Source organism: Capricornis sumatraensis, chromosome 7 (assembly GCF_032405125.1).
Source record: "Capricornis sumatraensis isolate serow.1 chromosome 7, serow.2, whole genome shotgun sequence".
Classification (NCBI taxonomy): Eukaryota; Metazoa; Chordata; class Mammalia; order Artiodactyla; family Bovidae; genus Capricornis; species Capricornis sumatraensis.
In genome coordinates, this window is record NC_091075.1 from 15,875,091 (window position 1) to 16,001,431 (window position 126,341).

General features: G+C 41.3%; 1 protein-coding gene, 1 non-coding gene and 1 pseudogene across 2 annotated transcripts; 1 reads left to right on the forward strand and 2 right to left on the reverse strand.

Moving 5' to 3' along the window:
* Positions 1–3,064: 3,064 nt before the first annotated feature.
* ALPK1 (alpha kinase 1) lies at positions 3,065–115,510 on the reverse strand. Its single transcript, XM_068975307.1, has 17 exons — positions 115,359–115,510; positions 106,133–106,184; positions 94,459–94,551; positions 94,216–94,354; positions 57,976–58,155; positions 53,425–53,579; positions 26,594–26,792; positions 21,896–21,955; positions 19,840–19,926; positions 18,552–18,628; positions 16,506–16,601; positions 14,641–14,745; positions 11,720–13,844; positions 9,419–9,572; positions 5,886–6,048; positions 5,311–5,497; positions 3,065–3,629 (listed from the first exon to the last, which is right to left on the reverse strand). The coding sequence occupies exons 5-17, from the start codon at positions 58,094–58,096 to the stop codon at positions 3,430–3,432; spliced, it is 3,729 nt and encodes a 1,242-aa protein (XP_068831408.1). The 5' UTR covers positions 58,097–58,155; positions 94,216–94,354; positions 94,459–94,551; positions 106,133–106,184; positions 115,359–115,510; the 3' UTR covers positions 3,065–3,429.
* LOC138082390 (selenoprotein S pseudogene) lies at positions 96,581–97,147 on the reverse strand (annotated as a pseudogene).
* TRNAW-CCA (transfer RNA tryptophan (anticodon CCA)) lies at positions 103,134–103,205 on the forward strand. The gene has a single exon. It is a non-coding gene; the product is annotated as a tRNA-Trp (tRNA).
* Positions 115,511–126,341: the final 10,831 nt, after the last annotated feature.

A 126,341-nucleotide genomic window follows, 5' to 3' on the forward strand; every position in this document is an offset into this window, starting at 1 on the left:
GACGAGAAGATAAAGGGGGTAATTGTCCCTGTCGGTATAAGAAAAGCACGAAAACACTTATCAAGTCACGAAGCGTCTTTGTGCTGGGGTGGAAGGAGGCAGGGTGGATTACAAATGGACATGATAAGCAGCTCGGTATTCCTAAAGAACGTATTACAAGACTGGGAGTAGCAATGGGCTAAAGCAGAAAGCACTATATGATCGTCCGATAATGTGGGTTTTCTATTGAAAAAGAGAATCACTTCAATTTCTCATTAAAAACTATTTTTTGGTAATAAGTAATACATGCTTATTGCAGAAAGCTTGGAAAAAAATAGATGAGAAGAAAATAAAGTTCCCTACCACAAACTCACTAGCCAGGGAAAAATACAATGAAGATTTCCATGTATTATACATATATTGTTTTTTCTATTTATATATATATATATATGTATATATATATATACTGAAATTATGATCAATAGTATGATGCTGTTTTAAAGATTGCTTTTTTACTTCAAAGTTTGTATGTAATTAAATATTTTTAAAAATATACAATTTAAATGAATGAATAATAGTCATATGGATAAATTAAATATATAAAACTATTTCTCTGCTGTTGAAAAATTGTTTTTTACTATCATAAGCAAAGTTATGATAGACTCAGTTGTATATAAGAATTTGTTCACATTTCTGTTTATTTCCTCATTAGAGGTTTGTAGAAGTAGAATTACTCAGTCCAACATATATTGAATTTTTCTTGATATTTTTTCCTTTATATGATCTCATATTTTAAAAAAATTTTGTGGAAATTTAAAAATATATATAAAAGGGGAAAGATTAGTGTAATGAATCCTTATATACCCTTCTCCTTGCTTCAACACTATCGAGAAAGAGCCAAGCTTCTTTCATTTCTCCACTTCTCTTTGGCTTTTGTGTTTTTAAAATACATCACTTCATTAACTTTTATCGAATACTCAACACAAACTAAAAAATCCCTAATTGTCCCCAAAATGTTATTTTATTATTGATTTATTATAGAGGTATAGAGTCACCTCATTATAACAAGAGACCAGCCTATCAGTAAATTCCAAGGGATTTAAGAGCTCTGTGCCAGGAATCAGGGGCAGAGACTATATATATATGTAAATACATATATTTTGATTTTTCCAGATGTGGATAGGGTTGGGATAGTAAGCACATTTGCTTGTTCCCTTTCTCAAATGAAAACTTTTAAGTGTTTCACTATTAATTATGATATATATTGCTGTTCAAAAGAAAAGTTAAAATACCTTTTTTTCAGATTCAGGAAGTTTTTCTTTATGTCTAATTTGCAAAGAGCTTTTCTTAACCATAAATTGATTTTCAACATTATTAAATAATCTTTCTGCATCTTTGAAATTATGAATTTTCCCCTTTATTTTGTTAATAGGATAAAAATTTTAAATTTTCTTTAATGAAGTTTAGTTAAGTTTGGGTTTTTCAAGAAGCAAATGCCGAGAAGGAATATAAAACATACAAGGCATTTATTGAGGGAAATGACTGTAAAGGGTAAATGAGAGAGAACAGCAGTATGCAGGGGGCCCATGATGGAGGTCTGGCAGTGTGCGAGGGGAGGGCAAACAGACGAGCAGTCCCAGCAGAGATAACAGCAGAGCTCTGAGGAAGTTTTGGTCTGGCCAATGGGAAGGTTTTGTGCCCTCACCTGTCAGAAGCATTTTGAGCCTGGCATCCACGTCTCACTCAGTCACTGGCTGAGCGCACACAGTGGCGGATCCAGATGAGGCAGGCTGGAGGCGTCCGTCAACTGTGTTCACAGCAAGAGAACCGAATGGCTCTCAGCAGCTCTAGCTGCAACTGTAAACAGACACGTGCAGTAACCTCAAACTAAGAAAGGCACACCTACCTGGAATTCAGAACTCAGGATGTTCATGTGCGTAGGGCTGAGTTACATCACTGGATAAGGCACTAAGATTTGTTGAGGTGATAGTTAAGAGAAATTGAGAATGAAGAGTGGAGGAAGGAGAGAGTGTGCACCAGGTGAAGTCCCAAAGACTAAGACAGTGAGGGAGTATCTCACCCATCTCTTTTGTAAACTCCAGCAAGAGCATGGAAGCGCTGCTCTCCAAACCTGTATGGAGCAGCACATCTGGGTGGTGCAAGGGCGGACTGTCGTGGCCGTCTCCCTCACACCTCCTGCAAGTGTGAATGTGCTAGAAGAAAATATGAAGGGTTATAAATAACAAAATCCCAGACACGCAGAACAGACTTATGGACAAGAGTCAGGGGAGAAGATGGAGAGGGTGAGAAAAATGGAGAGAGTGGCCTGGATGCATATATACTACCATACGTGAATAGACAGCCAATGGGAATTTGCTGTATGACTCACAGAACTCAAAATGGGGCTCTGTGATAACCTAGACAAGGGTGGAAATGGCAGGAGGTGGGAGGGAGACTCAAGAGGGAGGGGACATAGGTACACCTATGGTTAATTCTGGAAAAGGAAACGGCACTCCATTCCAGTACTCTTGCCTGGAAAATCCCAAGGATGGAGGAGCCTGGTAGGCTACAGTCCTATGGGGTCGTGAAGAGTCAGACATGACTGAGCAACTTCACTTTCATGCATTGGAGAAGGAAATGGCAACCCACTCCAGTGTTCTTGCCTGGAGAATCCCAGGGATGGGGGAGCCTGGCGGGCTGCCATCTATGGGGTCGCACAGAGTTGGACACGACTGAAGCGACTTAGCAGCAGCAGCATGGTTAATTCATTTTGATGTATGACAGAAATTAACCCAATTCTGTAAAGCAATTATCAATCAATTAAAAGCAAATAAATATTAAAAAAATAAAAGAGAAAGAGGAATGACAAAATTCAGAGTAGTGAAGCTCTGTGGCTGACATATAACCTAAAAATCATAAAAGACTGATGAATTCACCAGTATAAAACAAATTCTGCATGGAAAAGAAAGTTTCTTATAAAGTCAAAAGACAAAAAATTGGAATGCATACCACAAAGGCCTGAATTCTTTAATATATATCTATAAAGAATTCCTAAATCAATAAGAAAAACGCTAAAAGTATCAATCTTGATGGACAGTGACTAAAGTCCCCAAATCTCGATGGCTTCAGCTAGAAAAGCTTATTTCTCATATGTGCTTCGTGTTCATCATGGGTCAACTGGAGCTCTTTCCTGAGTTCTTCTCATTGTGGGACTTCTGATGTATTCTTGGCAATTGTGCAGAGGGAGAGACTCTGTAGAGTGCTGCACTGGCAGCTGAATATCGGCCTGAAGAAGATACTCCTCAATTCCTCTCAAAAACTATTGGCTAGCCAGTCCCATGGCCCACCGGAACCCAAGGACCAGGCTGTGCCATCATTTGTGTGTCTGGATGGAGAGGAGAGCCCAGCATTGGTGAGCAGCGCTGAGTGGTCATTACCACTCCAGATAGTCTATGGATTGTTTGGTTTCTCAATCGAAGGTCTTGTCAAAGAAAGACGATGGCATATTTCATTACATTCCACATGCTGGTTATTAAAGAAGTAGAAAATTCCTTTCTTTCCAAAATTGGTAGTGACATCTTTCTGATCAACTGAGTGAATCTGGGGATCTGTGAGGTAGATGAGCCCTTTTCCATTCCCAGTCACCCAACCTAAAAAATAAACAAATATGTCTGAGAATTAAATCCTCTATCAATTTCAGCAAAGTGTTTCAGAAAAAATATAATATACATACAGTGAAATAGACATTTGGTAACTTGGTCATCCTATTGTGTGAAAGCTGCTTAGTTGTGTCCAACACTTTGTGACCCCATGGGCTACACAGTCCATGGAATTCTCCAGGCCAGAATACTGGAGTGGGTAGCCTTTCCCTTCTCCAGGGGATCTTCCCAACCCAGGGATCGAACCCAGGTCTCCCTCATTGCAGGTGGATTCTTTACCAGCTGAGCCACAAGGGAAGCCCTATGGTTGAAGAATAATAAATTTCTGCTAAGGGATCTGGTGTGGCATATTCCAATTATTGGTCTAAGAAGAACTGAATATTGGATAATTAAATTTGTCAAATATGACATGCCCAGACAACCAGTTTTCAAGGAATTAGCAATAGCATGCACTTAGTGTAATTATTAAATCACACTGAATATTTTTCTTTCATTTTTCAGAAGTTTCTTTAATGCCTTACTCATCAATTCATACATTCCTCTGTTCATTTAACAAATATTTATTGAGTGTACACACTGTACAAAACACTGTTGTGTTTTGTGAACAAGCTAGTAAAAAAAATCTCTGTACTCAGTGTCACATTCTTGTGAAGATCAATAAATGATATAAGTACGCAAAATACATAATACGGAGTGATGATAAATGTGGTGGATGGGGGATAGAAACATCTTGGAGGATTATTATTAGAAATAATCATAACAAAACTCATTTATCATTTCAATACAGAATGATGGCTAATAATTCTGTTAGATAAAATACCAAGTTGAAACAAAATTTACATATTAATGCAGATTTTAAAGGAAGCTAGATTTAGGTATACAGCTTGCTGTTCCATAATGATCCCACTTATGAAACCCAGTATCACACCTGTAGTGAAGGTAAAGGGCTAGAGCAAAGAAAGTGTGTTTCGACATACTAAACCACACAGTCCTAAGAAACCCGCATCACCCAAAGCCACTGGAGTAAAATTAAAAAAGAAAACTGTTACGGATTTGCTCTAGAATTAAGCCCAACAAAATGTGAACCAGATCTCCTCACTGATTATCTGATGCCCTCAGACAGTTGTAGAAGCTTTAGAAAATTTTCCCATCCGTCATTTGCTATCTACAGCAAGACTGATTAATTCCAAATAGTAGCCTGTGCACTAAACAACCTATTAAATAATGACTCATGCTTTGGAGAAGGAAATGGCAACCCCCTCCAGTGTTCTTGCCTGGAGAATCCCAGGGACGGGGAGCCTGGTGGGCTGCCGTCTATGGGATCGCACAGAGTCGGACACGACTGAAGCGACTTAGCAGCAGCAGCAGCAGCAGCAGCAGCAGCAAAAGAAAGAAAGAAAGTGAAGTTGCTCAGTCGTGTCCGACTCTTTGTGACCCCATGGACTGTAGCCTATCAGGCTCCTCTGTCCATGGGATTTTCCAGGCAAGAGTGCTGGAGTGGAGTGCCATTTCCTTCTCCAGGGGATCTTCCTGACCCAGGGATTGAACCCAGGTCTCCCGCATTGCAGGCAGACGCTTTACTGTCTGAGCCACCAGGGAAGCACTAGTTATAAAACCTCATATTAACATATAAATAATACTAAAACAAAAAATAATTCCCAGTTTCACATACCTTGTAAATCAACCACAACATCTCTATGATTGGAAAATTCATAAGAAAAGTGGCCATAAGCCAAGCCGTATTCTGTGGCTTTGTATTCTGTTTTCACCACTTTTGTGTTATTTGATAATTTTACAAATTCCCCTAGCATGTAAGGTTCCACACTGACACATCCTTTTATTGTCTTGCCTTCTAAAATCTGAAAAATAGAAACAGGAGATGTATAACAATGGGGAAAGCCATGGGTTTTGAGGTCAGTAGATCTCACTTTGAGGTCAGTAGGTCTCAGCCTTTGAACTCAGGCTTTGCTACTTAGGAGCACTGTTGCTGTTCTCTCCCTAAGTCATGGCCAACTCTTTTGCGACCCCATGGACTTCAGCCCACCAGACTCCTCTGTCCATGGGATTCTCCAGGCAAGAATACTGGAGTGGGTTGCCATTTCCTTCTCCAGGGGATCTTCCCGACCCAGGAGTCAAACCCAAGTCTCCTGCATTGGCAGGTGGATTCTTTACCACTGTGCCACCTGGGAAGCCCCCAAATATATTTCTAGACCTGTTTAATCATGCCCCTGATTTCTTTAATCTTACCAGCAATACTGAGGCTGGTATGTAGAATATCTGCGTGTGAATCTTCTGCTCGTAAAGTCTCTTGTTAAATTCTGTCACGTAGTGCTGTGCGGTCATCTGCCTCTCCACATCAGTGAAGTGGTGCCAGAGCCCCTTTTGCTCCTTATATTCTTTCCCAACGTATCTGTGAATGCAGAAGAGCCACAGAAAGAGATGCACAGTGATCCTACTCTAGAGGAAGAGAGAAGAGACTAAGAGAGAGATGCAAAAATGCTTGAAAGACGTTACTTTTTTTCTATCTTAGTTAATATCATCTTATCTCATGACTCAGTTTTGTAAGCACCCCCTGACCAATGGCACACAATTCATACTAGCTGCCTGATGCTTAAGTTTATGTGTCATCTTGATTTGACCACAGGGTGCCCAAATATTTGGTCAAACACTATTCACAGTGTTTCTGTGAGGGTGTTTTGGATGAGTCTAATGTTCACATCAGTAAACTGAGTAAAGAAGATTGCCCTTCCTAGTGTGGGTGAGCCTCAGCCAATCAACTGAAGGGCCAAATGGAACAGAAGGCTGAGCTTATTTCAAGTAAGAGAGAATCCTTCTTACTGACTGCCTCTGATCCGGGACACTGGTCTTTTCCTGCTTTTGGGCTTGAACTGAAACATCATCTCCTCCTGGGCCTCAATCCCGCTGGTATTTGGGCTGGAACTATAGATCGTCAGCTCTCCTGAATATCCAGTCAACAATAGATGCTGAAACTTGAAAGCATCCATAATTATGTGAGTCAACTCCTAATAATAAATCTCTGTACACACACACACACACACACACATACATATGGGCTTCCCTGGTAGCTCAACTGGTAAAGAATCCTTCTGCAATGCGGGAGACCCCGGTTTGATTCCTGGGTCGTGAAGATCCCCTGGAGAAGGGATAGGTTACCCACTCTAGTATTCTTGGGCCTCCCTGGTGGCTCAGATGGTAAAGAAACTGCCTGAAATGTGGGAGACCTAGGTTCAGTCCTTGGGTTGGGAAGATCCTCTGGAGGAGGGTATGGCAACCCACTCCAGTATTCTTGCTTGGAGAATCCCCATGGACAGAGGAGCCTGGTTGTAGTCTATGGAGTCACAAAGGGTTGGACACAACTGAGTGACTAAGAACAGCACAGCACACACACACACACACACCCATACACACACATAGACATATACATCTTATTGGTTTTGCATTTCTGGACAACCCTGATGAATACATTGACCCAGGGGTGATACCGATTTATTTTCTCCTTATATGAGAAAGTGTCCGCTTGTTGTAGCAGTTCACCAGATGTGGGTAAGTCAAGAAAGCCAGCCAGGATACTGGAAAATGCATGGACTCTGGAACCAGATCTTTCACTGCCTGCAACATGACCTTATACAGGTCAACAGATCAACCAGAAGCCTTCTCTCCCCCTTCCTTTCGTGATTACTTCATCTCTACAAATACTTGCTTTCTATCATCACCTAATATATGTACAACACTTTTTATACTATCCAGGATTCACTGTGATTCCTGTATTTGAAGATTAATATATTTGGGCAATTTTGGAAAACTATCAGAAATGATTTATTAAAATAATAACTCTTTCTTATTTGCTCTGTTATCTTTTTCTGATCAGATGCATGTTAGACCCTCTTGTTCCATCTTCCATGTCTCTTTTTCTCCCTTTTATATCCCATCTCAGATCCTCCTATCAGGTATCCTGGTGTGTTAGTTGCTTAAGACTGCTGTAACAAAGTGTCCAAACTGGGTGGCTTAAGCAACAGAAATTGATTCCTCATAGTTCTAGAGTCTACAAGTCCAAGGTTAAGGTGTCAGCAGAGTCATGCTCCCTCTGAAGACGCAAGAGAAGGAGCTTTTCCAGACTGTCAACTTTTCCAGACGGTTCTGGCTTGGTGGCCATGTAGCTACAATTTTCACATGCATCCTCCCTGTGTGTTTCTATCTCCAAATTTCCTCTTTTATAAGGATACCAGTCATGGTGGATTCTGGGCCCACCCTACTCCAGTTTGATCTCATCTTAATTAATTACATCTGCAGTGACTTCATTTCCAAATAAGATCACAGTCTAAGTTACTTAGGCTTACAACTTCATCTTGAATTTGGGGTGGGGGGTACACAATTATACTTGTATCACCTGGCTCCACCACTTTGATGTGCGAACTTGGGGAGGTTTCTTAACATCTCTGTGTCTCGGCTCCCTCATCTGTAGGATGGGGATAACAATAGTACCTACCTCATTGGGTTTTGTAAGGATTGATTAAGTTAGTATATAAATGACTTAAAACAGGGGCCTGGCACATGAAATTTACATGTTTACTATTGTTATTATTATCAACATCCTTTTCAAGAAATGTATTTCTACTATTTAAGAATTTCCCAATTTCTCTCTTTTTATCTTCCTATTTATTTCTAATAATTTTTGGATTTGGGAAAAGAGCAAGGTCTACTTTAACAGTCTTGCTCCATAGGTTCTTTAAAATATACATATGGTATAAAATTAGGCCTTATACCAAACGAGGACCACCTGTGATCACTAATTTGCAGGTGAGTTTTGCTTAAAGTTGTCATCAAGAATTAAGGCCAAGCAAAAAATCTTTGTAGGTTATTTGCTTCAGTGACATGGCATTTTTTATTTAATTAATTAATTAATTAATTAATTTATTTATTTAAGGAAACTTTCTTCTGTTTCTAGTTGTTTTTTTTTTAATTTTAAAATCTTTAATTCTTAAATTAACCTTTATTTTTGTTTTTGAGGATATAGTCATTCCTGAGTCAATGCTTTATATCAGCGGTCTCTGAACTCATCCCCTTTCATGTGTAACTTTTATCACTAGTTGCTCCCTCATCCCACCCCTGCCCAAAACCTCTAAAGAGAAGGGTCTTAAGGAATCAGCATTCACTTATATCCCTGAATATGTTTCATTACTGGCCTCAGAGGAGTTTTGTGCCGTTTCTTCCAGGCTCACTCATTTAATCAGAAGTGTGGCTTGCATGGTTTAACTAGCCTTTTTTGCCAGCATTTTCAATGAGAGTGTTCAAGACTCTCTGACTTGTCATATGGCAAGAAACTCTATTTTTCTTACCTGTACCATGGAGTTAATGTTCTCCAAGGGGTTTAAAATCATGTACATAAAACATCCAGCCCAATGGCTGACATAATGTGGGTTCTCTATCTATGATGGTTGTTGCTCAGTTGAGTCATGCCTGACTCTTTTTTTTTTTTTAATGCCTGACTCTTTGTGACCCCCACGGACTACAGCACACTAGGCCTCCCTGTCCCTCACCATCTCCTGGAGTTTGCCCAAGTTCATGTCTGTTGAATTGGTGATGCCATCCAACCATCTATGGTAACTGTTATTAATTAGCTAATGAGGAAGAGGAAAAGGAGCTGAATTAGAAAACATTTAGCCACTTTTTCCAGCCTTTTTATAGTCTCATAAACAATTACTTAACAGAAGGGACAAATCAAGCCATTACACATTATTATATATGTTTTCAAGCAATACCTGCCCAGAGTTTCTTCTTGATGAAGATGATGTACCCAAAATGCATTTCTTTGTCTGCCTTTCTTTGTCACATGTAGGTAGTCCCCCAAATATACAACAGTTTCTTGGGCTGTCCACAGTTCAGATTTCTTGGAATATTTTAACAAAAGAGCACCTTGAATAAAAGATAAGATGAATACTGACCTTATTTTTCAAAAAGATCTTGCAATTCACAGATAAGATGAATTGTAACACAGGTACCAATCTGTGTTCATTTGACATATTCAACTTTTTAATATATTTTCTCAAATTTTATCCTGTTCTATGACTATTACTAAAACGTTAGTGAAGTACAATAAAAAGGCAAAGTTTGAGAAATTACAATGAAAACTGCCTTTGATTCACAAAATCTCTTGTTTGTGATGGCAAGGTATTAAGGCCAGAGCTTCTGTATGAAAGTAATGAAAAATAAAAAGGCTTTTCAAATAGCAAAAGCCCAGAGACCATCTTAGAACAAGTGACATGTGAATACAACTTCTTCTGATTATCTGGGAATCTCAAATAAAAGAGGCTGCTCCCTATGTGAGATCACATAGATAGAAATAAGTTGAATAATTTTTCTCCAAAAGTTCCTGGCAACTCCAGGGATCTTAGATTCCATATGAAAGTTCAACCTGATTTTCTCTTACATATTTTAAGTTGGGAAACTCCAGGAATTACTGAGAAAATATAGCTACTGTACAAAGATGAAAACTCAACTGAAAAAGAAAAAGATAAAGAGGAAAAAATAAGGGTTGTTTTCACCTTAAAGAAAGGAAGATCAGCGCAAGCATGAAAGGATCTCTTTGAGGGGGAAGACCAACATGAACCCTAAGAAAGAAATGCAACATTTTGAGATCCAAGTTAAAATAAAGTGAACAAGGACCTCCAGTGACTAGGTTGTGGTAATGAATAAATGAACAGGAGACTCAGGAGAAGAGAATATTTAAAGTGAGATAAGCCTACAGGTTTGAGGTGGAGAGGAAGGAGACGACTGAGGTTGTGGAGAGATGATGCTCAGGGTTGGGTGACTCAGAGAAGCTGGGGAAGGAAACGAAGGTGAGCTGCATGCACACACGTAGAAAGGGCAGTGAATGAAGGGAAGAAGCAAGGAGAGGATGCATAACTTGTCCAGTTTCTTCAACTTTGGGGCTTGCTTCCTCCCATGTGCTTTTTCACCCATAAAATGGCACACAGACAAAACAGTAAAGCAGCCACCTAACTCTCAGAAATGTGGCTTTGGAACCGCATAAACTCACAGTAAGCAGGGAAACCCTATTATTAGAAAATTTTGCTTCTTTTGGCCACAATTTGATCTTTTAGTCTGACTTCAAGGTGCCAGGTAAAACACTGAAATACTTTGAAGCAGAAGTTCTTAACATTGGCTTTATACAAAAAATCCCTGGGGAGCTCAAAAAATACAGATGCCTGGACCCACACCATAGACACATGAGACTGGAATCTCTGGAGCGAGGCACTGGGAGATTTAAAGAGCTAAAAAGCCTCTTGGGAGATTCTCATGTGGTACCAGTGTTGAGAACTACTACGTTAGTATCCAGTACTTAGCAATCCACATAGCTTGTTTCCTCTGAAAGGCATTTTACAATAGTTTTTTTCCTCATTCAAATAATTCTTCAGTACCTTGGAGGCTATTACAATGTGATCCTCTGGGCTAAGAGAAGAACCTTCTTTTGTCTTCTCCCCAGCTTCTCCACCGCTTCTAAGCTGCGTTAAGACACACTGACTGCTGGGTGGCCCCAGCTCAGGCTTCCTTGCGCTGTTCCTGAGGCAGGAGGCAGCGGCTAAATGCAGGTGACCAATGCAGAGCCTGGCAAGAAACCACTCAGCAAAGGTGTGAACATGACGAGTGCCTACTAGAAGCATGATGTGTAACTAGGGCAAACTCCGTTCCCTGGAGTTTCGAATGGGAACAGAGAAAAACCAGCTGTGGCAATGAGAATCAACAGAGGAGACAGACAGTATATACGGCATCTAGAGCTGTTTCAAACCCTGACTGATGACTGCTCCCACGGTCGGTAAGATCCTCCCTTACTGCCTATGTAGCAAATCTCCAATGTATGAGGCAGCTTGAGTGAGCCTCTATTCTTTGCAACCTTTAGAGTCCATCACAGAGTGAAGAAGGCCCCCAAACTACATCTTTGTCTGTGTACTCACAAAGCATCACAGCTGTCTATACCTTTCACGAGCTTTAAGTGATCCACGGAACAGAAACGTCAGAGGGCCCTCAACATACAGAGATGCTTCCTGAAAGGGTGTACTTACTATGTGCTCCGTGGAGTTGGCTGGATTTAAAAACGCCTGTATGCTCCAGTCTCTGGAACAGCCAATCATGCCTCACCCCTGCCAAGAGTTTTTCAAAGTCATCAGGCTGCAGGGTGCGGGCCTCAAGGATCGCCTGCTTTGTCATTCCTGGCAATGAAACAAAAGAACTTCCACTGGAATTCAGAAAAGACCATGGATTTTCTCCCTCAGAAGAACCACTGGAGATTGCTGGTGATTTCAGCCACCAAGGTGAGGACAGGCTGGAGTTCTGGCTGCAGTTTAGCAGGTTTCCAGGTTCATTTGCTTCCTCCGTGGTAGTGCAGTCCTCGCTGAGGACAGGGGTGGAAGTCTTACTGCTTACTGAGGAACTGGGGATCTGGGCTCCCTGAATGGGCGGCTGCTTCCAAGTGCACGGTCTAGGGGAGCCATGTGGGCTCATGGTGTGAACATCTGCACTGCCCAGCCGTGGGCTCTCCTCACCCACTGTGGAGGCATCAGGGTCAATGCCCTGCTCTTTGACTGAGCAACCATTTTTTCCTGAGTCAGGGTTTTGAACAAGCCAATGAGGAGTGTAAGAGTTACATGCTACTGTGGAACTTTTGTCCAGAGACTTGTCCACGACTGAGTGGGAGTCTACGGGAACATCTTCTGCTCTTTCTGCTATCTTTCCTTCTGGGTCAACCCAGCAGGGGCTATCTTTAAATGGAGGACCTGTGCCTCCTTTGATTTCTTCTCTCTTCTCTTCTTCATCCTCGTCCTTGGCATCATCATTGATATCTCGAAACTCATCAATTGTTTCAAAGGTTTCTTCTTCTTGGATGGAAGGATATGAGGCCACGTTCTTAGGCCAACCAGAATCAGAAGTCCAAGAAGCAGAACAAAATGAGGGTCTGGAAAGAGCAGAAGTATTTCTGGACCCCACATTTCCAACTTCCTGCATGCCTCTTTTAAACCACCCTCCACCAGAGGCCAATGAAATGTCTGTTGTGCTATGAGGTGGGAAGGTTGCCAAGGGCATGGACTCGTGCAGCTGACATTGAGAAGACTCTAAACTGTCATCCCTGGGCACCTGGAGAGAGAGACCATGCAGCTCTGAAGACAGTGGGTGCTCAGCTCTGCTCGCCCCATTCACCTCCTGCTCGTCTGACAGGGCAGTGGAACACTGCGTGTCCACAAGATGCTCCTCCTTGCTCAGTTCTCTTCCTGCGGACGTATCATCAACATGATAATTCACTTCCTCCCAGCTTGTAGAAGACTGGTACCCTGATAACTTGCTCCAAGAACTGGAGCTCAGGCTGTCACTCAGAGACTTGTTCAGGACAGCTCCCCCACCGCTGCTGTGGTCTGTTGACTCAGCTTCGGTCTCCACATCTTCATCCACGGAGACTCGAAACGCATCAGAACCGGCCCAGTTTCTCCTTCCCGCCCTCCTGAGTTCCTCCTGACTGTTCATCGCCATCTGGGAGGAAGATATCACCATGCCTTTTTCAAAATGTGCTTTGTCCTCCGTGGCACTCACGGTATCTATGTTTTTCGTTTCTGTTTTTAGATCCGTGATACAGACTCCTGTTTTCATACCTTTCTGTTTATTTTTGTTGTTTCCACACGTGCTTTCAAATATTTCACACACTGAAGTGTGGTGCTGTGAATAGGCTCCAAGGATTTTGGGGAAATCCACTTGCCCAAGTAAGATGGGCTTCTCTGACCCACACCTGAATCCCTCTGGAACATAAGACTTGTCATCTAAATTTGAGAAGCTTTGAACTTGTAACTGTTCCTTCACCCGGGTGATAACAGACATGATTTCCTGAGAGACAGCTTCTTTCTCCTGACTTCTGGAGCAATTGCTGAAAGTATACAGCTTTCCCATAGCTTCACTACAGAGCTGACTTGCTGTTCGGACGGTCTCCATCTCCCCATAGAGTCTTTGGTGCACAGTGGTGAGACCAAAAGCAGCTTTAAGAAAACTATGGAGCTCCTGTTTTCCCGTAACTGGTTCATCACGTTTCTTGGTGAGGAGACCAATTTCAAAGGCTTCTTTGGCTTCACATAGATATGAATTTTTCATTCCTGGAGGACAGTCCTTAGAACTACTATATGACAAGAGGCATGTGCCACGGATATTCTGAGGAAAATATCAGATACAAAATCAGACACTGAATTAGAAACTGGAAGTGAATCAGGGAAAAGTTTTCATTCCTGGAGGACAGATATTAGAAATAGTATTTTTTTTTAAATGTGCCATGGATATTCTAATAAAAATACATAAACATTGAGTCAGGGAGCTGTGGTCTTTTTGATGCCTCAGGAGAAGGGGCTAGGACATATGTGATTGGTTGGCACGAAGGGGTAAGAAATTAGCTTTAGCGTCCATCCTACTGTAGCCCTGATGCTTTTGATCAAAGATGATAAAATTGCTGTCATTGTTGCTAATGTTATTTTCAGCAAACAGAGTCTATACATGGGACATGGACGAAATAATTTTGTTATATACAAACACATAATTTGTTTATTGATGGTCAAAACAATAGACTTGTGGCTTCCCAATCCCTCTGGATATTTGGATCACCTGGGAGGTATTCCATAATGAATGATTTCTGGGTAAGAATCCCAGGCCTTTACATGTAGTGGATTTAGGGTAGAGCCCAAGAATATGTATTTTGAAAGGGCTATTAGGTGATTCTGACATGCTTGGGAACCCTTGTTCTACAGCAGATAACATCATGTCCCCCAGCTGCAGTAACTTAGCTCCCCATCAGCAGGATGTCACTACTCTGACTGATCTGACCTCTACATACATGAAGTCCGCTCACAATTACCTAGTGATGCACACAAATCCTATCTTAAGGTGCGACTCTTCCCTCCCCCTGGTGATGTCTGTCACTGGGGAGAGGAGTTAGGACGGGCTATGCCCTGCTTACCATAGCTGTGAGAACGAAGAGGGGCGTGTAGGGGCTGAAGGCAGCCGCCAGCTTGCAGGCTTCAGCGGCTGACAGCAAGTGGTGGTCAAACTCCTTCAGCAAGCGCTGCGAGGGAACAGGAGTACAAGTGTATTGTGAGAAAACAAGAGGCCGAGTGTATACTGTTGACAATTATTTACCCATTAGCAAAAGACAGGCTATAAAATTCCTTTGCTTTTCTTTCAAGATTCTGAGGCGTGCCCTATGCCTCACCACAACCATTTCAGAACAGTGCCAAGAAAGAGTAAGTGGGTAAAGACCCCAGGACATTGACCATCCTTTCCCCCACACCCATACACCATCCATCCCCAACTCGCACCACAGAGACAGCCTCACATGTGTCAACATTTGTAGTTTGCTTGCCCACGCAAAGTAATTCAGACTAGTTTCTTCAAAGGATCATGCAGCTCTCTGTTCATAGAACCTGAGCGTTTTGCAGTCAGATTCACTAGTGATTTATGCATTGTTCTTGGCAAAGAAGGCTTTAATGTACAATTTCATAGCAAACAAGATTCATTCATTTATTCCAGAAATATGTATTGAATATTCCCATGTGCGAAGTGCTGTTCTAGCCACGAAGGAGAGAGGAGACAGTGAGCCTGCAATGAACTTATTTTCTATTAAGGGGAGGGGATCAAAAACACACAAGATAAGTAGAGTGTGTAATATTTGAGATGGCAATAAATGTTCCAGAGAAAAATACAGTAAGCAGAGGTCAAGGAGGTCCAAGGCAGGAGGGCAGTTTGCAATTTTAAACAATCCTCAGAGATAACGTCACTGGACAAGGAACATAACCCCTTTTCTGTGTTTTGGTCTGTCTGATAGCAAAAGCAACGTTTTGCTAAGATTCAGAGTAGAAGCAGCAAGCTATATGTATTCTTGCTGCTGCTGCTGCTGCTGCTAAGTTGCTTCAGTCGTGTCCGACTCTGTGCGACTTCATAGACGGCAGCCCACCAGGCTCCCCTGTCCCTGGGATTCTCCAGGCAAGAGTACTAGTGGGGTTGCCATTGCCTTCTCTGATATGTGTTCTTATGCTACACTAATTAGTACTGAGTACAGTTACTATTGTAGTTTTGGTATTTGAAAAAAAGGCAGTGTTGATACTATTAAAATGTCAATTTGAGTGCAGTGCAGGAAAGCAGTCAATGTCTGTGCAATGCTCTGAACTGGTTAGAGATCTGGTTTCTGCTCCCAGTTCTCTTTCTCATTGACTGTGCAGGTTGTGGAGGTTACCTAGTTTCTCTAGACCTCAGTTTACTTTCCTCTAAAATGGGAGTGACACATTCTGCTCTACGTTACGCCTAGGTAGATGTGGTGTGTGTGGCTCACATACATATGTACACATACTTCTTGAGTTATAAAACAATAAATAAATATTTATAATCATGACTGTTACAGATAGGAGCCTGGACAAGCAACTGATGCCCTGATTTGAACAAACTGTAACTAAAGTCTTAAAGTTATTACCCTTTTACTTTGTCATTGAGAGAGTTCAAGTGTAGAAACTGAATTTTGTGATAATCTGAAAGGAAATCATGGGGTTCAAAGCATTTATCACGTTGATTTCATTCTTCATTCATTCTTTTTTTTCCCTAGTACCTCTATAGGTCTGGTGCTGGGGTAATATAGCCAAATGGGACAGCATAGGAACTGTTCCTCAGGCTTGTTCACATTACTTGAAGAGGGGAGATACTGTGAGATACTGTGAGGGGAGATAAAGGGAGATACTCTCCCTGACTCTTGGAGAGAGAACGAACCAAGAATAACACTGACAGTTTTGTAGGTGATGCCACTCTGGCACAGTAGTTTTGCCAAGTGATGATTACCAGATTAATGTCAGGATTGCTTTTAAACTTTTCATAATCTTTCTTGCTCATGGAGACGAAGATGTCTGCCAATATACCTAGTGATGTGGAAATGCCCTGCAAGGAAATACAGACAAAACACAGATGAGGAACTTACAGTCAATTCTTGCTCTCAAGTCCCAAAGTCAACGATTAGCCCTCCATATGAACCACTGCTTATTATTATCATTTGTTATTATGACTCTGAGGATACTTCTTGACTGGATGTCACTGGGCTTGAAAGATTATCACATCCTGAGGACATGGGCATAATGTAAACTCAGCTATTTCTTAGCAGGGCTTTGCTTGATCATCGACATGAACTTGTCCACAATGCTAGGTATACAGAACTGACCCAAGCAAGAGTTCCCACCCCCAACTCCATTTGTGTTGTTAAAAGGATTGTAGGCAGCAGTGTTGCTAACACAGTTCAGGGAAATGTATAACCCAAATCTTCAGTTAACGAGGAGAATGTTCTCACAGTCACAGAGGATGAGTACATCAAGGAAAGCTAATGTTGCTTCTCAATTTCTCAAATAAAGATGCTATGTAAACGGCTGAGGTCTTTTCCCACTTAACCAAGGGAGACTGATTTTACAGAATGCAATAGAGCCATACCAACTTTGCTATGGAATGAGGTAAAGGCTAAATATATAATAAAATCAATACCAGTAGAAATAAATGGATCAGTAGAAATAAATATACAAACAGATAGTTGCAAATATATAGAGAAACACTAAATACATACCAGGAGTCTAGTTGTGATTAAGGATGAGCAGGACAGAGAGGGAGTTTTTAAATGTTTCTGGTCCTATTGTTCATTCATTCATGCTTGTGCTCAGTTCTGTCTGACTCTTTGCGACCCCATGGACTGCAGCCCACCAGGCCTCCCTGTCCATCACCAACTCCTGGAGTTCACTCAAACTCATGTCCATTGAGTTGGTGATGCCATCCAGCCATCTCATCCTCAGTCGTCCCCTTCTCCTCCTGCCCCCAATCCCTCCCAGCATCAGGGTCTTTTCCAATGAGTCAGTCCTTTGCAACAAGTGGCCAAAGTACTGGAGTCTCAGCTTCAGCATCAGTCCTTCCAATGAACACCCAGGACTGATCTCCTTCAGGATGGACTGGTTGGATCTCCTTGCAGTCCAAGGGACTCTCAAGAGTCTTCCCCAACACCACAGTTCAAAAGCATCAATTCTTTGGCACTCAGCTTTCTTTATAATCCAACTCCTACATCCATACATGACTACTGGAAAAACCATAGCTTTGACTAGATGGACCTTTGTAGGCAAATTAACATCTCTGTTTTTTAATATGTTGTCTAGGTTGGTCATAGCTTTTCTTCCAAGGAGTAAGCATCTTTTAATTTCATGGCTGCAGTCACCATCTGCAGTGATTTTGGAGCCCAAGAAAATAAAGTCTGTCACTGTTTCCAATGTTTCCCCATCTATTTGCCATGAAGTGATGGGACCGGATGCCATAATCTTTATTTTCTGAATGTTGAGTTTTAAGCCAATTTTTTCACTCTTCTCTTTCACTTTCATCAAGAGGCTTTGTAGTTCCTCTTCACTTTCTGCCATAAGGGTGGTGTCATCTGCATATCTGAGGCTATTGATATTTCTCCTGGCAATCTTGATTCTAGCTTGTGCTTCTTCCAGCCCAGCGTTTCTCATGATGTACTCTGCATAGAAGTTAAATAAGTAGGGTGACAATATACAGCCTTGACGTACTCCTTTCCTGATTTGGAACCAGTCTGTTGTCCCATGTCCAGTTCTAACTGCTGCTTCCTGACCTGCAAACAGATTTCTCAAGAGGCAGGTCAGGTGGTCTGGTATTCCCATCTTTTTCAGAATTTTCCACAGTTTGCTGTGATCCACACAGTCAAAGGCTTTGGCAGTCAATAAACCAGACGAATCAACAAAAATATAACCAATAAAATTGATAAATTATAAACTCAATTGTGCCATAAGGTAATAACTTACCAAAGGCAAATATAGGAAATAAGAAAATAAATATGAGACAAACAACCTTTTTATCTGGCTGAGGAAGTGTCAGGTATCCCATGATTGAGGCCCATATTAACTCTGCTGCTTCATACCACATCCCTGCAAAAAAGGAGACAGGACAAATTGTTAGTATCTGTGCTCTTGTGTCAGAAAATACTTTTAAAAACTAATACAGAAAGATGATTTTGCATTTTGTAAGAAAATTTACAACTAGACTAGATTGACAGCAATGAGCAGATAGCAACCTGCTAGAAAAACAACAATCTGCTTTTCCAGTTGGTTTAATACAGATAATTTTTCCCTTTCACAGGCAAACAGTAAGAAATATTACATATCACATGTGTACATATGAAATATATTAATATATAAATGATTATCTCCATTATGTTCAAGAAAACAATTACCACCTTCTGTTTAAAAATTTCAGATACATTAGTTTGCATTTTAAAATACAATTAAGGTCCTCAGTGGCACCCTACTCCAGTACTCTTGCCTGGAAAATCCCATGGATGGAGGAGCCTGGTAGGCTGCAGTCCATGGGGTCGCTAAGAGTCGGATATGACTGAGCAACTTCACTTTCACTTTTCATTTCATGCATTGGAGAAGGAAATGGCAACCCACTCCAGTGTTCTTGCCTGGAGAATCCCAGGGACAGGGGAGCCTGGTGGGCTGCCATCTATGGCGTCGCACAGAGTCGGATATGACTGAAGTGACTTAGCAGCAAGCTTTGCTAGCAAAACTCAGAAATACCCTCCGAGGAACACATGGGTAAGTTATCAGGGTGTGTGTGTGGACTCAGTCATATCTGACTCTTTGCAGCCCCATGGACTGCATGTGGCCTGTCAGGTTCTTCTGTCCATGGAATTTTCCAGGGAAGAATACTGGAGTGGGTTGACATTCCCTACTCCAGGGATCTTCCTGACCCAGAGACTGAACTCGTGTCTCTTGCATCTCCTGCATTGGCAGGTGGATTCTTAACCACTAGCGCCATCTGGGAAGCCCAGTTATCAGCATAGGTTTAGAATAAGAGTGTCACTTATCACATGAAGTCCTGCTGAACTGACAGCCAGATGCCAGAAATATTACGAAGGAAAGTCACCATATAGAAATGCAAGTTTCTTTAACAAAACTCAACAGAAAACTATTTTGTTTTGTTAATGGTCATAGTATTCCTGGCATCTTAAGTGTCAGTCTCTTTTTGATGAGGAAACTAAGGGAAGTAGAACACTATCAACCAGATCCAATGAGAAAAGCCCACAGTGAAATCTCTTAGGCAGACTTGGTAAACGAGACTGAGAGGATGACCGTACCCAACTTCTGCAGAATTTGCCCTCTTATCTGTATGCAGACTGACTGCACCAGGACCTTGTCGCTTTCATTTCCGTACAGCCAGGTACCTACAGTAAAAGAGGGGGGAAAAGGAAAACGTTTTTGGCCTTGAATTATTACAGAAATAGCCTGGTGAAATAAAACTATGGTCATGGAAGCCTTCACGAACACATGTGACATAGATTCGGTAGACAATCTCTTCTCTGTATATAGGGTAAGGTCTAACCTATAACCTACAAGGCTTCACAGGAGTTGACTCCTGCCTGGTCCCCACCTCTCCCCATAACCAACTGGGCTCTGCTTGTGTCCCTTATAAGAGCAGCCAACTCTTGCTAGTGGTAGAGAATCTGCCTGTCAATACAGGAGGTGCAAGAGATGCGGGTTTGATCCCTGGATGGGGAAGATCCCCTGGAGTAGGAAATGGCTACCTGCTCCAGTACTCTTGCCTGGAAAGATTCACGGACAGAGGAGCCTGGTGAGCTACAGTCCACAGGGTCATGAACAGTCCGACACGACTGAACACCTGCATGCGTGCACCCACACACACACACACTTACTTGCTTCATGGTATCTGCACTTGTCATTCCCACTACCTGGGATTCTGCTCCCTCCAGCTCCTACTGCAGGGCTCATCCTCAATGGTCTTGCCTCCAAGGCTTCCCAGATTAATTAACTGCAGTGTCACCCCCACTGTCTTGTGGTTCCTGAGAGGAGGGCGGGATCCATCCCATTCACCCAAAATTGGTTTGGATGTTGAAACTGATGATTGCACACATGCACCGAGGGGATATGAAAAGATTTAGTGCTCACATAATGAGCCTTTCTGAGGAGGGCAGGGAAGGCACCTAAGCTGGTCCGTTTGACTTAAGTGAAGGGAGTGGTGGGTAGCTTCTCTTTTTATTTTGATTAGGGTGTGGGGCTGGGGTAAAGGTTCCCACAAGCTAGGCCAAGGTTTACTGATAGATGAGCTTAAAAAAAAACTCAGCCTGTCCAGATGTGGGGCACAAGGGGAAGAAGCTGGGGCCTGATAACTGCCCAGTGGCCAAACATCAAAAATAGTCAGGCTTTTTATCATAATCTCTCACTGTTCTCTACCACACTGACCCCATTACCTTCTCCCTGGCTTTTAATCTACATGTGTGTGTGTGTTGGGGAGTGCAGAAGATGGGAAAAGATGCATGTTGTAGGTTAGTGATGGTGGCTTTATATGGTCAATATTTTTACGTCCATTTGGCTTCCCACTGGAAATGTCTACAAGTTTCAAGGAGTTTGGGACCTTATATCCAAGTATATTGAGCTTAAAAGTCAGCTAGGGGACCTCCCTAGCTTCAGTGGTTAAGACACTGAACTTCCATCGCAGGGGGCATAGGTTCAATCCCTGGTCCAGGAACTAAGATCCCACATGCCGTGCGTGGCACAGCCAAAAAACAGGGATAAAAAAAGTTGGGTGGGCATTGTGTTCAACTTGTTGGGACACTTGTTGAATGCCTAGAAATTCAGACAAGATATCTGAGGCTTAAATTACTTGTTACTCAACTATTAGGACTTCCTTTCATGTATGATTAAATATTCTAAGAAATCCATTTCAAAATACGTTTTTATTACATTTTCTCTGTAGCCAAACACAGTTTATTTTTCAGATCACTTAAATACATAAAGCTGTAAGTGTATTCTCCTGAACTTACAGGCTCAATTTTCATTCATAATTCTTTACAAAGCTTCAGCTGAGCCTTTTCTGAAGCCCAGGGAGTTACCTACTTTCACAACGAATGCTGATTAGGTAGCACCCTCCACAATAAAGCAGGGCAATATTAGAAGACTTGGTTGTTTTGTTTTCATTTTTGATATGAGAAAATGGAAACATAGAGAAGTAAACTGCTCGACCAAAGCCACTTCTTTCACTGGGGCAGAGCCAGTTCCGGGGAGTTCGGGAATATCCAGTGCACAGTAACTGTGAGGTCACTGAGTTGTTTCTGAACTGGAATTCTGGTAGGGACAGTGCATGAAGGTTATGGTGACGATATGACAGCACCTTACCCGTTGCTCCATTGTTGCTTATTAGACTGCTCAGGATATACTCTGCTTTTAAAAGTTTCCCTGAAAAGAAGCAACCAAATGCCACATAATTAGTTCTGAACACGTGCTTTAAATACTACTGCTGTTCATGCTCTAAGGTTAACACATTATAACAGGGAAACATCCTATATTAAACTTTAAAATCAGTAACTACATCCCACACAGAAGTGAAAAAGAAGATGCGGTTTTCAGGAAGTGGTAAGATGGGAAGTTATGTAGTAACTGAAACTGCAATTAGATTCACATGTATATACACATGTGTATATGTATACACATGTATTCGTTTATATGAATAAACAATCCATTCATACAGAGTAAGGCTTGAGAAGTATAGGCAAACCTTTCTCAGAGGCTGCATCTCCTTCTTGTGAAAACTATGCCAGGACTCTACTCCAAAAGTAGGGTTGAGTTGCCTGTGAAGTGAACAGGACTATTTACAGAATTATCAGGGCTTCCCTGCTGGCTCAATTGGTAAAGAATCCGCCTGCAATGCGGGAGACGGCCCGCAATGTAGGAGACCCAGGTTCAATCTCTGGGTCAGGAAGATCCCCTGGAGAAGGAGACAAAAAACCCACTCCAGTCTTCTTGCCTGGGAAACCCCACGGACAGACGAGCCTGGTGTGCTACAGTCCATGGAGTCGCAAAGAGTTAGACACAGCTTAGCGACTAGACCACAATAGAATGATCAGGAAGGAATTTTTTAGGGGGTTGGCAGAGAAGTTCTTTGTAAACTTTTCACTGACTTCATCAACACCACATAGGAGGAGCCTAACCTATGAATGACTGTTTCATAGGCCTAACCTAATTCATAGGCCTAATCTATGAATCTAAGTAGGAATCTCAATCATTTATCCTTTTGTCCATTTCTGCTTCCAGGTCCCTCTAAGCCCTACATGGTCTGGCCTCTGGGACTTCTTTGACCTCATCTCTACCATTCTTTCCCTCATCCTCATTCCTACTTTGGTGGTAGTGGCTTCCTGACTATTCCTTGAACCTATGAGGCTTGTTCCCATGTCAGGGTCTTTGTATTTACAATTATTTTAGTTTGGAATGCTTCTATCTCAGATATCTACAAAGCTTGCTCCCTTCTCCTTTAGGTCTTTGCTCAGATGTCACTTCACTGTCTCATAAGGCCTTCCTGGACCACCCTATTTCAAAGTGCACACACAGCCATATACCTGATTGTGGCAGAGTGTGTTCCACAGGCGGTCACAACAATCTCTTCTGACCCACATGTTCTTTTGCAGTGTGACCCTGCCACTCCTCCAACAAGAAGTGGAATCTAGAATCTATTTTCCTTCCCCTGAGCCTGAAGTGGCCCTGTGACCTACTGTGGACAGAGGACGCAGCAGAAGTGACACTGTGTACCTTTCTGGTCGGGACATTGAGAGACACCTCTGGAGCGTGGATGTTTCTCTGGAGCATAGGTTTGTACTTGATCTGCTAGGCCCCAGAAATTTCAGTACTGAATTAGTTTTCTCTTAATTACTTGCTGGGGTAATTGTGGTTAAATTCAGACTCCACATGGACCCCTGGCATAGACTTGCTGCTATTTCTTTTTGGATGGATATATACATATATTATTCCATGGCAAATAGAAGGGGAAACAGCGGAAGCAGTGACAGATTTCCTCTTCTCAGGCTCCAAAATTACTGTGGACAAGGACTGCAGCCATGAAATAAGAAGACAATTGCTTCTTGGCAGGAAAAACGATGACAAACCTAGCCAGCATGTTGAAAAGCAGAGACATTACTCTGCTGACAAAGGTCCATATAGTCAAGGCTGTGGTCTTCCCAGTAGTCAGGTACGGTTGTGAGAGCTGGACATAAAGAAGGTAGAGCACCAAAGAACTGATGCCCTTGAACTGTGGTGCTGGAGAAGACTCCTGAAAGTCCCTTGGACAGCAAGGAGATCAAAGAAGTCTATCTTAAGGGAGATCAACCTTAAATATTCACTGGAAGGACTGATGCTAAAGCTGAAGTTCCAGTATTTTGATCATCTGATACAAACAGACAACTCATTAGAAAAGTCTCTGATGCTGGGAAAAATTGAGGGCAGGAGAAGAAGAGGGCATCAGAGGATGAGATGGCTGGACGGCATCATCAATGCAATGAACCTGAACTTGGGCAAGCTCCAGGAGATGGTGAGGGACAGGGAGGCCTGGAGTGCTGCAGTCCATGGGGTCACAAAGAGTCGGGAACGACTGGGTGACTGAACAATAACAACAAAATATATGTATATATTTGGCTACCATCTCAGAGCTTGGGCAGAGAGCAGGCTTCCCTCCCCCACTTCTCTAGTTGGGTTGGTAGAGCTGTTCAGTCCCATTTCATAGCTGTGCAGACTTTTAAGAATTCCAGCTTTATGCAAATATTGCACCCCATGAAGCCCAAGGCCCTGTCCCTGCACAGGAATTAAGGCAGCAATCCCTTCTCTTAGACTGTATCCAAGTGTAAATCCCTTTGGCTATAGTGTCAGGAGCAGTAATCTACTATTCTGACTTTGAACATCTATCTTTCATGCATTTAAAAACATTGAATTTACTATATTTATGTAATGGGAGAAGATTCCGCCTTCTCCATGTTGATGGAACTGTAAGTCTGAATCTATATTTCTAATTGTGGCTTGAAAGGTTTTATCTAATTTCAGGCAAGAGTGAGCTGAGCAGGCCCAGGGCATCCTCTTTTGCCTCTGAAATCTCATGATGTTGAATACTCAGACCTTTGGAATGTGTTTTGAGTGGGTACCAGGAAGGCTAGGTCAAAGGGCAAAACAAGAAGACTGTGCTGTCCTCTCGCATTATTTTCGTTCCTTTTCCTTACCCTTATAGTATCACACGCACTTCTGCTCCATCATCATTTCCCAAATGCTGGGGACTGAGACGCCCTTCCCCCGTGCCGTCTCTGCTTTCCAGGACACCACCCCTGCTCTAAGCCCCCCTCTCCCTCTGGGAAACCCAGGGTAGGCAGAGGCTCAAGGGATGTTTGGGGGCAGATGTTCACAAGTAAGCACCTAATCCTGAGGCTGAGTTTGTCTTCTTGCGGCACCTCTGGTACTATCTTTGAGGAAATGACAACTCCAACTGTTGGAGAATAAGATCTAGGACTTTTACCTTAGACGTATGATATGTGGGCAGAGAAGTGTACTGCTCATGATGGTAGCAAGGCTTAACCCATCATCAGGAGAAAAACTCGATACTACCTCGGTTAGAGATGTGAGAGACAACCAACCAACCAAATAAGTGAAAAGATTATTTGCTTGTGTCAAGTAAAGCTATCAACACGCCTGCCTACCAACTTGACCTTGATTAACATGTCGCACTACAGCAAATCAGTGTATTATAAGACATGCCCTCTGTTCCAAGTTCTATTTACTGAGAACAAACATTAGGACACTGCCTGCCCACACCCAGCCCTCATTTTTCGGTGCCACCGCCCCCTCACCAGAGAACGTTCTGCTGACACATCATTCCATCTGATGCTGTCAGGAGGAACATTAGTGGTTAGGTTTCTCTCATACTTTAAAGATGATAAACCCCAAACATTATAAAAATGTCCCCAATTATGGATATTTGAAGTAACACTTTTTATTTCCTAAGTTCAACTGTGTTGATGTAGTTACTTTAGAAAACTCTATAAGACAACCTGGGTACAATTTACACACAGCTGCAAGAACTTGAGAGTGAATGAGCTTGGGCTTTTGAAAAGTTAGCCTCCACAAGCCCATTTCTCTGTCCTTTTATCTCTGCCCCTCTCTGTATTCAGCAACTGTCTCATTCAGTATAGTCAGTACAGTTCCTTTTCAAAGGAAATGAAGTAGTTAAAAGATATTTTAACCTTTTCAAGTACAGAGTTATTAAAACAATAGCAATAGCTAAACCCAGTTTTTAAAATGAGCCAGTTCTGTTTCTGAGAGAGGCAACTTGCATTCTCGTTTTGTCCTTTACGTTTTCACTCTTGGAAACCTTATGGTTATCAGTAATTTAAATAATTCAAGAATTCTATGGAAGTGAACTTTGCTGTAACACAGAGCAGGCCCCTACCCCCACCAGCCCTCCTCTACATTACAGCCTCAGTTAGAATGTCAGCCTCATTTTTCATTTCATTCAAAGTGACAGAAAGAAAAAAAAAAGATACTTTAAGGCCTAATCAGGTACTGTACCGGTGCTCCTAGTGATGGAAAAAAAATCACAAATTACTTCAGTGGGTTTGTCAGCTCTATTGTTAGCATAGTCAAGTGGCCCTACAGAAAGGAGACAGGAGAGCTAAGAGAAAATAGTAGAATTCTAATCTGCTTTTTAAAGGCTCTTGGTCAGAAGTACAGCAATTCAGATACCCCTGTTTGAAAGCAGCGGGACAGATTTGTTAGACGACAAAAGCTCCAATTAGTATTTTCCACCCCCTTTCACAATTTTCTCTATTGCTTTTGGCTCTGAAACCCTTTATGCCAGGGCCTTTGTGCTGGCAAGAGGCGGGTGGAAGGGCGCCGCGGCAGGCCGGCCGGCGGGAGCGCGGGAGGCTGCAGAGGGAGGCCGGCGGGCCGCGGTTCCCGTCGGCCCCGCGGAAGTCAAAGAGCCCCGAGGGCAGACGAGCCCCGAGGGCAGACGAGCCTCGGACGGGCCGCCTCCGGGACAAGGGGGGCCCGCCGGAGGAAGCCTACCTGTATGCATCGAGATTCGGGCCTGGCGGATGACCACCTGCGGGGCGATGGGCGTCGCGGGCTGCAGCCTGTGCAGCGCTTTGGCGACCTGCAGCAGCTGGCCCGAGACGTCGAGCCCGTACAGGAGACGGTCGCTCAGGAACACGATGGCGGCGGCCGTGGCGCAGTCCCGGGCGAGGATGGAGGCTTTCAGGCACGCCTGGGGGAACATCCACCAGACACCATCAACAGGACCGAAAGAGCGCCCGCAGAAAAGAGAGCAGCCTTGGGACCAGGCTAGTCGTCTTGGTATTGTGATCAAAAGAACAACGAAACCTAGAGCTAGGGGACTGAACCAAAAGACAGTCATGATCGTCGTCGTCATCCCAGTTCATTTGTGGGATTAAATATTTTTTATTCCATTTTCCCTATTCCATTTCTAAAATTATACAGGTGATAAAATGCATATATCCTATTAAAAGTCCAAACAATACCAAGTCAAAACTAAATGTGCCCCTTTGTTTCCTGATTCCCTACCTTATTTTCTCCCTTCCTCCCACCAATTTCATTCTTGTTCTTTCTGATAATGGTTTCACAGAGATCTTTCCAGAACTTCCTCTACCCTTTTATGTATGCTGCTATTGCTGCTAAGTCGCTCCAGTCGTGTCCGACTCTGTGCGACCCCATAGATGGCAGCCCACCAGGCTCCCCCGTCCCTGGGATTCTCCAGGCAAGAACACTGGAGTGGATTGCCATTTCCTTCTCCAATGCATGAAAGGGAAAAGTGAAAGTGAAGTCGCTCAGTCGTGTCTGACTCTGTGCGACCCCATGGACTGCAGCCCACCAGGCTCCTCTGTCCATGGGATTTTCCAGGCAAAAGTACTGGAGTGGGGTGCCATCGCTTTCTCCGAACCCTTTTATGTATATTTAGACATTAATTGATTCCTTGCAGTGCCTTTCTTCCTCTCTTTCTCCTTTACTCTCTTTTTCTTCCTTCTCTTTTTTCTCTCCCTTTCTTTTCCTTCCTTTCCGTCCTAAATGAAATTACACTAGACATACTGTTGTGTTACTCGGTTTCTTCAGTCATCATAACATCTAGAATAGCTTTCCACATCAGTTCATAACACCCTGCTTCATTTATTACCTACATTTTAATTAATAAAAACAGAATTCTAGGTAATATTTTATATTTATATGATCATGTGTAGTTAATGAATAAAATAAGAAAAGAATGTCTGAATGTACTTTCAGACATGAAAGTATAACAAAGAGTGAGAAATAGAGATTTAAATGAGGCAAACTTTTATGGAAAAACACCATATTTAGGGCTTTTAAGGTATTATACTGTGAGTGAAAGTTGCTCAGTCATGTCCAACTCTTTGCAACCCCATGGACCTTACAGTCCACGGAATTCTCCAGGCCAGAATACTGGAGTGGGTAGCCTTTCCCTTCTCCAGGGGATCTTCCCAACCCAGGGATCCAACCCAGGTCTCCCTCACTGCAGGAAGATTCTTTACCAGCTGAACCACAGGGGAAGCCCAAGAATACTGGAGTGGGTAGCCTGTCCCTTCAGATTCAGTCAGATTCAGCCAGATTCCACCAGATTCCTTACCAACTGAGATATCACGGAAGCCTAAGGTATTATACTAAAGACATTAAAAGTCACACAGCTGATAACATAAATGAATTTACCACCCATTTGCTAAACCAAGTAGAATGTTTTCTGGGCTTGTCAGTTCACATATGAAGCCTAGAAAGCATTATAAGCATTGCCATTTTCCTACCACAATCTTTTTGTACAAACACTGCTTTCCTCATCACATAAGTACTAACATTTATTGGGCAAAACTAGGTACCAGGCACAGTGCTAAGAACTTTATATGTATTAATTTATTTAATCATCACCAAAAATCCTAAGAGACAGATTCTATTTACTTGTCAAAATCAGTATTTTAATCATCCAATTGAATTATTCCTCCCATTCTGACTCCTAAAATCCTACTGGGTTGACCAAAAAAGTTCATTTGGATTTCTCCAGAATATCTTATGAAAAACCCAAATGAATGTTTTGGCCAACTCAATATTTCTTTTCATTTATACCTTGCTACTAAGAACCACCGCAATAATCCTTCTCTTTTCAAACTAATGCATTCTCATTAAGGCTTTTAACCTATTACTGTGTTTTTTAAGTTTAAAAAGTGATAATGTGCTCTGGTATTTGTCCTTTTGTTCTTAGTTGATCACTATTGAAATTGTGATATTAATAGTAATACCAATTGTTAGGGGGAATATCTCTTCTCTCCTTTTGCTGTTTCCTTCCATGTTCAGGGAGCTCAGTTACTGCAGCACTCCTGGCCTCTTTCTACTTATCTGCCCCAGGAGAGGTGGACGATTTTGATTGGTAAACTTGGGAAGAAACTGGGCATGCATTGCTTAGCTCCTCAATTTTTTCTTTTGGGATCAGAGTGTCTAAAGGAAATAGGGATTCTTCTCTGCTCTTCTATGTCATGCCTTATCTAGAAAACCACCCCTTATGGGGTGTTCTGCTTGGCTCAGTAATTTCTGTGACTGAATAGGGAAGTCAACATAATTCTGGGGTTCATCTAGCAGAACCCCTTGCCCTAAAACCTAGCTGTATCCAAGTTAGCCTTTGTCAGAATTAAAGGTAATATTTAATCTCTTGTCTCCCTAACTCTTTTGTTTTATTTCTTAGTTTGCTCTAGGAGGGTAAGAGAGGTGTTATTTATTGGATCTGCCCAAAGACCCCAATGTTAATCATTACCTGACACACCATGTGTGCTGTGTGCTGTGTGCTAAGTTGCTTCAGTCGTGTCCGAAAGCTTTGTGACTCGTTGTGTCCAAGGGATTCTCCAGGCAAGAATACTAGAGTGCCCTCATCCAGGGGATCTTTCCTACCTAGGGATCGAACCTACATCTCTTTAGGTCTCCTGCATAGGCAGGCGGGTTCTTTATCATGAGTGCCATCTGGGAAGTCCGCCTAACACACCATAACCCTTTCTAAAGGAAACTGCTCTGCTCACAGCTCCTGCCTTTGAAGCAGCAACGTTTTTTGTTGACCTTGATCCCCTCTTCCCATCTTACCACCAGCTGAAGGCTAACCTAAGAGTACCTACTTCATACCTAGGCCATGACTCTGTGGCCTGGATTGAAAAATGAATTTATCAGTCTAAACTAAGAAACACAGAATTTTCCCGTTGCTGCAGGAGAGGAAGAAGCAGAGAGTAGAGTTTCGCTAAGCTACGTTTATGTATAACACCCGCGTGACTGTGAATCCAGATCCACGTTTTCACCAACGCTATTATTAGAGTTACAGGCTTCCTTTATCATCCCATGTGTATGTTCATAATAATGTACACCCTGTTCTATGAATTTCCTTGTGTGAGCCTCTGTTTAACTCAACCAAAAACGCCTAACTAAAACTGAAATGCTCAAAACTTCTATTGAGGATTGTCAAGTAAACCATTAATCTGAAAACACGAGTTTTCAAATGAGAACAAGGCAGTCATTTGACATTTGTAAAACGTAAATTTAAAGATAGAAAAGGAACTTGCTGACTTTATCTACGCCCAGCTCTGTTTAACATGGAGTCTCTGATCAAGAGTCCTCTCGACGCTAGGTGCACAACACGGCCCTTTGGTTTGCAACGTCAGCTGCTATCTGCAGAATGTGTAGCGTCTGCCATGGCCAGGCTCTCTTAAACCGTTCTTTGAAACAGCAACTCTGTTCCTGTCACCCCGCTCATGACCCTATGGAGGGTACTCAGCAAGCCACAGTGAGCCCCTTCTCTTTGAGGTGCATGCCTGGTGTTTAGTTCTGCTCTTCATTCTCATAGGGGTCTCGCTTCAGTTTTCTGGGTAAGAGTACCTATGTGGGATGCAATGTTTAGAGGCAGGTCTGTTCTCCAGGGCTGATTCTCCTCCCTTTCCTCCTTGACAATAATGGTTTCCATCTTTGTAGTACCATATAGTTTATGAAAGATGTTCACACACGTGATTTCATTTATATTTATAGTAACTACAAAATCTAAGTAAGGTAAGGAAACGGAGACTGCGAGGTCGACTTTCCAAAGTTACAAAGTCAAAAGGGTCAGGGTCAGGCAGGAAGGAACTCAAGTCTCTATCATTTTTTCCCCCCTTTTCTGTTGTGGTAGAAAAGCACAGAACATAAAGTTTACTGTCTTCGCTTTTTTTAAGTATGGCATTCAGTAGTGTTAAGTGTATTCATATTGTTGTAAATTAGATCTTCAGAACTTTTTATCTTGCAAATATGAAACTCAATACACATTCAATAAACCCTTTCTCCCTTCTCCCTAGCTCCAGGTAACCTCCCTTTTACTTTCTGTTTCTATGAATTTGACTCTTCTAAGGTATGTCATCACTTCATGGGAAATAGATGGGGAAACAGTGGAAACAGTGTCAGACTTTTATTTTTTGGTGCTACCAAATCACTGCAGATGGTGACTGCAGCCATGACATTAAAAGATGCTTACTCCTTGGAAGAAAAGTTATGACCAACCTAGACAGCATATTCAAAAGCAGAGACATGACTTTGCCGACTAAGGTCCGTCTAGTGAAGGCTATGGTTTTTCCAGTGGTCATGTATGGATGTGAGAGTTGGACTGTGAAGAAGGCTGAGCGCCGAAGAATTGATGCTTTTGAAGTGTGGTGTTGGAGAAGACTCTTGAGAGTCCCTTGGACTGCAAGGAGATCCAACCAGTCCATTCTGAAGGAGATCAGCCCTGGGATTTCTTTGGAAGGAATGATGCTAAAGCTGAAACTCCAGTACTTTGGCCACATCATGTGAAGAGTTGACTCATTGGAAAAGACTCTGATGCTGGGAGGGACTGGGGGCAGGAGGAGAAGGGGACGACCGAGGATGAGATGGCTGGATGGCATCACGGACTCGATGGACGTGAGTCTGAGTGAACTCCAGGAGTTGGTGATGGACAGGGAGGCCTGGCGTGCTGCGATTCATGGGGTCGCAAAGAGTCAGATACGACTGAGCGACTGAACTGAACTGAACTGAACTGAAGGGACCTCAGAGATACAAAAACCATCCAAATCCACTTCTAGGGATAAAAAATGTCTGAGATGAAACCGTAAATATCTGGATTGTGTCCAAGGTCTTCCGTTCATTTGCCATGGCAAGTTACTTAGCCTCTCTGTTTCCTCCTCTGTGACATGTGGATAATATCGATTTTTAGTGCTGTTTGAGAATTAGAAGAAATGTGGGTCAATTGTTCAGCACAGAGCCTGGCACATTATGGGTGCTTAATAAATGAAGGGGAACAAAACAGGCACAAGAACTTAGTTCCTTTGCTCCCATTTCCCTGTATGACAAAATAGCACCAAGCGAAGATAGACTCCTACAATAAATGTCAGTGGAATTTTCAAGAGAGCAAGAAGGAAGTAACAGATGATTCCTATAACATCTCTAACGTTTATCTCAGAAAATGGCAGAGCCTCTCATTTAATTTCTCTCTTCTCTTTGCCCTGTCTAAGGAGTGATGTTACTAGAAACTGAGAAAAGAAAGAAAAGGAAAATGAGCAGGCTTCATGGCAGTTGGCGAAGGGAAGCTGGTGCTTGAAAGGCAGCTTTCTCAGCATGCACGTGCGAGCTGCTTTTGGCTGTGGCCAATGGAGGAATCCCTCCCGAGCACCTGAAAAGGATGTTGCAAACACCCTCTTCTGCATCCCACGTGAACACGCCATATATTTGAGCAGAGAACATTGCCTCATCTGTTTTTCCCCCTTCTACTCTTAATAGTTTGGAGCACAAAAGCCTGAGAGAGGGTGACCTGCCAGACAAAGGCCCTTTGAGTTCCTTGGAGAAGTAGACTCGGAGGAGGATGGAAGGAATCCAAGTGGCCCTATTATTTCCACTTGCACTAATTAGACATTTTTCTGTCAGCTATTGAGCACTGCTGAGAGGCCAAACTCTCTGAATTCATTTCTAAAGTGTTTACAGAAGTTTGCATCTGTTTGTGTCTCTTCAGGAGGAAAATAAGCACTTCAATAGCATTGTGGAAAATCTAAACGAACCATCCTATTCTGGAGGGCCTGGCGTCCCCACAGCTGCATAATTTAACTCCGCTCAGGGCCCGAACCTCTCGCATCTCTCTCCAAAACCTAACGACGCAAAATGCAGAGAAAGTCAACTCCGGAGAATCTTTTCTTTCTTGTCATTGTCTTTCCTCTCCCTCCTTTGAAACGGCGGCCTGCTGTGCGTCACATACAGATTTGGGTGGGTATCATGCTTGCAGTCCCGCTCTCGTGTTTCTACCAGCACTCTGAGAAATTAATACCCACTTTCATTTGCTGCCAAGTGAGGGGATAGTAAATTCCTCAGCAGCAAAGCCGAATACATCACCATCCTGGGAATCTCCCCCAAGTGTCTGCCCGGGGAGCACTCTGACTTCAGAAGGGGAGGAATGAAAGGAGGCCCCGGGTGTGTGGTAGGGAAAGAGAAAGTTTCCCTACATGGCAAACTGTGCCTGGGTTATGCACAATTAGATTAACATGAAAGAGAGTCCCTTTCCCTCCCCCACTCCCCAAAAAAGAAAAAAAAAAAGAAAACAACACAAAAACCCTAACCCACTGGCTACGTGGCAGTGCCTTTGAAATGCATATTGGTCTACATGGTATTTGATTCAGGGTTCTTTTTGTTTGGGTTTTTAGGCCCACAACGGACCTGCCATCACAGAGGACTCAAAAATAAAATCTTTTAAGATGGTGTCACAGTAACAGAATTTTAGTGATGGAACCAATATAGCATAACTCAAGATTTTTTTAAAAAAGGAATTCTGTTCCTTTATCTTTGCTCAGAGGCTGACTTAAGGGAAAGCTTGTTCAACTAGTCACTAAATTGTGTTTTTCTTGTTGAGTGAACCTGTTTAAATGAAAATATATGGACACAGATAAGGCAGTGTGTATGCTGGATTTCTAAAGATAGGCTTGCAAATGTGCACACACACACACCCTACATTTTTTTGCATCTGTTTTCAGGATGGGAAATATGGGGTTCTAATTGAGTTTGTGGTACAAAGGGAACTTCATGGCGAGGAAGCTGAGTCAGGTGGTAAAGGAATTAAATTCCACAATGAGATTTCAATACACAGATGATTGAAAAAATGCTAAAGAGCCTGTTCCAAGGGCTTTTGCTGAACAGCAGCAAGGAAAAGTGTGTGCTGTTTTCATAGTTCCTTGCATTAACGCTAGCCCCTCCCAATGCTGAGCATCAAGTTTGGGTCCCAGCTATGGGTTCAAAGCCGTGATGTGTTCACAGCAATGACAATGGCAGCTGTTCTCAAGGGGGGCTGGGTGAGGGGACTCAGAACCAAAGCCATCTGGCATTGCAATTGGCAGGCGCAGTGTAAAGGGAAATTATTGCTGCATGGCAAATTGGGAGATAGGAAAAAGGCAGGGGAAAGGGAGAGGGGGAAATGTCCTGAGGTGAGGAATTAGCAGAATAAACAAATGAAAAGTGATTGACGCCTACACAGTTATGTGTCAACAGTAAAGCAGAGTAAGAGTCAACCGACCCAACTGGACTCCTCAAGGTCAAGGGAAGACCAAGCACAAATGCTCCACGTTTGTCCACCCACTGAACCATGAGGAGGAGGAGGGGAAAAAAACCTGAACTTTCCTACTGTTTATGCTCAAGGCTTATTAATATTTCATCAATCTTGCCTTCATTTTACCAGTGGAACATGCAGACTCAAGCACTTTCAAAAAATAGTTATTGATATAACCTTTTTCTTGATCCCAATACTTGAAGATAATATTTTGGGTCATCTATCCCTGCTTTCTTACCCTCCCTCCCACACATCTACTGTGAATGGAATTGGGTTGTCTGTTGAAAGAAAAAGCAATATCAGAATAGATCCACCAGGATCCTGGTGAAGCTCAAGGCCCCCGCGTACCATGGACCTGCACCTGTCTTCTGGATTCCAGGTTGCTATGGCTACAATGACTCTCGTCATCATTCTTGGTGATTTCAGCGTCCATACTGATGGCTTACCCAGCACACATGACTTACCCTGTCTCGCTGGCCTCCTGATCTCCAGCGAGCTTGCTCTACACTCAGCCTTAGTCACTCTCATGGTCAGAACTTGCCATTTGATTTTCTGATTTATCTCCTATTCTCCCAGCTTTCTTCCTGGATAGCCGAACTTCAGTGATTCTGCAACATTTTTGGGATATCCACACTGTCTGCTAACCCTACTGTTTTGTTTGCTTGTTTGGCTATGCCATCAGTCCCTCATGTCCTCATTTGCCTCTTTAAATTCCATGGTGCATCAACATAACAGCTTTTTAATAAGCATTCTTGACTTCTCTGCCACTTTCTACTTCCGCCATATTTGTCTGGCAATTCTACCATGTTTACTGTTAAAGGAAAATGTTGACCTCATATTCGAATCGCCTAAGGAGGCTTTTTAAAAATCTAGATGCCCAGATGGCACCCTTGGCCTGTTAAATCAGAATCTCTGGACGTGTGCCCAGGCATCAGTTGCTCCTTACAATGCCCAGGTGATACCAACGATCCCCAGGTGATTCCAATGATTCCAGCTTTGAAACCACCTGTCCCTGACCTTTAGCCTCTTTCCCCACCCTTCACTCCCTCCTCCCTGATGGGAGTTGAGTGAGTTTTCTGATGGGAATGGCATAGCAGGCTCAGACCTTCTTTCCTCTCTTCGAATCTTCCTCCCTGTTCTACAAAAAGGAAAGGGGCCTGGCAGCAGCAAGATGTGTGAAGACTTTTCCAACTACTTGCCCAAAAACCTAAAGCTACGTTCTCCTGTTTTAGAATAATAAAGATTGCTCTTTTACTTCTGTCTTTCAGTAGGTTCTGAACACAGGAGAAGATGAATGTTATTTATTGTCGCTTCATATTTTCAAATTATATCTAATTCTCTGCCTAGCCTGGGCTTGCACCCAAGCAAATGAGTGTGGCTGGAGAAAAACACACAACTGTAACACTTTAAATTTATGACCATAACCTGAAGCTTGCCCTCAGTATGGCCAGACAATCCAGCTTTTACACCTTTGCTCTCCTCTACAGCCGCCACAGCCCCGTTAACCTCCTCTACTCAACTGATGACCTGGCTTCTGAATTCACTAAGATAATAGTCAGTGAGGTGAGACCTTCCTTACTCTCTTTCCCAAATCTGCCAACCCTCTTATGTTGTAACTCATGTGTCCTCCCTACTCTACTGGCATGTTTAAGACCAACTGCCGCTATATACTCAAATCTAACCTGCCTGCTTTACTCTAGGACATGATGGCTGTAAACACTTCCCTTCACTTCTGCATCATTCATTTCCTCATCTCTGCTGGATCATTCTCAACGGCATACAAACATTGTATCTTCCATCTTAAAAAGTCCTTCCTTAACCATATATCTCTTAGTCCTTTCAGCATGATGTAACAATAATGTCATAAACTGGGTATTTTATAAGCAATAGCAGCTTGTTTCTCATAGTTCTGGGGATTGGAAAGTCCAGGATTAAGGAACCAGCAGATCTGATGTTGGGTGAGGGCCTTCTTCCTGGTTTACAGCTGGCATCTTTTCTCTGTGTCTCTCTGGAACCTCTTTTTAAGGGCACTAATCCCATTCATGAGGAATCTGTCCTCAAGGCCTAATCACTTCCCCAAAGCACCTCCTCCAAAACCATCACCTTGAAGGGTAGGATTTCAGCCTATGAATGTGGGAAGTAAGGGTACAAATAGCCAATCCCCAGCATTCTCCTTCTAGCACCTGTCCCATTTCTCTGCCCCTCCTTACAGTCTCAAAAGAGTTGTCTAAACTCACTGTCATGCTTTCTCACCTTCCCCAACACTCCACTGAACCCATTCTTTTAAAGGTTGCCAACAACCTCCAAATCCAATGATCGTTTATTAATCCTCATCTTATTCAAACTCCTAGAAGCATTTGGCTGTGACCATCAATCCTTCCTTTTTTATTCATGTGACTTCTGGCATTTCACACTCTCCTGGTTTTCTTTCTCCTTCATTGACTGCTCACTCTACTTTGCTGGCACATCCTTTTCCAGCCTCTGCATGTTGACGGCCCAAGGAGTCAGTCCTTCCGTTCTCTAGCACACACTCATTTAGACGGTCCCCTGGCTTCAAATATGACTCGTGTTGATAACTCCAAACTAAAATACTATGCTATTGTTAAGCAATTATCCTCCAATTAAAAATAAATACATTTAAGTTAAAAAAGAAGGAAAAAAAACCTCTTCTGAGTCTCTTTCCTGCAGTGCTGTGCAGTATACAAAATTGCCTACGCAATAAATAGCCTGATGTGGATGTCAGTTACATATCTCAAACTTAATATGTTTAAGACAGAACACTTTAATTTCTCTTCTGTACTTGCTTCTTCATTTCATTAATGACAACTCACTCATTCATTTGCTGAGGACAAAACTTCAGAGTTTTCACTCTGCTGGTGGCTCTTCTCTCATCCTTTACATCGAATCCATCTGCAAATGATATTGGCTACACCTTTAAAAAACTTTTTTATTAAAAAATTTGGAGTCTAGGGCTTCCCTGGTGACTCAGTGGTTAAGAATCTGCCTGTCAATGCAGGGGACACAGGTTCGATCCCTGGTCTGGGAAGACCCCACATGCTGCGGAGCAACAAAGCCCGCGCACCACAGCTATTGAGTCTGCGCTCTGGAGCCTGGGAACCGCAACTGCTGAGGCCCGTGAACCCTAGAGCGCATGCTCAGCAACAAGAGACGCCGTCACGAGAATCCTGCATGCCGCAACTACAAAGGAGCCCCATTTGCAGCAGAGAAAGCCCAGCACAGCCAAAAAATAAGTTAATTAATTAAAAAATTAGAGTATGATTGCTTTTCAATGTTGTGTTAGTTTCTGCTGTACGACAACACGAATCAGCTATAAATATATATATGCATCCCTTCCCTCTTGAGCCTTTCTCCCACCCCCTCATCCCACTACTCTAGGTCATCACAGAGGACTGAGCAGAGCTATACAGCTCAGCTATACAGTTGGTTCCTGCCTTTAAAATACGCACAAGCTCTGACCACTTTTCACCTCCTCTAGAGCAACCACTTTAATTCCAGCCATTATTAGAAATTTGCCTCCCCTTATTCTGCTGTTCTCTGGCTGGGTGCCCTTTCCAAAAACTCTCTTGCTTTGTCAGCATGTGTGTCTCCTCAGACAACTCATTTCCAAATGTTAGACAAGAGTCCGCTCTCGGGCCCTGGAAGGGATTTCCCCTTCCTGCAACCATGCTGAAGCTGAAACTCCAATACTTTGGCCAACTGATGCGAAGAGCTGACTCATTTGAAAACACCCTGATGCTGAGAAAGATTGAGGGCAAGAGGAGAAGGGGACGACAGAGGATGAGATGGTTGGATGGCATCACTGACTCGATGGACATGAGTTTGAGCAAGCTCTGGGAGTTGGTGAAGGACAGGGAAGGCTGGCGTGCTACAGTCCAGGTGGTTGCAAAGAGCCAGACATGACTCAGCGAGTAAACAACAGGCACGATTCTAAGCATTTTCCACGTTATACGTTCACTAATCCTCTAACAATCTATAAAGTAGTTATACCATTGTAGAGGTAGAAAAATGGAAGCCAAGTGTTTAGGTAAGGTGCCCAAGATGACGAAGCTAATGAGGCAGCACCAGGACTCCAACCCAGGCAGTCCAGCCCAAGTCAGCTTCCTTAATCCCTACCTATATGACCTTAATTTCATCAAGACTGTCATTGACATTATTATCAAAACCACATACTAGAATAGTGGCAGATACAGAGTACAAAGAGAACTGTTTGGACCTCATTGTCCCTAGGACTTTTCATTTGTTCTTAAGGTAATAATTATCATTGAAAGGTTTGAGAGCTTAATTATGCCTGTTGCAATTTTAAGAGCTATGCATGATTAAAAAACAAATAGACTGACTTGTCACTTTAGAATCTTATTATCCAAGAGAATCACATTTATATAAGCAAAGCAGAAATCAATGTTTTAACAGTAAAGGTTAGCCTTGCTGCAATAAAACCTCATTTTAAAAAATCTCACTACTAGGAAGTTATTCACAAAGTATGATTGGTTATTCACTAAATCAGAATCTCTGGATAGTAGAACTTGTGGAAAAAAATGTTACAAGCTAAACTTTTCTTCATTCTTTCTCTCCCTCCCCAGCTAATGCACATTCCCACACAGATACACACAGATATACAGACACACAGGTAATCCCGGTTCAGTCAGTCCCTTGAGCAGTATTTAGAATCTCAACCATAAATCACTAAAATCATAAGCAAGTCTAAATTATGTGCATTTTAAGCACATTAAGCAAAGACTTGGCCTTACACAAAGAATGATGAGAAGCTGCTGTAGTCCTGTGTACAAATCATAAAATGTGAGACTTACTGAGAAAGAGCGTTAGAGGTCTGACTCCTATGCCCCTTTAACATTCTACTTGCCAATGACTCCAGAGGCGCAGAGGTTTCAATTTCATATACAGTGCCAGTGGGAATAATTCATGCCTAACATGATAGAAGGTTTTCAGTAACCATGAAAGAAACATATATTGCTTTCAGTATTTACACGGTGAAGAAATATAAAAAGTTCCAGGACTGAGTTGGTAATACTTTCAAAATGTGATGGATTGTACATGTGTATGGAAAAAAAGTTAGTTTGAGACTATTCTCAGGAGGAAGAGAGTCAAATCAGTTACTAGGGGGAGATGCTGTGGGAAAGTGAAAAATACTGGGCTTGGATTGAGCTGAGGCACTATTTGCTTTACACCTCTTTGTCCAAACTAAGTAAGCTACTTAATTTTTAAAATTTCATTCTGTTATATATAGAATAAGGATAATAAAACCACAGAGATTACTGAGAAAATTAAAGAAAAATATATGTAAAGTGCCTTGCACTTAGTAGATACTCAATGAATAACATTATTTTGAGAGTGGACTGATGGTAGGTGTGTGGAATCAGTCCCTCATATCTCAAAATATAATGAAAAATTTAAAAGTTTCCACCAAAGTTTACCAATGAGAAAGAAAGTAAGCTTTACTATAACATTTTAAAAAGTGGGTAGACCCTAGCCCCTTCCTTTGCCTGTATGTCAAATGGTGACTCATGACAAACTGCACAGAGGAATTCCTCATCTTGGAGGGGCTGATGATGAGGACTCACCCACTGAACTGTTTTCAGTTTATTGTATTGCAGTTGCTGCTGCTGCTGCTAAGTCGCTTCAGTCGTGTCCGATTCTATGCGACCCCATAGATGGCAGCCCACCAGGCTCCCCCGTCCCTGGGATTCTCCAGGCAAGAACACTGGCGTGGGTTGCCATTTCCTTCTCCAATGCATGAAAGTGAAAACTGAAAGTGAAGTCGCTCAGTCGCATCCGACTCTTAGCGACCTCATGGACTGCAGCCTACCAGGCTCCTCCATCTATGGGATTTTCCAGGCAAGAGTACTTGAGTGGGGTGCCATTGCCTTCTCTGATATTGCAGTTATACCTGGTTAAATAGATTGGCAGTTTATATTATCACAAATCAAAGACACTTCAGAATAATTCATAATAAGGGGGGAAAGACTGCAAAAAGCTCAAAGCAAAGTTCTTTAAACAATAGTCAAATGTAAAGAGTTTGGCCATCATAGCTTTATAAACAGACAAGTGCTAGTTTTGTGTTTTGGCAGTATGTGTGCTCAGTCGTGTCTGACTCTCTGCGACCCCGTGGACTGTAGCCTGCCGGGCTCCTCTGTCCATGGGATTCTCCAGGCAAGTATACTGGAGTGGGCTGCCATTTCTTCCTCCAGGAGATCTTCCCGACCCAGGGACCGAATCTGTGTCTTCTGTGCTCCTGTATTGGTAGGTGGATTCTTTACCACTGAACCACCTGGGAAGCCCACTTTGGTAGTATCACAGCCAATAAGTTTTATCTGAGGTGTGGAAACAGCTAATGGAAACACACAGGTGCTCCAAATTTACTAGCCTTTCTGTGATGACAAGTAGCTGACAACAGTATGTTATCCAACAGATATTCTGAAAATATTTTTCAGATAATGATACTGGAAGTGTTTTCAGCATTGTGATTTTAAAAGAAAGTATCTATATTAAAAGCACTCATACAAATGGGAAACTTTCGACCTGTTTAAAAATCTTCCAAATGAAGAATTTGAATAAGTTTCAACATCCTTTGTTAAAATGTAATGTCTTCTGATTACCTTGCAGAAGCACACCATTGACATTAAGGAAAGTGGAAATTTGCTAGCTGAATTTCAACAAATGATTTTTCATAATTGGTGGGTGGATTGAAATATGAGTAGCGTGAATTAGCAATCACAGCCTACCTCTTTTATTTGGATCAACATACCTTTGAGACATAATTTTTTCAACTATTACAGTCATTAGAACTAAGTACTGAAATAAACTGTGCTAGCCATATCTTCAACAGGCAGTGCTAAGCTGAGTTTAAAAAAAATAGTTAATCATATTTCATTATAATTTTAATACAAACAGAAAGGTTCTTGTGCCAATAATTCAGTTTAAAAAATTATTTTAAAATGTTCATTTGATTGTTTTTTTTCTTAAATTTCTATCCTATAGAAATATATAACATAGGAATGCATAGCACACACATATACTTTATTAAACAAACAAATGTGTATTAGAGTGCCTGCTCAAAAGTTTTTACTGATGATCAGTAAAAAAAATTAAAAACAACTGATTCAGAACGAATTAATCAATGAGATAGTGAAAGACTTTTCTTTTGTTCTATACAAATATATCCAAAAAGAGAAAGAAGTAATTCCAAATATCTTTGAATTTGTTGAGCTTAAAAGGTTTTGGTTTCTGGCCTCTGAAGCAAGTTGTTTTAATAAGCAAGGCAAGTGATTCTACATCATGAAGGGATGGTGGCAGGCAGAGGGGGGTGGCACAGAGGGGAGGCTTAGGGTCACATCCCAGCTTAACCACACTTTGTAGTGTGGATAAGGGAACATCTCTCAAGCTCTCTGAGCCAACTGTCTCATCAGAAAAATGGGCATAATCAGTTCTATTTGCAGGGTTGTCCTCAAATTAATATGTTGTTAAAAGCATATCGTACAGAATCACATGAGGTTGTCAGTATTTGGTGCTTGTTGATATACAACAAAACACTGTGGTTCAACTAATATAAACAGCATCAGATATGTGGAGATATATATATATATATTTAGAGATAAATTGTTCAACCTCCTTAATTTGCTTAACATAAAATGTAGGAGGTGATGTTATTCTTTCTTGCTGACAGGACAGGATAAGCACATCCCTAGGACTGATCATTTTCTGAAGGTCATCACTTTCTTCTTTCTGCCCAGCACTTCAATCTGCTCATTTTTCTGCATTTTGAACTGGATTGCTCTGCCCACTTGTCTTAGTTTGATCAACTCTACCGACTTGGCTCAGCTTTTGGGCCTCATTATGAGGAGACATGAAATCCATGCCATAGGGTTAGTCCTCATCAAAGGGATAACTTGCATGCCTGATTCTGTGGCAACCAAAGTTTCATTGGTAGAATTCTAAGGACAAGTCACCATTTTAATTTATCTTCCATTGAAACTTGAAAGTACCGTATTAAAGGGGGTAGTTTTTTGGCACAGTTTTAGAGCAGGGTTTAAATCCTTGGTGATTTTAATCATATGCTATCTTAAAGTTTGAATTTGCATAGGCCTTGGAACTAATATTTATCCTCTGAAGGTTTCATTCTCTTGGTGCCTAATTTTTATGTATTAAATGAAATTCATTTTTGAAGGATCTGAACCTTTTGTCTGGCTCCTTTTCAAAAGAAGAACTATAACGTTCAGCAGAAGAAACTAAAGTTTTAAATGTTGATCATTGAAAATTATAAGATTTCTGTCTTAATCCTGCACTGAGTAAAAAAGTGAAATCACATTGACAGAGAGGGAAGAGAGCAGGTTACAGGGCAGCTGAGGCAATAGGAATGCATGAGGAAAAGGCTGCCCTGGCCCCGTAACAGCCGTGTGTGAAGAATGGAACTGTGTAGACTCAGGGAAGACATGCCAGGCTCAGGCTCAGAAACCTGGGTGCTGGGTCCTGCTGCTCCCACTAACAGGTGGTGTAACTTACAGCAAGTCACTCCTTACACTCTCTGGGTTTCATTTCCCCATCTATCAAATGATGGGCTTGAAATAGATGACCTTTAAATTTCCCTCCCTGGAAGAAAAGCTATGACAAACCCAGACAGTGTTTTAAAAAGCAGAAACATCATTTTGCCAACTAAGGTCTATATAGTCAAAGCTATGGATTTTCCAGTAGTCAAGTATGGATGTGAGAGCTGGACCATAAAGAAGGCTGAACGCCAAAGAATTGATGCTTACAAACTGTGGTGCTGAAGAAGACTCTTGAGAGTGCCTTGGACAGCAAGGAGATCAAACCAGTCAATGCAAAAGGAAACCTACCCTGAATATTCACTGGAAGGACTGATGCTGAAGCTGAAGCTCCAATACTTTGGCCACCTGTTGTAAAGAACCGACTCATGGAAAATATCCTGATTTGGGGAAAGACTAAGGGCAGGAGAAGGGGGCTGCAGAGGATGAGATCGTTGGATGGCATCACCGACTCAATGAACATGAGTTTGAGTATACTATGGGAGATAGTGAAGGATAGGAACCCTGGAGGGCCACAGTTCATGGGGTTGCAAAGAGTTGGACACAACTGAACAACAAAATTTCCCTCCAGTTTTGGTATTCTATCATTCAATAAAGAAATAACTTGTATTCATGAATATTAATTATATGGAGATATATATATATGTATATTCCATAGGTGTCTGTATGTGTATGCACACATATGTGCTAAAATGATCTCCAAAGACTTAACAGGAGAACTTAGCTCATAGCAGGCCATCAGATGGGAAAAGGAAAGATTCAGAAACAAGAGCACTGCATTTTGAATCCTCACTTTATTAGTGGAAAGATGCATGGTCAATGTCATTTAATTAATGATGTTAGCTTTTCCATTAGAATCTGAGTTCAGTACTTGCTTTTGCTCTCAGAGAAGTGATGCACCATTACCTTACTATCCTTACTTAGGTTTTTGAATATTTGATCCTATTTAGATTTGAGGACAACTGGACAGCAGAGGCTTTTCTCTTTCTCTCAATCATCTTCCCTTTTTTTTTTTTAATAACAGTAACAGATGTCTTTTATGAAATTAAAGAAATATAAAAAAATTAGCTTGTAATCTACCACTCTAATAAAAATGTTCATTCAAATTTATTTAGCTTTTATTGTTCAGGATTAGTTTTAGGTGTTTTTGTAAAGTATACATGTCATTTATTATTTCTAAATTAACTGAGATTCCTCCACTCTCACACCAAAGATTTAAGCAAGAAAAAATGTCAGATTGCTATATCAGAAAGATGGCTTAGGTTACAGTGCAGAGAAAACTTGTGGAGCTGTGGCAATAATGGGGACTATCCACCCATCTATTTCTGGGTCTCCTCCTTCTGGGCACGTGGTACAGTTGTATTTCCCTGGCTCCTTGAAGTGAGGCGTGACTACATGGCTTATCTTGACCAATGGCCACTTCTGTATGAAAATATTTAAGAGCCACTATGCAAGTCACAATTTCTTCTTCCCCCTGCCATAGCAATCAGCAATATTTTAAATGATAGGCATTCCATGAAGCTGAGTCCCTGAGGAAGAGTGACATAAGGCTGAGCTTCCCCCAATGTTCCCTCAGAGGGACACTAAGGAAGAACAAGGAACAAGTCTTTATTTACTTTAAACCCCTAAGGTTTTGGAGCTGTTTGGATTTTTTCTCTGCAGCATAACCTTACTATCCTTATAATACAGGAGACATGACTGGATAGGGAGAGGAGTTGGATATGATCTAGGAAAGAGATGATAGGATCTGAACCAGAATAGCTGCAATAGGGTTGAAGAAGATGTCATTCGAGAGATATTTAAGGGGAAATCAGGAGGCTGTGATAACCAATGAGTACGAGAGTTGAGGGTGAAGATAGAGTTAAAGATGATTCCTGTCTTGATTTGGGTGACTGGGTGGCTTGTGGTAACATTTAATTACATGTGGCCACTGGAGGAGGATAAAATGTGATTGGTGGAGGGAGAAGGAGCCGGAAGATGAGGAGTTCAGGTTTTGACCTATTGGAGTGGAGCTGTCTGGAATATGCAAATAGAGATATTTAGCAGGCTGTTGTATTGTGATATGTTTTCTCCAATCTACTTTCTCCCATGTTTAGGGATGATATAATACAGTCGATACTAGAACCTACATTTTTTTTTCTTGTAGAAACTATTTTTGTTCTTTGGAACAAATTCTGTTCTTGACTGTGATTTATTTCACCTTTCTTCCTGTAGGGACATAAGATGGCATGCTAAGAATCTTGAAACCATTTGAGAGCTTTCTTGCTTCCTCATATTCTACATGTGCATAAGCCAGCTTTCACTTGGTGTGTTAGTTTCCTGGGGCTAACATAACAAAGTACCACAAATGGAGTGGCTTACAACATAGAGATGTGCTATTTCAAAGTTTTGGAGGTTGGAGGTCTGAAATCAGTGTCAGTAGGGTTATGCTCTGCTAAGGTTCCATGCCTTTCTCTTAGCTTCTGGTGGTGTCAGAAATCCCTGGTATTCCTTGGCCTGTAGCTGCATAACCTCAACTTCTGCCTCTGCCATCACAGAATGCCTCTGGCATTCTCTCTGCATCTTTGTGTCTTCACATGGCTGTCTTCCAATAAGGACACCAGTCAGATTGAATTAAGGGCTCATCCTACTCCAGTATGACCTTATCTGAACAAATTACATCTGTAACGGGAGCAGTGAGAGACTTTAATTTTAGGGACCCCAAAATCACTGCAGATGGTGACTGCAGCCATGAAATTAAAAGATGCTTTCTCCTTGGAAGAAAAGCTATGACCAACCTAGACAGTATATTAAAAAGCAGAGACATTACTTTGCCAACAAAGGTCCATCTAGTTACAGCTATGGTTTTTCCAGTAGTCATGTATGGATGTGAGAGTTGACTATAAAGAAAGCTGAGTGCTGGAGAATTGATGCTTTTGAATTGCAGTGTTGGAGAAGACTCTTGAGAGTCCCTTGGACTGCAAGGAGCTCCAACCAGTCCATCCTCAAGGAAATCAGCCCTGAATATTCATTGGAAGGACTGATGCTGAAGCTGAAGCTCCAATACTTTGGCCACCTGATATGAAGAACTGACTCATTGGAAAAGACCCTGATGCTGGGAAAAATTGAAGGTGGGAAAAGAAGGGGACAACAGAGGATGAGATGTTTGGATGGCATCACTGACGCAATGGGCATGAGTTTCAGTCGGCTCCGGGAGTTGGTGATGGACAGGGAAGCCCAGCACGCGGCAGTGAATGGGATCACAAAGAGTCGGACATGACTGAGCGACTGAACTGAACTGAACTGAACTGAATGGCCCTATTTTCAAATAAAGTCACTTTCTGAAGCATTGAGAGTTAGAACTTCAAAGTATTTTAATGGGGAAAACATCAACCCATAACACTTGGGAAAAGTATGATAACCCCCAGATTTCAGGACCTATAATAATAAAGTTTTTGGTGGTTGTCTGTATTTCACATTTGGGTGCAGTTTGGTTCCAACTCTGAGGCTCCGCTTCTGCCCCTTTCCAGGATCCAGATTGAGGGAGTAGCCCTTCTCCTGTTTATGAAACAAAGGAAAGCTTCCAACTGCTGAACTACACAATGGCTTATACTGCTTGGGACTGAAAAACGTCATCACTTCCTATCTACCTTTCACAGGTAGGGCAGATCATAGGGCCAAGTTTGTAAGGATTAGAAGAACATGTGTTGAGTACCTGCCACATATTTGGTGTTCAATAAATAGAAGGGACCATTCCAATAAGCAGACTTTTGACAAAGCATTGCCCTATCTCTTCATTCTTGCAGTTTTTCCAGAACATAAATTAGGTCTTCGATTTCTCTTACATTACTCTGGGTGATCTATATCAATGCCTGGCATGTGTTAACACTCAATAAAGTTTTACTGAATGAATGAACAAATATGCAGTTTATATTCACTTTGCTTTTTGCATCCTGATGAAGAACATTTCAGTTATTAAAGTCCCAAGGTGATAGTTAAAGATGAAAACCTCATTTGAGAAAAATCAGTTGCTGAACAAATAATAATCCCAAACGTATCTACTATGGGTGTTGAGTTCTCTATTATTACTATGAAAACTGTTATCCGAAATAAATGCTTTAAAAATGATTTTTAAGATGATCTTTTAACCCAGAACTTATTCATGGAAGAAATTTTATTATTCCCATGGAAAGCATCTCACCCTCTTACCTCGTCTTCATACCCTTCATATCTTTCTTTGACTTGACATTTCATTTTCTAATAAATTCATACTTTAGTTATCTTTTGCTAAAGGCCGCTTTTCACCTCTCTACTCCCAGGTTATTCACACTAGAATTTTTTTTAAAATATAAATTTATTTATTTTAATTGGAGGCTAATTACTTTAGCGGATTAATTACATGGTGGATTCATGTCAATTTATGACAAAATCAATACAATATTGTAAAGTAATTAGATTTTTAAAAATATTTCCCTGCAATCTCGTAATGAGCAATTCTTACATTTATTCATGTTTTAATTCTTGACCATTTAATATTTTAAGTAGTTCAAAATCTAAAATGTCAACTTAAAGGCACCCAGAATATCTAAAGAGACTTATTAAAAAATATCCTGAAAGCTAAATTTATCAAACTCCATTCACAAACATTTTTCAACCATATTAGCACAAGAAAACCAATAATCATTTTTTTAAAATCTCTCTTAAAATTACTGCAAGGTAGCACAGATATTTCCAAAAATGTCTGCTGGATGAAAGTTATCAAATTACCCATTTTCATGGTCATAAAGTTGAAAAGGAAATGGAAAAAAAAATCCTCATTCTGAGCCTGCTTCATCTCCTTGTAATCAGCCAGCCTGTGAAGACTGCAGTGTGTCTCCTTACAAAGGTGCCAGACTAAATTCAGGTTTCCTCCCCCACAGAAGTAGAGCTGGGGAGAGGGCAGTCCCTCCCAGCATTAGGACCCCCAAATTTGCAGGGAATGCTCAAAACTGTGGTCTATGAAACAAGTTTTGGCCTGGCAACCCCATCTTCTCCCAAATGCCACTGATATACAAATCCAAACATGCCCTTAATCTCCCTTTCAGAAGTTTTCTTTTCATATCTTCCCTAAATTAGGTAGAAATTGTCCTTTTCAGGAGTGTACAAGTTACTGAAGAAATCACACAAGTTGGCAATCATATGGAGGTAAGTGCCTTCATGTCCTGGCATCTCATATGTAAGGACAGTTTTACTAGTTAGAATTCTACTGTGTCCACCCAAACCAAGCTAAACAGAAGCTAATGCTAAAAGCTTTCAATACTTTTTGAAAAATCCATCAAAGGTTTTTCTGAATGATATTTATAAGGGCCTTACTGTTCTCTTTCAAAAACTGAAATGCCCTTCTCGGACACTTGAAAAAAATTGCTTGTGCTTTTCATCTTTCCCTCTCAGAGTGTAAACATTGTTTTGAGTGAAAGGAGCTGAAGGAGCGCTTACTTTCCCTTGAAATTTTATTTTTAAATAAGAGAGGGAGAAAATCCTTTTTCTGACTAATACTAATAATACAGGTCAAAGTGTCAGGCGATATACAATTAGATAGAAAACAAAAAAGGTTCCCCCTCTTTTTCCCACCGTACAATGGCACTGGAATATAAATTACCGATGGAGATGAAATAACACTTCAAAGCTTATAGGGCAGGGCAGGGCAATGTTTACAAAGTATTTTCTATGGCACGATGAGACACTACAGATGACGGTAACCCACGGACTTGAGGGTGTTGCTGAATAGTCTAAAGCTAGCATGAGGTAAGATTTTACGTCCCTATAGCCTGTGACCCTGTGATATGCTTTGTCTCACAAGGGCAGCTGCAGTTATCAACAGATGTTTCAGCAATAAATAATTGGTATCATCTCGGAAAAGACCCATCTACCTGGGGAGAGGGCATAATACCAAAAACACTGCTTGGCTATCACAGCCCCATTAATCTCCCATCTCTCCAGGTTTCTCGGGGAGCGTGCTGCAGGTGTTTTTTCTGGGAGAGAGAGGACAGACTCTCTCAAGTCAGCAAGCTTTGTGTGGAGTGTAAAGGAGGCTGGCCCCTGCCATAAATTTCTGTCTGTGGCCACACACCAAAGGAGAGAAGATGGGGGGATGGGAAAGTAGGCGACGGAGGAAACAGAGGAGGCTGTGGAGAGCAGAAAGCAGAGCACAAAACACATGATTTTTGCTAATTAAGTTAAGCCTAAGTGAGGGACATTAGAAATGACCCTTCATTTTACCAACTCAGGCACTCAGCACAGTTTCACGCTTAACTTTGCTCTGTTATCTATGGAATTAAAGGCAGTGTTTACACTCCAAATGTAATGCTAATTTTTAAAATGGAAGGAAAACTTTTTATGAGAAGGATTCATTTCAAGGTATAAAAGTATCATGGAAATTTAGATTTATGAAAAAAATCTATAAGAACACATAACTGAAAAAAAAACTCAGCAACCTTTATTTTTTAATGTAAGAATAGAATCTCACAATTAATTGATTATTATAATAATATGGCCATCCAGCCTTGGTAAAATGTGATATTGAAATCAGTGGATAATGGGACAAAAACAAATCATGGAATTTCCTTGCGATACTTTTGACAAGCTAAGATAGCACTACCGTTCTCCGTATTTACAAAACAGAGTGGTTTAGCAATTGTGCACTTGGGGTCTGACACAATAAGAAAGCATCTCAAGGCTCTTTGGGAGGTGTGGTTGCTTAATTTATAGCTTGCTTGGTAAGCTAAAGAAAATGATGCTCAGCATTCAAAAAAGCTCCCAGGTTAAACACATTATGAGCTAAAGCAGCCTAATGGGCTGGTTCCTAGAGCTGCCCCTGAGTGACCTTGTGAGCAGGGCATAAACTTCTTAAATTCTCTGTGCCTTTATGCTCCCCCAATTGTGATATCTGTGCAATATATAGAGGGAAAGTAGAAGGAATAATGAATGGACTCCCGACAGAGTCTAACAACTATGAGCCGTATGTCTCTCAACTGACATTAACCCCCAAACGCAACAAGACTTTAAAACACCATTTCCAGTTTTTTGGCCAATGTCACTACCAGCTTTGAATGCACCTAGGGCGATCTAGTAAGCGTGGATGAAATGAAGGGAGTAAAACCCCGGTTATAGAGATGTGCTACATCTCAGTCTATGCTGGAAATCCAGAGGAACTTTCTAAGCCTCGAAGGTCGAAGCAGGGATCTCTTCCTCTGAAGCTACCATGCTCTCACCTTCCTTGGAAGCCATATACAGAGCTTATATGCCACTGGCTGAACACACAGGGCTTTCAAAGCCCTTCTCCTCTCACACTTTTGTTCAGGCTCTCTGTCTTTAATTTATAGCTTCCTGGGTAAGCTAAAGAAAATGATGCTCAGAGTTCAAAAAGCTCCCAGTTTAAACACAAGATGGGCTAAAGCAGCCTAATGGACTTATTTGAGCTGCCCAATCAATCGCCACCCTGTTCTCTTTTCAACAGTCATTCTCAAACTCTAACGTGCATCAGAATCATCGGAAGGGCTTGTCAGGGTTGATTGCTAGACCCTCACCCCCAGAGTTTTTGATTTGGTAAGACTAATATATGGCCCAAGAATCTGAGCCAGTTTTTGGGTGATACTAAGTGCTGTTGTTGAGAAATCTGTATGCAGGTCAGGAAGCAACAGTTAGAACTGGACATGGAACAACAGACTGGTTCCAAATAGGAAAAGGAGTGCATCAAGGCTGTATATTGTCACCCTGGTTATTTAACTTATATGCAGAGTACATCATGAGAAACGCTGGACTGGAAGAAACACAAGCTGGAATCAAGATTGCCAGGAGAAATATCAATAACCTCAGATATGCAGATGACACCACCCTTATGGCAGAAAGTGAAGAGGAACTACAAAGCCTCTTGAGAGTGAAAAAGTAGGCTTAAAGCTCAACATTCAGAAAACGAAGATCATGGCATCTGGTCCCATCACTTCATGGGAAATAGATGGGGAAACAGTGAAAACAGTGTTAGACTTTTATTTTTTTGGGCTCCAAAATCACTGCAGATGGTGACTTCACCCATGAAATTAAAACATGTTTACTCCTTGGAAGAAAAGTTATGACCAACCTAGATAGCATATTCAAAAGCAGAGACATTACTTTGCTGACTAAGGTCCGTCTAGTCAAGGCTATAGTTTTTCCTGTGGTCATGTATGGATGTAAGAGTTGGACTGTGAAGAAGGCTGAGTGCCGAAGAATTGAGGCTTTTGAACTGTGGTGTTGGAGAAGACTCCTGAGAGTCCCTTGGACTGCAAGGAGATCCAACCAGTCCATTCTGAAGGAGATCAGCCCTGGGATTTCTTTGGAAGGAATGATGCTAAAGCTGAAACTCCAGTTCTTTGGCCACCTCATGAGAAGAGTAGACTCATTGGAAAAGACTCTGATGCTGGGAGGGATTTGGGGCAGGAGGAGAAGGGGACAACAGAGGATGAGATGGCTGGATAGCATCACTGACTTGATGGACACAATTCTGAGTAAACTCCGGGAGTTGGTGATGGACAGGGAAGCCTGGCGTGCTGTGATTCATGGGGTCGCAAAGAGTTGGACACGACTGAGCGACTGAACTGAACTGAACTGAAGTGCTGTTGTTTGGAAATCTAACTTTAAGCACCACTGCTTTAGAGCTGCACTATCCAATTAGTGCAGAAGGAAATGGCAACTCACTGCAGTATTCTTGCCTGGAGAATTCCATGGACAGAGGAACCTGGTAGGCTACAGTCCACGGGGTCACACAGAGTTGGCCACGACTGAGAGACTGAACACATCTAATTAAATAGTAGCCCTGCTGCTGCTGCTGCTAAGTCGCTTCAGTTGTGTCCGACTCTGTGTGACCCCATAGACGGCAGCCCACTAGACTCCCCCGAACCTGGGATTCTCCAGGCAAGAACACTGGAGTGGGTTGCCATTTCCTTCTCCAGTGCATGAAAGTGAAAAGTGAAAGTGAAGTTGCTCAGTAGTGCCGAACTCTTAGCGACCCCATGGACTGCAGCCTACCAGGCTCCGCCGTCCATGGAGTGGGGTGCCATTGCCTTAGCTGATAGTAGCCCTAGCTACATGGAAATGTGTATGTAGAAGTTCATTTTTTAAATGAAATAAAACTAAAAACTCAGTTCTTCAGTCATTCTAGCCACATTTCAGGTGCTCAAGAGTCACATGAGGGCAGGGCCTAGCGTATTGGACAGCAGAAATATAGAACATTTCCATCATTGCGGAAAGTTCTACCGGACAGCCTACAGCTTGCATTAGAGTAAACGAGTTTTAGGACTTCCACCTGGGTGCTCAAGTTCATCCCTTGGGGCTCCTAGAGGGAGAATTGGAGTAGGACAGAGGAAGGAGCTGAGTCACAGCTCCACCACTCACTGATCTGCTCCCATGAGAAAGTTAATCTCCCCGTACCTTAACATTGTCATCTGCAAAATGGGTATGATAATGTAATGATCACTGGAGGGCTATTTTGAAAATTAAATAAGATGATGCATATACAAGCATTCTATAAACCCAAAATGGTATATACACTATAATTGTTTTCCATTCCACTTCTCCACTAATAACAAGCACACTTATTTAAAAACCCTGGCTCACCACCAGATTTGTTCAAAGTATTCACTTTCCTTTGCCTGTGGTCCTCAGTCTGTTTAACTTCAGTCTGTTTTTCGGAGAGTTGGAAATGTTGATGAGGAGGTTACTGTTTCTACGAAGTCTCCAACAATGCTGTTATGTGTATATAGATCAGGGGGATCTTTTCTGGATTTTTGTTTTGATAGACAAAGATAATGTCTATTTTTACATTTATTTTGGGATGACCCCCCAAACACATTCCCATGTAAACCAATGAAATAAAAATTTTAAGAGATTGTCATTGCTTATAATGCTTGGTCTCCGTACAAATGTCTGTATTTTATGTAAAACAACAACAACAACAAGCTACCAGAGTCCCTTTGATACTCATCTAAGAGAATGTGGGGGGCTGGGGAACACTATCAAAAAGCAAATTGGCACTTATAGAAGCACCCCCAGAACCTGAGCCTGAAATCTGGGCTCCAATCTGAGTTCATGTGTTATTCTTGAGGCTCTCTCCTCTCTGGGGTAGAGGTACCTGTTGGATTCATTTCCATTAAGTGAATTAAGGAATAATAATGCCAGTGACTCTGACGATACTTCCCAAACAGTGTGAATCATGAGGAGATAAGGGAGAGAACAGGATTTCAGGCAGGACTCAGGAAGGGACATGCCAGGCTTCAACAGCTTAGACACCAAGTCACATGGATGAAATAGTGGTGAGTTTATTTTTTTAAGTTACCCAACTCTTAGCAAGTAGCATTTCAAAATAAAAATGCTAATGAAGCATGGTGGAATTAAAACTACTGCTTCCAGCCCACCAAGAACATGCAGATATTTCAGCACGACAGGTTCTCATTGGCCCACTGACCACGCTTCTCCACTTTTACTTGATTCGCCTTTCCAACAGAAGGTCTTATGGGCAAACAGAGCTCTTTGAAAAGCTTTTCCCCCCAACATTAGTCAATTTGGCAGAGCTGACCATAAGGGTAGGGGCTGTCTTATGCTTCAGAGAAATTTAATCTATTAGACCATTTAGAGGCTAAATGCCTCACTTGGGGGTGTCAAGGAACAGGTGGTGTGGTTCTTCCTACCAGTAACTGCTGCAAGCTGGCGCCGATCACATCCTGCAGGTTTGTTTTGTCCTCTGGGCCCACAGCTTGTTTGTATTGCCACTTTTCAGGCACGAAGGGCCATTTCATTTCCTTTGCCTCCTGGATCAGGGTTCTTAACTCGCTGGGGAGTGAGGCTGAAAAGGTCAGAGTTCAGATAAGGAAATTGCAGTTGAAGAAAAGGTTGTTGAGTTACCTATGTTATGATGAAGCACCTCAGTGGCACAATTTTTTTTTTCCTACTTCTCACTGGCTGGCCTAACCTGGTGCTCTGACTCAAAGAATAATAGCAAAAAGCTATCTGTCAGGGGGTGGCTCTGGTCTACTTTGCCCTACAGGTAAATTGGGGTAGTCAGGCATTAAGAAAGGTTTTAGCAGGAAGTAAAGCACTTCAGTGAGTGTCTCTGCATGAAGAATCAGAGAAAGGAATGAAGGAAATATTATTTTTCCTGTAAAATGAGAAAGGGCCTGAGACGGAATGGCATTTGGGGCTTGCGGCTGGGTAACGCAGCAAATCAATCTCTTTTTCACTCCTGTAAGACCTCACCTCGCCTCGGACTTTCACCGTGGGCTATGTCTGAATATAGACAATGAATATAAACAAACCCACATCAATTTATTATGAAATAGCCTTGTATCACTTTAGGAGATATATTCAATCTCTTAATAGACATCAAATTTCATTAAAAATATAAGTCAGTAATCTCTTATCCAAACTTGGGAAACCTAGAAAGCTCTGGAAACTAGATTTTTTTTTAACTTTGGCCCCAAACCAGACTTGAATTGACTCGAGATTATTTGTAATCTTGCTATGGGGAGATAAGTCAACGTTTTGCCCTGAAAGTTTTAATGTTTGATGGTGCTGCCCCTCGCTTCTACTGCAGTGTTAGTATAACAAATGGTATATGCACCATACTACCCTTTCTAACATTTGAAAAAATTCTGAATTCTGAAGCACGTGTGACCACCAGGGTTGTGAATAAGGGATCATGGACCTGTATACACGACTGCCAGCTATACATCTTTAAGTGCTTGTCTTGCAGACACCTCAGACTCAGTATATCTAACACTGAATTCATTACCTTTTTTCTAAATGTTGTATTTCCCTCTCTGTTCTCTGTTGATGAATGCTACTACCATTCACTGAGTCACCCAAGTCTGAAACCCAGAAGTCAGTCTGGACTTTTTGCTCTTCCTCCCTGAGTCTAATTGGTTAGCACATTCTGTGGATCCTAAAATGGATTTCTTCCTTTTAATCATCAGTAATTCTTGCCTGATTCATTGTCTTCTATCTCCTCCTATCCACTTCATCTTCCACATGGTTGAGTCCCATTTTTCTAAAAACAAGACGGACTAGGACGTTGCTCTGCATAAAATTCTTTAATGCTTCTGTATATCCTGCCTTCATATTGGGCATTGTCCTGCCTCAGCTGCCTAATGACCAAGCTCTTCTCATCAGCCCTGCCATGATCTCCCAGCGGAATTGAGATGCTCCTCAGGAGCATTCTTGAGCCCGCAGGGGCACACTCCTTTCAGCATCCACCTCACTGCTCTCTAGCCACATCTGTCCTTTCACTGGACTGTGGATTGTGAGCTTCCTGAAGACAGGCATCATGTCCTACCATGTTTGTAAATCCCACCATGATGGTTAAAAGAAAGATTAGTCTTATGTTTACATGAGATATGCTAAATAAGACAAAAGAGGTAAGAGAGAGAATAAAAAAAAGAAGAAGAGAAGGGAGAAAACCTAACTCTGTCTTGGCTCATGATGCCTTTTGGTGTCCTTGCCACCAACTGGGCAAATGTAAGGAAGCCTCCCGATGGAGAGGGACTGCTTGGCATTGAGGGGATAATTCATGGGCTACATCAATGAATGACTGATCTGGACTGGCTACTAAGCATGACTTACAAATATCACAGTGAAACCACTGTCCCCCCTGCCTCATTCAGTAACCCAGAACTATTGAGCCTCTTCTGTGCAATGTGCTCCTCTAATGAAAGCAAAAATAGGAGGTTGGAGACCAACCTGATTTCACAATCTCTTCTTACCACCATTGACGTACTTTCAATCTCTGAAAATGTTTTTGATGTACGTGTAGAGAAAATTTCTTAAATGATATTTCTAAATAGTCACGAATAGGATGACTATCCAGTTCTGTTTGCTTAGGACAGTCCTATGTACTCATAGTGGAGAAGGAAATGGCAACCCACTCCAGTATCCTTGCCTGGAGAATCCCAGGGACAGAGGAGCCTGGTGGGCTGCCGTCTATGGGGTCGCACAGAGTCGGACGCGACTGAAGCGACTTAGCAGCAGCAGCAGCATGTAGTCATAGCGTACTTGTTAACAGAGCCTTTTCACTCTCAAAAGTATTTTAATTCTGATAAATTGTTTGGACACTCTGCCTATGAGTGTCAAGCTCAGCAGTCAGAGTAGTAAAATGATAAAAGAAATGTGATTTTTGGATTCATGGAATTTCACTATATTTTGGCACTAAATAGCTTTAAGTACTTTTAACTTTTCTTCATGGTGATGAGGAAAATCTGTTTGTTATAAAAAATTTTTTTTCCTCTTCATACCACTCTCTTTCCCTACAGGTCGTGCCAGAACGTGGATTGTCCAGTGGGACACACTGAAATGAAAGATGCCCCTGAAATATGTTTTTAAAATATCTATGTGTTTGGATTTCAGTTGCTTCTCTATCGCGGGGGGTTAGAGTCTCTAAGGCTAGCCACCCATGCTGACTGGGACAACATCTGAGGGAAAACGATGGGGTTGAGAGGAGGAGGGAAACGAATGAAACCCACAGTGTTAACGTTCGAGTCCGCCTGCTGCCCCATCGCCTTAAATGACCCCGTGCTAATGCCTTTCTCTGCGAGCTCACGTGCGAGACATCGGTGGCAGCGGCAGCCCGACCGTGAGCTAGAGCTGCTCAGGAACCAGCTGCCGAGGGACAGGTTCTGTGCTCAGACTGCGTCCAGCTGCACCGATGGCGCTTGGGTGGACCGTGCAACAGGCAGTGGCGATGGGCAAATGCCGAGCTTGTCAATGGCTCAGCATAGGATTCCTCCCACATTGGCTGATCAGATTCAGCCAACCCCAGCAGTCAGCCCCTGACCGAGCAGGAGCCTCCTTTGCCTCTCTGATCTCCGACTTCCCCAAGCAGCTTACCTGGAGGGCCATGGCTAATTGAGTGATTTTGCAGTCGTGATTTGCCTTATCTGGAACTAAACTGATTATTTCTCCTATTCTGTGGCACTAGAGAAGAGAAAGAAAAAGAAAACGCTCCCTGATTAGGGGTTCAGAGTCTCCACTACGGAGAACACAAAACTTAAAGGAATTGAAGCTGAAGGGACAAAGGACATGATGTAGTCAAAGGAGAAGAGAAAACGTTCAGGAGAAGTAACAGAACACAACACACTGCCCCTGGGGAGAACGAGGACCAGCGCTGGGGCGAGCAAAATCAGACACTGATGTTTGTGGCCAGTAAAGAGGGAAAACCCTAAGGTTATGAAACAACTGGACACAGGGCATTTTATCTTGAAAAGAGCACGGATGACAGACAGGTTACAGAAAACTAGACTTCTAAAGGCACCTAAAAGTTCCCCTGTAAAAGCATATGCACTATATAAGAATGTGGGGAAAAGGCTCTCCCAGAAACTTTTCCCATTACATAATTAACAGAAACAAAACAGATGGGGAGTGTGCATTTTATATGGGAATCTTGTTTCTGTAACCAATAGCAGTCAACTAAAAATACAAAGAAAAATATGTAAAGCACATAAGAGAGATACCCTGATAGAAATGAAGGGAAATTTATCTGAATGCTAAGAAGAAATCTAAGGAAAGAAGGCTGCCTCTCCAAAACTAGCTAAAGAAGAAATGAGAATTGCTTTAACTATCTAGATTTTGTGATTGAAATTTCCCAAACAATGACTCATCTAAAACTAGGTATGGTACAAACTATGAATGAGCAAAAAGGCCAACTTCTCAAATCCTGGTAATGATGTAATAAGTATTTATCAGTTTGAGTAAATTTATTTATAAATGGTATGTAAATACAACATGAGAAATGTATTGATGGTCAAAAAAGAGAGATGGACTGATGAGATGACATATTTGTGGAAACTGTAGATGTCTATGGAAACTGATGAGGCACAAAAGCCTAGTTTGAAACAAAAGTAGGCACCACCATTCAGAAGTTGCTTCAATTTTTTAATAATTGAAATTTACGTGCACCAGCCCACTTGGGCCCTTTGTTCTTCTTGAACTAAACTGTTTCTTGTAGCCCTCATGTTTACTGAAGCTTAAAATTCAAACTGACAGCAATTCACTGCAACAAAGTGGGCTTCCTCCCCTGCCCGTCCACCCGCAGCCCATGTCCCATTCATGCCCTAGAAATCCACTCATCTCTCGGTGGTCATCTGCCAAGAGAAGAAAAATAGGGCAGAGATGAGACCGTGTCATTCAGACAGGGTAAAGGAGAGCAAACCTATGGCTCCCCGCTGCCACCAGCGCCTCCCATTGGACCTCACCTCTGCATCTCTGGTCCTCCCTCTTGTCCTCCTCTGACACATCTGACGCCTCCAACAGGAGCTGATCCAGCACTTGCTTGCACTCTTGCAGCAGCGTAGCCACAGCTTTTTGATTATTCATGACGATTACCCTCTCTTGATGATGAGTCGAGTGTCCCTGGGTCTACGGTGATCAATTACCTAGGAGAAGACATCGATTCTCAATAAAAGAGCCCCTTCAAGCCTTAGGTACCCGGTGAACAAAGAAGGGGAGAGATGATTAACTGAAGCATCATCAATTATATGTAAGACTCAAGCAGGGAGGGATAATAGAGCAAACACATGAAAATACATGACAGCCCCTGAGGAGTTTATTAGGGGAGGGTGTGAAATTACTGCAGGCCTGGTCTAGATGGGCAGCACCTCGAAGGCATCAGAGAGCAGAAGGGAGAGGGTCCTGGGGCAGACCTCAGTCACCCACAGTGTAGTCAGTGGAATCACATGGAGTCAAACGAAATGAATATACCCTATGATTTATGTATCTTCTGCACACTTCACATCAGTGCCTCTGGATCCCAGTGGCACACCACTTTCTGCTTCTCTGAAAGTCTACAGGAAGTGTCTGGCTAACAGTTCTAATATTCAGACACAAGCACATGGTAATATGAAGTTTACCGCTCTCGTAACCCACTGCTGATTTCCTCTGTGCAGAGTCCTTTGTGGTATTTAGCATCATATAATTTGGACCAATATAGGCAATGACAGATGTCAAATTTAAAGCTCTTCACTGCCAGGCACATTGCCAAATAAAATGGAGAAATGAAATCCCAGAAAATACAGTTTTCTAGATCCATCATATGGATAAGATCTACTTACATCCTATTTAACACACATACAGTTGAGAGACTTCTTATGTAAATATGAGTATGTTGTAATGAGCTATTTATTGCAGTCAAGGTAATTTCAAGAACAAAATAACTCACTGACAGTATAAAAAATGCCTGACAAATGAATACCAAAAAGTCTCTTGATTAATAAATCATTTTTAAGTTGAAGTATAGTTGATTTGGGCTTCCCCAGTGACTTAGCAGTAAAGAATCCGCCTGCAATGCAGGAGACACGGGTTTGATCCCCTGGAAGATGGCACGGCAACCCATTCCAGCATTCTCGCCTGGAGAATCCCATGGACAGAGAAGCCTGACAGGCTATAGTCCATAGGGTCACAAAGAGATGGACACAACTGAAGTAACTGCGTATGCATGCATGCCTAGTTGATTTACAATGTTGTGCTCATTTCTGGTATACAGCAAAGTGATTCAGTTTCATCTATATATTCCCTGTGCCATACAGTAGATCCTTGCTGTTCATCTATTTTATACATAGTAGTTGACAAATCTTTTTGCTTTCCTTTTTTAAAAAAAATGTACATTATAAACAAAACAACGGAAGTTATTATCTTTCTGAATTTGCCATGATAGACAGCGGAGATGCCATTTGGCTTAGGCACTCTTGTATGGCACTTAGAATCTTATTACCAATGCAAGAGAATCTGAAAAGGAAGAAAGTGTAACAGATGTATGGATGACTCAACTCGCAGATCCATGCAACACAATAATTTACTGCTTTAGTAATCATTAAAAATATTAAAGTGGTGAGTTACTGTGTTGTTCTTGGGGAAAATGTGCTCTGCTACCCTCACTTTAAGAAGTTGGTTTCGAATTTGAAATTGCAAGAAAGCATTTTTCTATCTTATGATTTAAAAGGAATAGCAAATGAAGGATAAGCCGTGAAATCTAAATTTTGTAATTCTCATTCTAACCTGAATTGTTATGCTTTAGGCTTTAAAACAGATAGGCACACTTACTTCACACAGATGGAACTGCCAAAGCGAAATTTTAGAACTTGACAGACTTGTTTTGTGAAGACAATCATGCATTTGTTGAAGAACACAAGCAGAGGTTTTTCATGCAATGTTCTGTTACTTGAAAGAGCATTCACATAAGTGAGGTCTTGAAATTAGTTACTTGAAGCATTTACATGTAAATATATAAATCTAACTTCTTTTCTGTTTAAGATGTTTCAGAAAGTGTTCCTGCTTGGATTGGGTTGTTGGGCTAACCAGTTTTCAGTGTCCCTTTTAGCTCAAGTGTTTGTGAGTCAGTGTTTCTGTGGTACAAGTTGACCATTAACTTGCTTTTCTATGAGAAGAACTAAACAACAATGACTGGTCAGAGTTAATTAGCAGACTAGAGTGAGCAAGAGGCCATGGAGCGGTGATATCCCATTCCCACCATTCCCTGAAAAAAGGAGATGGTGACTGTAACAGGAAGCTATGTGCAGACTGAGAAATGCAGGTGCTGGATGAGAAGGTTAAGAACAAAAGTTGCTCAGAATGAGTTATGGGTGAGTAGGACACAATTTTCTTTAAGGCCTAAGTTAAATCAAGAACGGGATTCTCTTTCTGCCCTTTTTAAGGACTTCATACAGAAACATTAGTTGCCCGGTCGTGTCTGACTATCTGGGGCTCTGCCAGGCTCCTCTGTCTGTGGGATTCTCCAGGAAAGAATACTGGAGTAGGTAACCATTCCCTTCTTCAGGGGATCTTCCAGACCCATGGATCAAACCCAGGTCTCTAGCATTGCAGGCAGATTCTTTACCATCTGAGCCACCAGGGAAGCCCAAAGAGAGGTGTAATAAGAAAATACAAGAGCTTGTGTGCAAAGAAATAAAACTGCACTATATAAAATTTTACTAGCACATCATGCCTTTGTCTAAAGGCTTATAGTAATGTTTTATTGGTGCTGTATCATCCTCTTAAGGCAGACAGTTGTCTTCCACTATAATTTTTATTTGCTTTGTTTCTGTTAATATTTTAAGCTGAAAGAGTATATAGCAAAGAAAAGAGGACCTAGAAATAGGAAAACATATATATGTAATAATGCTCAATGACTAATTCCACTTCGTTCTCTACCGTTAACTATCTGTGCCTGAGATCTCTGAGATTCACTTTTGAGATTCATTTTTCTCATCTGTATTTTGAGCTGATTGATTAGGAACAGTTGTTGAAATCTTTCCAAGTCTTAAATTCCATATTCAGCAGCACAAGGTTGTCTATTGCTAAACAACATCTGATGTTTATTTACTGAAAAATTCCTGGCTCTTTTCAATACACTGAAATATAATATTTTTATGCATACTTTCCTCTGTGGTTTAGAAGTGTTGGCTTGAATCTTAGAGGCCAGATTATTGCTGAATATTCTTCTTTGCTTTTGTTTCCTCACTTGAAACCCTAATTCCTGATGCACAAGATCATAAATCTCTTCCTTTTGTCTAAGTGCTGTGAAAGAGAGATAAGATACATGGTTTTGTGAGGGCAAACAGCAGGACTTGACCTAATCATTTGGGTAAGGACAGGGTGGGTTACTGGGGGCTTTTCGGAGGATGTGATGCCTGAATCAAGCTCTGAAAGAGGAACAAGGCTTAATGCAGTTGAAATGGTAGGGAACAGCCCTAACTAATGTAGAAGGAAGTATAGAGAGAACGGAAGGTCAGGTTGGCTGAACTATACATGGAAGGAGAAGTGATATATATGAAGTGATGCTGGAAGGGTAAGCAGGGACCGTGAAAGGCCTTGTGTACCAGGTAAGGAATTCTGTGCTTACCCTAAGAGTCACGGAAAACTACTAGCAACAATAGGAACACAACCAGCTTTACACCTGGGAATGATCATCCTGTTTTGGACATAGTTTGTGTATTGAGGGCAGCGAGGAAATGGCAGGTAGATCAGTTAAGTACTTATTGCAAGAATCCAGGTGAGAGATACCAGGACTCTGCACTAGAGTAATGATGTCAGAAATATAGAAAATTGGACAGATTTGGGAACTGTGTATGGAGTAGTTGCAGCTTTGGTGTTGGATGGCTAGGAATGCTCTTAAGGATTAGTCCCAAATGTCTGCTTCACCATAGCTCAAAACTGAATGGATGATGTTGACATACTTTGAGACACAGAATACAGACAAGAAAAGGCATAAACACATCTATTTCTAGCAACATAGTAAGGAAGATAAATCATACTGTCCAACATAAGCAACCAGATTTTAATCAAGAAAGCATGTCTAAAAAGGAAGGAGAGATTTCCAAGACAATGAATGTTTGTTACTTATGAATTTCCAAACTGCACTGAAGATATTCTCCATACTTTTTTGAAAGTTACAGCATTTCCCCCTTTCCCTATAGAATTCAGGAGAGACAACAGGAAGAAAATACTGTAATATGAGAAACACTTTGGAATCCAACCATCTGTCTAGATTTGTATGGTTCATTGTTAGACATAACAGAGGCTGGAGCCCAGGAAATTTTCCTTCAGGCAACAGTCTCACTGAAAATTTTGGTCAGCTTCACGTATAAAAAGAATCATTTTCAATTTTAACACATATCAATTTTTTCCCCCTTGAACTGCAACATTCTATGAGCTATACATTATTTCCAAATTGGAAAATGGATGTTTCCCAATTTTTTTATAATCGATGTATTATTTTTTTATTTTAATGTCCTCTATATTTTTTCCTTAAAAATCAAATAGAAAGAGGCCAGAAAAAGCAATGAAACATGCAAACAGAATCATACAATTTAAGACACACATGCATACACATAGCCAAATGGCTATGTGTTCACACATTCTGCATTTGATTTTGGCATATTAATACTTTAGTTCTATCCATGATTAAGAATTTAGCTGAGTGGCTAAGTTACAGAATAACTGGCAAGTTGGCCATCATTAGAAAGAAGAAAACGAGGCAATTATTCAAAGCCCCATTTCTTTTGGTATTTATGCTTGAGTTTTTTCCACTGTATGATCAGTGCCTCTACTAGGGGATAAATTAAGGAAAATGAAAGAACTCCAAAGGTATTCCATGGTCTACTGGCTACCAGCTTGGTAATAATTGACCAGCCAACTAGTGAGAATCTTAGGTTTGAAGATGCGGGGAAGCATAAAGAAGTAAAAGAGATGGTCTCTACCATTAGGGAATTTACAACTAATTAGAGGAATAACACATACATATACAAAAAATTAACTATACAAAGCATATCACACATGATTGTATTCTAAATGCTCAATTTAAATTATCTTTGGAATTCAATTAATGGTTGGTTAAATTTATAAGCAAGCTTACAGAACTCATTTAATTCATATGCACATGAATAATTATACTAAAAATCTTTTTCATCTACATTCAAAATTATTTATCACATTGTTTTTAGGAGAAAATATATTCAACAAAAAGAATATGTTTCTCTGATCAGGCCCTAGCAACGACAATCCAGTCTTTCCCACACTTTCACCCTCTTTTGAGCCACACCACAAGTCCCCTCTGACCATAATACGTCTTGTACTGATTGGTGGTGAAGTGAAGTGAAAGTCGCTCAGTTGTGTCTGACTCTTTGTGACCCCATGGACTATACAGTCCATGGAATTCTCTAGGCCAGAATACTGGAGTGGGTAGCCTTTCCCTTCTCCAGGGGATCTTCCCAACCCAGGATTGAACCCAGGTCTTGGCACTGCAGGTGGATTCTTTACCAGCTGAGCCACAAGGAAGGGATCGGTGGTGGAAATGGGTAAATAAAAGAAAAAAATCTGATTGGAGTGTAACACAACTGTGTAGCTTGGTCGGATGTTTGCATGACAGACATTTGTTATCATTTAAAAACTGCATAAAAAGGGAAGAGAAGCCAACTTCTAACCCACTAAACAGCTAAAGAGTAGCCTTATATTTCTAGCAGTATGGAAGACTATGCTCTGACCAACATTCCTGATGAAAACAACTAATAACACTGGAGAAGCATGTTAAAATCCCTAAAGTGTATCAGCGAAATAGCAAGAGAGGAAAGACTGCACAGAAGACAAAACAAGTGAAAACTGGAACCTAGAAAGTTAACACAGAAGCTAACCTTTGCCTTGAGTATATCTGCCAAACATTGTGAGCTGAAACTGGTTTTCACTATTTTAGAATGTGGGAGGATAGGAAATAAAACCAAAGGCCTACCCAGGAGGGAAGTATAAGAGACCACCGCCCCCCGCCCCCTTGCATAAAACTGAGATCCTAAAAGGTTGCACTTTTAGCATCAGTTCAGTTCAGTTCAGTTCATTTCAGTCACTCAGTCATGTCCGACTCTTTGCGACCCCATGAATCGCAGCATATGGGTGAGCTAAAAATGTTTTCTCACCTTCTTCCCCTGCTTTTCAGGAAAATGGTCTATGGTAAGATAGGCAGCTTCAAGGAAGAGAGCAAAAAGTTTTTCTCTTGCAAATCTGAAGTCACAGATCCAAAAAATCTCTAGCTGATAATTATTTTTAAGTAAATTATTTACAAATAAGCCCAGGTTGGTGGTTTTCTTGGCCAACTGGTTGACTGAAACATAATAATCTCTAAAGAAATCTGATTTCAACCCAAGTCTCAAAGATGCTCACCTATAAAATACCAAGAAATATGAGCTCCAGATCAAAGCTGTCAAAATATATAAGGTAAAAAGAAACAATGGATGAAAGCAGAAACAACAGATAGTAAAATTAGACCCACAAAAGACTATAGATGAGGGGATTTCAGATCTATACTACAGAATATGCATATTTAAAGAACTGAAAGAGTATGTTGAGTGTATGAATAAAGACCAAGAAACTATAAAAAGGCATATTAAAAATCATAAAATTTCTATTATTTAATTTTAATAATAATTAAAAATTTTAAATGTAAGGAATTGGATATATTTGATCAAATTTAGCTCTGGCTGAAGACAGAACTTTTGAACCGAATGATACATCAGAACATGCCACCTAGAAGGCAACAGGAAAAAGACAAAGGGATGGAAAATGAGAGAGAGATTAAGAAATACGGAGGACTGAGGAAGAGCTCTAACATATATTCAGAGTCCTAGATGGAAAGAAACAGAATGACTTTGGAGAGAGGATAACTAACAACTTTTAGGCCAGGAGAAAGACAATAACCAGAATTCCCATAATACTCAAACAAATAAAAATTCATACCTAGAAATATCACAGTGAAACTAGGTAGCAAAAAAGATATAGAGAAGATCCTTAAAATGGCCAGAGAGAAAAGGCAGATTACCGTCAAAGAAATAACAATGAATTTATAGATAGCTACCTAAAAGCAACAACGGAAACTAGGAGACAGTGAAAAGATAGCTTTAATATATGCTAGAAGGGGGAAACCCTGCAAAATAATAATAAACATCAATAGCTCAAGCATACGTCTATAGTTAGTACTTTAGGTAGAAGGAAACTAATTACAGGTGAAGAGCCAGAGATTCAAGGAGAAATAATAACCATAAAAGTGGTATGTTATTGGCTAAGTATAAACAAATAGTGATTGCAAAAATCTACAACAACGTCTGTCTTGTAGGGTGAAAAATATTAAAAATATATATACAAACACAAACAACAAGCATATATGTCAGAAGGACAGTGATTGACATTTAAGTTTTCTAAGATCCTTAAATTGGTCAGAAGGATTGGAGACATTGACATTAGACTCTGATAAAATGTCTAAGATAATCCCTAAAAAATTAAAATAAAACATATAACTTTAAAACCAGCAGAAGGAAAAAAATGAAAAAAAAATCTAAAAGAAGGCAAGAAAAAGGAAAATTAAGAAATATACTTCTAAATGACTCAAGTCAAAGAAGTCATTATTATGAAATGATAAATACTACATAGCCAAGTGTAATTCAAAGTGGAGCATAAACATAGCAATGCTTCTGATAAAGATAAAGGAATTAAATGCTATAGTAAAATGATAATGATAGACTAGATTAAAAATAGTTACATGGATTTAGGAAAGCATAAGAGTATAGAAAAGGTAAAAGTAATAAGATGGAAAAAGATATACTAGAAAAATACTAACTAAAAGCTGATGTACTTGTATTAATAGATAAAATAGACTTTAAGGCAAAAAGCATTAGTAGAGACAATGTCAATAATAAAAAATTACCTTAAATGATACAAAAATTATTGGCACTAAGATAGACCAAATTGATCTTCTAAATAAAATCAGGAGTCCAATACATATGAAAACTTGACTTATTACAGAGCTCAATATATAACTTTGAGCTCACTGTCTTTTTAAAATCAATACAAGTCAGATTAAAGACCAAAATGTGAAAAACAAAACCGTTCAACTTAAAAAAATACCTAAAAGATTATCTTTATGACTTATGGTTAGGGAAGAATTTGTTAAACACAAAAGTAGCAAATTATAAAGGAAAAGATTGATATATTTAATTAACTGGAAAGACACTTTTCTGATTAATAAAAAGACATCAAAAAGAAAATGAAAAGACAAGTCACAAACTGGGAGAGAGTATTTGTAACATATGTAACTGACAAAAGATTTCTATCCAGAATATGTAAAGAATTCCTGTAAACCAGTGAGAGAAGGATCATAGAAGAAAAAGAATGAGCAAAAAATTGAACAGATGCTTCACACAAGGAAACATGATGGTCAAAGGACTTATGAAAAGAATCCAGCCTCATCAGTAATTACTGTCGTTCAGTCACTCAGCCATATTCAACTCTTTATGACTCAATGGGCTGCAGCAGGTCAGGCTTACCTGTCTTTCATTATCTCCCAGAGTTTGCTCATCAGTAATTAAGAAACATAAACTCAAACCACAATGAAAAACATTCACAGCTTCTTGATTGGAAGAAAAATGTAAGTTGGATAATAGTTGTCAAGAACAGTCAGTGTTTTATTCCCATCCACCACTGCTTGGTAATATCCAGTAAAATCAAAGATGCACACACACTGTGGCTCAGTGTCCACTCTTAGGCATATACTCTAGTTTAGGGAAGCTCTTGGACCTGGGTTGAGGAAATACGTATAAAAATGTTCACTGTAATACAGTTTGTAATAGCAAACAATAGGAGGCAATTTGAATACCCATCAATAGGAGAATGAATTAGAAAACTGAAGTGTAATTATACACTGGAATAGAATAAGCAAATGAATGATTACAGTTACATACAACAACATGGATGAATTTTGGAAATAAAAAAGGAGGCCACAGATGAATACATGCATAAAACTTATAAACATTCACAACTAAACAACATACATAAGATATAAATACATAAGGTAAAATTACAAATAAAAGTAAGGGAATGATAAACCAAAAATTCAGAACACTGGATTTACTGAGGGAAGAGTGAAGAAGTTGGGAGGTGGGTATACGGACACGGGAGATTTCAAAGGAAGTGATAGGTTCTTTTACTTAACTTGGTTGTTGGATCTATGGATATTCACTGTGTTTTGTGTATATTACACCTACTTCACAAGTTTTTGATGCCTATTGACATTTAATGAAAAAACTAAAAATAACAAGATGGAAATTCAAGTCTAGGTGTATTGCATAGGTAACAAACCCTTAGGACTGGAGCCGGTGATTTCATCAAAAGAGAGTAAAAGGCTCAGGATTTCAGAGCAGGGAGGCGCACTTGCACAGGGGCTTCTCCAGGGTAGGATTTGGAATAGCTGAAGAGAGAAGAGAAGGAAAGAAATCTAGTTGGGGAATGAAGTTCGACTTCAAGGAAGAGATCCTCCTCGTGTTGGGAAGCCATGAGTATGCACAGGCTACTGAAAGAATTTATGAGACAGGCGACTTGAACCGTTAGTTTAACAAACACTAGATTGCACAGAAATTTATCTTTCCATCCATTGATAAAGGAAAGTGTTGGGATTTTTAAAAAATAGTGAAATAGACTTTAGAAAATTCTATAAGTGAAAATGAAGGTCTTTGCTATGGCTCTTTTGTACCAAGGTTTCCAACCTCAGGGCCACGCCTTGTTAAAACGGGAGATTGGAGCCCAGTGCTGCCTCATCCCTCTTTCTCTCCTGCTCTTGCGCACCACCCTCTCCAGTTCCCTGCATGTGTTTATCAAACTTGACTGCACAGGAAAGTGCAATGAGAGTGTTCCGGGTCACAAACAGGTTACCTGCTGGCCTCAGGAAGAAAGAAGAGGAAAAAGAAAAAGCCATTGTTTCAGGGTCTGCGGCTGTTACTCCCCGGCTACAGTTACCCACTTCATCAGCTACGGTGACATCTGAAGAACTATTAGCCTAGCCCCCATGGCGAGAAAAGCAACTTCTCAGGTCAAGGTGAGTCAGGCCTGCCATCTGGTCCTGCTCCGGGCTCCTGTGCTTATGACTGCCAAATGATCCTTCTAGGAGAGTTTTCTTTGTATCTCTGCACCCCAAATAGAAGAAGAGCAGTCCCATATACGGACTCTGTTATGTCTCAAATCCAGAACTGCATGAAACTGGGAGCCAGTCACAGAGTAGGAAAAATTATTCTTACAAATTTGAAGGGCCTTTAATCTGAGGCATATTTTTGGGAAGCAGATATTGTCTACTCAAACTCTCGGTAAAGAATTTGAGCCATGAAGAGGAGTGAAAGGCAGAAAGAGGTCGAGTAACAAGCAAAGATCAGGATAAGAATTCAGGGGTTCTGACTTGTCCTCAAAACACACTTTTAGTTCAGTTCAGTTCAGTTCAGTTGCTCAGTCATGTCTGACTCTTTGCGACCCCATGAATTGCAGCACGCCAGGCCTCCCTGTCCATCACCAACTCCCAGAGTTCACTCAAACTCACATCCATCGAGTCGGTGATGCCATCCAGCCATCTCATCCTCTGTCGTCCCCTTCTCCTCCTGCCCCCAATCCTTCCCAGCATCAGAGTCTTTTCCAATGAATCAACTCTTTGCATGAGGTGGCCAAAGTACTGGAGTTTCAGCTTTAGCATCATTCCTTCCAAAGAACACCCAGGACTGATCTCCTTTAGAATGGACTGGTTGGATCTCCTTGCAGTCCAAGGGACTCTCAAGAGTCTTCTCCAACACCACAGTTCAAAAGCATCAATTCTTCGTTCACGGTTCATGTACTGCTGAAGCCTGGCTTGGAGAATTTTGAGCGTTACTTTACTAGCGTGTGAGATGAGTGCAATTGTGCGGTAGCTGGAGCATTGTTTGCTACCTTTTAAATAATATTAGAGTTCTGGAGATTAACACAGCAAGTGTAACTTGCTAGGAGAGAAACAATTCTCTTTTAAAAGAGAAATTTCATTAAGAGAAGAAATGGAGTAGTCTGTGCTGTGGTGGATGAGGCAACTGAAGTGCTCCATTTACTCCTACAGAGTCAGAATGGCACACTTACTGGAAGTCTCCAGGGATGGAATAGGGAGAAAGTCCAGGGGATGGTATGGTATGTATGTGGAAATAGCATGAAGCATGCATGCCTGCATGCGTGCTAAGTTGCTTCAGTCATGTCCAGCTTTTTGTGACCTTACGGATGGTAGCTCACCAGGCTCCTCTTTCCATGGGATTCTCCAGGCAAGAGTACTGGAGTGGGTTGCCATTCCCTTCGCCAGGGAATCTTTCTGCACCAGGAATCGAATCCGTGTCTGTCTTCTCCGTTGACATGCAGGCTCTTTACTGCTAGCGCCACCTGGGAAGCCCTGCATGAAGCGTGCTATGATATAAATTGCCAGGGCTATGAAGCATTATGTACTTTTGATGAGGCCAGCAAATATGAAGATTAAGATTAATTTTGCAACAAAATATTTTCAAATCTGTATATATAATTCCCACGGCCAAGAGTTAGTTTTCAAAGAACCATGTGGATTTTGAAGTTAGAGATGGCCCACAAAGAAGCAGTCTGTATTGGAGAAAAGGAATGAGGGGACTCTGAAACTGTTGGACGAGAAAAACGAAGGTATTGATGTGAAGAACTGCAGTTTCACTGTCTAAGTTATCGGCTGGCCGCCAAGTGAAGCACTTGTGTTTTGCAGTCAGGTTTCTTAGGTTTAAATTTCAGTTCCACTACTTGCCAGCTGAGCAGCCTTAGACAAATCATGTCTCAGTTTCCTCATCTCTAAAAAAGGGCTAGTCATAGGACTAATCACACAGAGTGCTAAAAGTATCAATTGAGTTAATATTTGTAAAATATGAAGAATGTTACTTAGAATGTAAATAGTGCTTTGTAGGTATCAGTTACTGTTGTCAATACAATTTTCAAGAAATAAAATTTTATTTTTTAAAGGGTCACCCAGTTCCTCCTTAATCTGCTTTTCTTTGGATTTGGGTTTTGTTGGCTTCATTAGAGTTTATGGCTTTGAGAAAAAAATTGCTTGGCTCTGTAAAGTCTTCAGGTTCTTGATCATTTTCTCAGTATAAAGCCATGTAATAATGGGATTATCCCCTAAATAATTCTCCAGATCCACATTCAATTAAGGAATAAAATGCTCTTAGAGAATTGAAATATTATGACCAGTCAGACAACTTCAGGAAGAAAGATGTAAATTTTATTTACTTGAAAAAGAACCACTTAAACCCAGCTAACCTGGTTTAGTCATCTGTCTGAGGTGTCAGAAAAGTGAGCCCGGGAGCAGCTAAGGGAAAGGGCGGCCATCGGATTACAGATCAGACAGAAACACCCCTGGCCCCTTTTCTTCTTCTTTGCTCTGAGACACAGGCAAAGCTCCTTATTTATTTTACACTTGCAGTGTCAAAGGCGCCTGGGGCTGGGCCTCCGGACCGGGGATTGGCAGACCACACTCCTGGACAGACATAATAAAAGTCCACCATGTGGCCGTGGGATTCACACAGCGTGTGCGTGTCACCAGCAACCGATGGATCTTGGCAGGGAGCCTCCTTCTGGCCTGGGAACAAGCACAGACTTGTGTTTCCTCCAGGGGCAAGTGGCCGTGACGGAGCAGCACTCAGATATTCACGTGCTTTGAGGGCCAAAAGGCAAAAGTGTTGTTCAGTGGGGCAAACACCCACACACCAAACTACTTTAACACAGTGACAACCCAGCGGCATGGGGCTCTGTAGGACAAGGATTTTACAACAGAATTTTGCTACTTTTGTCTGATGGTAAAGAAAAAAGTGTCAGAAAAGGAAAGATAGCATGTTTTGGGGGTATTCACCTCTTGAGGTGTAGTTTCTCTGGGGGCTCAGTCAGTGATCAAGAATCCACCTGCCAGTGCAGGAGATGCAGGGTCGAACCCTGGGTCTGGAAGATCTCCTGGAGAAGGAAACGGCAACCCACTCCAGTGTTCTTGCCTGGGAAATGCCATGGAAAGAAGAGCCGGCGGGCTCTAGTCCATGGGGTTGCAAAGAGTTGGACACAACTGAGTGACTAACACTTTTGCTTTCGCTTTCACCTCTTGAGGTAGGTATCCCAGCACACATGCAAACACACAGAGTCCTCAGCATGGCTCATCTTAGCTGAAAGTCTAAAGTACTGTTATACAGAGTGAAATAAGTCAGAAAGGAAAAAAAATATATATTATAGATTAACACATATGTATGGAATCTAGAAAGATGGTACTGATGAACCTAGTTGCAGGGCAGGAATAGAGACTCAGACATAGAGAACAGACTTATGGACGCAGCAGGGGCAGGAGCGGGTGGGACAAATTGAGAGAGTGACATTGAAATATGTACATTACCACGTGCGAAATAGCTAGCTAGTGGGAAGGCGCTGTGTAGCACAGGGAACTCAGCCTGGTGCCCTGTGAAAACCCAGAGGGGTGGGATGGGGTGGGCGGTGGGACGGCGGCTCAAGGAGGGAACACGTTGAAGTCTATGGCTGATTCATGTTGATGTATGGCAGAAACCAACGCAACACTCTAAAGCAACTACCCTCCAATTTAAAAAAATAAAATTTAAAAAGTAAATAAAAAGGCTCAGGTAAAAAACCAGGCCCACTCTGCTCTCTCTGAACCTGCAGAGAACCTGCAGGCCCTCTCTTCATCAGGCTGGCTTGGAAAATGAGTACCGTTTTAGAATCTCAGGATTCTATGCTTTCTGTAAGAGTTCTGCTACTGAGTAAAATGCCACTCACTCCCGGAACTAATGTGTTCAGTGTGTCAATCACCTGATTTGGGGGACAATTTGATTGTTTTTAAGCCACTCCAGTCACTTTCTTTTGTAGTTCCTCAAGGGGAAGAACTCTTATTTCCTCTTTTCTCTAATAAAGAGGATGGAGATCTGAGACTTGGTGTTAACTCCTTTGCTTTTTAACTATTGAAGGAATATTTGCCAGTATAGAGTTAACAGTGATGCAGAAAAAAGTTTTTAAAAAGTTAGTAAATCATAAAAGACAAGTGAAACGCACTAGTTTTTTACACAGTCTATTACTGGTAGAAAATTTTTTTGTTTACTACTGTTTCCTTAATGCTTTGTTTTAATAACTAACTTTTAGAGTAAAACTTTTAGAGTAATAAAATAATACATACTGACTAGTATTTGCAAACTCCTGAGTGGTAGTTAAGCATTTATTGACTATCCATTATATATTGTACTTCAAACTTTTGAAAGTTACCAGGAAACAGAATAAATATTTCCAATCCTCAAAGATAACCTCATTGGGGAAATAAAATCAGTGTCTAATTCAACTTACAAAAAAATTCCAAAGCAACATTCTGACCCACAGGATGAGTTTACTTAAATTTAGACAAGTCAGAGAATGGACTCTATCTTTCCCGTAATTATAGAAGAAAAGGTATTTCATAGTACATATTGACAAGAAGAAACAGAAGAACTGGGTTGATTATTTTTATAAGATTACAGTGGGGAAGGTGGCAAGTAATATGGTGCCAATTTGAAGATAAAGAAAGTCAGAAGTTTAGTGATTTGTCCAAGTTCAAATGACAACTCACTGGGATTATCTGCTGGAGTTAGACACAAGCTTTTAAACATTCAGTCCACTGGTTTTTTCATGAGACCACTCTGTGTCCTGGATTTTGTGGGGAAGAAACCAATAAACACACTAAAAAAAAAAAAAAAAGTATTATTTAGGTAGATGGTGATACTGTGACAGAAATGTATAACCTGATTGTTTTAAAAAGCAGACTTGATTCTTAAATTTTAAAGCACTGAAAACAGAGCAGCTATGTTTTTTCTTGGGAAAAAAAAAGTATCCTAATTTGACCTTATTCAAGCAGTAATATAATTCCAGGGGGACCACTGAAGAGAAGGGAAGGATCTGATGAAGTCTAAGTGGTGATTGCATTTATAGATTAATCCTGACAGGGAGGAAATACATCTCCTCCCAGGAGACCTCAGTACAGCCAACTGAGAAGTGGGGTCATTATTTATGAGCACAGTGGATTTTTCTGATTACAATAAGCATTTGAATTTCTTTAAGTGAAACATTTTTTTTAGCGGTAGTAAACTTAAAAATTAAGCACTGTACTGTCTTTTTTTTTTTGTTATACTGGCTATAAATGCAATCCTCTCTTACTCTTTTTACTGCTTCATACAGCAATTTGCCTGCCCTGATCAAAAGGGGAAAATGCTATACCTTTATTTAAAAAGCACTCACCTACCAAAATCTGCAAGACCCCACATGGGGAAAGACTAGTCTGAATGAATGTTCAGCAGGATCTCCCAGAACAGTATCACTTCCATCCACGTTCTACAGTGGCCTTCGCATATATTAACAGCTTCATTTGAAGCTAAGAAGTTTAGAAAACTTACCCAACTGAATCAATGAGGGTGGGGTAGGAGCAGGATAATGATTCAATTTTTATTTTTCAATCAGATGATAAATTCTCATTCTAGGAAGATATATACCAACTACATATATCCCCAAAGAAAGTCATTATGGAAGAGTATTCATGAAACCACTATGTCATGGAAGCAAAACAACTAATTTGGAACATGAGAGCCAAGTAATCAAACTTATTTTAAAAGGGAGGGGGCAAAATATTAAGTCATATAATATTGTGATAATATTAAGTCACAATAAATGATATTAAGGAAGTATCTTAAACATAAAGGTGAGATAACAGTATTGTGGTTACCTTAAACAGAAGTTCATATCTGTTAAGGAAATACTCTGAAATATTTACAGATAAAATTATATGAATCTGAGACGTAGGGCATGGAAGTGCAGTTCTCTCATGGAAGTCGGGATGTAAATTAGGCAAGATTGGCTATAGGTCATTAAATGTTGAGGCTGAATCAAATTACATTAGATTTTGTATATTGCTCCCACCACTTCTGCACATATTTGAAATCTTTCTTTATAAAATTCTTTAAAGATTTTGTTTTGAGGACTGTAAAGGAAAAAGGAGGGCTTTCCAGGTGGCTCAGTGGTAAAGAATCCACTTGCCAATGCAGGAAATGCAGAAGCCCTGGGTTTGATCTCTCAGCTGGGAAGATCCCCTGGAGAAGGAAATGACCCACTCCAGTATTCCTGCCTGGAAAATCCCATGGACCGAGGAGCCTGGTGAGCTACAATCCATGGGGTTGCAAAAAGTCAGATATGACTGAGCAACTGAGCACAGCACACAGGCAAAAAGGAATGGCTTTCGTGAACTCTGAGAGGCAGCAAAAGACAATTCTGAAATTACTTTAATTCTGCCTAGTCCCAGCTTTAGATAGCCAGCAAAATTGGGCTTCAGTTCCCTAATGTGGAGTAAGGCTCCGTAAAGTGAGGCTATGGCTTTATCCAGCTCCATAATCCAGCCCAGATTGTGATTGTACATTTGGAGTGTCTGCCTAATGAGTTACAAATAACACACTGTATTTTTTATCCCAGCTCTATTCCACCCATACACCCATCATATACATTTGTAGGGTATGCTGTTGTATTTCTCTGTTAGTTTGTACTTTGAAATCACATCCCAAGTCTAATATTATCTTAAGCAAAATATAAACAAAAAGGCAAATGTGGTACAAAAATAATCATACCAAATGTTTCAAAGTTATTAGCACAGGTAAATGAATTCAGTCTATAAAAACACAAGAAGCTCATCCCCTATTAACACTGTCTGGGGGACAGAAGATAAACTACTGTGAGTAAGCAGAGAGGCCATGCCTATTTTTGCCAAACTGAGTGACATGCGCCTATTCTACTTTTAGAGAATTAAAAAGTTAAGCAAAACAAAAATTCCAAACCATGGAAGAAAAAAAAAATCTCCAACTTCATCTGTCTTCAAAAACTTTTTAAATGTGAAAAATTAGTCTTATTATTTGAATGTTTAGGTGTTTGGATTAAGTTAACTAGTATTCTAAATCCACAGTTTGCTGACCCCAAAAGGCAGAGTGGAGAGGGAATTTTTCATTGGTTGAATACTTTCTATACTTTTTGTACTATATACCTCAGACACAATCCCTTGTGATGTAGGCTTTATTATTCCCACATTCGAAATAAGAAAATTGAGGGTCATGGAGGGTAAGTAATTTGTCTTAAGATCACATAAAGAATAAGGGGGCATATTCAAACTTTCAAGAAGATTTTGACTCCATGGGTGTTTTTAAAGCCATTTGCCTTCCAGCTTACTGACATAGTCCTGAATATTTCAGAGTGTGTTAATACACAGAAAGATAGGATTAACAGAAGCCCTTCTAGGTACTCTTATCAGACTTCCAATAAAATAATTCTACAAATATATATGTGTGTATTACATATGTGTGCTTCCATTTTACTAATGAATCAATTTTTACCCAGCCTGGTCCAGAGAAAGTTGATCAAATTTCACAGTTTCCTCTAAATACACTAGAGAGACAGCTGAAAAGCCAGAGACTAGTTCAGATGGTCACTCCTACTATTTTCACACTGGAAAGACAATTGCTCACAACTGAATCCTCTCTAGATTTCAGCCAGCAGTAATTCAAGCCAGAACACGCTCTCCTGTCACACTCTATATTCTCCAAGTTCGCGGGAGTTTTGTTTCGTAAGGATAATTAAAGGCATGGCAGTGCCACTTGCTAGGATTTCTCTCTTTCTCTTTTACCTGCTATAAAAGAAGAAACTTTAAAGATTAGATTTTTCTCTTTTTCTAAAGCTGGGTATACCAACTGGCATCGGCTGTATTAAAATCAGGAGAAACCTCAATCAAAAAGGCCCTCTCGGAAGGCAGGCTTTCTTGTTAATATGCACCAACATGAAAGGCTTTCTTTTCATCCTATACAACTACAGTGTGTGTAAATTGCAGGGGGCTCATTGGCATAAATCTCGGCTGCGACCTCTGAGGTAAACTGGATTTACATTACTTTCTGACAAGAATTAAATGAAGGCCTTGTGGATATATGAACAGCCTTCTAGGCTGCAACAGATGGGCATGAATGTGCTCCCTAGGAAAACGATCAGTGACATCTGTGTCCTCCAAATTCTGGTGGTCTCAGCCAATTAACAGGGGGGAAGAAAGGGTGGGGGTGGGGAGGCCATGACACAGCCCCCAGCCAAAACCGAGGCAGAGTGTTTGTGTTTGGAGATGGGATCAGGCTGGCCCTAAGCGGTGAGGTTAGCACTTTATTGTTAGCATTCAAATGGAGAATGTGGCTTACAAGCTATTTGTATACCACAGTGAGGATAATATGATTTTTCTCATTTGACCGGAGGAGATGGCCCTCTCCTGCAGCTGATATCATATTTCAGGGCAGTCTCTTTGAGACGGGTGTTTACTTTGGTCTCTTCGAGGCAGGCTGATGGTGTTGCTGTCTGCCAGTTAATGTGGTGCATTCACGTGTCACAAAGCAGGTGAACTCTAAGACAAAACAGAGATCTTTCTTCAAAACATTCTTCTTCAAAATCTATTTCTTTCCTCCTCCAAAGGAGCTTTTACTGATTTTGCAAGGAAGTGAAAAATCAAGGTTTTTCTGGTTAAAAGAAAGTCAAGATAAATTACATCACAGAACTTTCATGAAGTGGTGGAGGAGTCCTTGAAAAGACAGCAAAATGAACCCTGAACCCTACTATCTGAATTTATCAGATTTTGGCAGGCCAATTCCCCTGTGTTTAACGTGCAGGCGGAAGGAAAACTGGATGAACCTAAGCAGAGAGTAAGAATCCCCTTGCACCCTCTTAGGTCCTCGGATAGCATGGAGCAAACAGCCAGGACTGGGGAGCTGAAGAGCAGCAGGGAAGATGAGTACTAACATTTACTTGTGCAGTACCAGGAGGAATTAGGAGATGAATATTTGAGTATTCTTGATCCTGTGTCTTCCAGGTCCCAGGGCTAAGAACAGAGGCTTTGAACCCAAAGTACCCACGTCTGGCTCCACCACTTCCTGGATATGAGTCAATGGGCCAGTTACTGACCTTCTTTGAGCCTCAGTTTCCCCATCTGTAAAATCAAGCTAATAATCATATCTACCTCTTAATAAAGATAAAATAACCTCCCACATGGAAAATGTTTCTGACACTGTTTGACAGCTATTTCTATTCTGACTTTACAAAGAGGAGTATTGAGGGCCCAAGGGTAGAATCCCAAACCTCTCAAGTGATTTTTCAAAGTGAAAGGCATTATGTTCTACTAGTTTTTAGAAATTCAGGAAACTGATTTTCAAAAGAAACAATTTGTATTGCTTTTAGGAACATTATTGTGCTTTAAAATTATACATTTCCTTTAATGTGTAAGATTGTGAAATTATGATTTGCTGAAATGAACTTATTATCAATAGCATCTAGATATCTCTGAAAATGATAAAATAACCTGTCAAGAGGCTAATGAAATAGTATAGTTAGACACCTCCCCCAAATTTAAGCCATTTGTTTTAACTCCCTTTTCCTAGTTGTAGAAATGGAAGTGAGTGGCTTGTGCTACAGTCAATTGAAGTTATTATATGTGAGGTTTTAGAAGACAATGGCTAATTGTGATAGTTTAGATATAAACTATTTACTCCTTTGTCCATGGTGTTGTTTACAACACAGTAATTCCATGTAACAATTGTTTAGAACAGCAGCAAAAAGAGGTCAAAAAGGGTAAGTGAACCTTCTGAACAAGAGAACCAATATCTAACTGTACAAGCTCATCTTCCTGTGTTTTTAAAGTCTATTTTCACTTATGGATTCTTAGCCTCTTACTTTCTGCTCTGTATGATTTTCTAATGATCCAGTTATAAGAACTTGAGCAAGCTGAGCCTCAAGGATTGCTTCTAGAGAAAGCCAAATTATTGGTTCACAAAGAAGCACTTGCCCTTTCTTCTTTACTCATTTGCTGGCTTTCAAAACCCATGGACTCAATGATGAGGATGAAGACAATTGTGGGCACAATTTTTGCACAAATTGTGAGGTTTTCAAAATCTTTACTAGGCTGCAATGCCAAACATAATCCTGTCTTATTCTGTTGGTATAATATCTTCATGTTGATCTATAGACAGCAGAGGGGCCTTTGTCTGCATAGAGATTCAGAAGAGAATTGACCCTAAACAAAAGCACCTGTTGTTTGGTTCTCGTAATAGCCTCAGAAGTGACCAGTTGGCTGCATTTTCCCCACACTCCTCCTTAGGCTTTTCCCAACACTACCATCTCACACATCATTACTGGACGTAAAAAGAGAATAATTGAGGAGAAGATCAATAAATTTAAAAGCTCTTTAAGGAAAGACATAATGAATTTGGTACAGCACATATTTTTAGATCAAAGATGCCTTTGAAGTGACAAAACCCTAATCCATAAACTACTGAAGCACTTCCTTTCTCTCCCAAACTGCTTGTTGTCAAATAAAATGGAAGTTAAGGAAATTATCTTTATCTGAAAATGGCCAAAAGAAGCCATCACCTAATGACAGCCTTGTCACAAATGACAATTGGGGAAATTGTCAGGAAGGCAAGGCCTAACAAGCAGAGAAGTGGGCTTGCTGTTTGCACTAATCTGGCCGTGCAGCCCCCACACACAATCCCAGTCAGCTTGCTGTGTGAAACAGCTAAGGCTTTGTCAGTGGTGGCAAGGACTGGAAAGAGTGCTCTTTCATGAATATGTATTACCATCCCTTGAAGCCTACAGAGACAAACCCTTCAAAACTGAGATATAAAACACACACACACTGCTGAACAACAAAAACCAAGAGAACCTAAGCTATTCGGTTGAGTGTAGTGAAATGCTAGTAACTAATGAAAGATCACGCGTTGGAAATCGAGCCACAGGCACCCGGTTGCATGTGTGTGCATGGTCTTTATTTCCTAGTAATTGAGATGAAATCTTTAGGGGGCTTTCAGTCTCTGGGAACCACGTGTATGGATTCTGAGAGCTACACAGTTACATGGTTTGCAAATCACACACCTTATAATGAATTCACTTTCCCAATGCCAGATATATTCTGAAATTCTAAATATGTGAAAATAATTTTCATATTAACTGAGTATACATACAGTTTTAAGAAACTAATCAAATCTCACATTTGCTTTCAATGAAAGTAGTAAAAACAGTATATGGAAAATTATGATAAAGATACAGTTGTCCAATATTAAGCAGAAAGAGTGTGCAGGCAAAAGGACCACAAGCAAGAAATTTTAAGGTGAAATGGGGAAAAGACCCACTCTGCAAGCCTTCTGTAATCCTAAAATAGCGTTTAAAAAATAGAGTTAAAATGTTTTTTAAAAACTCATATTATATGTATATCCTTTTCTACAAAGATAAATTATTTCATTTCTGGACAAAAATCTAGTAGGATGCTTTTGAATGACTAAACTTTGGTTTTTCTACTGAAAAGGCAACTTAGTTTAAATATAAATGTATATGAATATATATTTAAATTCATTTATATAGCAGCAGATGCATAGGCAGAAAAGTATAAGGTTTTCCCTTTTACTTGTTCTTCTGATATGATAAAGTTTGGTTTCCCACTGTGCAAGAGACAAAGCTCAGTTTTGAAGGTTTTCGATATTATGCAATGTTTGCCATAGACATTTACATTTCATTAGCATATTCTACTCCACGTGAAATCCAGCGTTGAATGCTCCCAGCGCGCTAAAGCTAATCCTCTCTAAAGAGTTACAGGCCATATTACATGTGGCCACAGCAGCAGCCCTGCCATCGCTGCGTCACTTTGAAGATGATGAACAGAGTTCTCTTGTGCGTCCGTCTGTATCCAGACTCATAAACCTCTGCTTTCTGCGCTGTGAAATCCTTCTGTTTTCATTAAGGAGAATTACGAGGAGGCTGAAATCCACGTTACCAGTCTGAAAGCTGGACTGTACTTGAAGAAGAGATATTATACTGATTTCACTTTTTCCTAAGTGTCTATCCACAATCTTTTCAACTAAGATTAAAATGAACTATATTCAAGTGTTTTTGGTCCTTTGATTAGCATCAAGTTCTAACCGCATCTTTCATCTAGGGAATCTGACTGGTTAATCAGAGGAAAGAGACTCAGTGATGCCACAGATCTTTTTTTCTTTACCCTTATTTTTACGGGATAGCATTAAACCTTTAGGTGCAGTAATCTGTAGCAGCTCACTCTTTTGCAGACAAAGATGGCTTAGCTCGTATTATTTATGCAGCAAATAGATAATCCAGTAATCCAATTTCAACAAAATATAACAAACTAAAAGTTGTACAACACTGCAGAAAATGTAAGTTTTTAGTTAAAAACAAAGAAGAGAAGTGAGTACATCCCTCTACTGAGGATACTCCCTTACTAATGCTTAGATTATACTGTAAATAAAATTGATCTTATTTGTTTTATTTTATTATAATTAATTTGCAAAAATGGTTTCTAAGTTGTAATTTGGAAAATAATTATTTGGTAAAAATTGCTATTGAAGATGTCTAGTATACTGCTTAATGTTATTTTACTCAGTGTTAGTTCCTCAGTCATGTCCGACTCTTTTCAACCCCATGAAATTTGTAGCCTGTCAAGCCTCTGTCCATGGAATTTCTCCAGGCAAGAATACTGGAGTGGGTTGCTCCGTTTCCTTTTCCAGAGGATCTTCCCAACCCAGGGATGGAACAGGTTCTTCTGAACTGCAGGCAGATTCAACCTCTGAGTCACCAGCGAAGCCCAGTTTTACTTAAGGTGGAACTGATCACAGAATCTGAGTTTCCTGGGAGTAAAGGCGAAAAGGGACAATTTTTTTGATTTTCATGCCAAATGGAAATATTTATTTTTATTAGACTACAAAAACCTAATCTTTATAAACCATCTAACACAAATCCTTCATTACTTGGTCCACATTCTTTACTGTTGCCTGAGTAGTTTTAGACAGATGAATATATCTCTTTTTGGTAATTTTTAAATAATTTTGAACATGTGTGCAAGTTAAACACATTTCACAATAGAGTTCCTTATTTAACTTGGCCATTTTCTTTACAAGCATATGCCAGAAAGTCTTTACAGAACAATGGACAGAATTCAGCATCTGGAGTTGTTAATAAATGGGCCTAGATTTGTTGTGTACCAGCTATGAAGCAGGGACAATTTCTTCCCTCCTGAGGTGACTGAGCTGTGAGGCAGGCAACCAATTATTTCTCTTACTGTGGGCAACTTCAGCACTTCCATACACAAAACAAAATTTTGCCATAAATTTTCAAGCTGTACACCTTTAATCCTGGCAATACATAAGTTCAGGTTGAAGTTTCATTTGCATAACTTGGTAAATTTACTAAGAAGAATTAAATTGTACTGTTAAAATGAGTAGATTTTATGTTATGTAAATTGTATCTCAATAAAGATTTTAAAGGGCTTTCCTGGTGGCTCAGATAGTAAAGAATCTGCCTGCAATGTGGGAGACCTGGCTTCCATCCTAGGGTTGGGAAGCTCCCCTGGAGGAGGGCATGGCAACCTACTCCAGTATTCTTGCCTGGAGAATCCCCATGGACAGAGGAGTCTGGCGGGTTGCAGTCCATGAGGTCGCAAAGAGTCAGACACCACTGATCGACTAAGGACACTTAGTTAAAGGGAAGCTTTTGACTTCTCTTAGTTGAAGCCCCTTTAACTAAGATGTTAAACGGGCTTCCCCAGTGGCTCAGCAGTAAAGAATCCACCTGCAACGCAGGAGACTCAGGTTCCATCTCTGGGTGGGGAAGATCCCCTGGAGGAGGGCATGGCAACCCACGCCAGCATTCTTCCCTGGAAGAATTCCATGGACAGAGCAGCCTGTGGACTACAGTCCGCAGGTCACAAAGAGTCGGACATGACAGAGGTGACTGAGCAGGCACACAAAGACATTAAAACTATATTTAGCAAAGTTTCGTTCATTAAGTTATCGTCATCTCTATTTACAAAAGAGGCAAATGAGACTCAAGGAAATTGCATCTCAAGGCAAAGAGACTCAAGGAAGTAACTTGCTTGCTGTTAGAGCTTTTTGTTTCACATGATAGAATTCATACCTTCAACTGTAATTTCTGTCTGCCTGTGCCTCGCTGATTGATTAACTGATTGAATTCCTACTGAATCTCCCTTGACCCACTCTATGAGTGAGTCTATGCAGGGTACTTTCTTATCTATCTCCACTGTATGAGGGTTACACAGATCTATATATGGGTTAAGATAGTAAAGACCAAACTAAAGGTCAATTTTACTGTATGTTAGGTTAAAAAATAAAAATAAAGCCAATTTATGCTGTTTTCCCAAAGAAGAAAGAAAGGAGAAAGGAATAAAGAGAGGGAGGAAAAGAGGGAGAGAGAGAGAAAGGAAGGAAGGAAGGGAAAGGGAAAATATCATCAAGTTTTAAGGTCTAATCTCTTGAAACTGAGGTACCTAAATACCAGAAAAAAGAGTCTGACCAAGTCATACCTCAAGGAATAGGTTTACACATCCCCACAAAAAATTATATGATTTTTTTCTAACTTGTATCTGTAGGAACCGGGGGAATGTGTGTGTAAATAAATTATAAAATGATGAACTAAGAAGGGAAAAGGAACATAGCTCCCTTGGGTCAAAAGGATTAACATGGGAACATTTACCAGAGACTTGAGATGCATTGTGCTATCCACGAGGTGGGGCAGGCTGGGTACCACAATTTGGTCAGAAAGTGTAAAATACATAAGACACCTTGATAAGACACATATGTCACTGAGGATGAGAGATAAATTTCATGAGAGTTCAGAGATCTCCTAACTCACTGATGTTGCCAGGAGTCCAGATGTCAGGGGGTATACTTAGGGATCTCCTCCAAACTAAAAGATAGTTTACCATACCCTGTATCTCATTCCATGAAGAAAGAGGCACACACATTTCTTGGGATTTTAGCATAGGACAGGACAAATAATATTATATTTGTGTTGCTCCTTCCTACTTACTGAATAAACCATAAGGATTCTATATTTAAAGAGGGCCCAAAGCCAAGGAGTAGTCTTCAGTCAGTTCAGTTTAAAGAGTAAGCCATTTTTACCAGCCGTTAGACCTTGTGACCCAGGAAATCTAATGTGTGCAATATTCTGTAGCAGATCATTGAGCTTATAGAATTCCCAAATAGAATAGTACAGCCCCTAGAATTGAGAGAAAAGCCACACCTCTTTGACAAATAACTATTTTCCTCAAGAAACAGCTGCTTTTTTTTTTTTTTTTTTTTCTTGCTGCGTTCTGATAAAGACTGACTATCTGGTCATGGAACATGAACTGATAGTGAGACCTGTGCTTTCTCTTCCAAATTAGATGCTATTTGATGGACCTCTTGTTAAATGCTTCTCTGGTGGCCCATCAGAACAAGACCCAGTTTCCGCCTCAGTCATATCTCCCATCAGGAAGCTTCCATAAGCCTCTTATCCTTCTCCATCAGAGGACAGACAGAACGAAAACCACAGTCACAGAAAACTAACCAATCTGATCACACGGACCACAGCTTTGTCTAACTCAATAAAACTATGAGCCATGCCGTGTAGGACTACCCAACACGGACGGGTCATGGTGGAGAGGTCTGACAGAATGTGGTTCACGGAGAAGGGAATGGCAAACCACTTCAGCATTCTTGCCTTGAGAACCCCATGAACAGTATGAAAAGGCAAAATGATAGGATACTGAAAGAGGAACTCCCCAGGTCAGTAGGTGCCCAATATGCTACTGGAGGTCAGTGGAGAAATAACTCCAGAAAGAATGAAGGGATGGAGCCCAAGCAAAAACAACACCCAGCTGTGGATGTGACTGGTGATGGGAGTACAGTCCTATGCTGTAAACAATATTTCATAGGAACCTGGAATGTCAGGTCCATGAATCAAGGCAAATTGGAAGTGGTCAAACAGGAGAAGGCAAGAGTGAACATCGACATTTTAGGAATCAGCGAACTAAAATGGACTGGAATGGACGAATTTAATTCAGATGACCATTATATCTACTGCCATGGGCAAGAATCCCTTAGAAGAAATGGAGTAGCCCTCATAGTCAACAAGAGTCTGAAATGCAGTACTTGGATGCAGTCTCAAAAACGACACAATTTCTGTTCGTTTCCAAGGCAAACCATTCAATGTCACAGTAATCCAAGTCTAGGCCCCAAGCAGTAATGCCAAAAAGGGCTGAAGTTGAATGGTTCTATGATGAACTACAACACCTTCTAGAACTAAAGCCAAAAAAGAAGATGTCCTTTTCATCACAGAGGACTGGAATGCAAAAGTAGGAGGTCAAGGGATACCTGGGGTAACAGGCAAGTTTGGCCTTGGAGTACAAAATGAAGCAGGGCAAAGGCCAACAGAGTTTTGCCAAGAGAATGCACTGGTTGTAGTAAACACCCTATTCCAACAACACAAGAGAAGACTCTACATATGGACATCACCAGATGGTCAACAGCGAAATAAGATTGATTATATTCTTTGCAGCTGACATTGGAGAAGCTCTATACAGTCAGCAAAAACAAGACCAGAGCAGACTGTGGCTCAGACCATGAACTTCTTATTGCAAAATTCAGACTTAAATTGAAGAAAGCAGGGAAAACCACCGGAGAAGGCAATGGCACCCCATTGCAGTACTCTTGCCTGGAAAGTCCCATGGATGGAGAAACCTGGTAGGCTGCAGTCCATGGGGTCGCTAAGAGTTGGCACGACTGAGCGACTTCACTTTTGCTTTTCACTTTCATGCATTGGAGAAGGCAATGGCAACCCACTCCAGTATTCTTGCCTGGAGAATCCCAGAGACAGAGGAGCCTAGTGGGCTGCTGTCTATGGGGTTGCACAGAGTCGGACACGACTGAAGCGACTTAGCAGTAGCAGCAGGGAAAACCACTAAACCATTCAGGTATGACCTAAATCAAATCCCTTACGATTATACAGTGAAAATTACAAATAGATTCAAGGGATTAGATCTGATAAACAGAATACCTGAAGAACTATGGACGGAGGTTTGTGTCATCGTATAGGAGGCAGTGATCAAGACCATCCCAAGAAAAAGAAATTCAAAAAGGCAAAATGGTTGTCTGAGGAGGCCTTACAAATAGCTGAGAAAAGAAGAGATGCAAAAGGCAAAGGAGAGAAGGAAAGATATACCCATCTGAATGCAGAGTTCCAAAGAAAAGCAAGGAGAGATAAGACAGCCTTCCTCAGTGATCAATGTAAAGAAATAGAGGAAAACAATAGAATGGGAAAGATTAGAGATCTCTTCAAGAAAATTAGAGATACCAAGGGAACATTTCATGCAAAGATGGGCTTGATAAAGGACAGAAATGGTATGGACCTAAAAGAAGTAGAAGATATTAAGAAAAGGTGGCAAGAATACACAGAAGAACTGTACAAAAAAGATCTTCATGACCCAGATAATCACGATGGTGTGATTACTCACCTAGAGCCAGACATCCTGGAATGTGAAGTCAAGTGGGCCTTAGAAAGCATCACTATGAACAAAGCTAGTGGAGGTGATGGAATTCCAGTTGAGCTGTTTCAAATCCTAAAAGATGATGCTGTGAAAGTGCTGCACTCAATATGCCAGCAAATTTGGAAAACTCAGAACTGGCCACAGCACTGGAAAAGGTCAGTTTTCATTCTAATTCCAAAGAAATGCAATGTCGAAGAATGTTCAAACTACCACACAATTGTACTCATCTCACACGCTAAAAAGTAATGCTCAAAATTCTCCAAGCCAGGCTCAACAATATGTGAACCATGAACTTCCAGATGTTCAAGTTGGATTTAGAAAACGCAAAGGAACCAGAGATCAAATTGCCAACATCAGTTGGATCACTGAAAAAGCAAGAGAGTTTCAGAAAAACATTTATTTCTGCTTTATTGACTATGTCAAAGCCTTTGACTGTGTGGATCACAACAAACTATGGAATATTCTTCAAGAGATGCGAATACCAGACCGCCTTACCTGCCTCTTGAGAAACCTGTATGCAGGTCAGGAAGCAACAGCTAGAACCGGACATGGAACAATGGACTGGTTCCAAATTGGGAAAGGAGTACATCAAGGCTGTATATTGTCACCCTGCTTATTTAACTTATATGCAGAGTACATCATGAGAAACACTGGGCTGGATGAAGCACAAGCTGGAATCAAGATTGCTGGGAGAAATGTCAATAACCTCAAATATGCAGATGACACCACCCTTATGGCAGAAAGTGAAGAGGAACTAAAACCCTCTTGATGAAAGTGAAAGAGGAGAGTGGAAAAACCTGGCTTAAAACCCAACATTTAAAAACTAAGATCATGGCATCTGGTCCCATCACTTTATGGCAAATAGATGGGGAAACAATGACAGTGACAGATTTTATTTTCTTGGGCTCCAAAATCACTGCAGATGGTGACTGCACCCATGAAATGAAAAGATGCTTGCTGCTTGGAAACAAAGCTATGACCAAAAGCAGAGATATTTCTCTGCTGACAAAGGTCCATCTAGTCAAAGCTAAGGTTTTTCCACTAGTCATGTATGGATGTGAAGAATAGGACTATAAAGTAAGCTGAGCACTGAAGAATTGATGCTTTTGAACTGTGGTGTTAGAGAAGACTCTTGACAGTCCCTTGGACTGTAAGATCAAACCAGTCAATCCTAAAGGAAATCAGTCCTGAATATTCATTAGAAGGACTGATGCTAAAGCCGAAACTCCAATAGTTTGGCCTCCTGATGCGAAGAACTGGCTCATTGGAAAAGACCCTGATGCTGGGAAAGATTGAAAGTGGGAGGAGAAGGGGATGACAGAGGATGAGATGGTTGGATGGCATCACTGACTCAATGGACATGAGTTTGAGAAAACTCTGGGAGTTTATGATGGACAGGAAGGCCTGGCGTGCTGTAGTCCATGGGGTCACAAAGAGATGGACACGACTGAGTGACTGAACTGACTGAGGCCTCCGACTTGTTAAATTTGGAGGGGCAGAGCAGCTCTTCATCATCAAGATGAACCACATACAAGATCACACTCAACCAAGTTCTAGAGGCCCAAGAAGATTTCAGGAGCAAATGGCTCTAAGTTTTGTGGCACCTGGTCTTGCTGCAAGGCCCACCTCTACCTGGACCCACATATATGGACAGGGGAGAAATGGCTCAGGACTGATTTACTAATGGTTATGCACAGTATACAGGCAAGAGCCATAAAAAAAGTTCATGCTGCATTAGAGTTCTTCACACTGTCACAATGAAGGACAAGTCGGAAGATAAATCTTCACAACAAGCAGAACTTTAAGAAGTACATCTATTTGTACATTTTACCTAGAGAGAAAGATCACCACAGTGAAGGTATATACATAGAGTCTAAGGGTTTCTTTTGATGATGAGCAAGTAGGAAGGAAAAAGATTGGATTGACAGGAGGTTTAGGGTAGAGGTACTTGTATGGACCTATTAAAATAGGTTCATGGGTGTGAGAATATTGTGCCCCACGCGAATGCTCAGCAAAGGGCTCTCACTACGGAGGAGACTCAGTAATCAAATGGGCAGGAAGATCAGGAGTGCAAATGTCAGCTGTCCTCTTCCCCAGGAATCACTATTTCTCAGTAGATTCAAAAGCAAAGATGGAGGTTATCCATGGGCTCAACCATGAGAACTTCTTACCAAGGCAGATCTGGCTACTACCACCACAAATGAACGCTTTAAAGGCCAGCAGCAGAAACCCATGCTGAGCCCTCCATACAGCTCCCAGCGTGGTGAATGGGGTGGAGTGATTATATCGAACCACTTTCATTGTGGACTTGGTAGCAATTTTTCTCACTAAAATGGATCTATGCTCTGCACATAGATTTTATCCCCCTGCTATATTCTATTAGCAAAACTTTCTGCGGACTTACTGAAAGTTAATTTCACCCACAGTAATGCATGCAGTACTGCTTCTGGTCAAGAATGCTGTAGGATTCCCACAGGATTCATTGGTTTTACCATAAACCAGGAGCAGCTGGCCTTGCAGAGCAGTGCGATAGTCTGCTGAAGGCTTGGTTACAGAGACAGGTGGAGGACACCTTACAAAGTGGGGGCACTAGCCTAGAGAAAATGGCGTATGCTCCAAATCGATAACCAGTATATGGCCTGTTTCATCCAATGACAGATCAGATGGGATCATCACTGTTGTTGTTCAGTCGTGTCTGACTCTTTGCAGTCCCATGGACAGCAGCATGCTAGGCTTTGCTGTCCTTCACCATCTCCCGGAGTTTGGTCAAACTCACGTCCATTGAGTCAGTGATGCCATCCAACCATCTCATCCTCTGTCATCCCCTTCTCCTCCCTCCTTCAATCTTTCCCAGCATCAAGGTCTTCTCCAATGAGTCAGCTCTTCACATCAGGTGGCCAAAATATCGGAGTTTCAGCATTAGCATCAGTCCTTCCAATGAATATTCAGGACTGATTTCTTTTAGGATTAACTGGTTTGATCTCCTTGCAATGCAAGGGACTGTCAAGAGTCTTTTCCAACACCACAGTTCAAAAGCATCAGTTCTTCCGCGCTCAGCTTTCTCTATGGGAAGCAGCAGAACCTCTCACACTACCCTTCCCCCCTCCTTACTGAGAGTACATTCAGTTTCAGTTCAGTTGCTCAGTCGTGTCTGACTCTTTGTAACCCCATGAATCGCAGCACGCCAGGCCTCCCTCTCCATCACCAGCTCCTGGAGTTCATCTAAACTCATGTCCATCGAGTCGGTGATGTCATCCAGCCATCTCATCCTCTGTCGTCCCCTTATCCTCCTGCCCCCAATCCCTCCCAGCATCAGGGTCTTTTCCAATATTTCGCATGAGGTGGCCAAAGTACTGGAGTTTCAGCTTCAGCATCATTCCTTCCAAAGAACACCAAGGACTGATCTCCTTCAGAATGGACTGGTTGGATCTCCTTGCAGTCCAAGGGACTCTCAAGAGTCTTCTCCAACACCACAGTTCAAAAGCCTCAATTCTTGGGCGCTCAGCTTTCTTTGCAGTCCAACTCTCACATCCATACATGACATCTGGAAAAACCATAGCCTTGACTTGATGGACCTTTATTGGCAAAGTACATTATGAAAGTTATAATTGTAATGTCATAATCAGTTGCTATGGGGGCTGTGGTCAACATTTATATTTTCTTGCTTGCATGGCAGTGTATATGTTCATGCAGTAACCTATTTCTTGCCCACCTCTCCTTTTCACCTGTTATATAGGCTGTATTGGTGGTAGTTATCTTTATAGTTTAGTACATGAATAACATGTATGTAGCTTTTACAACGGAGAAGGCAATGGCACCCCACTCCAGTCCTCTTGCCTGGAAAATCCCATGGACGGAGGAGCCTGGTGGGCTGCAGTCATGGGGTCGCTAAGAGTCGGGCACGACTGAGCAACTTCACTTTCACTTTTCACTTTCATGCATTGGAGAAGGAAATGGCAACCCACTCCAGTGTTCTTGCCTGGAGAATCCCAGGGACGGAGGAGCCTAGTGGGCTGCTGTCTATGGGGTCGCACAGAGTTGGACATGACTGAAGCGACTTAGCAGCAGCAGCAGCTTTTACAAAATCTATCAAATGTCCTCTTATTTATCTTATTTAAGTTAACTTCTAAGGATGAATCTGCATTTCCAGATGAATTTACACACTTTGCTGACTGATGAAAATCATACCACATTGCATGTTTCTCTTTTAAACTGGTTGTCCGAAACAGAGAGTTTTATAACCACCATTATAATGATCCATTCATTCAGGTTTCCAGACATTGCTTCCTTCCTTCCTTCTGAATTGTTTCTGATTAGTGCTTTTCATTTTATCTTTTCCTGCACTGGTTTCTACCCTTTTTTTTTTTTTTCATTTCAGTTTCTGTTTATAAATGAATGCTCCGTTAGCGAAGCCGTTCATGACTTCCCTTAGCAGCAGCTCAGCCTTAGAATGGCCTGCTCATTCCACCAGTGTTTCCTCAGTGCTTATCACGTGCAGACACAATAGTCCTACTCCCATCACTGTACACGGTCCCCACGTCCTCGACTATCCCCGCTGTTTTATGTCAGATGTTCACTGTCAGTTCCACGGGCAGCACTGGGGTGATGTGTGGCTCCTTGTATTCGGGCTGTCTCTCACAGTCTGTTCCTCACTGTTCGTCCCTCCCAAGCTCTAGGGTCTGTGTTTCACCAGTGGGCGCCTTTATACCCAAATCCACTCTTAGGTAAGATCTTACAATTTCTGGATGTTCAAATAATGTCTCTATTTACCATAGCTTAGCTTAACTGCAACCTTTTAGAAGCACCTGAACACCAGAACTACCTTACCCTGAGAGCTAATGACTTTCTTCCTTTTGAAATGCATAAAGACGCTGTGATCGTACAGTGGTTAGTACTCTGTGTAGTAAAATGAATGAAGATACGAAATACATAGAATTAGGACACAAACACTGCGATCTCTGGAGAGGTGTGTTCTCCGGTGGCAACAGTTAACAGGATGTTAGTCAATCTCTTGAGAGTTTGGTTAGTAAAAATAAATGGATTAGGCCGTACACAGTCTGAGGCTCTTTTCTCTTCTTCTATTCTTTAGGAATAATATCTGTCTAACATTGGTACAATTCCTCATGTGTAGGTTGCCTATCTTCCTCTTTTTTTTTTTTTCACTCTAAATTGACATTTCCACCTTCCTGCATTCTTGTCCATCCCAAGCACATATATTAATTCTTTAATTCTTTCAAGATTTCTATAAGTACCTACTATGTGCCAAACACAAACAGTTTAAGGATAAAGAGATGAATATGATGCTGTTTCTGGACTCTGGAAGTCTGCAGTTGTGGGGAGGCCAATGTGCAGACAATAATTGCAGCCTCATAATAAATGACAGGGCAGAGGCACCATAGAAGTCTAAAGATGTCCTTTCACCTGACCCACAAGCTGAGCGGTCCTTTAGGGACAGTGACCCTGTTTTATAAGGCAGCACGTGGTCATCAGTCCATCATGCTGGGGGAGTTGCTGAGCTTTTTTCACAACTGAAAGAACCAGCAGAACATCTCAGGCCACTGTAGGAGCAGGCAGTTTTGGAAAGTCATACTCATTTCCCTACAAACTCACGTGTTATAGGTAGTTGTGACCTGGGATAGTAAAATCTGTACTCCAAAATAGAATTTTAAGGGAGAAAACCCCACGTGTATCCAGTAGGCAGGGCACATACATTGTACAAAGTACTACAGAGCTCCTCTAGTAGTCCTGAATGCCCTGTGTGGTGCTCTAGAAACCCTCAGCCAGTGAAATGACATCAGTAAAGAATGGTAATTGGTCCCTAAAGAATTGCCTTGAGGAGGGTAACAGAGCAAACACACCACAGCGGCAGTAATCGAGCAAGGGAGGATATAATTATTTATAATATTCAGATCAAAAGATGTGGCTATTTTGGACATGCACAATGGGTTCAGATACAGAGTGTTACCTATGGATATTCTGAGAAGGTAATGTTTCTATACCCCTCAAGAGATTTACAAGAAATCTATTTATGTTCCCTACTTGACAGTCCTTTTCCTTGTATTGCTAACTAGCAACCAGCATGACTACTCAACCAAAACATTTCTACCAGCAAATACAGTCTTGTCTCTCAGTGGCACACATGACTGAGGGTGGGCTCACTCTGACATCCAGGCTGATGGTCCCCTTGGAAGAAAGAACCCAGTGTGTCGGCGAAGTATGCTTTTGGCTTGGTGTGTGTTGTGCAGCTTTTTAAGAATGTATCCACTTTTCTTAGTCCTCCCTTTAACAAAACAAAACCCACTGCTTTCTTTTCTATGTAGTCATTGCTTAATATTCACCCTATCCAAGCTCGCCATCTACAGGTCATATGGTTTACAATTGCTTTTAAGGTCTTGAGAAGATCCCCTGTGCGAATTCACATGCGCCTCCTTTGGGGGGAGTTTACTCTGCTTCTGCTACTATTTTGGGCACCTGATGCGAAGAACCGACTCATCTGAAAAGACCCTGATGCTGGGAAAGATTAAAGGCGGGAGGAGAAGGGGACGACAGAGGATGAGATGGTTGGATGGCATCACTGACTCAGTGGACACGGGTTGTAAACTCCGGGAGTTGGTGATAAACAGGGAGGCCTGGCGTGCTGCAGTCCATGGAGTCGCAAAGAGTCGGACACGACTGAGCGAGTGAACTGAACTAAACTGAACTCTGCTGTTGACTGACACCACAACTGATGGCTATCTATTGCATAACTACTATCTTGTTAGATGTTTTCCTGGACCCTTCTTTTACATTTGTCTACACTCAGGGATTTATTTGCAAAAGATAACAGTAAAGAAGAGCTATGAAATACAGGTTTTAGTATGCTTAAGTTTCTAAACTTAAGCTTCTCGGATGGCACTAGTGGTAAAGAATCTGCCCGCCAATGCAGGAGACAGAAGAGAAGCGGGTTCACTCCCTGTGTAGAGCCCCTGGGGTAGGAAATGGCAATTCACTCCAGTATTCTTGCCTGAAAAATCCCATGGACAGAGCAGCCTGGTAGGCTACAGCCCATGGGGTCGCAAAGAGTCGGACATGATTGAGCACGTGCTCACACATACACAAACTTAAAAAAATACAACCTCCCTTCCAGTTAATAGGAAAATAACACACTTTTCATTGATCCTTGTGTTACAAAGCACTAATTATCCTAACCACCCTTACCACTTACTAAACACTTGGTTGGTACCGTTGGCCTAGGAACTTACAGACATTATCTAATCTAATACTTAAAGCATATTTATAAGTATTTTTTATCTGCACTTTGTAGATGAGAAATCTGCAGCTCTAAGGCACTAAGCAGCTTAGTCAAGGACACAGAGCTAGTTAGTAAGTTGGAGAGTTGGTTCTTGACATTGGTCTCACATCAAAACTATGCTCTTGAAAAATACACCATACTGCTTCCAGTATTTCATTTTTCCTTGTTTCAAGCCTATGATGGTTGCCAATGAATTTTTCAACTACTCTTTTGCCTCCCAGGTTTCTATGTGTCCTCCAAGGCAGGGAGCAGGAAAGAATAACCTTTTTCTATGGTGTACTCTGCAACAGCCAAGAGTACAACCAGAAACTGTAAAGAAGTCTCTGTATCACCAAGTCACTCCAGTAGCATTCCAGAGTTCAGGGTAAAGCTGTGACTCACTGTTCTTCTTCCTCTACCTGGAGCTTAGGTTGGCAAGAGTGTCCTGATCATATCTGACACTCTCCATTGACTTTAAATAAAGTCGTGTTCACTCAACAATGCCTAAAGTCTGACCCTGTCTCCAAAAGGATCCTCAATTTGCAGTTTCTATCATGTTTTTCTTCAGAGGTTGCCTTTTAAGGAGATCAAGAAGCTTTATTTGTGGAGGTCTTTTTTTTTTATTTTTCTCAGTTGAATTTGAGTTTCTATTCATCCCCAAAAGGTGAGGTTCACTTGGACCAAGTGGAAACATGCCCACTGAAGTGGGAGATTCTTAGGTTTAATTTAGCTGCAAAGGAGCAGAACACACCCAAACTAACTTTAGCATAAAGGAAAAATTATTAGATGGACACAGGAATATCTCATGGACATAGGGCAGAAAATGAAAGTTCTCTTCATGTGGGACTGGGATCAGGAAATGGAAAGCTGTAGGAGGCAAAAGTAGTCTGTCTCTCTCTCACACACACACCCCACTGTCTGCTTTATTCATTCCACTAAGACCTACTGAAAGCCTGCTATGCCAGGCACCATGCTAGGTGCAAAGAGCACCGAGGTGAACAGAACAGACAGAGTCTGATTTCTTTCTCTCTGTAAACCATCCTTATCTGACTCACTCATCCTGGCTTTACCTGCCCTTCTGATTCAACCGCTTAATAGAAAATGACTCAGTCTCAGCATCCTTAGTTCAAAGATAAAGTCTTAGCGCAACACACAGCTCCTTACCTGTTGGCATCATCTGTCCTTCCCTGGTCCGATCAGTTAAAGAAACAATGACTCTGGTGGTGGGGTGGCCGGTGGGTGGGGGGAGTGTTGTATAGGACAATCTCAGCAGTCAGGGAAGAATAACAGAGCAAACTGTGAAAATGGGATGTTGGTAATGAGCATATGGCTGCTAAAGAAAAGATGATCACCTCTACTGCAAAGATTTTCAAACATAAAAGGGTGATGAAAGTTTCCATAAACTCGAGGGAAGGAAAGGAGAGCAACTCAGGAAGGCTGAAAACTCACCATGAGGTGTGGTAGGGTCTCCAGGCATATGGCCTATGCTGGAAACCAGTTTGAGCTGGAGTGGAAGGCTCCGTCCGAGTGAAGAATGAGTTACTCAAAAGCCCTGTAACTCTGCTTCGGGGAAGCCCGGGTGACTTTCCTTGCAAGGGGAGAGAAAGGGAGCAAGCGAATTAGAGCTCGTACAAAACAAGGCCTTCCTTGAAAAGTCTGAGCAACTCGTGGCAGCTTAGAAGTTCAAATTACCTAGGGTTGCTGAAATATTTGTGAACCTTGGAGGCGGTCAATCTCCAATTTTAAGAGTGACGGTGACACTACAGCAGAGGCTTGGAAAGCATCCTGAAAAACACGGGGAGTGGAGAGGCTGAAAGTCGAAATAGGCAATAACAAAATTTCTGTGACTGTTGCCTAAGCGTTTTAGTCACTAGGGCTAATATGGTCTTGGGAAACAGGAGTTACAATCATCAATGTAAAAAGTAACTCCCCTCTCAAGTCTGGGCTGCCACCTCACATGTCTCAAGTCAGTTCAGTTCAGTTCAGCCGCTCAGTCGTGTCCGACTCTTTGTGATCCCATGGACTGGAGCACGCCAGGCCTCCCTGTCCTTCACCAACTCCTGGAGCTTGCTCAAACTCATGTCCATCAAGTTGGTGATGCCATCCAACCATCTCATCCTCTGTCATCCCCTTCTGTCTCAAGTACCTCACCTCTATACGCTGACAAGATATTTCAGGTTAACTCCTTTCTTTCAAGAGAATCTTGAGAGGAAAAGGTATTTTATTTGTTCAGCTGCACATATCCAAGGAAGTGTTTAATTCTAATCCAGTTTACTAGCATACTCTAATTTACAGTTCAATTTACCATTTTGAGAGAGTGAAAGTCATACCTGATAAAAATCCTCTGATGAGTATAAAGTTCTTAAAACTTTCAAGGAAACTCAGTATGTGGCAAAAGGCTGCAGATGTAAAGAACTATAGTCTCTATACTCCTAACTTAGCAAGTTACAGACATTGCCTGAGGTCATTTGGATTTAGTTGGTGGTTATTTCATATATGAGGCCTAGATTCACTTCTCATGAGGTAAAGTTGTTAGAAATTTGTTTGTTATAAAACCAGGTAGACTACAAAGTCTTATTCTCATTAAGCCTCTGATTTTTTTTTTTTTTTATTCTCATCAGGTTTAAAATCTAGAATTGTTTTCTCAAGGGGTAAAGTGTTAGTTGCTCAGTCTTGTCTGACTCTTTGTGACCCCATGGACTGTAGCCCACCAGGCTCCTCTGTCTGTAGGATTCTCCAGGCAAGAATACTGGAGCGGGTTGCCAATTCCTTTTCCAGGTTTCTTCCCAGTCCAGGATTGAACCCGGGTCTCCTGCATTGCAGGCAGACTCTGGGTATGTTATGAATGCCTGACCAATCTCTCTTTTCTGGGCTATCTAGCAGGTTGTATTTACAGCAGCTGTGAGGAATGAGGTAATGTCTCCCTCTGGGCCAAAGAGGATTCCTCAAACTCAGTGTAACTTGGCTGCAACACAAACCCATCAACATCCACCTAGACTGCTTAGTATCACTCCTTTGACCTAGGAAGACATGAGGAACTGATGTCAACATGATGGTCATGCTCCTTGCTGTGCTCTGAGTAGTGAAGTCCTTTGTCTTTGACCCAGGAGTCTCACATCTTCAGTCAGCATCCATGGAGAAGTAGCAGGCTAACGTACTAACTCTAAGGGAAGTAAAACAAAATCCCAGACCCTCAGACTTCATCTTTTTTTTTTTTTGAATGATTAAAAAGCTGTATTATGTTAGATAGACAAATTCAAGTGCATAAAGAAATTTCCTTAAATTTAATAAAGATACTGAAAATGTTCTCTGCATTAAAAAAAATATTTACAGTCTCTCTCTCTTTTTTAAAACAGTTCTGTACATATAAATTTACAGAACAACCCCGTCAACTGTCTGCATCAGTAATCCTTGCTGGTGGGCTCACCATTTACAAGGAAGACATCATTCAACGCAAGCTGTCACAGAAACTGTCCTACCAGCCAGGACCTCTTAACTTGAAGGATCATTGCCAGGTCTCTTTTATCAAGATCACCAATCACTTGGAAGCCCTTAGCTACCACTAACAAAGACCTGTAAAATCAATGAACAGTCACTGGCTTCAGTGCAGTGTGACTAACTGCAATTACTGCCTAGTGGCCATGTCTACACCCTATGCTGCCTTCGATCCTTGAAGTCATCAGTGTAGTTGAGAACAGAAAGAAAACCCCTCCCCCTGGCTAATGACTGTGAAAAGCCCGTGTAAGACGATTGAGTTGAGGGTTAAGGATTCATCTTGCTAATGTCAAAAGTGACACTAACAAGATTCTTAGCCTCATCCACCAGATGAGGGTCCTCTGCGTCCAGGTCTCCAGGAGCAGGTTCCACCACCTTCACCAGACAAAGGATTGGAACCTCCTCCTCTCAAAGGCTTTCTGTCAGATTTTCGTTTCGGGATGACTGGTGAAGTAGAAGGCCCAGGACTGTCTTCTTCCTGAGGCTTTCTTGTATTTCCTTTATAACTTTTTCCTTCTTGCATGCTAGCCCACATTTCAATCTTCTGTCTCCTTTTTTGTTCTTCAAGCTGTCTTAATTTCTCTTTATGTTTTTCAACTTGTGCATTTAATTCTTCTTGCATTTTCAAACGAGCAGCTGCTAAAGCCTCCTGTCGTTTAACAACAATATCAGGTTCCAGGGCAGCGGCAGCTTGATCTAAGTGCCTCTGCCTCAAGGTCCTCAACCGGGTGGAAAGCTTCTGAAATACCACGTAGAGAAGGATGCAGCTGAAGACGATGTACCAGCCGTAAGTGGCCAGCAGGGAGCCCACTGTGACGTGAAGGAAACGCAGCCCCTCGGTCTTGAGGGCGGGCCGCGCGGATAGCTGATCGCCGTCCCGCTCCATGGCGACGCAGCCCCGGCCAGCCCCGCGACGCACACCAGACTTCACCTTGATTTCCAAGAATTTCATCACCCTTAAACAAGCCTCTTACAGAGTAGAATTGCCTAAAAATCTGTGTCAACTGAAATAGGATAAAGGCAAAAATGTCAACTTTATTCAGTGTATTTGTTTTTATACTTTCTGCAATCTACCAAATTTGTAGCCTGTGTATTACAAACTGCGCTCTTCAAAAGAAACAATTCTTAAAAATTAAGATCTGCGGTACTTTTCTTCCAACAATACAAACTAACCAAAATGTTCAGGGTTTCTGCTATGTGCCGTGGTTTGCAGTAGAGATAAAAAGGTGAATAAGACACAGCCCCATACTTTTAGGACTCTGGCTTTGATAGAGACACCAAGCACAAGGGTGTATCTCAAATACAAGACTGAGTATGATCGGATACAGCTGAATTCTAAGCAAAGAATGGGTGAAGAATAGGGAAGAGGAGGTTTAGTTCAGTTATTATTTATTCAGAGGGTAAAACAAGAGTCAAACATTGAAGGATGGCAACTCCAACAAGTGGGAGAATGACGGGGAGGGAGGGTGTGGGAAACAAGGGAAATGGTGTGAGGAGGTGCACTGCACACAGATAGTGCGGGATAGGGACACAGCAAGACAAAGGGCAAAACGATTTTGCAGATCCCAACTGGAGTCAGCAGGTGGTTCAGGGTGGTTCAGGGTGCCTGGACGCCGCTGAGAGACGTAAGTTCAGACGAGTTCTGTTTGAAGTGCCCATGAAAGCTTGCAGAGAAACCGTGCTCTCTGCAAGAGGTGGGAAATGTGAGTTAAACTCAGGAGAGAGATTAGAACAGGAGATACATTTGGGAATAAGGGGCAATACTTGAAGCCATTATACCAGAATAAAGGAGGCAAACAGTAGCCTGCAAAAGAAGTAGCCGGCCAGGTGTGAGAACCAGGAGACTGTGGAGGAGTGATACTGTGTGACAAGTTCTGCAGGAAGCCCCAGGGAGTGACTCAGTTCAGTTCAGTTCAGTTCTCACGCGACCCCATGAATAGCAGCACGCCAGGCCTCCTTGTTCATCACCAGCTCCTGGAGTTTACCCAAACTCATGTCCATCGAGTTGGTGATGCCATCCAGCCGTCTCATCCTCTGTCGTCCCCTTCTCCTCCTGCCCCCAATCCCTCCTAGCATCAGGGTCTTTTCCAATGAGTCAACTCTTAGTATGAGGTGGCCAAAGTATTGGAGTTTCAGCCTCAGCATCAGTCCTTCCAATGAATACCCAGGACTGATCTCCTTTAGGATGGAGTGGTTGGATTGCCTTGCACTCCAAGGGACTCTCAAGAGTCTTCTCCAACACCACAGGTCAAAAGCATCAGTTCTTCGGCACTCAGCTTTCTTCACAGTCCAACTCTCACATCCATACATGACCACTGGAAAAATCATAGCCTTGACTAGATGGACCTTTGTTGACAAAGTAATGTCTCTGCTTTTGAATATGCTGTCTAGGTTGGTGATAACTTTCCTTTCAAGGAGTAAGCGTCTTTTAATTTCATGGCTGCAATCACCATCTGCAGTGATTTTGAAGCCCCCCAAAATGAAGACTGATACTGTTTCCACTGTTTTCCCATCTATTTCCCATGAAGAAAAAGAGGCAGCTAGATTGGGTGATTGAGAAGTTCCCCTTGTTTCTGTAAATAGAGGTTACAGAAGAGGACAGAAGTTGATGGATGAGTGTCAAACAAGGAAGTGAAAGGGATGAACGTAGACTTAAATGTACACTACTATTTTGAGAAGTGCGGCTGTTAAAAGAAGGGAAAAGAGAGAATATAGTCTCAAAGGAAATGAATATTTCATAACGAATCATTCAATTTGAATATGTGTATAGGCTAAGGAGAAGATGTCAAAAGGCAAAATTTTTAAAAAAGAGAAATGAAAGAAAGAGACAAGGAATAATGAATCAAGTCACAAAGTAGGTAAAAAGATGTCCCTTTAACATAGAGGGGGTAGGCTTGAATACAAGGTAGAATATCGTTTTTCTGAGGCAGAATGGAAGGAGAAACAAATGGCTAATGATTCAGAGAAAATCTGAGCATTCTCCATGTATAATCCGGTAACCTATCAGTTAGATACAAGGAAATTTGGCAGGCGTAAATTCAGCTTGGAAAGAGAGAACCTGGATTGAAACAAGTGCTGTGGAGAATTGAAAAGACAATTAAGGATGAAGAAAAGAATCGACAAGCATCTCTCAGAGCTCAGCTATGGTTCATCATAATGGATCCCATCAGAGTCAGCTGGGGCACTGTATTAGCTCTGGCCTAGAGAGCTGAGCAAACCCGGGTCTGGGAATTGTATACAATGGAGGTCAAAGAGACAAAACAGAAGTCTATGGTGCTTGTAGACTTTTAGATACATTTAACCAAGGGGTCTAGACTCACAGGGGAGCTAGAGAGCCTAGTAGCGGACTCACAGCCCGGGAAAACCACCAATGAAGACGAATGAAAAAGAAGAGGGGGGATTATGTTCACACACCTGTTTTTCAGGTTTGATAGGGATCTGTAGTTTAGAGTGGATCCAGAGAGGACAGAGTGTCCGCGGCAGCTCAGGCTAGCCTCATGACTGGTGGAGCTGACTGAGGTGGTCAGCGAGGCTCGGGGCATTTTACAACACTTCAAATTGGCAAAGTGTTTTATGGCTGCTTATCAACTACCCAAATACTCTTCTGCACTGTTGTTTCACACATCCGTAAATTTCACCTTATCCACTCTATGTATTGTTAAAACACAAGGATAATATAAATGGGTGTTAAGAACTTCAGAGAAGTTTTTCTTGAGTCCTTTTAAAAATTTTATTTACTTTCCAATTTGTGGGTTGAGCCCAAACTAATTTATTTATGGCCCCGTGGTAGACTGCTTTCCATTTTTTCTCTCACCTATAACTAATGAATTAATTGTGAGGTTTTGTTTAAAGTCTATCCTCCCCACTATATTATACTCTTCAACAGGTCAGGGAATATGTCTGTTCTCTTCCATCCTATAGCCTGGAATATTGAACACCTAAAACAGTTCCTAGCACATCAGGGTATTCAAAAAATACTTGCTGACGTGTGATTGCCAAGGGGAAGGAGGTGTGTTGGAGGGATGGAGTGGGATTCTGGGGTTAGCTGATGCAAACTATTACATTTAGATGGACAGATGACAAGGACCTACTGTATGGCATAGAGAACTACATTCAATATCTTGTGATAAACCATAATAGAAAAGCATATATGTTTTAAAAAAAAAGAATGGATATATATCTGGATATATATGTATAACTGAATCACTTTGCTGTACAGCAGAAATGAACACAACATTGTAAATCAACTCTAGTTCAATTTAAAAGTTGTGGTTGTTAAATGTTTTTAAAAGAAGATACTGGCTAAATACAGGCAGCCTCTGTTAGTTGATTAATGCTTCTCACTGCTTACTGCATATGTGGCAAACTGGAAATGTTTCTTTTCATTTCACGAATATCTGTAATGTTCAAAGAGGATAAGATGCCTTTTATTGTCTCTATAAACTGTTACATTCTCTGCATACACTGTTGAAATGACAAGAAACAACATGCTTGCTTTTAACTCATCCTCCAATCTCTTCCTTTCAAACTGATGTAAAATTTTCAGAGTATTTCTCAGTGTTAATCCTCATCAGTTTTAATAGAAATTTCCATAAATTTCTCACCACGTTGCATTATGAGATCATCTTCAGACTTTCTGAAATTTCTGTAGCAATGTTTATGTCATAGTCTGTAGCTCAGAAAATAAGCCAGTTAATTAGGATGTTAGCCAGAAGGAACGTATCCATTCATTCAAATCGTGGTCTTAACTGTCTGTAATTGAAGAATCTGTAAATATTCTTCTTTATAGTGCCTCACTGCTGCCCTCTTCTGGTGGCACATAACAGCTTAGGCTGCTGCTGCTGCTGCTAAGTCGCTTCAGTCGTGTCCGACTCTGTGCGACCTCAGAGACGGCAGCCCACCAGGCTCCCCCATCCCTGGGATTCTCCAGGCAAGAACACTGGAGTGGGTTGCCATTTCCTTCTGCAACGCATGAAAGTGGAAACTGAAAGTGAGGTCGCTCAGTCGTGTCCGACTCCTAGCGAGCCCATGGACTGCAGGAACACTGGAGTGGGTTGCTATTTCCTTCTCCAATACATGAAAGTGGAAACTGAAAGTGAAGTCGCTCAGTCATGTCCGACTCCTAGCGACCCCATGGACTGCAGCCCACCAGGCTCCTCCGTCCATGGGATTCTCCAGGCAAGAGCACTGGAGTGGGCTGCCATTGCCAGATAACTATTAATAGATGTTCATTTTTACTTGGGCTTCCCTGGGGTCTCAGGGGTAAAGAATCCACCTGCAATGCAGGAGACACAGGTGCAGTTCCTGGGTCGGGAAGATCCCCTGGAGAAGGAATGCCCGGGAAATCCCATGGACAGAGGTACAGTCAGTGGGATTGCAAAGAGTTGGACATGACTTAGTGACTGAGCATGCACGCATATTTTCACTTATGAATGAAAACAAATATGGCACTCCATAAAACAAAAAAGTTATAAATAAATTACAAGACTTAGTCACGGTGTAAGAAACTGGAAAACTTTTTTTTTTTTTTGGAAAACTTTTTTGAAACATTAAAATAGTGACACATACCATTTACCTAACCAACAATCTTTTTTAAACTTTTTCAGTAAAAATCCATTAATTGTTTTGAATTTCAATATAGAAAAAGTAATCCATAGTTTCATCTCTATGATATTCCACTGTAACTACAATAAAGTTTACACTTGGGCTATGGAGAAAGAGTTTGCTAACAAGGGCTTCCCTTGTGGCTCAGCTGGTAAAGAATCCCCCTGCCATGCAGGAGACCTGGGTTCGATCCCTGGGTTGGGAAGATCCCCTGGAGAAGGGAAAGGCTACACACTCCAGTATTCTGGCCTGGAGGATTCCATGGACTGTATAGTCCATGGGGTCGCAAAGAATCGGACACGACTGAGAGACTTTCATTCACTCACTAGCATTGCAAGGCATGTTTAAATGGCTTGAGAGGAAAAAAAAAGATCTATTAAACTATTAGGGTATTTTAGAGTGACTAAATATATGAAAGAAATACTGATAATTAAAGGAGTATTATCTGTTTATGAAATGCTCCAGAAGTCCTTCACTAGCAAATAATGTAGTGGTTCTGAACATACACATGAACTCAAGCCTTTGTTCCTGCTCTTGTCTCGACCCCTACCTTATTCTCACTACACATCCTACAGTCGGCGAAGACTGACAAACTTCTCATAAAAGTGGTCTCCACTCTGTCTCTCCTGTTGCTGCTGGTACAGGTCTTCTCCAGTTCATACTGTCACCCTCTACACCGGTTTTCCTGCTATCTGTCCCTCTCTGTTTCCACACTCAACCCTTCATGGACAGCCAGATAGCTTCTTAAAAACAGAACAGTGTCACCTCTACTTAAAAATGTTGGCTTTCTGTTGCCTGTGGGCTGAAGTCAAGGCCTCTGGTCTTGGCATGGAGAGTCCAACCTGCCTTGCTCGGCTCTGCAAGCAATGTAACGTAGTTTCTGCCCTTGAGCGTCCTGGAGTAGCATCCCACAGCACTCTGCTGTTTTTGACTCTGTGGCAGAGCTTGGTCCAAGGCTGTTATACATCGGTTACTTAATCGTCTCCCAAGAGACTGTGAGTCCTGAGAGTGCCCAGTGTCTCCCTGGCTCTCCTTTGAATCTCCAGCACGCAGCTGAGCTTGCTCCGTGACTAACACACAGGGGAAGCTCAGTGCAGGTTTGTGAATAGATGAATGAATGAACAAAGGCTGTTCTCCCCATCTTTAAGGAATTCTTCTTCAGTTTTTGAGTTTCATAGTGCCACCTCTCTAAAACCTTTCTTGACTCTTACCTAGCGTAAGTAATTGCAGTCACAGTTTTTTTTCTGTTCATATAAATTAGTTGTGCTTCCCTGGTGGCTCAGAGGTTAAAGCGTCTGCCTCCAATGCAGGAGACCCAGGTTCGATCCCTGGGTTGGGAAGATCCCCTGGAGAAGGAAATGGCAATCCACTCCAGTATTCTTGCCTGGAGAATCCCATGGACTTCTCCGTCCATGGGGTCGCAAAGAGTGGAAAAGGCTGAGCGACTTCACCTCTCTGTTGTATATACTCCAGCCTCCTTTCAGGTCATGCTCACTGAAAGGCAGCCTGGGAGAGTGAAAAGGGCATGAGCTGAAGGTAGACAACCCTGAGCTTGTATTATAGTCCTGCCACTCACTCTTCCTGTCACCTTCGATAGGTAAGTCAGCTTATTTTTAATTTTTAAAAATTGAAGTATAGTTGATTTACAATATTGTGCCAATTTCTGCTATTTAGTAAAGTGAGTTAAGCACATATATTCTTTTTTTCATATTCTTTTCCATTATGGTTTATCACAAGGTATTAAACACAGTTCCCTGTGCTATCCCGTAGGACCTTATTGTTACATTCTTCTATTTATTTATCTATTGGCTGTGTCACATGGCTTGCAGGGGACCTTACCTTCCTGGCCAGGGATTGAACCTGTGCCCTCATCAGTGAAAGCAGAGTCCTAACCACTGGACTGCCAGCGAATGCCCCAATTATTCTATTTTATCTGCTTTTCTAAAATGAACATTCCCCCTCCCTGTCTACATGAGGCTAACACCACCTCCCCATAGGTTTAATGCAAAGCTTAAAAGAGGAAGTGAGGAACTTTCCTGGCAGTCCAGTGGTTCAGGCTCTGTGTTTCCACCGCAGGGAGCGCAGTTTCTGTCCCTGGTTGGGGGACTAAGATCCTGCACTGCTTATGACACATTCGAGATTTTCATGAAGTTTTAGTATTTATTCCCTTTCCCTGAGGGTGAAAGTGAAAGTCACTCAGTCGTGTCACTTCCCTCTGTGACCTCATGGAGTCCCTGGATTTCTCCAGACCATACCTAATTTAAATCTAGGTTTCCAGGGCTTCAAAAACTACAGAGACTCAGTAATGTTTCCTGAGTAAATAAATGAATTTCAGAGCTGTATTTGGTCAAAAGTGATATAAATACATATTTTAACCGGCTTTTAAACTAATACAATTGCTTGTCATGCCTTCCTACTCACTTAGTGTAAATATTACATCTTAATACTCTGACATGGCTCAAATAAAAATTTTCTCATTTTTATGATTATAGGATCCAAAGTATATAGAGGTCAGACAATCTGAAGCATAAAGATTTTCTAATCTTTTGGGTATACTTCCATTTGTTTGTTTTCTTTCATTTAGTCATTGTAAAGTATGTCTATGAAGTATTTCAATAAAGTGAACTAATGTTTATATTTTAATGGAATACCTATATTATAATGTTAAGTAAGAAAAAATAGAATATAAATTAGTTCATACAGCATGATAGCAATTATATTTTAAAAAGTCACTGAGGATCAATGATTTTTTTTTCCAGAAATAGCAAAAATCCACCCTAAAATTAACATAAAATCTCAAGGGACCCTAAATAATCAAAACAATCTTTAAAAAGAAGAATAAAACTGGGGGGCTGCCATTTTTAGAAAAACTGGACTACATCAAAATTAAAAAACGTTTGTGCATCTAAGGACACAGTGAACAGAGTGAAAAGGAAACCCACGGAATGGGGCAGGTATTTGCAAATCAAGTAGCTGATAAGGAGTTTATATCCAGACTATACAAGGAATTCTTACTACCCAACAACACAAACAACCCAATTGAAAAATTAGTTAAGGGACTTCAACATTTCTCCGAAGAAGATATACAAATGGCCAACAGGCATAGGAAAAGATAAGCTCAATAAGCATAGGAAAAGATAAGCTCCCTGTTACTAACCATTAAAGAAATGAATAAGCTCATCATTACTAACCATTAAGGAATGAACATTAAAATTGAAATGAGATGCTGCCTCACACCCATTAGAATGGCTACTATGAAAAAAAAAACACAGGAACAGAAAAAGTGTTGGCCACAATGTGGAGAAGTTGGAACCCTAGCACACTGTTGGTGGGAATACAAAATGGTACAGCTGCTATGGAAAACAGCATGATGGTTCTTCAAAAAATTAAAACATAGAAAAATTGTCTGATCCAGCAACTCCACTTCCAAGTACATACCCAAAATAACTGAAAGCAGCGACTTGAAGAGATATCTGTGTACCATGTTAATAACAGCACTATTCACAATAGCCAGAAAAGATGGAAGCAACCTATATGTCCATTGACAGATAAATGGATACGAGAAATGTGGTATACACATAGATGGAATACTCTTCAGCCTTAAAAGGGAAATTTAGACATCTGCTACAATAAGGATAAACCTGAGAACATCATACTAAGTGAAGTAAGTCACGAGAGAACAAATACTGCATGATTCTACTCACACAAGGTACCTAGAGTTGTCAGATTCATAGAGACAGGAAGTAGAATGATGGTTTCCAGGGCTGGGTGGAGGGGAGAATGAAAAGTGATTGTTTGACTGTACAAGGTGAAAAGAATTCAGTGGATGGATGGGAATGATGGTAGCACAAAATACCACTTAAATGTGTACATTAAAAATAGTTATAAAAGTAAACTTGATGTGCATTTTACCACAATTCATGCAAACAATTTAAAAATAGTCAGGAGGCCAGGAGCCCAACCTGGCTCTCTGTGATGACCCAGAGGGGTGGGGTGGGCAGAAGTGCGGGAGGCTAAGGAGAGAAGGGGTATACATATAATTTTGACTGATTCGCACTGCTGTACAAAATTGTAAAGCAATTTTCCACCAATTAAAAAATAAGGGAAACATAAAAAGTTAATCAGAAGGAAATACACCAAAATATTGAGCTTTTGCTTCTAAAGTCATACTTTTTGATTATTTCCTCTTTTCATATTTTCTACAGTAACTATACAGAGTTATAGCATTAGGAAAAAAGGAATTCAAAAGTTTCAGATGAAAACTTACCCCAAATCTGTGTTTATTAGATTTCAATCCATTTCTGATTTAGAAGAACCTCCTAGTTAAAAAAAAAAAAAAAATTAAACGCAGAGGCCTTTGAATAAACACAGTAAGAAATAGTCTCTAAGTTTTTATTTCCTGCATTGTGTCACAGGCATTGTTGCATGCTTGCTATCTGAAACATCCGGATAAGAGAACAGAGGACACTCATGTTCCTTTGTCCCCCAAAAGAGTGGAGGAGTTACAACTGGTCATCACTCCTCCTCACTTTCGATTACACAGGAAGACAGTTATTACTTCAACCAGACTTTTGTTCCATCACGCTACTGAAAATGCCTTGATCAACATCATTGATAGACTCTACATACCTGAATCCAGCAGTCCGTTCTCATTCCTCATCTTAGTCAACACACCAACAGCTTGTGACGCAGACCCTGCCTCCTCTCCACCCTCCAGGACACCGCGGTCTTTTGTCTGTTCTCCAACATTATGGGTCACTCCTTCATGGCCTTTGGACTGGTTCTCTTCCTCTCCTAAATCCCATCCTGCTGGAATGTGCAAAGGCTCAGCCTCTGGCCCTCCTGCTTTCTCCATCTAAATCCACTCCTTGGTGATTTCATTTAGTTTATGGTTTTAAATCACATGTGCTACCCTGGTGGCTCAGATGGAAAAGAATCTGCCTGCAATGCAGGAGACATGGGTTCGATCCCCGGGTGGGGAAGATCCCCTGGAGAAGGGAATGCCTACCCACTCCAGTATCCTTGCCTGGAGAATTCCATGGACAGAGGAGCCTGGTGGGCTACAGTCCATGAGGTCACAAAGAGTTGGACACGACTGAGTGACTAATACTTTAAATAACATGTATTGGTTGAAAATCATCTATTTCCTCTCTCCCATTCAAACTTCTCTCTTGAACTTTACAGAAGCATATTTTCAACTGTTTGATTATGTGCACTTGGATATTCAATAGCATCACATTTTCAAAAATGTCCACATTGAAATCCTGATCTGCCTCAGCTAATGACTCCACCTTTCCAGGTGAGTGAAATGAAAGGCCAGCTCTTAGAAGAACTGTGTTCAGAAGAGGCTGAGTGGAAGCAGATGGAGTGATTGGAAGGGATACATCTTTGGAGAAAATTTGGCCAGGGGAACTCCTTGGTTCCCTCATGTCCACTGAGTCTTTTACTTTGTATGTGTGCAGCTTCAGTCTAAGAAGTTTTTTCTCTGACAACTGTGACTTGCGGGAATTATGGTATTAAGATGCTGTGGAACTTCTGAAATCTGTTGCATAATAAGCTTTTCTTTCACACTAACTTCCCTTTTCACATATGGTGGCTACTAGCTTGCAAATGAGTTATTACCAGCCTACCAGATGCTTCCCAGAAGCCATGATCAAGTATTTAAATCATAAATGATTTTAAGGTTGTACCACTGTTATTTCTGGTATATTTTTTAAGACTCTAGAATTTTGAAACATGTTATTATTGTGAGAGCAAAACAGTGTTATTGTAGAAAATTTGGAGAAAAAATATGGTAAAAAAGAAAAGAAGAATTACCCATGGTTGCACTAAGAAATAAACATTATAGTTTGATAGCATTATTTCTATGCATAGTTATAATATTTATGATGAAGTTTTAAAAAGTGTAGGCTCTCAAAATTTAAGTATTCTTTGACCATAATCAAGCAGTCTGATATTTGTCTCTCAACTGTGATGCCTAGATACACTCAGAAGTGATTTAACAAAACACTGTGACTCAGTACATATTTTGGTGGTTCTTTCACTCACGCTGCTGCTGCTGCTGCTAAATTGCTTTAGTTGTGTCCAACTCTGTGCGACCCCACAGATGGCAGGCAGCCTACCAGGCTCCCCCATCCCTGGGATTCTCCAGGCACTGAAGTGGCTAGCCATTTCCTTCTCCAATGCATGAAAGTTAAAAGTGAAAGTGAAGTCGCTCAATTGTGTCCAACTCTTAGTGACCCCATGGGCTGCTCCGCCCATGGGATTTTCCAGGCAAGGGTACTGGAGTGGGTCGCCGTTGCCTTCCTCTCTTTCACTCGTATCCTATGGTTAACTTTGGGGCAGTTTCTGCGTGTGTTATCTCTTGTTTCTCTGTCAGCCTTACTTCAGAACTAGACTTCCTCACCACTTCGCCCGCCCCCACATCCCACCTAACACAGAAAACTAATCCCAACCCTCAGTACTAACTTAACGTTTATCAAAGTGTTCCTAAGAGAAGATCTCTCCTACTGCGTATGTGGCAGGCACGGTACTCTTAATAGCAGGATGCAGGAGCCTGGGGTAAGGCCAGAACCTCCTTTGGGGTTATTTGTTCAAGTCAGGAAGGCAAGTGAAGGACAGACATAGTTGCAGGTACTGGGGAAAGTCTGGTTTGGCATGCATGTCATCTTACTCAGAAGGGATATTAAGAGACAATTGGCAGAGTTCTAGTAAATGGTTGGAATTCGAGGTAGAGGAAGTGTATTGCATGAGGCAGAGTAATGGAGAGATGTTAACAGCATAGCAAGGAGGTGGAAATAATAATTATTACCATTTATTAAGTAAATATGATGAATAATAGTACCCATCTCACAAACTGTAGTGAGTATTAGATAAAATAAATGTATATAAGCTTTGTAGCAATAAGACTGACATACAGTAGTCTCCTCGTATACACAGGAAATTGTTTCTAAGACACCCCAGTGGATGCCTGAAACCATGGATAGAACTAATGGGATAAAATTTATATTTTAAAGGAAGACAAGAAAACTTAAGCAGAATATTCTCTCTCCATTTGGGCCTTCTCCCTCCCCGTTTAGTGTGCAATGTTCGTCTGCATTATATAAAGGCTCTCCTGTCCATGGGATTCTCAGGACTCTCCAGGCAAGAATGGGTTGTCATGCCCTCCTCCAGGGGATCTCCCCACCCCAGGGATCGAATCTGCATCTCTTTTGTCTCCTGCATTGCCAGGCAGGCTCTTTATCACTAGAGCCACCTGGGAAGCCAGACCTCAAAGGTGGGAATGCAAAGATCAAGTTTTTCCTTTTTTCAGTGCTAACAATGTTTTCTTCTTAACTTTATTGTTAATTGAATTTTAGTTGACAGTATCAAACCCTATATATACCTTACATACATATCTCTGACAAAGTTTAATTTACAAATTGGGCACAACAGAAGAATAGCAATAACTAATAATAAAAGAGAACAATTGTAACAATATACTGTAACTGAAGGTACATGAACGTGGTCTCTCTCTCTCTCTTTCTCTCTCAAAATAACTTTTTGCATAAATTTAATGCCTTTCTGGGCTTCCCTGGTGGTTCAGGGGGTAAAGCATCTGCCTGCAATGCGGGAGACCTGGGTTTGATCCCTGGGTCGGGAAGATCCCCTGGAGAAGGAAATGGCAACCCACTCCAGTATTCTTGCCTGGAGAATCCCACGGGTGGAGGAGCCTGGAGGGCTACAGGCCACGGGGTCGCAAAGAGTCGGACACGACTGAGTGACTTCACTCACTCACAATGCCTTTCTATTTTAACTACACATTAATCACAAACTATGGCCAAAACATTTGCAATTTGAGGTGTGGTAGCCAAACTAGCACAAATTTTATTTTCATTCTTCACAACTTCATGAAAAGAAGGCTTGTCCTTACAGCAGATCTTAGCAAATTCAGCATACGATTTTTTTCCTTTCCTTATTAAGTCAAGAACTTTCATCTTTCCACTTAGAGGAAGCACTTTATGGCTTCTCTTTGGCATACCCGAATTGCCAGTGTCACTACTCTGGCTCGTTAGGGCCATTATGAAGTAAAATAAGGCTGACTTACTGCTGGGACAGTGTATTGGATAACCAAGACGGCCGCTAGGTGACTGACAGGGGGGCGACGCTCCACACTCAAATCAGGAGATTCACACCCGGGCCAGACAGGCCCGGGCCAGACAGCGCAGGATTTCATCACGCTACTCAAAAGGGAAGGTAATTTAATATTTTAGGGGCATCCTGGTGGTGCCAAAGGTAAAGAACTGGCTTGCCAGTGCAGGAGACATAAGAGACGTGTGTTCCATCCCTGGGTTGGGAAGATTCCCTGGAGGAGATCACGGCAACTCGTTCTAGTGTTCTTGCCTGAAGAATATGGACAGAGGAGCCTGGGGGGTACAGTCCATAGAGTTGCAAAGAGGTGACCGAAGCAACTTAGCAAGCGCCTGGTGGCTCGGTGGTAAAGCATCCGTTGCAGGAGGCACACGTTTGATCCCTTCCCTCTGAGAAAATTCCACGTGCTGAGGAGCAGCTAAGCCCAGGCACCACAACTGTTGAGCGTGTGTTCCAGAGCCCAGGAGCTCCAAATACTGAGCTCACGAGCTGCAGCTACTGAAACCCACACTCCTAGAGCCGGTGCAAGACACTGCTGTGAAAAGAGTAGCTCCCGCACCCCCAGCAACTAGAGAAAAGCCCGCTCAGCAAGGAAGACCCAGCACAGACAAAAAGTTTTCTTTTTAGATTAAAAAGAATTAAAAAAAAAATAATTTAGGAATTTCTGAGTTTTTTTCATTTAATGTTTCTGGATCAAGAGTAACTAAAACCATGAAAAGCAAAACCACAGATAAGGTGGGGGGGGGGACTACTGCACAGAATATACTTAATAAATGTGCATTAATAAATAATGAATGTGTGCATACTCAGTCATGTCCAACTCTTTTGCGACTCCCGTGGACTGTAAGCCCACCAGGCTTCTCTGTCCATGGGATCTTCCAGGCAAGAATACTGGAGTGGGTTGTCATTTGCTTCTCCAGGGGCTCTTCCTGACCCAGGGACTGAAACTGTGTCTCCTGCATCTCCTGCACTGTAGATGGATTCTTTATCCCTGAGCCATCCGGGAAGCCTGAATAATAAACATTTATAGTATTACTTAGAGGGGCTTCCCTGGTGGCCCAGCGGTGAAGAATCCACCTGAAATGCAGGAGATTCAGGAGACACTGTATATACTGTATATACATTCAAATCCTGGGCTGGGAAGATCCCCTGGAGGCGGGCATGGCATCCCACTGCAGTATTCTTGCCTGGAGAATCCCATGGACTGAGGAGCCTGGCGGGCTACAGTTCATGGAGTTGCAAAGGGTCGGATGCGCCTGAAGCGACTTAGCAGCAGCAGCAGCATCTTAATTCAGCAGTGGTGACCAGACTGAATGTCATTTATAGCGAGTGGGAGACACGTTTGCTTGGTTTATCAGACCTTTAGATACTACCTGCTTGTGAATTCCTGAACTCTGGGATCTGTTCACCTCATGTTGAATCCCAGCCACACAGTAAGTCCCCTGCTCCCAGTCGCTTTCCATTCATCACATATTAGGAGATCTGGTTCTAATTCTGGCTGGGTCACAAATGAGTTGTGTGAATTTAGGCAAGTCACCTTTCCCTGCTAGACCTCAATTTCCTCACCTTGAAAATTGGGGGAGTTTTAGAGATTGTCATGCTAGATGAAGTAAGTTAGACAGAGAAAGATAAAAATCGTATGACATTACTTATATGTGATATCTAAAAAAAATGATACAAAAGTACTTATTTACAAAACAGAAACAGACTCACAGACTTCCAAAACAAACTTAAAGTTACCAAAGGGGAAAGGTGGAGTGCTGGGGGATAAATTAGGAGATTGGGATTAACATATATACACTAGTATATATAAAGCAGATAATCAACAGAGACCCCTGTATAGCACAAGGAACTCTACTGAACACTCTGTAATGACCTAGGTGGGAAAAGAATCTGAAAAAGAATATACATATATACGTATAATGGAATCAGTTTGCTGTGGACCTGAGACTAAGGCAACATTGTAAATTATACTCTAGTATAAAACAATTTTATGTATTCTTTTAAAAAATTTATTTAAACATAAAATATAAAAAAGAATGTTAGGAAAAGAAAAAATTTGGAATTAGGAGGGTTGAGAAGGAAATGGCAACCCACTCCAGTATTCTTGCCTGGAGAATCCCAGGGGCGGGGGAGCCTGGTGGGCTGCCGTCTATGGGGTCGCACAGAGCTGCACACGACTGAAGCGACTTAGCAGCAGCAGCAGACTCTAAAGTCCTTTCCAACTCTGTGATTCCACAATACTATTTCACATCTCTCAAAACTGAGCAGCAAGTAACAGGATCAGTGTCAGCCTGGACTGCTAGCATAGCAGCTGCATGTTTTCCATGGGACTTAGAATTATTTCCTCCTAAGAATGAATCCCTTAAAATTGCCAGTATGACTATTTTAATGGTCACTGGCACATACCATGATATGTTAATGGCCCTGGACCTACAAGACGCTTATCACGTCCTCCCTAACTGCTACCCTCCAGCCCCAACCCCACCCCAATTTCAGAGTTCATGGTGTCTCAGTGAAACAGGCAGAATGGAGCCATAATACTTACTCTGGGTAATTCATCCTTTTTATGATTCTTATTTCAAAAACTATTAGCTAGATTCTGCATCTCTTCAATTTTATGGCAAGTGGTAAGGGCTGTAGATCTGATAAAAGTTTGATAAAGCATTTCTTTATCTATCTATATTTTGTACATCTATAATTAGGCAATTCAACAGATCATGTTAACATTGAAATCTGTCACCAAGGACCAGTGAAGTTCAAAGATACTTCACTGGTTCAGAAAATATCGACTTCTCAAATATGTTAGGGCAGTATTTCCAAAACTTTAGCCATTTACATACCACCTTCACAATCTTTACTATATCTGCATATTACCTGTAATAGTTTTTATTTAATCATTTCCTTAAAATCAATGGTAAATTTATTTTTACTTAGCATCTTCCTGAGCAATAAAATCCATGAAATTATAGATTTTAAAAGCTAGTTGCATTTTCAATGTACCTTGAACTAAGCACAACTCAAATTTTCAAAGTTGGGATATGTGTCACCTAAAATTGGTAGTTTGTATACCATATTTTGGGCAAGTTAAATGAATATGTAACTGATATTTTAGCTGCGATCATCTCTTTCTGTTCTTCAGCCAAAGAGGAATGACAGCATCAGATAATATTCTTACTTTTAAATCTGTCCCATAGAACTCTAGAAACAAAGGACATCACAATATCTTTGTTGTGATTTGCAAAGCAACGTTGCAAAAATAGATGTCACTGTCAATAAGAAGGACTCTCCAGGTGGCTCAGTGGTAAAGAATCTGCCTGCCAATGCAGGAGATGCAGGAGAAGAGACATTCATCCCTGGGTTGAGAAGATCCCTTAGAGGAGGAAATGGCAACCCTTTCCAGTATTCTTACCTGGAAAATTCCATTGACAGAGGAACCTGGTGGGCTACAGTCCATGGGGTCACCAAGGAGTCAGACACGACTTAGCAACTGAGCACGTATGCACGTCAATAACAAAGAACAGAGTACAGAGACAGGCAGCAAATACAGTAAAAATAAATACGGAATTAATTTACACCAAAAGTTTGAATGTATAGTCCTGTTCAAAGTTCTTCAACCTAGACACTTAAAACTCAGGAAACAAAAGCATTTCCAAGGAACATTTTATTTGGAAAAGTCCTCATTTTCTGAAATAGATTAAAGGACAGGAAAAGCAGTGTATGTGCTGTGTTCTGGGAAAAGGGTCAGTGACATTCTTTTGGAATGGGAGAAGCCATGGAATTTCAGAAATATCTTGAAATGCACACATTTACTCTTAATAAAAATTCCAGCTTCTAAACCCAAGCTTAAATCACACAGCCCTTGAAGGGAGATTGTTACAGTTTAACAAGTCAGGTGCGCTCATTACACAGTATTATTTTGGGTGGGGTTTTATAATATCCATCATAATTTGCATATCTCTTTTTCAACTTCAGAAAATATTTATATATATTTATTGTCTCCCTACTTATGCAAGCAGATGAGTATAAAATTCTGGTGTCTTGCTGGGGGAAGAATTGAAGAATTCATCTCAGGCTCAAAAAGATATTTGAAGTAGAAAGTAAATTATTGCTAGAATAATTTAAAGTATTTTGTTTCCTTGAGGCTACAGGTTGATAGAATTTGGACAGAAGAGATGCGAAGGGAGACAAATTTTTTTTGGATATAAAGCGGATAGAAAGACTTGGTTTGACAATTGTTTAGGTCTGTGTGTCTTCCAAGTGGTAAATTAACCTACACCCACCCCCTACCCCAAATAATGCATACCATACAGTCACATAATCTGTTGACACACCAATCAGACCTAGGGGAACACAGCTTCTGTGGTACGACTACTATTGCTCGTTTTAGTTCGCAGGGAAGAAAGAGGAGAAAGAAAAGAATGTGGAGACCATGCTGAAACATCAGTAAAGACTTGTACAGCAAAAGTGATTACAAGTGAGGAATTAAAGATGTTTATAACAATAAAGTATCAGCCGACCAAAAGCGGATCCTGTTTCTCATAAGAGTGCTAGCTGCACCGAGTTTAAAGAGGCAGAGGCAGATAGATGCGAACGCTACAGAGATGCCATTATGTTGTGACATAAAGCCCCCTCCTTTCCCACCCTGCCTCTTTGCACACTCACCCACCTGCAAATTCCAAACAGTTCTAAAGGTTTTTAATCTGTGGCTTTCCAAAGTCATTTGGAGCCTTAATTTTAAATGCTAAAATTGGCATTTTAATGAAAACGCTTTGGAATGAAAAGACTCTTTGGAATAGAAATACGAAGAATTTTAATTTTTCTAGATACTTTCCCTCTACATAATACTTCTTTATATGCAGAATTCCCCTCAGTTCATCCCAAATGAGAAGAGTAATTCTCCAGCCAAAAGTGATTGCTGCTGCTATCACTACCTACATACTCCAGCCAAACGTCCCAGGGTTAATTTTTCAAATAAGTAATCCCAACTACTTAATCAAACACCTCAATTCAGTGATAAATGAAGCCAGATTTTCACTAGCAGCTCTAGCATGCCTCTGGACTTGAGGACTTCATCATTTAAACCTTAAAAAAAAAAAAAAAAAAAAAAAAAACACCCGTTTCTTTTCTTCTCTTCCTAATAACCTAACACCGCTACAGGTGGCCCTTCCCCGGCCCCCACTCCCCCTCCCTTTCTAGGGAGTTTTCAGAAATGCAAATGTTCTGGAAACTCCAAAGTTATTTAAATGCAGAGAAGACCACCGGATGAAAACAGGATCACAATTTAAGAAAATACTTCCTTAAAAATTATTCCTTTATACCCACGTATACTGCGCTTTTGTCATTAGAAGGCTGATACTCACCATTATCTCGAGGAAGAGGAAATACACTTTAAACAAGCAAATCTAACTCTTAAAAAGTTAATTATAGCACAAGTTCCCTGAAATATACTGTTTCTCATAAACAGCCTCCATTTCAGGAAGTAGGAATTTAAAAGAAAACATGGCCTGTTATTGTCTCAGAGTCTGTGTAATTCAGCTCGGGGACTTTTCAGCAGTTCTGCGCCATAAGACACTCCCCTTTAGGAATTGCTTTAGTGAAAGGTATTCTGGGAGTTGTATTGCTACAGAGAAGTCCCTTCTTAAAAAAGTGCAAGAAAACTCCTTATTTGGATTGAGTCAGAATGGAGAGCCAGTCCACTGAGAGAATGTCAGTTAGAAGAAATGAGCATGACGTTGTTTTTTATCTATTATCAAAAGAAATTCTTGTGAAGGCTCCGTTCAGTACTCTATCTATTTTAGAATTAGTGTGTACAGCTGAGCTTGTCACAGGGACACCTATATTACCAAGTTTTTGGAGGGGGTTGAAAAATGAGGTTGGAATTTATCTCATAGAAAATCTCATTGGGCAGCTTGATTTAACAGTGAGGACTGTCTTATTGCATCACATAGTGGACATCATCCTTCAGTATAAATCTGCGCTCCAAATTCTGACAAAAAATACCAAAAGTACATGAAAAGGTTGGTAAATGTTTAACATTTTATTGAAAAAACTATTGATGTCAATACTTTTAATTTTCTCAGTCCTTTCTGAGCCTGCTGGGTTAAAGAAGTATCCGAAAGTGAAGGAATAAAAGATTTCACTAGTAGTAATTTGATAAATCTTGGTAGAGCCCTTTTGATATGTTTCCCCAAAACTGAGAAAGTAAATGACTAATAAAAAGAAAAAAAGTTTTAAGTGTTAGTCACTCAGTCATGTCCGACTCTTTGCAGCCCCATGACCAGGATCCTCTGTCCATGGGATTCTCCAGGCAAGAGTACTGAAGTGGGTTGCCATTCCCTTCTCCAGGGGATCTTCCCGACCAGGCACTGAACCTGGGTCTCCGGCACTGCAGGCAGACTCTTTACAGTCTGAGCCGCCAGGGAAGCCCTGGTGGAACAATTCACTCTCCCAAACTGGCCCTTCTCCTCCTGCTTCCATAGCCTCTGGCTCTCATAATAAGTGATTGGGGATTCCAGGATCAGATCTACTGGGGATCTCATAAGCCACTGGGCTCCTCTAACCAAAAAAACCATATTAGTGTTCTATTGTTACCTAAAAATTAACACAAATTTAACACCCATTAAACAATCTGTTCTATGAAGTAAATATAAAATATTTATAAATGAAGATGCATTTAAATGTCTATAAAATATTATAACTAGATGTACATTTTATAAGCATTTAAGAATTTAAAAGAAAAGTTATAAAGGTTCTTTGGTATACAAAAGCAAAAAAAAAAAAGGCAGGCCAACTCCTCTCTCTCCATCCTTCAAGTGCCCTGCCAATTTCCTTCTCACCATCTCATCATTCTCTTGAGAGCCTGAATTTTATTGCAGTTCTCCACATGTGAAAAATATTGAAGCATCAAAAAATTAAGTGAGAATTTCATGTGTGTGCTTAGTCACGTTCCACTGTTTGTGACCCCTGTGGACAGGCTTCTCTGTCCATGGTATTTTTCAGACAAGAATACTGGAGTGGGTTGCCATTTTCCTCCTCCAAGGGGTCTTCCCAACCCAGGGATCAAGCTTAGGTCTTCTGTGTCTCCTGCTTTGCAAGTGGATACTTTACCTGCTGGATGCAAGTCTCTGTCCTAGCAGACTGGAGTCCAAGATCCTCCTGCTGGTTTTGAAGTGAGTAGCCATGTTGTGACAGGGCCTGTGAGAGGCCAACAACCCCATGGCCAGGAACCTCGAGTGACACCTGGGAGATGAAAGCACCCCAGATGCCAGCTAGCAAGAAAACAAGGGACCTCAGTCCTACAACCTCAAGTGAATCCCACCAACAACCACATGAACCAAGAAGAAAGAAAGAAAAAAAAACAAAAAAACCCCACAAGCTTCTAAAAGGAACACAGCCTACTTGTTGCGGGAAAGAGAGTAGGGTATAAGAGGATGGTCACATCCCAGGTCACATCTGAGTCCCTGGAAGAGCTGCCAAGTGTGAGTTCTTGGCTTCACAAAAACAGGCCATCTCATAGGGCAAGAGATGGCAAGGTGTGGGGGTTATCTGTTCTTATAGGGGAGGGTATTTCTTAGGCTAATAAGTGGGAGGAGCATTCCAGCTATTTGGGAGAAGGGGTGGGGATTTCTAAGAATTGGCCCCCTGCCCACTGTTTGACCTTTATGGCTGGCCTTGGAATGAGCATGGCGCCTGTGGGGGTGTCATCTCGCTTGCTGACGTGTAACAGTGGAAGTTGACTCTTCCGCCATCTTGGAGCTATTTGGTTCTCTTTAGTTCCTGACGTGTTCTTGGATTATGTCATTCCTTTAATGGTTGCGCCCTGCCCGCGTCTTGTCTCATGACCAGCATCTTGATTATAACCTTACGAGACCCTAAGCAGAGGACCCAGCTAAGATACACTCAGATTCTAGATCCATAGAAACTGTGGTATAGGAATTATATATTGTTTCAAACCACTAAATTTGGGGTAATTTGTCATGCTACAATATATAACTAATGCACCTATGATAATCTCCTTCGAACTCCAATAACAATTATTCTCGCAAAAAAGGTTTGTGTTGCTAGTGCTATTTTTTTTCTCCATTAGAGGAGAGAATATAACTGAATAATTTATAGATGTGTGCATCTCTATTTTAATTCAAAACTTTAATGTAGAATATAATTCTCCATGTATGAGTCTCAAAACATAAATTAGTTGAATTCAACATTAAAAAAATACCATTATCTTGGTACTTGAAAATTGAAGAGTATGCCCTCCCAAATCACTTCATTGTTATTTTTTTAATAAAGATTTTATTTTTAAAAATTCAGAAGTGCAAAATTATTGTGAAGCTAATAGAGAATTACTGTATACCCCACTCCTAGTTTCCACTGTTGTTATATCTTATATTGGGGTGGTACATTTTTCACAATTAGTGAATAAATATTGAATATTATTATTAACTAATAAAAGCTTCCCTGGTGGCTCAGACGGTAAAGCATCTGCCTGAAATGCGGGAGACCCAGGTTTGATCCCTGGGTTGGGAAGATCCCCTGGAGAAGGCAATGGCACCCCACTCCAGTACTCTTGCCTGGAGAATCCCATGGATGGAGAAGCCTGGTAGGCTACAGTCTATGGGGTCGTGAAGAGTCGGACACGACTGTGCGACTTCACCTTCACTTTACCTGCTGAGCCATCGGGGAGGCCCAAGAACGCTGGAGCAGGTTGCCATTTCCTACCTCAGGGGAAATCTCCCAACCCAGGCGATGCACCTGTGTCTCTTGCATCTCCTGCATTGGTAGGAGGATTCTTTACCCCTGGAGCCACCTGGGAAGCCTTGGTTTTTCTTAAAAAACAAAAACAAAAACAAAACTCTGTGTGACTGTGTGTCTGTGTGTCTGTGTGTGTGTGTGCGTGCGTGCATGTAGCCATATTGCATGCAAATGAGACCGAGATTCAAACAGTTTGGAAAAGTACCCAATGAAAAATCTGTTCCATGTCCACTTTCTCTGTCTCTCAAATTCTTTCTCTCAGATTAACCGATAATACAGCTCCGTTTCTTGGATCGCTTTGTAGATCACGCGTTTACAGACATCTCCCCCTCACCACCACAATTGTAGCATTTTTGTTCTGCACTTTGGTTGTTTGCTTTAGTGGTGCATCCAGCTGATCTTTCCACTTAGATCTAAATTGTTTTAACTGCAGTCGCTTAACCCCACAAACAGCGAGAAAGTGAAGTCCAGAGTAGCTTTTCTTCATTCTCAGTACTTTGGGCCTACTCTTGTCCCCCATTTAGGGGACAATGGGAAAAGAGCTGAGTTATCTCAGTTGATCCCGAACGTTTTCACAGGCTGGCAGAGAGGATCAGCCTGAGAAGGGGCACTTCTGAACTGAGTTAGTCCGAATCTGAACATCTGAGCTGGACTGGTTAAAGTTAGATGAGTCTGTATCCAAGATGCTTAGAGTGCATTGAGCAGAGGGGAGTATCACAGAACCTGGTTACGAAGCAACACAAAAAAGCACCACTTTCTAATTTTTTTTCTATTGTGTGTGATTGCTCAGTTCAGTCGCTCAGTTGTGTCCGACTCTTTGCGACCCCATAAACCGCAGCACGCCAGGCCTCCCTGTCCATCACCAGCTCCTGGAGTTTACCCAGACTCATGTCCATTGAGTCAGTGATGCCATCCAGTCATCTCATCCTGTCATCTTCTTCTCCTCCTGTCCTCAATCGTTCGCAGCATCAGGGTCTTTTCCAATGAATCAGTTCTTCACATCAGGTGGCCATAGGACTGGAGTTTCAGCTTCAGCATCATTCCCTCCAAAGAAATCCCAGGCTGATCTCCTTCAGAATGGACTGGTTGGATCTCCTTGCAGTACAAGGGACTCTCAAGAGTCTTCTCCAACACAGTTCAAAAGTGTCAATGCTTTGGTGCTCAGCTTTCTTTATAGTCAAACTCTCACATCCATACATGACCACTGAAAAAACCATAGCTTTGACTAGACGGACCTTTGTTGGCAAAGTAATGTCTCTGTTTTTTAATATGCTGTCTAGGTTGGTCATAAGTTTTATGGAGCAAGCATCTTTTCATTTCATGGCTGTGGTCACCATCTGCAATGGTTTTGGAGCCCCTCAAAATAAAGTCAGTCACTGTTTCCATTGTTTCCCCATCTATTTGCCATGAAGTGACAGGACCAGATGCCATGATCTTAGTTTTCTGAATGTTGAGTTTTAAGCCAACTTTTTCACTCTCCTCTTTCACTTTCATCAAGAGACTCTTTAGTTCTTCTTCACTTTCTGCCATGAGGGTGGTGTCATCTGCATATCTGAAGTTATTGATATTTCTCCCAGCAATCTTGATTCCAGCTTATGCTTCATCCAGCCCAGCATTTCTCATGATGTACTCTGCATATAAGTTAAATAAGCAGGGTGACAATATTCAGCCTTGATGTACTCCTATCCCTACTTGGAGCCAGTCTGTTGTTCCATGTCCAGTTCTAACTGTTGCTTCTTGACCTGCATATAGATTTCTCAGGAGGCAGGTCAGATGGTCTGGTATTCCCATCTTTTTAAGAATTTTCCAGTTTATTGTGATCCACACAAAGGCTTTGGCATAGTCAATAAAGCAGAAATAGATGTTTTTCTGGAATTCTCTTGCTTTTTCCATGATCCAGCAGATGTTGGCAACTTGATCTCTGGTTCCTCTGCCTTTTCTAAAACCAGCTTGAACATCTGGAAGTTCATGGTTCATGTACTGCTGAAGTCTGGCTTGGAGAATTTTGAGCATTACTTTGCTAGTGTGTGAGACGAGTGCAATTGTGTGGTAGTTTGAACATTCTTTGGCATTGCCTTTCTTTGGGATTGGAAAGGACACTGACCTTCTCCAGTCCTGTGGCCACTGCTGAGTTTTCCAAATTTGCTGGCTAATTGAGTGCAGCACTTTCATGGCATCATCTTTTAGAATTAGAAATAGCTCAACTGGAATTCCATCACCTCCACTAGCTTTGTTTGTAGTGATGCTTCCTAAGGCCCACTTGACTTCACATTCCAGGGTGCCTGGCTCTAGCTGAGTGATCACACTATCATGGTAATCTGGATCATGAAGATCTTTTTTTCTATGGTTCTGTGTATTCTTGCACCTCTTCTTAGTATCTTCTGCTTCTGTTAGCTCCATACCATTTCTGTCCTTTATTGTGCCCATCTTTGCATGAAATGTTCCCTTGGTATCTCTAATTTTCTTGAAAAGATCTGTAGTCTTTCCCATTCTATTGTTTTCCTCTATTTCTTTGCACTGATCACTGAGGAAGGGTTTCTTATCTCTCCTTGCTATTCTTTGGAACCCTGCATTCCAATGGGTGTATCTTTCATTTTCTCCTTTGGCTTCTGTGTCTTTTCTTTTCTCAGCTATTGTAAGGCCTCCTAGGACTACCATTTTGCCTTTTTGCATTTCTTTTTCTTGGGGATGGTCTTGATCACTGCCTCCTGTACAATGTCACGAACCTCTGTCCATAGTTCTTCAGGCACGCTATCAGATCTAATCCCTTGAAAATATTTGTCACTTCCACTGTATAACGTAAGGGATTTGATTTAGATCATACCTGAATGGTCTAGCGGTTTTCTCTACTTTCTTCAATTAGCAGCCTAGGAATGCTTAAACCATCCAGAAAGCATTTTGCTTACTCTGTGTATCTGTGAGCAACACTCACGGTATCTGGGTGTGTCAAATGAAGTTACAACCAAGGTTTGCTATTGTTGTTGTTTAGTGCTAAGTCATGTCTAACTCTTTTGCAGCCTCATGGACTGTAGCCTGACAGGCTCCTCTGTCCATGAGATTTCCCAGGCAAGAATACTGGAGTTGGTTGCCATTTCCTTCTACAGGGGATCTTCCTCACGCAGGGATCAAACCTGAGTTTCTTGCTTAGCAGGAAGATTCTTTATCACTGAGCCACCTGGGAAGCTCTAACCAAGCTTTAAAGCCACCGCCACCTCAAGTCTTCCTTCATTAAACTTACTGGAAAGGAGTTTAACCACATTATGTGTAATTCAAAATATGTTGACAGTCCATGAGTAGTTGTGAGTGCAAGAGAAAGTGCTTGAAACTTCAGAACTGAAGAATGGGTTTGTCAAAATAACAAAATCACATTGGAACCAAAACAAAAATTGTTTTGTTCCTTTCCAGAGAGGAAATCTGCAAATAAGAGGGCCTCAAAAGTGACTTTTAGCATGTACCTTCTCACGAGCACATTTGTGAGCACGTACTAGAATCCTTACCTTTCTTCAGTCTGATGTTACTTTGGCTGAAGTATTTTCAGAGGGCACTTCTTATGATTCATTATTCTCAGAGAAATCATAGCTTGAGATGACTTTATTTTATAAACCTTTTCCTGTAATAGCGAGTAAACCTCCACCACAGAAAGTCCTACTGTATTCCTTCAACAGCAAAGGCATTTTCTTTATCAAAGAATGATTTCATGTTTTTCTGTAAACGCTATTGTTACGCTATTTAAACTCTGACCCTGAATAACAATAAAACAAGTCAAACCTGTAGTAAAACTTCGAAATAACCTCTTCTTTTAAAAATGCTTTTAGTGGTTTTACACAAACAGAAGCAGTAACAAAGTAAAGCACACACTGCACATTGCTTTGCCTAATTTAGATACCAGTGATTTAAAATCTCCTTTTTAAAGTGAAGTACAAATAACTTATGATACTGTATGAGTTCCAGGTATACCAGAGAATGATTCGATATTTTTACATTTTATGAAATGATCACTCTGGTAAGTTCAGTTACCATTTGCCAACTAAGTTATGACATTGTTTATTGTATTCCCTATCCTGTACATTATATCTCTGTGACTTACTTATTCTATAACTGGAGACTTATAAAACATACCATAACCAGGATGTTCTCTGTATCTATGAGTGTTTCCATTTTTACTGTTTTTTTTTTCGGTTTTTCTTTCTTTTCCAGATTCCACATATAAGTACAATTATACAGTATTTGTCTTTCTCTGTCTGACTTAGACCATGTTGCATAATGCCTTGTAGGTTCATCCATGTTGTCATAAATCCCAAGATTTCTTTCTTTTTATGACTATGTTACATCGTAAATATCTACCATATCTTCCTTATGCTTTCATCTATCAGTGGACACTTAGGTTGCTTCTCTATCTTGGTTACTCTAAGTAACGCTGCAATGAACATTGGGGGTGCATATACCTTTTCAAATCTGTGTTTTGTTTCCTTTGGATCAACATCCAGGAATAGCAATGTTGATCTGTATGGCAGTTCTATTTTTAACCTTTGTGGACTCTCTATACTGATTCCCATAGCGGCTGCACCAATTTAAATTTCCATCCACCATTCATGAGTGTTTCCTTTTCTCCAAATCCTTGCCAATACTTGTTTGTTGTTTTTCTGATAATAGCCATCCTGACAGATATGAGATGATATCTCACTGTAGTTTTGATTTGCATTTCTCTGATGATTAGTGATGCTGAGCTTTTTTTCACGTGCCTGTTGGCCATCTGTATGTTTTCTTTGGAAGAATATCCGTTCAGGTCTTCTATACGTTTTTAATTGGATTGTTTGCTTTTGAAAATAAATGTTATTATAATAGTTATATGAGTTCTTTGCATATGTTGAATGTAAGCTCCTTATCAGATATGTCATTTGCAAGTATCTTCTCCCACTGCGTACGTTTCCTTTTTGGTTTGTGATGGTTTCCTTCACTGTGTAAAACCTTTTTTAGTTTGATGCACTCCCATTTATTTTTGCTATTGTTGCCCTTGCCTGAGGAGACAGACCCTGCCCCCCGCAACTCTCTCACAAACATTGCTAAGACGAGTGTCAAAGAATGTAATGTCTATGTTTTCTTCCAGGAGTTTTAGGTTTCAGGGCTCACATTTAAGTTTTTAATCCATTATGAATTTATTTTTATATTTGTTGTAAGAAAATGGTCTGGTTCTATTCTTTTGCATGTAAACCGTCCTGTTTTCCCAACATAAATTATTGAAGACATGCTCTTTTCCTCTTTGTATATTTTTGCAGCCTTTGTCTAGATTAATCGGCGCATGGGCTCATTTCTGGACTCTATTCTGTTACATTGATCTATGTGTCTGTTTTTGTGCCAGCACCATACTGTTTTGTTTTTTAAAAAGGCATTCACTCATTTTATTTTTTTAACTAATTAATTTATTCTCTGCTGCTGTGTGTGGACTTTCCCTAGCTGTGCTGAGTGGGGGCTACTCTAATTCGGTGTGTGGGCTGCTCTTCACTGGGGCTTCTCCTGTTGCCAACCACGGGCTCTAGGCACACAGGCTTCAGTAGCTGTGGCGCATAGGCTTATCTGCCCCACAGCACGTGGAATCTTCCCAGACCAGGGACTGAATCCCCGTCTCCTGCCTCGGCAGGCGGATTCTTAACTACTGGACCACTAGGGAAGTCCAGTACCATACTGTTTTGATTACTGTGGCTTTGTGGTATAGTTTGAAACCAGGAGTTGTAGCCAGCACCAAACGTCTCTTCAAACATTTAAGGAACAAAAACTTTTCAAAGGTGCACTCTTGGCTGTTTCTCAACTCGCACAAGACATTTTTGGTCTAAGGCCCATTATTTTTAACCAGTGGTCAGAGGGAGAAAACGATCACTGAGCTTAGAGTCTGACCTGGAATTGAAGGCGTATTCAAATTTCATTTTGGATAATTTAGCAAATCAAATAAATCATCTTAAAGGACAGAGAAGCGTGGAATAATGTTCAGCATCATGAATTTTATCATTTAATTTGGTCTATTAGTTCATCAATAGCATGGAGTTAAATAATCCTTTGCAATTTATAGAGCATTTTCATATCTTCTTTGATTTTAAAGGTTAGAGATCAGACGCTGCAATTCAGATAACATTATTTTATTGTGTGACTTTATTGGTGTAGTCAAATTGCATGTCTTATCTTCCACCTGCTCTAATGTTCTTGGACAGAAAAAAGGTAGTGACTGTCTCTCAGGGAAGAAAGGGCAAGTGTGATGATTAACGAACAAAATGCAGCCTTACAGGAATCTGCTTCACTTACAGATGCACTCATCCTTCCTCGGCTTTATGGTTCTTGATTATATGTAACTCTGAGAGCTCAATACCTAACCCCTCCTCAGAACCTCTTTATCAAGTGGTGAAGCAAGAGCAAGCATCACCGTTGTTTTATTGCTAGAGAAATGGACCCATAAACAAGCACTCATGGAGTCAAGGGTGGAACCCAGACAAATGAAAGGCTTTCACCAGACATTTACCAGAATTGATGGGCGGTTTCCCAAGCCCTGAAGTAAATAGGCCAGTACGACCTTGGCCGCTGTTCTGGGTCCTTTTCCTCCTGTTTCCCTCTAGACACCTATTGTCTTTAGGCTCTCTCCACCTTTGGTTCATCGCAAATCTTCTCCTTGAGGCAGGAAAAGAGTATCACCTTGTTCACCCTAAGTTCTATAAGCCTCTTGGGAGGTTGTGTTTCCTGTTGCGCCAAGTATCAGCCCTTACTTTTGGAACCCGGGACCCTGGGTGTTGAGTGAGGAGTCCCTTTAGGTGGATGGTGAGGAGAGGAAGCCCCTGGATACTCGGGTGTAAGGTGAGGGCACCATGGGGTAGCAAGAGAGGGCTTAGGAGCTCTGCTAAGTCACTTCAGTCGCGTCCGACTCTGTGCAACCGCATACGCGTCAGCCCACCAGGCTCCCCCATCCCTGGGATTCTCCAGGCAAGAACACTGGAGTGGGTTGCCATTTCCTTCTCCAATGCAGGAAAGTGAAAAGTGAAAATGAAGTCGCTCAGTCGTGTCCGACTCTTCGCTACCCCATGGACTGCAGCCCACCAGGCTCCTCCGTCCATGGGAGCTCTGGGGCAAGTTTAAATACTGCCGCTCCTCACCGCCCCCCGGAAACCTAATCACTTCCTGGGCCTCAGTTTACTCATCTGTCAGGGGGACCTACTCTCCCGACTGTGAAGATTAGAAAAGAATAATGCGGGCCCTGCACCTGGCTTGCTTGCTAGGTTAATTCAGCTCTTCTCTCCCCACCCTTGGCAGTGTGTTTGTTTGGGGGCGAGGGGTGCCGGAGAAAGTCGCCCTTACTGTTACGGTGATCGCGTCCCCTTTTCAAAATTCACATCCTCTTCGGAGGGGCCCTTGTTTGGCAAACGGGGTCCCCGCCAGGTTTACTACGCCTTACACCCGACCTGGGGGCTGGGCTTTTGGTCTGAAAAGGCAGCTGGGGACGCGCAGAAGGCGCCAGAGCGGAGCAGGGGCGGGGTGGGCGGACCGCCCGGCGGATTCCCGGAACCTCGGCGCTTTCGGTTTACTTAAGGGTTGCGGGGAAGGGGCGCACTCGG

What these genes read in the sequence shown, in the direction of transcription:
- ALPK1 (XM_068975307.1), bottom strand. Translation starts at nt 58,096, where the DNA reads ATGAATAATCAAAAAGCTGTGGCTACGCTGCTGCAAGAGTGCAAGCAA. An exon ending in AAGCAACAATGGAGCAACGG is followed by an intron (nt 19,927 to 21,895) that starts GTAAGGTGCTGT and finishes CTTTTACTGTAG; the next exon opens with GTACCTGGCTGTACGGAAAT. An exon ending in TTCCTCAGCCAGATAAAAAG is followed by an intron (nt 16,602 to 18,551) that starts GTTGTTTGTCTC and finishes ATTTCCTTGCAG; the next exon opens with GGCATTTCCACATCACTAGG.